The sequence below is a fragment of the Rosa chinensis genome, chromosome 2 (genome assembly GCF_002994745.2).
Source record: "Rosa chinensis cultivar Old Blush chromosome 2, RchiOBHm-V2, whole genome shotgun sequence".
NCBI classification, from domain to species: Eukaryota; Viridiplantae; Streptophyta; class Magnoliopsida; order Rosales; family Rosaceae; genus Rosa; species Rosa chinensis.
Genome location: NC_037089.1, coordinates 74,595,366 through 74,704,054, shown reverse-complemented (window position 1 = coordinate 74,704,054; position 108,689 = coordinate 74,595,366). Strand labels below are relative to the sequence as shown.

The 108,689-nt window shown below is 38.1% G+C and overlaps 14 protein-coding genes, 1 long non-coding RNA gene and 5 other non-coding genes across 24 annotated transcripts in view; 7 read left to right on the top strand and 13 right to left on the bottom strand.

Moving 5' to 3' along the window:
* Positions 1–5,621: 5,621 nt before the first annotated feature.
* Positions 5,622–6,740, bottom strand: LOC121051462. The gene is made up of 3 exons (XR_005805785.1): positions 6,421–6,740; positions 6,169–6,247; positions 5,622–5,803 (listed from the first exon to the last, which is right to left on the bottom strand). It is a non-coding gene; the product is annotated as an uncharacterized LOC121051462 (long non-coding RNA).
* A 2,717-nt stretch (positions 6,741–9,457) lies between these two features.
* On the bottom strand, positions 9,458–11,096 carry LOC112190129 (glycine-rich RNA-binding protein 4, mitochondrial). Its single transcript, XM_024329549.2, has 4 exons — positions 10,506–11,096; positions 10,347–10,415; positions 10,072–10,178; positions 9,458–9,988 (listed from the first exon to the last, which is right to left on the bottom strand). Exons 1-4 carry the CDS (start codon positions 10,639–10,641, stop codon positions 9,878–9,880), a joined length of 423 nt encoding a protein of 140 aa, XP_024185317.1. The 5' UTR covers positions 10,642–11,096; the 3' UTR covers positions 9,458–9,877.
* A 49-nt stretch (positions 11,097–11,145) lies between these two features.
* On the bottom strand, positions 11,146–15,727 carry LOC112184988 (pyrophosphate--fructose 6-phosphate 1-phosphotransferase subunit beta; the record flags this gene model as incomplete). Its single annotated transcript, XM_040513585.1, has 15 exons — positions 11,146–11,285; positions 11,407–11,475; positions 11,930–12,014; positions 12,137–12,248; positions 12,389–12,504; positions 12,585–12,755; positions 12,856–12,987; positions 13,170–13,258; positions 13,726–13,789; positions 14,345–14,450; positions 14,579–14,685; positions 14,804–14,857; positions 15,037–15,158; positions 15,262–15,426; positions 15,550–15,727. Coding segments are annotated over 15 exons (1,641 nt in total), but the record flags the coding sequence as incomplete, so codon positions are not given.
* Positions 15,728–18,643: 2,916 nt separating this feature from the next.
* Positions 18,644–18,715, bottom strand: TRNAH-GUG. Its single transcript has one exon. It is a non-coding gene; the product is annotated as a tRNA-His (tRNA).
* A 61-nt stretch (positions 18,716–18,776) lies between these two features.
* On the top strand, positions 18,777–20,517 carry LOC112187579 (50S ribosomal protein L30). Its single transcript, XM_024326438.2, has 3 exons — positions 18,777–19,000; positions 19,843–20,042; positions 20,133–20,517. The coding sequence occupies exons 2-3, from the start codon at positions 19,851–19,853 to the stop codon at positions 20,265–20,267; spliced, it is 327 nt and encodes a 108-aa protein (XP_024182206.1). The 5' UTR covers positions 18,777–19,000; positions 19,843–19,850; the 3' UTR covers positions 20,268–20,517.
* A 187-nt stretch (positions 20,518–20,704) lies between these two features.
* Positions 20,705–23,319, bottom strand: LOC112187578 (protein NRT1/ PTR FAMILY 6.4). Its single transcript, XM_024326437.2, has 5 exons — positions 23,009–23,319; positions 22,805–22,928; positions 22,493–22,710; positions 21,769–22,304; positions 20,705–21,685 (listed from the first exon to the last, which is right to left on the bottom strand). The coding sequence occupies exons 1-5, from the start codon at positions 23,009–23,011 to the stop codon at positions 20,797–20,799; spliced, it is 1,770 nt and encodes a 589-aa protein (XP_024182205.1). The 5' UTR covers positions 23,012–23,319; the 3' UTR covers positions 20,705–20,796.
* Positions 23,320–34,018: 10,699 nt separating this feature from the next.
* LOC112185704 (putative disease resistance protein RGA4) lies at positions 34,019–40,128 on the top strand. Of its 3 annotated transcripts, none has more exons than XM_040513676.1 (10): positions 34,019–36,630; positions 36,738–36,858; positions 37,006–37,062; positions 37,253–37,326; positions 37,506–37,574; positions 37,668–37,735; positions 38,130–38,237; positions 39,037–39,105; positions 39,198–39,265; positions 39,562–40,128. In XM_040513676.1, exon 1 carries the CDS (start codon positions 34,150–34,152, stop codon positions 36,343–36,345), a length of 2,196 nt encoding a protein of 731 aa, XP_040369610.1. In that variant the 5' UTR covers positions 34,019–34,149; the 3' UTR covers positions 36,346–36,630; positions 36,738–36,858; positions 37,006–37,062; positions 37,253–37,326; positions 37,506–37,574; positions 37,668–37,735; positions 38,130–38,237; positions 39,037–39,105; positions 39,198–39,265; positions 39,562–40,128. The 3 variants fall into 3 exon arrangements, with proteins under 3 accessions (XP_040369610.1, XP_040369608.1, XP_040369611.1); XM_040513674.1 differs by having other exon boundaries at positions 39,028–39,105; XM_040513677.1 differs by having other exon boundaries at positions 36,994–37,062; positions 39,028–39,105.
* On the bottom strand, positions 39,886–43,591 carry LOC112185705 (endoglucanase 11). Its single transcript, XM_024323988.2, has 5 exons — positions 43,235–43,591; positions 42,914–43,126; positions 42,633–42,833; positions 42,275–42,535; positions 39,886–40,728 (listed from the first exon to the last, which is right to left on the bottom strand). The coding sequence occupies exons 1-5, from the start codon at positions 43,442–43,444 to the stop codon at positions 40,060–40,062; spliced, it is 1,554 nt and encodes a 517-aa protein (XP_024179756.1). The 5' UTR covers positions 43,445–43,591; the 3' UTR covers positions 39,886–40,059.
* A 2,866-nt stretch (positions 43,592–46,457) lies between these two features.
* Positions 46,458–50,059, top strand: LOC112185703 (probable plastidic glucose transporter 1). The gene is made up of 12 exons (XM_024323986.2): positions 46,458–46,743; positions 46,830–46,953; positions 47,028–47,228; positions 47,323–47,422; positions 47,621–47,733; positions 48,153–48,246; positions 48,321–48,477; positions 48,793–48,939; positions 49,027–49,100; positions 49,210–49,298; positions 49,387–49,501; positions 49,600–50,059. The coding sequence occupies exons 1-12, from the start codon at positions 46,542–46,544 to the stop codon at positions 49,798–49,800; spliced, it is 1,617 nt and encodes a 538-aa protein (XP_024179754.1). The 5' UTR covers positions 46,458–46,541; the 3' UTR covers positions 49,801–50,059.
* Positions 50,060–51,454: 1,395 nt separating this feature from the next.
* Positions 51,455–56,211, top strand: LOC112185702. Its single transcript, XM_024323983.2, has 10 exons — positions 51,455–51,846; positions 52,166–52,319; positions 52,461–52,635; positions 53,085–53,200; positions 53,382–53,441; positions 54,091–54,232; positions 54,717–54,783; positions 55,383–55,454; positions 55,599–55,664; positions 55,950–56,211. The coding sequence occupies exons 1-10, from the start codon at positions 51,652–51,654 to the stop codon at positions 56,079–56,081; spliced, it is 1,179 nt and encodes a 392-aa protein (XP_024179751.1). The 5' UTR covers positions 51,455–51,651; the 3' UTR covers positions 56,082–56,211.
* A 1,748-nt stretch (positions 56,212–57,959) lies between these two features.
* Positions 57,960–63,683, top strand: LOC112185701 (nucleobase-ascorbate transporter 1). 2 transcript variants are annotated; one of them, XM_024323982.2, is made up of 15 exons: positions 57,960–58,198; positions 58,314–58,507; positions 59,153–59,250; positions 59,373–59,549; positions 60,094–60,194; positions 60,281–60,356; positions 60,870–60,929; positions 61,016–61,203; positions 61,305–61,401; positions 61,588–61,674; positions 62,266–62,324; positions 62,419–62,510; positions 62,777–62,854; positions 62,937–63,097; positions 63,182–63,683. In XM_024323982.2, the coding sequence occupies exons 3-15, from the start codon at positions 59,191–59,193 to the stop codon at positions 63,392–63,394; spliced, it is 1,449 nt and encodes a 482-aa protein (XP_024179750.1). In that variant the 5' UTR covers positions 57,960–58,198; positions 58,314–58,507; positions 59,153–59,190; the 3' UTR covers positions 63,395–63,683. The 2 variants fall into 2 exon arrangements, with proteins under 2 accessions (XP_024179750.1, XP_024179748.1); XM_024323980.1 differs by lacking the exon at positions 58,314–58,507 and having other exon boundaries at positions 58,123–58,198; positions 63,182–63,394.
* A 1,777-nt stretch (positions 63,684–65,460) lies between these two features.
* On the bottom strand, positions 65,461–74,324 carry LOC112189575 (probable disease resistance protein At4g33300). The gene is made up of 3 exons (XM_040513584.1): positions 73,881–74,324; positions 66,427–66,647; positions 65,461–66,314 (listed from the first exon to the last, which is right to left on the bottom strand). The coding sequence occupies exons 1-3, from the start codon at positions 74,258–74,260 to the stop codon at positions 65,461–65,463; spliced, it is 1,455 nt and encodes a 484-aa protein (XP_040369518.1). The 5' UTR covers positions 74,261–74,324.
* A 1,932-nt stretch (positions 74,325–76,256) lies between these two features.
* On the bottom strand, positions 76,257–76,400 carry LOC112191095. The gene has a single exon (XR_002932814.1). It is a non-coding gene; the product is annotated as a small nucleolar RNA snoR74 (small nucleolar RNA).
* A 133-nt stretch (positions 76,401–76,533) lies between these two features.
* LOC112191080 lies at positions 76,534–76,614 on the bottom strand. The gene has a single exon (XR_002932796.1). It is a non-coding gene; the product is annotated as a small nucleolar RNA snoR77Y (small nucleolar RNA).
* Positions 76,615–76,675: 61 nt separating this feature from the next.
* LOC112191103 lies at positions 76,676–76,822 on the bottom strand. The gene has a single exon (XR_002932824.1). It is a non-coding gene; the product is annotated as a small nucleolar RNA snoR2/U65 (small nucleolar RNA).
* A 55-nt stretch (positions 76,823–76,877) lies between these two features.
* Positions 76,878–80,490, top strand: LOC112189642 (AUGMIN subunit 2). Its single transcript, XM_024328988.2, has 6 exons — positions 76,878–77,567; positions 77,841–77,966; positions 78,105–78,209; positions 79,152–79,220; positions 79,618–79,731; positions 79,944–80,490. The coding sequence occupies exons 1-6, from the start codon at positions 77,445–77,447 to the stop codon at positions 80,286–80,288; spliced, it is 882 nt and encodes a 293-aa protein (XP_024184756.1). The 5' UTR covers positions 76,878–77,444; the 3' UTR covers positions 80,289–80,490.
* LOC112191070 lies at positions 76,893–77,079 on the bottom strand. The gene has a single exon (XR_002932784.1). It is a non-coding gene; the product is annotated as a small nucleolar RNA Z112 (small nucleolar RNA).
* A 4,334-nt stretch (positions 80,491–84,824) lies between the features above and the next one.
* LOC112184986 (palmitoyl-monogalactosyldiacylglycerol delta-7 desaturase, chloroplastic) lies at positions 84,825–86,750 on the bottom strand. The gene is made up of 5 exons (XM_024323205.2): positions 86,257–86,750; positions 85,993–86,133; positions 85,444–85,590; positions 85,208–85,314; positions 84,825–85,111 (listed from the first exon to the last, which is right to left on the bottom strand). The coding sequence occupies exons 1-5, from the start codon at positions 86,491–86,493 to the stop codon at positions 84,895–84,897; spliced, it is 849 nt and encodes a 282-aa protein (XP_024178973.2). The 5' UTR covers positions 86,494–86,750; the 3' UTR covers positions 84,825–84,894.
* Positions 86,751–87,234: 484 nt separating this feature from the next.
* Positions 87,235–92,573, top strand: LOC112189986 (AUGMIN subunit 2). 2 transcript variants are annotated; one of them, XM_024329401.2, is made up of 9 exons: positions 87,235–87,352; positions 87,536–87,582; positions 89,090–89,158; positions 89,556–89,669; positions 89,881–89,986; positions 90,255–90,328; positions 91,288–91,356; positions 91,743–91,856; positions 92,083–92,573. In XM_024329401.2, exons 4-8 carry the CDS (start codon positions 89,577–89,579, stop codon positions 91,824–91,826), a joined length of 426 nt encoding a protein of 141 aa, XP_024185169.1. In that variant the 5' UTR covers positions 87,235–87,352; positions 87,536–87,582; positions 89,090–89,158; positions 89,556–89,576; the 3' UTR covers positions 91,827–91,856; positions 92,083–92,573. The 2 variants fall into 2 exon arrangements, 1 of the variants encoding a protein (XP_024185169.1); XR_005807081.1 differs by lacking the exon at positions 92,083–92,573 and having other exon boundaries at positions 87,245–87,352; positions 89,881–89,982; positions 91,743–91,857.
* A 14,757-nt stretch (positions 92,574–107,330) lies between these two features.
* LOC112184985 (palmitoyl-monogalactosyldiacylglycerol delta-7 desaturase, chloroplastic) overlaps positions 107,331–108,689 on the bottom strand; it is a 1,904-nt gene continuing 545 nt past the window's right edge. The window contains exons 2-5 of the mRNA XM_024323204.2: positions 108,608–108,689; positions 108,097–108,243; positions 107,843–107,949; positions 107,331–107,749 (exon numbers count right to left, since the gene is read on the bottom strand). The exon at positions 108,608–108,689 is cut by the window's right edge and continues 53 nt beyond it. Coding sequence (XP_024178972.1) covers positions 107,536–107,749; positions 107,843–107,949; positions 108,097–108,243; positions 108,608–108,689 — 550 coding nt within the window. The 3' untranslated portion in view covers positions 107,331–107,535. The remainder of the gene's footprint in view (positions 107,750–107,842; positions 107,950–108,096; positions 108,244–108,607) is intronic.

The window sequence follows — 108,689 nt, the reverse complement described above, 5'->3', positions numbered from 1 at the left end:
TTTGGTCAAAACTTAATTGCATCTCAAATGTACCTTATGGATTTCAATTTTGACCGAAGGAGGAGGAGTAAAATGCGGAGACGCTGAAAAGGAAAGACCAACTGCGTGTGGAATGATAGGGAGTGGTGAACAAGCGGTGAAGGATTGCTAAACAGGAAGAAGAGGAGGAAGAGGAAGAGGAAGCCGATGAAGATGGCTTCTCTTCAGACTCAGACTCGGACAACTGTGTGGCATCCTCGGTGGGCTCATCGACCTCAGCAGTCATAGATCTCTAGGTAATTAAGTGATTAGAAGCTAACTTTAGTTGAGATGACCTATAGTTATGATTAAACGTTTGAGGCTTGATGTACTCAAAATGAGTTCTCAAAATTAACCCTGTTGACAATTGTAGTATTTAGCAAATAGGGATCGTTCTATCCAGGGATTGAGGGCGCTCCTGTCATTTAAACGTCAAAGAAAGAATATTAATAACAAGTATATAGTATTTACGAAAATTTACAAAGAATTAACAAGGGTTTCGGAAATTGTTTATCAACTAATACAATTACCTAATTTACTAATTATATTGACCAATCAACCAAGAATCAAGATGAGATGGATGGATGAGAATGTATGATGTAATTAAAAACCTTTAACATGAATCCGAGGACACAAATCATAATTTATGAATCAAAATACATACTTGCACGAAATCAATCAAGAACAAACCATGAACGCATGCATAAGTTCTTATTACTTAGTTAAATTAACTAGATAAACGCAACATAGTTAACCCTATTAAACATGCATGCTAATGGGTGACCAATCCAAAAACACACACATCCAACGCAATAAGCATTTAGAAAGTTTGATTGACTTAAGAAAAACACACAAGTTAGAACGCTAATCGAGCATGTAATTTTCTTTGTTGATTTACCTAAGTAATTATAGGTTTTCCACTTTAATTAACAAGACCTAGAAATGGATTCAATCATATAACTCGAAACCTAAGTTGGTCATCAAAGAAATCGAAGCATGAAAGGTGGGACTAAAGTACAAAATCAACAAACATTCAAGAACATATAAAGAAATCGCAAGTTACAAATCTGAAAATCCTAAAACAAATTCATGCTTCAAGGTTTTTGGAAACTAAACATCATAACATACACTTTAATCTAACATGAAATTGCAACATCCAAGAAAACCAAAAACAAAGAACGCTAAAGAATTTGATTTTAAAGTTATAAGATAACAAAACCGAAAACAAAGTTCTAGGGTTCATGGTTACACTTTTAAAGATGCTTCAAGAACGCAAAAAGGTCTTCAAAGGTGGTGGATGGCAAGGAGGATCATGGCAAGGATAGAGGATGGATCACATGCTTCAATCTTTGGGCTAGATTTCTCAATTGGACAATTTCAAAGCCCAATCCTTAGTTGTCGAAATTCCTTGTGCATTCTAGAACATTCTTGAACAATCTTATGTCATCTTGAAGCTACAACATCTCCTAGCACCACCAGGACTCTTAGTGTCATCAGGTTTCCTAGTCCAACTAGGACTCTGTCATTTCTTCATTTCCACGAACATTTTTCCGAGCTCACTCCTAGTTGCATTAGGATTCCTACTTCAACTGGGATTTCTTTTCCTAGTAGGATTAGGAAAGCTTCGTTTCTCCATTTCTTTCCCATTTCTGCGCTTCATTTCCTCCTTGCCTTCATTTCCATCATTTCTAGCTCTTCTTAGCTCATTTCTTGCTTTTGAACCTCATTTCTACCTAAATACAACAAAGTAAGTTAGAAATGACATTGTTAAGAGAATAACTAAGTAAAATGTAGGGAAAATGATGTTAAAAACATAGAAAATATTACTCCGATCAAGGCTCTACTTTTGATTTCCTGAAAAGAGACAACTTTTGCTCCAAATATTGAAGAATGGTTGTGTTAATTTGCATGTGGCTTAATCTGTAAGTGTTAATTTAGTGGGGATCATTGTGATATTGCTTATCATGAGATTTATGTTTGAAGTGGTCAACTTGTTGTGTTGAGGCTCTCTCTCATAATCTGTGTGAGAATTTGTTGCTCTGAAACCCTGCCTGGCTCCTCAAGCTCATAGATGTAGGTTGATTTTTCAGCTCTCGTGCACATAGTGAAGTAATGGCATCATCTACTCCTCAACATATTAGGGAAAGTTCACCGGCTTGGTGGTGACTGGTCTCCACATGGGAATTGTGAGGTGGTGACCTTGAATGGACAAAAACATAGTTCCACTGGCCCATTCTTGACCAGCCAAAGGGGAGTTTTTCGTGACCCAAGCCAAGAAAAATGTCAAGCCTGTGACATGTTCTTTGACCCAGCATTGTCTGCTGCCAGCTTGGCCCAGAGATGAACGTGGCTGACGTCAGCAGGTGTGGTTGAAAGAGAGACGTGCTGAAGTCCTTGCATGGAGGCCAATTTCTTGTCCCATAGTGCCTCAAAATGGTCAGTGCGTGCTGCAGCAAGAGTTTGTCGCGTAGCGACAATAAATGGAACGGAGCGGCCCACGTGGAAGGTAGCCGTTGGGAGATTTGGATTTTTTTAACCCAATGGTCAATTAATCTGGACCATTGGTTTCAATCAATCTGCCGATCTAACGGCTTCTAATTAAGCTATGTGTATATACTGAAAACGGTAACAAAAAAAAAAATTCTAAAAATTTTCCTATAAATACCTACCATTTATAGTACCTCTCACACCCAAAAAATTATCTTTCATACAAAGTATTTCTTCCTCCTTCTATAGCTCTCTATTCCAAATTTTTTTATATCCACTATGGCCGAACAAAGGGCAGATCTAAGTGGAGATGAAAATGCCGAATCCGAGACGAGATGGTCGAATGAGGAAGACATTCAATTGTGCTAGTCTTGGAAATATGTGAGCCAAAATCGGATTTTGGGTAAAGATTGAAAGAAAATCGAGCTATGGAGGGCTGTGAAGCAACGCTATGCCACAAATTGGAGTGGGAAAACCCGATCATCCCAATCTTTGATCGGAAAGTGGAAAAATTTGAAGATAGAACTCTTTGAGTGACATTGTGCATTAAGGCAAGCTCGTAATTAGTAAAAGAGCAGTTCGAATGCAGTTGATGAGGTATGAATTTGTTGATAAATAATTTAATTTCTTGATAATTATAGTTAAATATTCCTTGATAAATAATGTAGTAATTATAGTATCGTTATAATTGTAGTAATTGCTTTTCATTGTAATACGACATACATTTAATTATTACGTGATAGATAATGAAGTAATTATAACGGTGTTTATGTTTGTACTAATTGATTTTTACTGTAAAATGGTGAGATGCATTGTAATTAAAATTATTATTTTATAATAGTTAGTTAATTATAATGGTGTTTATATTTGTACTAATTGAATTTCTTATTCTTTTTTTAATGACATAGCGTGATGAAACACATAAATTGTGGTATATCAGGATGATTAAAAAATGGAAGGAAAAAAAATTGTGACTCATCCTATAGCGTGGTCGGAATTCCTCATCACTGAAAACTTGACGTTCAACAAAGTAATCTTCCACCATGTTTTTACCTTTTTCTTCCCTAAATTGCTGCTCGTTCGGTGCACGACCCGGTCGGGAACCCCGTCGACTTGGATTAGCATATTCAGCTTCAGCAACTGCTGCGATCACAATGGCATTAGTCGCACACATCTCTTCATATTCTTCATCTCGATCGAGACTGTAGAAACTTAGCCTACAACTTCTGGGGGGGGGGGGGGAAGAAAATGTGTAACTCTAGAGATATGAAAAGGGAGGACGTATATTGATGAAGATCAGATTGTGTGTGAATGGAGTGATGTTATTTCCTCTATTTATTGACGTTTTTCACATCAAACATGATCCTCCAACTAGGACACGTGTCAACACATCGATATCCGTAATCTTATCTAAAATCTTAGATAAGATTACAACACTTATATCAGTTAGATTGCATAGTATGCAAATAATCTGGTTCATTCAAAGTTGTCGGTGGTTTTTTGGATCTTTTTTCAAAATAATTGTTGGTGGTTGCTTCCTCATTTCAAGAAAAATTGTCGGTAAATGTAGTTGACTCATAATTTGTCCACCAAAAATTATGAAAAATAGTAAATTACATCAATTATTAGTAATTTGTCCATTATAACATCTGTTTACGTCAAATATATTTTAATTTTACAAACAAAAAAATAAAAATAAATTATTCAATGAACAGTAACTGCCATGTCAAGAAACAGAACGGGTGAAAACCCAAGTCCAGTGGCAGTGAACAGTGTGTTGACCCAGTGACCTTGACATTTTTCGACAACGGGTGAACTTGCTCTTATGGTTGCACATTTTATCTTAGTTTGTTGATTAGCAGTTAGATAGGGTAATTGCATGGTTAGTTTGTTATTGCTCTATAGCTGTCTGACACCTGCTCGCTCTTTGCTGCGGGATTTGAATTGCATCCATGAAATGTACTTATGTTTAGCCAACTCTGTCTCTGAAAACTTTGCAGCTATTAAGGTCCAATGGCAAAGGTTAAAATACCAAATTGAATCCAATGGGAATACTCAGATAAAGACTAACGGATATCGAAGTGGAGATGAGGCCATGAAAAAGATCTCCCAGAGTAGTCCCCTTGTTTTATGCAGAGCTTTGTAGTCATGTTAACCATTTGAATTCATTTACTTTTTCCGAGTCCAAGCACAGTGCTAATGTTTTTCTGTACTGCCAAAAAGCTACTGGTACAACAGATTATAAGCTGGTAAATCTTGTTTACTGGAAGATATCTTCTAAAGATGGTTCTCTTTCCAACTGCGTTCGCATTGCTTGCAGATGATCTCGCAGGATTCCAAAGTCCTATGAGTTAGTCATCTGGAGAGCTCATGAGAAGAAACAAACAAAAAAATTCAGCGTTCACCAAATTTAGAATTAAGGAATGTTAAGTTCTAATAATAATGAGAAAGAAATTGGAAAAAAAAAATTGCTTTGTGTTAGTTGAGAGGTTAATTACATTAAACTGCATGTAGGATGCATTCATAGCATTCCACTGAGCATCGACCATTTCAAAAGCTATACCGAATAGTACATCAGAAGCAGCTTCATCTTCTGCATGCAAATCATAAGTATTAGATCCAGGAGGTCGAATATCACATAATTAAACATAGTCGATCTTCACCGCCTAATAGTGTGAGGTGTAAATTTGTTTACCTCCTAATAAGTGCAAGAAATTTATCCCTGGAAGACACCTTGGTCTTGCTGCAGGGTGATGTGATGTCAATAAAATTTTCTACCTACGAAGTTGTTTGTGTTATTAACATAATAGGAAAAGTCTAAGATGATAATTAAACTTGTTTACAAACCTGACCAAAGATCCAGCAATTGAATCAACAAAAATGATATGTTTATGCCAGCAACAGCAAATGGGTATTCTGAAGTTGCTCGACTCCCACCTTGCTTGAACAATAATCTCCGGAAAGATGCCTTCACTTTGAATTTTATAAAATTAGTACCAACTTATTTTTTACGCACTTCAGAAATAGGGAAGACTAGCTAGCAACCTCTCCCGCGCGATGCTGCGGGTTTGGTGTTATTTCAGGAGTCAGTTCTCAGTTGTGTATATTTACATATTTCAAAAATCGAAATTCTATGTAGAATCCAGTGTCGTATTTACATTTTTCAAAAAATTGCTATTCTAACCAATGTCTGACCAAAAATGTATTACATTTCTGTTCTGATTCAACAGTTTTTACATTAGCTCCTCAGAGCTGTCCTTGGTCGTCCGATGCTGAGGTTGGCTAGAACTGGTTGTCACTGTAAATCTTAGCATAATAGGATCAATAGCAAGTCATCGCAAAATATAAACTAACAGACATAAAAGAGAGTGTGGAAATGTGATTTCAGTTGAGAATAGAGGGGAAATGTGATTTATAGCTACATATCATTGAGATAAAGAGAAAGTGGAAAGATTTGATGATGGCTAATGGTGTTAATCTAAGCAAGCAGCTAAGGAAGCCATGTTCAGGTGTTGCTAGGATCATCACTACACCAAAATGGCAGTTACTTAATGATTACCTAAACAAAACCTACGCCAGGGCTTAAATTTTTATATATGAAACTTCAAGAGATACAGAAATATGAGAACTAAAATGTAATGCAAGATTTTGATAAGAACTTACCACGTTTCATGTTTACAAAGAGTCAGCGGTGCAAAAGAAAGCTTCTGAGATACTGCAAGGGATACTTTCAAGAATTGGTCTGCCAACCAAAATGTTTTGCATTTGTTAGATATGAATACCATATGAACCAAGTTTGAAAAACATGTGGAAACAATGATTTCTTAGTCATAAGAAATATCGGAAGATTCAATTATTCATACAGCTCTATGAACAATTATATGAAAAGATTAAGAAGGGGAGGTGCTTCTATACCTAAAATGAATGCATGTAATTTAGCTTAGAGGAGGCAAGAAAGCTGCCCACTGATCCTGCGATGAAAAATGTCGCTTGCCTCGAAAAAGAAGAAGCTACCAGTACACAAACATAACACAATGACATTCTTCAATCATTTCACTTCCCAAATAAGCCCATAGTTCTACCAAATGTTCAAAAACACAGCAAACAGATTCCAGCAGGACCAATCACGACTTTTGAACATAGTCCCAGTCTTTTGAGATATATGACGGCAGGGGGACATAAATACGTAATAGCATTTCCAGTAATGCCTTCCCACAATTCAGATAGGTATCCGTATATATAATCATACATAGGACACGAAAAAATAATCAGAGGTAACAATATTTATCACCAATAGCATTGAAAAGAGTAATTTGTAATATATAAAGCGGGGAGAAAATTAGTAGACATTGACAATCTATTGCTATATCATTTTCTTACGATTTGGCCAACTGCAGTTGTAAATTATCTAAACAAAATATTTGGAAAACCTTAAATTCACCAAACACAATTCAAAAATAGAATAAAAAGAGAAAGATTGCATATCGAACTCAAGAAATTAACAACGATATCAAAACTGAAATTATATATGTACTATAGCAATACTTGCCGAGTTTGTATAAATGCATGAAAAATTTATACTTTAGGCTTTAATTGGAGAAAGGAAAGTCCATATACTTGGTCTTTTGAAAGACCAAGACCAAGTTGCTGAGTTAGTATGAATGCATGAAAAGTTTAGATTTTAATACTTTAATCGAAGAGGAAAAGTCGATATACTTGCAATCTTTTTGAAAGACCAAGTTATATATATATATATATATATATATATATTATTTTATAAAGATGATCAAATGATTTCACTCTTACCCCCATGGTGACTCGAATCCATGACCTCAATCTTTTTTAAAGACCAAGTTGTTTTGTTTAAAATTAATACTTGAGTTACTAGTATGAAAGACTAAGTTGCTGATTTGGTATGAAGGCATAAAAAGTTTAAGACTTCAACGCTTTAATTAGAGAGGGAAGTCCATATAGTCTTCCTTTAAAGATCAAGTTGTTTAGTCTAAAACTAATACTTTAGTTGATCGAACTTGTCTAAAACTACACACATGGAGACGTTCTGAAGAGGACGTCCGCACTGTCATTAAAGTGTGAACGTCCGGGATTTCTGCTCGATCAAGAGTTAGAGGCGCAGCACCTCTTGCCGGACAGAGGCCAGGGGCATCCCGGACCAGTCTGCAGTTGGGTGGAGTCACCAGCAACCAGTTTGCAGTGCTACCAAAAACCTTGAAGTTGCAGGGGAGGTCGCTGCCCAGAACCTTCGACCTCGATTGCTGTCCAGAAGCAGTTTGGGATGCCTCCGGCCTGCTTCTGACATAATTAGCGCCGTTGTAGCCGCCTGAATATTGCTGCAGCATCAACGTCCGCACTTTAGCGAAGTGTGAAAGTGCGGACGTCCGCTCCAGAGGCCTCTATATATATAGAGCAGTAGTATGAGCCTCACTATATGAGTGTATTTCTTTATGTCAGAATTCATATATGGAAAGTTAGAAACCTAAAAAATTGCGGGGATTGCAGAATGGGGGGCCACAGGCAGCTCTGCAAGCAGCGTAAGTGCATAACCCAATCGCACTGATTAAAGTATGACGGATTAAAGTCACTGCTCCTACTTGACAAAAAAAAAAAAAAGGTCACTGCTCCTTAAAACATATGAAAGCTCCTTAACAATTTAAGCTTAATTTAAAGTGGACGGCATGGATTATTAATTTCTCTTTATTCATGTTATAAAATAGAACTATAGAAGCCAGAACCCATTTGAGAAGCACACAAACAACAGTTCATTTATCTACAAGCCAAGCTCCTCGTCTTCCGTGCTACCCTTACGCAGTTATGGCATTAATCATATTCCCACTAGTCATTTTGATTCTGAGTACTCCTTTTTTAGTCATGGCTAGTACTCATGAGTTCAAAGAAACCCAAATGTCCCTGTATTTCCAGGACTTCATCGCCGGTCCAAATGTCACGACAATACCAATTGCAGGTATTGCCGGCAGCTTACGCCACCGACGACCCCATAACAGAAGGCCCAAGCCTTAAATCGGCAGTAGTTGGCCGAGGACAGGCTTTTGATAACAACACTAGACGGACAAAACGCCCTAGTTAATTCTCTCCATTGTGTTCACAAACAAGAAGTACAATGGCTGCACTATTGAGATAAGTCTACAAGATGATGGTCTTTAGTTCTGAAATTAGTTGGATAAATAACTAACATAATGTTCTATTATATGGACCTGTACTCATTTACCATTTGCTTGACTGTGTGTTTATGTCTGCAAGTGTTAATTTAAATTGTAATATTGTATGGTGAAGGGTGGATGTATCCAAATATAGACTCTAGAATGGTTCTGTTTCATATTTCCAGGCGTCTCCTCTAGTTGCAGAAGATTAGGATTCAAGTATAATATAAACTTGGACCTCATAACCATTAAAATCAATGAGAGCTTAAATTATTAGAGGAGAAGTGTATCACAAAGCCTAATTTCCTCAATGGAGTCTGCAGAAAAAGCTTGCCTTGTTCCTTAAAATGAATAACTACACAGATTCTAACATGAAAACCAGATGATAGATCTACATGTATTCTTATAATCTGAGAGAGATGCTTAACAGTCTGAAAACAATGGGATTAGTAGGTTGAAATTTTTGTGAGAATTAGCACGCCAACTTGGTAAGGATGAATCTACATTGGCAAACTTCAAGCACCGAACCAAACGAATTTCATTCCAGTTATATGTCATTCTTGTAATGGAAATTATTCTATGCACCGACGGTGCAAGTGACCCAACCCTTATAAAATAATCTCAACCATTGATATTTATTATCAACTTTATTTTTAATAAACAAAAAGTGTATTTAATGCAATCTAACCATTCATTTATGTTGGTGCAAGTGCACGGCGGTGCTCTGAATAATCTCTCTTCTTGTAAACAGAAAACTAGATATAAGGAGTATATACTTGTTTATGCGAGGAGAGGGGGATGTGCTCGTGGGTGAATTAATGTACATTTAAGGCCGCCTTTGTTGTCTAGGATTGGATTTTGGATGGGTAAAACTCATTAAATTCAAGATGTATTGAAGAAGGAAGCCAAATTCCAACTTTTCTAAGTTGAAGGTGTTCATATAACACCAAAAAGGAGAAATTTCCTCATGAACTAACCCATCTTCCTCCAACTTGCACAAAAGTTGGAAGTTAACCTGACTTTGAGTTTACAATAAAACATTGCAAATTCAAGCTCAACTCATAGCGATGCTAAGACTATGAGATGACTTCCTTTGAAGAAACTCTATAATGACACATTTTGTAGTTTTCACAGCTAAGGATAGTTCTCTATAATCTGTTACAGGTAACTGGTAACACATTACCATATGATGTCAGCTATGAGCGATTAACACGATCTCCAATGCCTGGAAGGCGAGGAACAACTACAGTCCCTCCCCGAACTCTTTCGAGAGCAAAACTAATCCTCAGTGGCCGACCCATCAACGCCTACGAGCAAAGCTACCTCATTCAGAAGACATTTCCAAACAGCAAACTTTGGTATGAGAAAAGAAACTGTAAGTCCCACTCACCTTTCCATCCATAGCATCTTTTGCAGACTTGGCATCATCTTCCTTGGAGAAATTTACAAATCCAAAGCCCCTAGACCTGCCTGAGTCCTTGTCATACACTATAGTCACTACAATATACAAACATGCACGATTTAGATTATATAAGAGATTAAATATTAATGTGCAGCAAGTAAGCTCAGTCGGGCATTTTGTCGAACATATGGATGGCAAAACGAATAAGAAGTAAATAAGTGACCAAACCACCAAAGTTGGTTCGATAAAGTGAGAGACTTTACCTTCAGTGACCTGCCCATAAGAAGAGAAAGCGTCTTTCAGGGACTTCTCGTCCAAGGACCATGACAAGCCTGCAAGATGCAAAACCCACGTCACATTAGAAACACGCTTTACTGCAGAAAAGTTGAGGTCCTTCAACTTGTTTGAAAACTGAGGCAGACCTCCGACGAAGAGCTTATTGTTTGAAGAAGAAGAAGACGGTGGTGAACAGAAGCATCGCTGAAGTAAAATTGGGTTTTGATTTACTCCTGTTGATGCTCTTCTAGCAAGGAGCGTTAACAGAGAGTAGTTCAGCATTGTGACTCTTTTGCGCGCTTCGGGGTTTAGGACCAGTAAGGGTAAACCCAATGTTTTGACCAATAAGCTTCTGGTCAACCATTTAACTTAAACCTAAACCCCCACCCCCCAAATTTGGGCTCGCAAATATTTCTCTAGCACAGCTTAAACATTTTGTCATTTTCAGAGTGTCTGCTACTTTTTCCGAGTTTATGTCGCCGAAATGGTCACAGTTTGTACTAAAGATCAAAACTTTGCAAATCATACAACAGCTTGAATAGAAATTTATTACCCTTCCTATTAATGAGGTTTCGGAAATAGTCGGGTACAACGAGGATGATAAAGAAGCCAACAGAAACAGCTAAAACTACATTGCAAGAAGGAAACTAAATCTATTCGATCAGTAACTATAAGTCATATTGATCCTTATTATTTTGATTGCTGGCCAAAAAGAAAATTGCACGTTTATATCAATGGAGTCTTCCAAATCTGCCGGATGAGCACTATCGAAATTTACATCTTGACTTTAGTTGTTATGAGGATATAACAAGACTGAATCTTGACCATGACTTGTCGATGCTTTACTTCCTGCGCTTATGCTCCGAGTTCCAGCAGCAGAGTATTGTTGATAGCAGTGGATCTTGGTCCAAGGAATTGAACAGGACCTGATCAAAAGTGAACATGGCCATTAGAAAAACAACTAGTAGAATCCATCAACCTCCATCAATGTCAGAAAAATAGACCTCCATGGCCAAGGCAAGGAAATAAAGCTTATAATTAACATACCTGGGTTAACATAATGATTCTTAAGAGCCCACTCGTCCCTCAAAGATGCAAACTTTTTGAATGGTGCACCTGATATTCCACCATGAAAGAAAGAAAGAGGTGTCAAGCACAGCACCGTTTTACTATTGCAGCACGTATCGTGCTACTGCAGACAACTCTAGCAGGAGACCTCTTCAATTTATCATTTTATTGTAATGGCAATAAGATACTAAAAAGTTGGGACCATTGCCTTCTTAATTACAGGCTTGAACTTCCCTGCCAGAATTTAGAAAGAGATAACTGGGTTAAGTAGAATAGTAAGGAATAACTCAATAGAGAATGATCAGCTATTCAGCTGAACTATGTTTCTACAATCTTATGTGAGCTCTAGTATCATGTTTTTTTCACTCAGCATGTTGGGTTCGTTCTGTCGCATGGATATTGGGGTAAAGATTCTTGTAACAAGTGTAATAAAGAAGATAACAAGTTCTTGGAGGAGTAGCTGGCTATAAGTAACAAGTGAAGAGGCAAGTGGTAGTGTTACCATGTCTCCGCTCCACATCCATTAAAGAAGTCAATGCGGTTCCACCAACTGTCCATTGTTCAACTGGAGCACCCAAATTTCCCACCTGGATATAAAACTCACGTTAGTAAAACACTTGGAAGTTCAAACAAAGAATCAAATTTGATGAACTAAGAGAAATAATGAATAAGGATTTAGTACAAGAATTGTATTAAAATAACATCTTACAGAGGAAATCAACCCGGTCTTTCCAGAATGAAGGAGAGCTCCAGCACCATAACCCAATGCATAGCAGTAGTTTGCATCAAAGTTAGTGGGCAAACCGCATCTACCTTCATAACTGCAAAGTGAATTAAAGTACCATAAAATGTCTAATATCAGGACTTAAACATGCATCAATAGGAGTATAGGACACACAATGTCTCTTTTATTAAAAATTATCATAGTCATAATAAACCAGATGAACAAAGATGTTGGTACCCAAAGAAATGGCACTGTCCTGAGAAGTTCCGCTTATATTTACCCCCCTGCTTCCGTTTGGTCAATTCAGTGTCTACCATTTGAAGGAGCATTTTTTCTGTCTCGATTTTGGCAACCTGAATGTTTAACATAGGGTAAGGTTTAACAAATATCATCAAAAAGTCGAACTACGTACATGAGAAAAAATATAATTTACCTGCACATTGCCATGTGGATCTCTTTCAAGCAATAGTTGCTCTTGAATTGCTCGTGGTAGAAACTCAAAAAGCTCATGAGATTGAGGCTGAAGTTTCTTTTTCCACTCCCCCGCTTCATCAACAGCACCGTGAGCTAAGATTTCATTAAGCTCTGCAATTAGTTGCTGTACCTGCAAGCGAAAAACGACAAACAAAAACTTTAAGAAATGCAGAGCACCCAAAAAATAATGAGAATGGAGAAAGTTGGATAGCTGTTCTTCAAAATCATACCTCTGGAATGAAATCAATCAGGCCTTCCGGTATAAGTACAATACCATAATTATAACCTTGTTCGGCACGTTTGCAGACAATATCTGTTATGTAATCTGTGACATTCTTGAGAGTCTGCTTCTTGGCAGCAACCTGCAGCCAAAAGAAACATGGTCAAGCCGCAGAAGTAAATATATGCATTATATATATATATATATATATATATATATATATAGACACACACACACACATATACATACATACATTTGTCTAGAGGGCTCTTCCAGTAAGGTGTTGAAGTCCCCTTGGTGGAAGAAAAGGATAAAAGAAAATACCTCCTCCCCAATAATCGTAATGTTTGGGCGAGTCTCCAGAGCACACTCCAATGTGATATGAGAAGCTGCACGCCCCATAAGCCTTACAACTGTGCAAATAGACAAGTAGGAGAACGATCAAGAATAGACATTAATCAAAGACTCGCTTCATATCAGTGGGGCACTTTAAGTTACAGACCTCAGGTAGTTGATAGAGTCCATGCTTCTATAAACCAAGATTCTATGGTACTCCAGATAGATGGTTTAATTAAAGAACAATACTTTTCGTTATCATTTTCCTCAATTATTAGCAATGGTTTACTGATGAAAGTAGAACTTGAACGTCACAGCTTTCAGGATTGGCTGGGAGAAGAGGAAGCATACTTGCAATTTCGTGCAATGAACTCCTTGTTATTTTTATTTTTATTTTTTATAAATTAAATAGAGGATTAGGCGATTTTAGTTAAATATGGGTTACTTAAATGTTGACTATCAAGTACCTTTTCCTGATACACACCCTTAATCTATCAAAACATACATGTAGACTGTAAGGTTTTACAACCAGATCAGCACTTACAATGGTAGTACTTCCCAGTTGAACGAGCATCTGTCATTAGATTACCGATCATTTCTGAATATAGCTGCATGTTTAGAGAAAGGGAAGATCATCACTGAGTAATCCAAATTCATAAGTAAAGAACAGTTCTTCTCATAATGTCGAACAGTTATTAGCTCATTCTAGATTAATAAAGAATATAGATCAATCCACACTGTATTGGCTATATTTGGAGACTTTTAAAACATAGAAAACAAGCGCTCAAAGTACATGAATACACTATACTCTGCTTCTGCCTTCCGAGTAAAAAGAAAAATATGAGAAACAGGAAATTAAAATAATAAAAAAGACGAAATGTGACTCCTATAAGGCTACAATTATTTGAGGAAGGACTGATGAGAGCCCATTAGAATCACCAAGATACAATGCCAATATTTCGCACATGACTGCAATCACTACCATGCTAAGACACATTCCACAAGGATAAGTGTGGAAGAGACATGCATGGCATTGAGATAAACTAAAGAATGCTCGACAAAGCGTAAATTTGGTTTTGTTGTACAATTCCCATGCAGTGTCAGAACTTCGTTACAAACAGTGAAAATAATCAAAATATAACTAAAGAGATCATAGGAATTACCCTGCATGCCGTGTCAAATCCAAAACTTGTAGGCACCTCTTTGCATTTCAGATCGCCATCAATGGTTTTTGGACATCCAATAACCCGTGTCTTCAAATTTTTACCCCTATAAAAGGATAAAAATGATTTCTACATGATTCCTTAAGCTTAAGAATAGGAGCATAATCTCTTGAAACCTAAGGCATTGCACACAGACAGCAGCACTTTTTAATGTCACAGAAACATATTTCATACCTGAAGTTCTCAGCAAGAAGGCAAGCATTAGTATTTGAGTCATCCCCACCAATGACCACAAGCCCATCTAAATCAAGTTTATTCGCTGTATCTGCAGCTTGCTGAAACTGGAATGCACATGCTCAAAATTCAGTTTCCATATAACTATGGTATGACGTCAAATAAAAAAATCTCATGAATTTGCTAAACGTGTGAAAGATATGCTGGTGAAATTAATTAAGTAACCTGTTCTGGAGTTTCAATCTTGTCTCTGCCACTAGCAATCATGTCAAAGCCGCCCTGCATGTCAAGAGAGTCTACCTTAATTGGCTACGGAGAACAATTATATATCTAAATCATTTATTTTTCAACAGATCAATAAAGTATACAAGAACAGTCCACTTGGCCAGCAAACATTTCTTGCCACACAAGAAACAAACTAAACACAAAATTGATCAAAAAAATCGTAACAAAGATACCTGATTTCTGTATGGATACACATACTCGGTTGACAATTCGACATACTTTCCCTTCATCACTCCGGCCGGACCGCCCCTAAATCCATACATTATGCTTCCAGTAGTACGCTGCTGCAAGAAATCTAACACACACATAATTGGAAAAAAAATATTATACAAACTCTTCAATGCCAATGCCAATATTTGAAACTGACATAAGAAGCCACAAGGTCACCCGGCCCTCACCGAAAATCCCAGAAATCACATTGTGTCCACCGGGTGCTTGTCCACCGGAGAGAACAACTCCGATCTTCAAACTCTTATCCTTTGACAGAGCCGATGAAGCATCCCCGGCGTTTAGCGACGCCGAGGGCTGGCCGAATAGGTTAGGGAACAACTTGGCAATCTCATCTGCAACCACATATTTCCACAGTTGAATAACCACAGTAATATATTTCAGAGAAACAATCATGAATCATATGAGTAAGTACGTGATTGTTGATTTAGTGTTTTATGAGATGAAGTGGTGGTGACCTGGATTTCCTGCGGCAGAGCTTTTAGGGCCGTCGACGACGGAGAAGGGGGCTTTGAGGACGGAGGGGAGGGGAAGGAGAACGTCGAGACGGCTGGTTTGGACTTCGCTGTAGACGGAGGCGGAGCGGCCAGGCACGGCCTTGGCATTGGCGGTGGAGGATCGAGGACATGGTCGCCGTCAAAGTTGTGTGGGAGAGAGAGAGAGAGAAGAAGAGTTCGTTATGGAAAGCATTGCGGATCCGCCAAGTCAGGGTCAGGTCCTTTATTAGTTTACGGAAAATTCTAGTGTGCTGGTATGTATCCCATACCCACACTTACAAAGTGAGAACAAATTTGTTCTCAAAATTGTAATTTGAGTCATACTTTGTGTAATCTTTTGTTCTAATAATGGTAATTACACCTCTTACGACACTTTTACAAGTTTTGAACAAAATCGTTGTCAATGTTGTAATTTTTGTTCTCAATGTTGTAAATAGTGTAAATGAATATGGTAACTTTTGTTCTCAATGTTGTAATTTTGGTTCAAATACTTGTAAATTTTTGTTCAAATTTTTGTTCTCATAATGGTAGGTACCATAGCTTGTCTCTTAGTTTACCCGTTTGGGTTTAAAACTTTAAAAGCTGTACTTTCTTTTCATTTAAATAATGTTTTTAACTCTTCATTTACCAAGAGATGGTTCTTCACTTACTCAAACACATACGCCATGCATGTACAACCGGTAACGGTTCTACTTTTTCCAATTATGATGTGTAAATTTTGTCCCTTCAATGATTGTATCTTCTTTTGTTGAGAATGTCAAATGTTGGTACAAACGAATAAGTTGATGACAAGCTAAAAAAATTGGCTATCCATAATGTAGCTTAGTTCAAGTAAGTTCCACGGTTAATCGTCAAAAAAAAAAAAGTAAGTTCCACGGTTATTTTTGATTAATCAACTTAACGAATATTGTGGGGGTGTTTCTATTTGTACCCATCAAATTTTTATGTAGATCCAGTAATTTTTTATTTATCAATATTACCCTTGTTCAAAAAAAAAAAAAACTGCACATTAATCTTCATTGTTCTTCCCAGACTTGCCACCTTACAATTCACCCGTTCTCCTTAGATCACCGGTCCTCGTCAACTAAATAATATAAAGCAAGAACTTTGATCTTTTTCAAAACGGTAGAGAAGCACTTGAACTCTGGTCCTTTCTCTTAAGTGATGGAAACATCGAATAAAATATCATCATTCATGAATGATTGTGGAATGCGGACAGATCATGAGGTAAACTGCAGAATTTAAAAAAAAAATTATATATATATATATATATATATATGATATAATATAAATCAACAGATGGAGGGGAAGGTGAAGTTAGATTTAGATTACTCAAGGTGCTTCATCTAAGAGATTTATATATTGCTAGTTTAAAATCTTGGAATTTTTCTTTTTTTATATTGTGGAGATGGAAGCCAGGAGTTCAAAAATACTACTAACAATTTTCAAATATTATGGCTGCTATATTAAAAGGCCTACACATTCTTTCCACTTACAACAATTGAATGAAGCTCTTTTATTGTTCACTATACTCTATCTGCTTCATGCTAGTAGTCTACTAATTGTTTTTGTCTATTTGTTTGATATAGATAGTCACATCTAAAAAGACAAGAAAAAATCAGTGAAATTATTTCAAGAGACAGGCTTATTTGGCACTATGACAAATCTGGAAGATATACTGTGAAGAATGGTTATCATGCACGTAGCCAGGTTGTTAAACTTTCACATGCACCGACCATCGTGAATATTGAATAACCTCTTATTCTACTTGGGGTCAGAAGGATGGGTTTTGGCAAAAGCTATGGAAATGAAGGTGCCTCCTAAAGTTAAGATGTATATACTTGGAGATTGGTGAAGGGAATATTACCCACAAAGACGGCGTTATCCAAACGGGTACAGCTGCCCAATCTTAAGTGTGTTTTGTGCTATGACAATTTTGAAGATGATAGGCACCTCTACCTGCACTGTGAGATTGTACAGCTTTATTTTTTCCAGCCATCAGCATCTCTCCATCCATGAGTGGGTCAGGTTTGCTTTCGACTCTCTCTGACTCTCTCTGAACCCTCCCTTGAGTTATTTTGTGTGTTATTATGGGCTATCTGGACTGAACGAAATAATGTTTTATGGAAGATTTCTTGTTTTAGCCCTCAGATGTCTTTGACTGGGAAGTACGGTGGTTGGAGGAAATTCATGGTGCACGTCCTTCCCATGCATTGGGGCCTACACATGTAACTCATAAAAGGAAGCAGGAGGCTGGGAAGTGGTCGATCAGATCCTTCGGCGGGCCGAGTTAAGCTTAATGTGGATGGAGCATTTATTAATGCCAGTGGCGTGGGTGGTGTGGGAATAGTGGTGATAGATTCATAGATACGTGATGCTGATGGAGTGTGCCTTGCAGCCATGGCACGTACGCCATTTCTCTTATGCCTGCTCTGCGCTACTCTACATATGGAGGCTGAATCCCTCCGTGCAGGTTTAATTACTTGTTGCCATTCATGAAGGTTGGGATGACATCGAAGTGGAGAGTGATTGTATGGCTCTTATTACTGCTGTTACTACCATTGAACAGTATTTCTCACTTATTATTGGTAGGATATATAGTGGATGATTGCAAGCGGTATGTTCATGACTTTTCTTTTGTTCACTTCCGCAGTGAGTTCCGTCATGTGTACCGAGAAGCAAACGGTGTAGTTCATAGGTTGGCTTACCTTGCTAGTTTTAGTAGTATTGATGAACTATGGTTAAAGAAAACTCCTGTTATTATTCAGGATGTGCTCAACGAGGATAATTGTATTTTTAGCTACCCAGGGCTTATATGTTATGTCTTCCCTGTTGTACTATTGTTATCTACTAATAATATTATCAGGCGTGGTGTTGAGCCTCCTAATTAGGCTGAGTTCCAAACCTTTTTCAGGAAAGGGAAAAAAAAAACAAAAAAAAATCAGTAAAATTATGTGTAATAAATTGGTAGATTTATCTAGCATTCACCCATGATGCGTAGCCGAACTTGCATGAACAAAGAAAAGAAAAAAGAAGCGAGCAAGAAAAAGAAAGGTGTGGCTGCTGGGATTCGAGCCCAGGTCTCCACGGCCACAACGTGGAATTCTCACCACTAAACTACAGCCACCAGTTGACTCTACCTCTTCGTCTAATTTTATGAATAAAATATCTTGGCCTTTTTTTCCAGTTGATTCTACCTCTTCGTCTAGTTTGGGCTAAGCGACCCACTGAAAGCCGTTGGAAGTTGGAACCTATTTACATCGAAAAAAAACCCAGTCGTCATTCGGCAACCACCAAAAAGCCGAGCAGCCGAGCACAGCAGCCTCCCTCTTCGTGCGCCCTTCTCTATTCCGTCACCCAAAATCCAACTCTCTCTCTCTCGCATCTCTATCTGCGCCCCCAATTTCTCAAGGTATTGGATCTGTCATTTGCTTTGGGTTTTCTTCGATTCCGTGCAGTTTTTGTATCTGGGTATTGCATTTTGCAATCTGAAATCTGAGTGTGTTATTGGTTCTGGGTTTGAATGATGGAGTTTTTTTTTGTGATAGATTTCTGGGTTTTTGTTGTGATAGATTTCTGAGTTTTTGTTGTGATAGATTTCTGGGTTTTTGTGTTATAGGTTGCTTAGCGATTCGAAATGGGTTTAGTGATGAATTCCTGGTATTAGGCCATATTGTATGGATATGTTGTCTTTGTTACAATGGTGAAGTGGGCTGTGGCGGAAATGAAGAGAAATTATGGTTTGCATATGGATATCTGGAGTGCCCTTGAGTTATGGCCTCTTGTTGGTGCTAGGTTGCCTCTTAAGGTTCTACCAAAGGCATTAGACATCCATCCTGTTTAAAAGTTATTTGCTTGACACCGAAAAATTTCTTGTTCAGCCTTGTTTCCGATGATTTATTGGTCAGCAGTTGTTTGGAAATGGAATCAAGGCAAAGATTACCGCTACCCAGTTTGATTGCGTCGTACTTTAATGTTTGTCTTTGCTTTCTGTTTTACTAGTGCTCAACATTCTTATATTATGCACTGTATATTTCCATTTTCTAGGAAAGAAAAGATGTTTGATCCATAAATAGTAGGCTATGTCTTACCGTAGGACTTTAGAGCTTGGGCTGCCTTTACATATGCTTTATGTGATCCCAATTTCTTATGATTATCCTCTTTCTGTTGGCGTCTTATGTCTATTGCAGTCATATATCAAATAAGTTTACATATGTGAAATCTATTGCTTACGTATCATTTGTGGATGTGTAGGTTTGAACATGAATGCTTTCAAGGCTTTTAAAACCAATGTTCCAATTGCATGGAGCCCTAATCTGTATATAACTCTGGTGAGGGGAATCCCAGGAACCAGGAGGCTTCACAGGCGTACTTTAGAGGCATTACGTCTTCGAAAATGCAACCGAACTGTCATGCGATGGAACACTCCTACTGTTAGGGGAATGATCCAACAGGTTTGATATAAGCGCAGAGTGCATGGATTTCTATATTAGGTCATCTGGTCTATCTATAGTTGATGATAAACATGTAAATTTTCTATACAGGTCAAGAGATTGGTTGTGGTTGAGACAGAAGAGATGTATAAGGCCCGCAAACAAAAGGATGCAGACCACCGAGCTCCTCGCCCCCCATTGATTATAAATCACCTCCCTGCTTCTGCAAATGGTTCTTCTTCATAGCCTATGTAATTGATTAGAGGTCAGCTCTCGGTTTCTTAGACATGGGTCTCCTGAGTGAGGAGACGAATTTCTCTAGTAGTGTATTTTGTTATAAGCTACCAAATCTGGATCCAGTTGTTTATCAACTTTTGTCTTTGGTCTTTTGTCTGAAATTTTGCACTGTTTCTGAACTAGGTGGAGAACATTGAAATGAGTAATCTTGGAATTAAATAGGCCTTTTATTTGCATATGCATATATTAGAAGGTTTGATTTGGTGAATGCCTATTTTCAGGTGAGCAAATGAGCAATTCATGCATCTGTTGTGTTGTAAATTTCTTTTAGGTTAAATAAAGATCTATTATTCCATTGTATTCTAAATACACACAGTATTTAATCGCCTAATCCCTTATTATTTAAAAAAAAAAATTATTGTAGGACAGATTCTAGACAAAAAAAATAATAATGAAATGTCTAAAGCATGGTACGGACTCTGCTTTCTATTCTTTTTAATTGCTTAGGACCAATATTACAGAATAGTCCCTGTACCTACTAGGGTCCCTCTTTTGCCTCAATTCTTATCTTCTCCATATCCTCAACTATCATGTCATTAGAGTTCTTCAGCTCTTTGCCACTGTCATCAGTGTTATTGTGCTGCTGGCCTTTGTACTGGTGTCTCATAGCAAAGGCAAGGAAAACTAAGAAATTTACAGTTCCTAGAGCTGCAAGCAGCAAATAGAAGTTATCTAGCCTTGCATTGTTCAAATGACTTCTCAGCCAGCTCTTATGAGTTACCTTATCCACCACAGTCACCAACAGACTGCTTACATAGAACCCCATTGAGATGGTGCTTAAGAAAAGCCCTGTGCTCATAGACTTCATCCTCTCCGGTGCCTCTCTGATGAAAAATTCAAGTTGTCCTACATAGACAAAAGCTTCCCCAGCACCCACTAGGAAGTATTGTGGAACAAGCCAAAAGGCACGTATTTTTGTATTTTGGTCAACAGCTATTTTCCTTCTCTGTTTCTCTACTATTGCTGAAGTGATCATAGCAGCCACTGAAAAGAATAGTCCAATTCCTACTCTCTGAAGGCTTGTGAGTCCTTGGGGACTCTTGGTGATTTTCCGAGCAAGGGGGACGAAAAGTTGCTCATTTAGGGAGGTGAAGAGGAGAATGGTGATGAAGAGAAAGGCCGAGAAGGAACCGGAAGGGATTTCAAAGGAACTGACTTTCCGATTCATGAAGGTCGCTTGTTCAATGGTGAAGGTAGTCATTTGAGAGTAGACGGTCCAAAAGAGAATACATGTTGACCAGATTGGCAAGAGCATGAAAACCAGTTTCACCTCTTCAACTTGAGTCACTGTGGATACTATCCAAGGGTTGCTTCTATTTTCTTCACTAGCAGCATATTCATCTAGTATTGCAGCTTTGTCGAGACACCTAACATAGGAAGAATATTAGTGAATGGATAAAGGAGATATTCCTGATGCAATGGCTTTATATGAAACTTTATGTAAACTTACTTGAGTCTCTCTGTGTGTGGAATCTTGGCTTCTTGGTATTGATTCAAAAGGCTTGGATGAGAAGGATAAGGATGAACCCTCTTCTTCCATGCCAAAAATATCACCCTCCATATCATAGTCAAAGGGCTTCCTCGAGGCTTTTTGAATCGGTAGAATGGTGTTCCCAAGAGTAACACGATGAGTGCAATCACCACTGCCCCTGCTGATATTCCATAACCGAGTCCTCGGCCAACATTGTCTTGTATATACACCAGCACGAGCACAGCAAACAGAGAACCAATGCTGATGCCAAAATAGAACCTGTTGAAGAAAAAGATCATGGACTTCTCTTCCTTTGGGTCTGAGGAATCAAATTGGTCAGAGCCAAAACCAGAGACGTTAGATTTTATTCCACCGCCACCTAGTGCTGTAAGGTATAAGGCAGCATAGAGCAGGACTAATTGGCTGCCTGTGGCCTCAATGCATTCTTGGTTGCCTTCACACGCAGGGGGTCTCATTCTTGGAATGGATGTGGCTATTGTTAACAAAGTTATCCCCTGAAGCAAGAAAAATCGGAATTATTGGACTTCCATGAAAATGTATCTTGTTGGACTGTGAATCAAAACAGTTGATTGTGTGAAATCATGTTAGAAAGAACAGTCTTGAATCACAGCTTAGCAACATGTAACATTCCAGATCTTTGGCAAGAGATCGTTTCTTTGGAGTTGTAATCCGAAAAACTTACCAGAGCAGTTATGGTTGCAGAGAGTAGAACAGTCAGGTAGCGTCCGAGTTTGGCATCTGCAACGAAACCACCAAGAAGGCCAAGGAGATTCAAAGTGCCCATGAAATTGGTGACTATGGTTGCAGACTTTGCTGAAGTTAAATGTAAATTGCCAACCAAGTAAGTCACTAAATTCATAGATATGCCCATCACACAGATCCTCTCAGAGAGCTCAGTTACTGCACCATATTAATTCAAGATATTTGAAACTGGTTAATATACATACATGGTATTAGGAAAAGAGAGAAGACTGGTTCAGCAATATTAAAGCACCTAGGATAAGCCCTGCAGCAAGCCATCCACCAGTTCTGGACTTGTCAATAGGGTTTCCTCGAAAATCCACCATACTCCCATCATTTGCTGCACCATCTTTCTCACTGTTCCTCGACACCAGAACCTGTAATAGTTCAGGAAACAATCTGTAAGATACTAGACGAGACTTGATGAAATATCTGAGTTTCAATAGTGGCTAGCTACCATTTTTCACTGGAGAGAGACCGGTTTCTTCTTCTCCTCGTTTAGGATTTGCAGAGAGCAGCACTAGAATGACAATGCATAAATGATTGGGGGTTGGATGGATTTATACAGTACCGGATTGCTACTAGCTTCTGATTGTCTCCACAATTTCTAGTGGTCAAGAGTAGCTGTGGTGCTACTGCTGCATATTTTACACCATGTGGCATGTGAACACTTTTGGAGATGAAAAAGTGTTCTGTGGTTTCGGTGCTTGCAATCAAAATATGGAAAGTGACACTTACTCTTCATTCTGAGGTATCTCTTGTATTACGTACTGAGAAAAATAAATAAATAAAGCAGTATAACACTTGGACGGCAGTCGGCAGATGTGGGATGTGGGACTGATAAGCATATGACGTGATTAGAGTAAATTGCAATTGCGTGTGATTTATCTGCAAATAAATTGATCCGTTCGACCTACGAATATCACTTCACCTTGTCATATCCGTAGAGGTTGCTAAGAAACATAGTAGAGGTTGCTAAGAAACATATTGTATTTTTAGGTATAAACTCGAACTTTCCAATTTGATTACACTTCTTGAATTTTCCAAGTGTTAAGAAAACTCATTATAACCCATCCACTTTTGCTCGTTCAATAAATGCTGGATCTTAAAAATTGTTCACTTCCCTCTTTTACAAATCACGCCTCTCTCTCTCTCCTTTTTATCTGAAAGAGGTTTGTTGTGGTTTACAAGAAAGAGGTGTCAATTTCACTCATCCGAATAAATTTTAATTTCCAATTACGTGGATCACATTTTCCTTCATTGTTCATTTGCACGAACAATATGGAATTACATGGCATCTAAATTTGATTTGGGTGTTGTTCCTATCTCTTTAATGGACTTGTTGCATGTGGGATTGAACAACCGTACTCCTCAATTAAGAGAGCTTTGTTTGACCTGTTTTACTACAGTACTTTAGTTTATATGGCAAGCTAGGAACAAAGTTAAATTTGAAGGCTATGGGTTCCAACTTCCAAGTTTCAGTCATTTGCCGGTTGGTTTCTAGTCACATTTTAATAGCTAGTCGCATTGCAAAAGGTTGTATGCACAATATTGTAAACGATCTTAGAATTTTGAAAAGCTTTGGGGTTCAATGCAGATCTTGTTAGGCTCCTACAATGGTTGAGGTTATTTGAGATCCTCTCTCATTGGGGTGCATTAAAATTAATTCGAATGGTGCTTGGAAGCAATATTCTGGTATTGATGGTTATGGAGCAATTTTTCGTGATTACAGAGGGAATTTTGTTAGTGATTTTGCTTTGAAAGTGGACATTCCTAGCTCGATTATGGCTGTTATTAAGGTAATTGAGATTGCTTGGGTAAGGGATTGGAAGCACATATGGCTAGAAGTAGACTCCACCATTGTTCTGGAATTTCTTCGCTCTCCTCATTTGGTCCCTTGGAAGCTTCGCATTGAGTGGGCTAACTGTTTACACCGTATTTCTCAAATGCAATTCCATTCTTTGCATATTTTTTGAGAAGGTAAGCAGGTAGTAGATGCTTTGGCAAATTATGGTTCAACTTCTATTAGCTTGGTGTGGTGGGATATGCCTTCCTCCTTTATTCATGCTCATTGTAATAGAGACCATTTAGGTCTGCCGCAATTTCGTTTGCAGTAGCTAGATTTGGTTTTGGTTTCGGGAGGTTTGGTTTATGTCCCCCTCCTCTTGTCTTTTTCTTTTCATTCAATAAATTCTAGGGATTAAGAGGCTTTTTGCCTCTCTTAGAGCAACTCCAACAGCTTCCCCGTATTTTGATGTTTCTCTATTTTAGGGAAAAATAAGTCTCTTTTGCTCCAACATATTTTCTATAACTATCCCCATTTTAGGGATAGTGAGGAAAGAGAAAATCAAATTCCCTATATGTACAACAATCTCTAAAATTTTAAGGAACAATTATGGAGATTTTAGAGATTACTGTAAAATAGGAAATTTGTTGGAGTTGGAGAAGAAAAATAGGCTAAAACTTTAACTTTTGCTTTCCTATAATACATAAATTATAGGGAAGCTGTTGGATAACTCCTGGTTTCAGCCAAAAAAAAAAAAACTTTCAAATATTTAAAAAATGATTTTTGTCCATTTACCCCATTTTTAGAGATTAACTTTTCCTCATTCAAGTGAGGAGTGGCTAAGTAAGCCACTGTCTTTTTCCGGTATGAAGTCGAGGTTTCTAATTTACGGGTTGCATCATTTCAACTTTTCGAATTTGGAGGAAAACTCCTCTTTGCCGATATATTACAAGATATTAAGATAAATCCCAACTTGTCTGCAAATGACACCAATATCATCAAGTTAACTTGGATCACAAGTTTACAGTTTGGCCTCCCCAGCACAACTTGATATTCGGATTCAAATCATACAAAACTTTTTACCAAATATACCTTCTCCGTTTTGACCAAGTTTGAGAGTATACCCAATTGCGTGGTTTGATTAGACAACTGTTTGAATCTTGTTCATGGTATTTGATCGGTCTCTTGTTAGGTTCAATAAAACAAAAGCACTCCAATAATAGGATCGAACTTTTCCTTGTAGCAGAAGCTCAACCTTGTTTCCTGCAACTGACCAGAATACTGTACAGATCAAATATCTCTTTTTGCATAGGTGGAAATCTATGGTGGGATCACTGTTGATGACTAGCCACCCTGTTTTTTTCTCAGAATATCACTCACTGAATTATTGATCTATGGCGGGCCAATAGCTAATTATTATCACTGATTAAGCACCCCACTTGGTAGCGTCATAGATGCTAATGTCACTGAAAAGACCTGCACTGCTGCATATGATGAACTCTTCTGGGTGTGTAGAAGTCATAAATGTGGCCATCACGAAGAATGTTTAGAATTTTGCATCAAGTGAAATATAATTGTATCGTATCGGATAATTATTGTTCTGCATGTTGAGTGAGATTGATAATTTAATATAGTCTTAACTCTCATAAAGATTGGACTTTTAAATAGATAGTGAAGTTAGAAATAATATCTGTATGTCATGTAAATTTGAACTGCACTAGAACTATTATTTTCATTCTTAACAACGCAGAGTGCATGATAAAGTTTAGTAGTGTCAATAACACTTCACTAGAAAAGCTATCCTAATGAAATTAGTGTTATGGCTTGAAATTTGCAGCTTTAAGGATGTTAAGGTGGAGTTTTGGCTAAATTTGGCAGCCAATTATAATTATAGGGTTTAGATAGAAATTGGGAAAAGAGAAACATGTGGTCGGTGTGGTGTCTATGGCTATGCATTGCTGATAAGCGCGCATGAAATTTAGAAATCCATTCAATAAAGCAAGAGAAAAATGAGAGGTTGGCAATATTGGTCAAATGGAGAATAACATAAGGAAAGAATACATGTGGAACTGAGAGAAGTTCTTTGTAATCTTGGATCGTCCCCGATAGAAGTTTTGGTCCCTTTCAATTTTATAATCAATATGAAAAGTAAGAGAAAAAATTAAAAACGAATTCCTCATGTGTTTTCCCTATCATGTGATTGCTACAAAAATGACATTACTTGAAAGGAGTCCTCTCAAACAAGCTAACCCTTATATCAACTATATACATATGGCAAAATATATTTTATTTAAAACCCACTTGTCTTTTCCTTTTTGGATTTTTAGTAGCTAAGTTTCAAAATATTCTCTACATGACTACATAATCTGACTAAATTTTAAGCTCATTAAGCACCCTTAAGACTAGAACATAAGTCTAGATAATACACTTTGTACATGTTGAGATAGAATCATAAGTGATTAAGATATACACTTTATTCACTATCTCAGTGTCAAATATTAGATTGCATATAGATCGTTAATTTAATGATAATTTAAATTCACTCTCAAAGGTTGAAAGCTAATTTCTTATTCCAATTGCAAAATCTACAATATACGTAAAAATTTTCATGTTTTATGAAAGTATTGAGATAAATAAATCACGACATATAAAACTCGCTAGGATAGATCTTTAAATAACCCTTAAGCTTAAAATGACAATGTAGATCTTATGCTCTGTATATGTGTATGAATTAATTCCTAACTAGGCTTGGAACAATGAAGGGTACAAAATATGGGCTAGCTAGAAACCTAGAACACGTTTTAGTTCAACAACCATTAAAAAGTCACAAAAGAAAGAAAAGGGGATACACAAACATGAGAATTATTTAAGGGTGCACGTAAGTTGCCTCTTGTTGAGTGTGATAGTAGTAGAGAATAAAGATGGTAGCTTTATTAGTAACTAGCCTTCCTCCACATATGCTCTGCATGTGCAAGTATTATATTTTCAGAAAATAAAAAAGAAAAAATATTGAAAGAAAATGGTTATTGCAGAGAGAAAAGTGGGTTGTGGGATTAATTTTGTTTATTTTTCTTAATAAAAATATAATTTGTAACTGTCGTAATCGTTCATGTAATTCAATTAATTCTCGAAGTTTTTTTAATATTTTAGGGTCATTTTTGTCAAATTTTTTTATTTTGGCTAATAAAACATGTTCTTTTAATAATAGTATAGATTAATAAGTTAGCATATATATATTTTTTTATCTTAATATGAAATTCGTAAAACAAAAGAAATTGTTATGAAATTGTCACATATAGCATTACACTAGCTACAAGTGGACTGTATAGTTCTGCTCAGAAATTTAAAATCATTAAGGTGTTATTTACGATCCTATATGCACATACTTTTCTTTCCATCAATCTCAACTTTTAGTTATATTAGGGCTGGCCTGAGTCGGTTCTACGGTTTTAAATCCAGAACCCGGAACCGGAACCGAGAAGAGATAATCGGTTCGGGTATGTTGATTTTTGTATCAAGAACCGAAATAGAACCGAACCGACCATTCTCGGGTCGGTTCCTTGGTTTTTCGGTTCTAGTCAGTTTTTTGGTTTTTCGGTTTCGCACTCAGTTTTTCTGTTTTTGGTTCCAAGATTGGTTCGGTTCCACTTTTGGTTCCTCTGTTTTTCCATATAGACAAACTGTTTTTCAGCCTTTTCTAGTCTCCCGCTTCTAGTTTTCCTGATTTCCATACATACATTCAAATGATTCAATATTGCAAATACCATTCACTCATAAAACTCAACATTATCTACAATCTACATATTCAACAATCAACATCAACATAACAAATTAGAAATTCAAAGTCTCCTACTGAAACAAACCTAAAATTGAAATAGTTCAACATCAACATCAACATTCAACATCAACAATCAACAATCAACATCAACATCAACATCAACAATCAACAATCAACATCAACATCAACAATCAACATCAAACTGAGCAATTCAAAGTCTCAAACTGAAACAAACCAACTAAAATTGAAATAGTTCATGAATGATTCAATATTTCATCAAAGTGCATTACTGCAAACAATCAAACATTTCCAGCATGGCTTCCTCAGTTCCTTTTCATCAATGCAACAAGGCTTCCAGCCTTCCATCAATAGATTCAATACCAAATCTGCATACAAAATAACAAATTTGCATTCAATGATATTAGGATAATTAAAAAAAAATGAACTTCAAATGAAGCAAAAATGTTCAGACCTTTATGCATCCTTGATTGTTGATGAATTGCATCATTTTTTTTATGCCTTTTCTTCTTGGTTGTAGGGGCAGAAGGCGAAGCCTCAGAACTCTTGGTTGTTTTGCCACTTGGGGCAGATGCAGATGCAGCAGCAATAACGTTCTTGGCCTTCTCAGCTTTCTCTCTATCCTCTTTTTCATGGTCTGCACGATGTCAAAACTCAAAACAGTCAATCTCATATAAATTGCCCAAAGTTGTTGTACTAGTTTCAAAAACAGTAAACTAAAAACATCAAAAATACATACCAGCTTCAATCTGTTCGTATAACTCCATTTCCTCCATAGTGGAATGTACTCCAACCCTATAATAGCATCAGCCTTCAACCAATTTTGTAGGCATATCAATTTTTCAACTGTTTTTGGGTTTAAAGAGCTTCTGTATGGATCTATTACCCTTCTCCCAGTGCTAAAACTTGACTCACTCGCAACTGTTGACACTTGTATGGCTAATATATCTCTAGCCAATGATTGCAAGTTGGGATATTTACCTCCATTCAGCTTCCACCAATCCAAAATCTTCCAATCATCATTTTCAGCAGGTTTTTCTATAGGGTCCACCAAATATCTATCAACTTCATGTCCCACCACAACATCGTTATTCTGTTCAAGCTGCCTATTCCAGTCTTCTTGCATAACAGCCCTCTTCCCACTAAGAATCCTTGCTTTGCTTCTAGTCTTACAAGTACCTGTTGCACTAGTACTTGGATCTTTACCTTTGGTCTTGGTCTATCCACTATGTGAACCATTAGACTGCCCATACAAGTCACACAAGTCTACCACAAGCTGCTTTATGTCATCACATTTCTTCTTGATCTCACAATCACACAAATTCAACATTGTATCACACAACCAACTAATGTTCCTCAATTTATACCTAGGATCTAAGACCAAAGCAACTAGGAAGAGTTGGTTCAGGTCATCTAAGTTCCCAAAATACTTGGAATATTTGGCCTTCATCTTGACTGCCATGTTGTATAAGACGTTGTCTGCTTCACTTGAATCAGGCCCTACCCCAATAAAACTGAGATCTTCAAGCTCTGCTTCAATAGTAACAATATCATGGAATGCCTTGTGTGCAGTGGGGGTAAGTGAAGCACTAACATTAAGGGTCACATCGTAGAAGACTTTCAAGAACTTCACAAAAATTGCTGCATTGTCCCAATCTGCATCACTTGGTGGCCCTACCCTTTTTACAGGCACTTTCTTCTTACTCTGATTTTTAGTTTCATCATCATCTTCATTTTTGGGCCGCATGTATCGGCCCACCGGGTCAAATCCACTAAAGGATCTTGCCAAAAATACTTTTGGGCTCAAACAGCGGTAGCTAGATTTGGTTTTAGTTTCGAGAGGTTTGGTTTTTGTCCCCCTCCTCTTGCATGTATTTTTCTTTTCTTTCAATAAATTTAGGGATTAAGAGGCTTTTTGCCTCTCTTAGCTCCTGGTTTCACCCCCCCCCCCCCCCCCCCCCCCCCCAAAAAAAATCAAATATTTAAAAAGGCTAAGGAAGCCACTGTCTTTTTCCGGTATGAAGTCGAGGTTTCTAATTTGCGGGTTGCATTATTTCAACTTTTCGAATTTGGAGGAAAACTCCTCTTCGCCGGTTACAAGATATTAAGATAAATCCCAACTTATCTGGAGATGACACCAATATCATCAAGTTAACTTGAATCACAAGTTTACAGATTGGCATACCCAGCACAACTTGATATTCGGATTGAAATCATATGCAACTTTTTACCAAATATACCTTCTCCGTTTTGACCAAGTTTGAGAGTATACCCTATTGCGTGGTTTGATTCGAAACCTCTGCTACTGTTTGAATATTGTTCATGGTATTTGATCTGTCTATTGTTAGGTTCAATAAAACAAAAGCACTCCAATAAAAGGATCGAACTTTTCCTTGTAGCAGAAGCTCAACTTTGTTTCCTGCAACCGACCAGAATAGTGTACAGATGAAATATCTTTTTTGTCCTAGGTGGAAATCTATGGTGGGATCACTGTTGATGACGTTCCACTCTTTTTTCTCTGGATATCACTCACTGAATTATTGATTTATGGCGGGCCATTTAGCTAATTATTATCACTAATTAAGCACCCACTTAGTAGCGTCACAGATGCTAATGTACTGAAAAGACCTGCACTGCTGCATATGATGAACTCTTCTGGGGGTGTAGAAGTCATAAATGGGACTATCACGAAGAATGTTTGGAATTTTGCATCAAGTACAATATAATTGTATCATATCGGGTCGTATCTCCTTAGCTACTTGTACTAAAAAACTAGGGCGCCATACGGAAGTTCGTGCCCGCTTATCCCGGCTACAATAACTATCAAACAACGTTCCATCTAAAGAATGGCGCCCGTATATCCAGTCTGTACTTTCCCCTATTAGAGAAGGTCGGGGTTTGGAACCCTCAAGCAAGACATAATCCACATAATAAGACATCATAGCGCCTAGAGATACAGGTACGGTTCATTGCGTTACTTATCCAAGCGTGTTGTCGGATAGTCGGATATGCCGTACTCTAATTTTTATGAGGTTAGGAACCATTTGCTGTTACCAGCATTCCTCATTATTAGTTATTGTTCGATCTACATGTTGAGTGAGATAGATATAACCTCAAGTCTCTTAAAGATTGGACTTTCAAATATATAGTAAAGTTTGAAATAATATCTGTGTGTCATGTAAATTTGAACTGTACTAGCTAGAACTATTATTTTCATTCTTAACAACAAGGAGTGCAGGATAAAGTCTTGTAGTGTCAATAACACTTCACTAGAAAAGCTATCCTAATGAAGTTAGTATTATGGATCAAAATTTTCTGCTTTATGGATATTATAAGGTGGAGTTTTGGCTAAATTTGGCAGCCAATTATCATTATAGGGTTTAGATAGAAATAGGGAAAAGAGAAACATGTTGTCGGTGTGGTGTCTATGGCTCTATGCATTGCTGATAAGCATGAAATCAGAGAGTATTTGCTTCTCTTGTTCATTCAAGAAAGCAAGAGAAAAATGAGAGGTTGGCAATATAGGTCAAATGACATTACTACATGTGTTTTCTCATGTAGGTAAAACTAATTCCTCATGTGTTTTCTCTATCATTTAATTGCTACAAAAATGACATTACTTGAAGGAATCCTCTCAAACACGCAAACCTTTATATCAAGTTATCAACCATATGCGTATGCCAAATTTTATTTAAAGCCCATTAATTTGTCTTTAATTTCCTTTATGGATTTTTAATCGCTGAGTTTCAAAATATTCTCTACATAATCTGAGTATCTGACTGAATTTTAAGCCCATTAAGCACCATTTGGACTAGAAAATAAGTCTAGAGGGTTCTTAATACACATGTACGTACATATTGAGATAGAATCACAAGTGATTAAGGTAGGGTTAATTACACTTTGTACACTATCCTAGTGTCAAATATTTCAGATTGCATGTAGGTCGTTAATAAATTCACTCTAAAAAGTTGAAAGTTAATTTCTTACTCCAATTATAAAATCTACAAGATGGAGTAAAAGTAGTTCTCATATTCTATGTAAATATTGATATAAAATAAAACACAACATAATAGCTCTTTTTGCTAGTAGTGACCATTAGATTATTTGCGATTTAGTGTTGTTGTAAGTCGTCGCATTGTGTAGCGGAACTCATCTCAATTAGTTTTTGGCTCCGAGAATAGAGGGAATAAACTAGGATTTTGGAAAAGCACAGAAGCAGTTGTTGCCTATCTGGTGGCACCCCAGCGTCGATCATAGGTCCAAGCCTCATCGATGAGTGGCAGGTGTTGCTGGACGGGATTGTGGGGTCTTGGGGCTCTAGTTTTGGGTATCCGGTTCGACCTTCTTGGTCGTGTATGACTTTTCGTTCCTCTCAGGCAGCGGAACAGGCGGGCAGGATGGATGGGTGGCGATCGACGCAGGCTTGGAGCAGGTGGTCAGAGGATGGATCGTGGCGGCGGTTTTCCATGGATCGTACAGCGCTGACTATCTCTCCTAGTTTGGTCGATAGGCCGAGAGTGCAAGGGTGTCGAACTTTCAGGCGGATGGATGAAGCCGGGCGACAAGGCACGGCCAGTCTCTCACTGATACTCGGTATGGGCTCATCGAGATCTGGCTTTATGCTTGGATTTGGCCAAAAAAAGTTGAGATTGATGTGGCTTGCTGTGTCGATGGAGTCTTTTCGGTGATGTGAGTTCGACAGGACAGAGTTATGGTGGTGGTCTGCAGGCGGGTCATCTGAAGAGGAGGAAGATGATTGCGGCGGCTGGTCTATGTCTTTGTTTAAAGTAGTTTTCTTAGTTAGGATTTCGATTAGGGTTTTGGTTAGGTTTTTAGCATGTCCCTACTCTGTTGAGATAGGGTTGGGTCAAATTGAGGTGCCATGGATGTGGTGTTTTTCCTGGGGACGAATTGGTTTATTGTCGGTTTTATCTTATGGTCAATGTGCTGACGAGCGATCCTTGCACGTGGTCTGGCATCTTTGGGACACGGTGTAGAAGAGGTCGTTGGTTGTTTTAGTGGTTGTCTATGAGGTGATATCGATATTCTCGGGATTTTCGGTAGCCCGAGTCGTTGGGTGGTATAGGTGGTTAGGGGTTGGGCCCTTTCGGCTCATGGAAGTCATTTATGGTGACAGAGCCGTCACTGGTTTAGGTTTTAGGGAGGAGAGTGGGGAATTCTTATCCACCACCGGTCATTCTCGTGTTATGTAACTTTGTTTCATTTTAATAAAGGATCTTATTCTAAAAAAAAAAACACACACACACACAACATATAAAATCTCGCTATAATAGATCTCTAAGTTACCCTTAAAATGACAATGTAAAGCTTATGCTCCATATTTTTTAGACCGATATGGGATTGGGATATGGATCCCCCCCCCCCCCCCCCCCCCCCCTCCCCCCAAAAAAAAAAAAAATCAGAGTATGCATACGGATGAATTAAATCCTAATTAAGCTCGGAACAATGAAGGGTACAGAGTATGAGCTAGCTAGAAGCCTAGAACACGTTTTAGTTCAGCAACCATTAAAAAGTTATAAAAAGAAAGAATGGGGATACCCAAACATGAAAATTGTTTAAGGTGCAAGTAAAGAAGATGCCTCTTGTTGAGTGTGCTAGCAGTAGAGAATAAAGATGGGAGCTTTATTACTAATTAATAAGTTAGCATATAATTTTTTGCATCTTAATATGAAATTCATTAACAGAAAAAATTGTTACGAAACTATCACATATAGCATTAGACGACAAGTGGAATATATAGTTCGGCTTAGAAATTCACAATCATTCAGGCTAGGTATTATTTACTATCATATATATGTGCACAAGTGCTTCTTTCCCTCAATCTCAAACTATAGTTATATGCCTTAATTGGAGCTCACTCTAGGTATATCATTTGCAAAATGATCTTTATATAAGCTTAGATGAAGAAAGACGTACGATACCACACCCATTCTGCATTTTATTACTTGATCGATATTTTTCAATTTCCTGTTTTCACGTACTCTCATTCGTGAACATGGCTGAAGCACTGGTTGGAGTACTTCTAGAGCGCTTGGCTTCGATCACAGTTAACAAGGTCGAACAAGAGCTGAATCTGGTCATAGGTGTTGACAAAGAAATTGAAAATCTCACCCGCACTCTCAAAGCTATCCAAGCTGTGCTGGAGGATGCAGAGCAAAGACAAGTTCAGGATGCCTCTGTCAGACTTTGGCTGAGCAACTTGAAAGAGGTGTCCGACGCAATTGACGAGGTGTTGGATGAGTGGAGCTATGAAATTCTTAAGCGACAAATTGTTGAGAAACAACAAGGAGAAGAAGGTGGTGAAAATGCTCCTGTTGCTAAGAAGAAGGTATGTTTCTCTATTCCTTCACCTTGTTGTTGTTCTAGTGGAGTCAAACCAGTAGTTCGTCGTCATGACATTGCAAAAAAGATAAAAGATCTAAGTGAGTGGCTGGCTTCAATTGATGCTGAAAGAAAAACTTATCAGTTTCAATATATTGAACCTAGATCTGAAAAACTCATTAAGCATCAAAAAACTTCTTCTCTTCTCGACGTATCATTTGGTCGAGAATATGAAAAAGAGAGTTTAGTAAGCAAGTTACTAGATGATGGTGGTGAAGAAGAGAGCGTTCCCCTTATCATCCCTAATGAGGGTAGTGAAAAAGAGGGTGTTCCGGATAGTGAGGAAGAGAGTGTTCCGGATAGTGAGGAAGAGAGTGTTCCCTATAAAATCCCTAATGTTCCCTCAATCATTCCAATTGTAGGAATGGGAGGGATTGGAAAGACAACTCTTTCTCAACTAGTGTATAATGATAGAAAAGTGAGAGCTCATTTTGATAAGAGGATATGGATATGCGTCTCAGACCCTTTTGAAGAGATCCAAATTCTTGCGGCTATCGCCCAAGGTCTTGATATTCCATATCACCCCAAAGCAAATGCGTTGGAAACTTATTCGCAATTTATATATGACAGCATTAAGGATGTAGAAAAAAAGAAAAGAAAAATTAAGAAAAAAGAAAAAACAAAATTTCTCATAGTCCTAGATGATGTATGGAATCCAACTGCATATCAATGGGAACAAGTAATCAAACCTTTGAGCGTGGGTGCTAAAGGGAGTAAAATATTGGTGACCACCCGAATTGAGAAGGTTGCAGTTATGATGGGGGTAGCCAATAACGTCATCCATTTGGAAATGTTGAGTGAAGAATATTGCCGATTGTTGTTCTTTCACTTTGCATCCATGGGTAGTAGGGAAAGAAAGGAGACTAGAATGCTTGAAGTTGGAAATGAACTTGTAAAGAAGTGTAAGGGTTTGCCACTTGCTGCGAAGACTTTGGGTAGTCTCATGCGCGGTAAGAAAACATTGGAAGAATGGGAAGGTGTTCTGAATAGTAGGATATGGAAATTAAAAGAGTTTGAGGAAAATGTCTTTCAGCCGCTATTACTAAGTTATTATGATCTGGCTCCGACCATTAGAAGATGTCTTTTATATTGTGCTATTTTTCCGAAAGACTATCAAATGGATAGAGTTGATTTGATTCATCTATGGATGTCACAAGATTATCTTAATGTCAAGGAAAAAACAGAAGACATTTATATGATAGGGGAAGCATATTTTGAAGACTTGGTGATGCGGTCTTTCTTCCAAGATTTTAAGCGAGATGTTGAAGGAAATATTAGTTGCTTCAAGATGCATGATATTGTTCATGATTTTGTACAGTATCTAACAAATAATGAAATTTCGATTCTCGATGTCAGGTATCCTAACAGGAGATTAGAGCTACCAAATGCCAAGGTTCATCATGTAAACTTAACATTTGACAATGAGAGTCTACTTTTTCCTCCTGCAAATTTGCGTACGGTCATATTGGATGGCTACTGGGGATATGGTGCAGAGTCTCTTTTTCAATTGAAAAGTCTTAGGACGTTGAAAATGAGTAAATTTTGGGGTATTATTCCGAATGAGCTGGGGGGATTGATACATCTGAGATATCTCAACTTAAGTAACAATCATTCGGAGGAATTACCCGAGAGTATGTGTGAACTGTACAATCTGCAAACCTTGATAGTTGCCGAAAGCAGTGCACTTCAAAGACTACCCCAGGGGGTGGGGAAGCTTATCAACTTAAGGCATCTTGATGTCAGGGGATGTATCCGTCTGAGATTAACAGGGATTGGGAAATTAGCTGGTCTGCGGACGGTACTAAGTTGAGGGTTTGAACTAGCTAGAAGATCTGAAGAACTTGGAGGATCATCTTCAAGGGCTTCTAATCCTATAGCAATTTGGGAAGTGGAGAGGATAGAATGCATGCACGCACGATCTCCTTCATTTGTATCTAGGCTTATGAAGATAGCCACCATTTTCCCAATTAGATGATGTCACTCCACAAGCTTATGAACTAGGCTTCGTCTTGACTCTTGCACAACCGTACTTCAGATTCAACCCGGTGATCCCAATCTCCTCTCGATCATCTAGGCGCACTCTTCTCCTTCATTGGTAATTAAGCTCTTGTTTTCATGTCTTGTGATTACTAATTTGTCATCAATATTTTCATTAATTTTAAGGGAAGTGAAACTGACAATTTGCTCTAATTTGTTTTAAAGAGGCAATGTCAAGTGATGATTACTCCCAAAACCAGTTGGCAATAAGCAGAGAGATGAGGACATTATGGGTTCTAATACAAGGCCTGCATCACCGCATAATATTCAATAAAACGGTGAAAAGGTATTCTTCCTTTTGTATTTTCTTCTGTTACTTCATTTGTTACCTACTATGTAATATTCCTTTATGTAATTGTATCATTTCTTTTGCCTCATTTAATTAATTCAGAATTTCAGACTACTTCAACTTCTCTTCAAGAACTCTTTTCAGGGAAATCGAAGATGCCTTGTGGACAGCTCATCGTGATATCGTCATATTTGCATCATGGTAAGCTTAGCTCATGTGTATCTTATGTACTGAATCAATGGAAGTTGGAATTACCTTGTTTAATTAATTGGTTGTATATAGACTACAAATTGTAGGGATGCACACATCTGATATCGTAAACATGCTTTTTAAAAAAAAATATTTTTGGTCAGTTTGATTAATTCTCTCCCGTGAATGACTCTGATATCAGAAGCACCCTTCTATGTTGCACGAAACTGGAATGCCAGAACTCAAAAGTATGACTCAATTCAAGATAATCCTCAGGTAGTCTTTCTGTTGTACAGAATAATGTCCAGTTAACAATATATTTCGAATAAAACCTTAGCACATTGAAATTCGAATTAGAGTTTTAAAACTGATGGAATTCATGCTACGTATTTGGTAAGCTGCATATACGCCTCTATATCATAACTTGAAGTTCTTGGGTTTATTACTGTTTACAGAGCAGATTGGCGTGGAACTGCATGCTGTGTAGTTGTTATATGCTGTGTAGTAGGGAAATGTGCGATCAGGTACTTTTTTGTTGGCAGAACTTTTTGGGTGTGAAACTTCAGACCAAACTTTAGCTCGCTTAATTAGCACTGATTATCTTGTCTCTAATTCAGGTTATTTAAGGGGCCTCTAATATTTATGCATCAAGTGTAGTCGTCAAACTAATTGGGTGGTACTTTTGGTAAGCTCTGTAAATATATCACAATTTGAGTTCTTGGTTTATGAGTTTCTTGTGGGATGGATTGGACTGGAACTACAGTTGATTTAAGTCGCATGTGGGAGCAACAATATCTTTCTTCAATTTATATTCCATTAATTATTGAAAATTTGAAAGAGCAGATGGTATTTGTTGATAATGATTTTGACATTTTGTTGTGCATTGTTTTGGTTCAACATCTACTTCTCCAAATTGCTCTGTTTCCTGTATGTACTATGTACTAATATACTATTTAAGTTACTCTGTATTGTCTATCACGGTAGAAAATTAAGGCATTTAAAATTTTACACTCTTTGCAAGAAGATAAGGTATTTAACAATTCTAACTGTTGTTTTCGACTCATTTAATTAAAATTCAGAATTTCAGACAACTTCAGCTTCTCTTTGAACAAGTAGAAGAACTCTTTTCAGTGGAATTGAAAGGCCTTGTGGACAGCTTCTCTTGATATCATCATATTTTCGATATGGTAATAACTTTACCTTAAGCAAAATATTTTTTTGGATACCACTTGCATCACATTTTATATGGCAGCTGATGTGATATAAAATATGACATATCAAAAAATTTAACTAAATACCATACTTGACAGTGTCACATCAGGTGTACCTAAAAATGTGGTTTACCTAACATTATTCCTTGTGTATATGATGTATTGAATCAATGGAAGTTGGAATTATCTTGCTTGTTTAATTGGTTGTATAGACTATAAATTGTAAGGATGCATATCGATTTCATAAGCATGCTTGTCCTTTTTTTTTTGGTTAATTTGATCAGTAGTGTCCCATGAATGACACTGAGTAATAAGTGTCATTTTTAGTTTTGGCTACATCACCCTTCTATGTAGGAAAGTGGAATTTCAGGACTGAAAAGTGCGACTCGATCAATTCGAGATAATCATTAGCCCTCCAGCTAGTCTATCTGTTGTACACTAGTACAAAAATTTTCAGAGAGTAATGCTGGTCACCTTCATCCCACCTTATGTGGGTAGAAAGTCTAAATTATCACAGTATTTCATTAAATGACGTGGTTGTGTCATGTTAACTATCATATAAGATGGGATGTAGGAATTATCTAAAAAGTTGCTTCACATAACATTATTCTTTTCTAAATAACAAAATTTTGAATAAACCCTCTTTTGTGAGAATGAATTTCGAATAAGCCCTAAAAGCATTAAGAGTTGTAAAGCTGACGGAATTAGTGCTGCTTTGGTAAGCTGCATAACATGAGTCATGACTCGAAGGTTTTGGGTTTGTAAGTGTTTACAGAACTGAGCGGCGTGGAACTGCATGCTGCTTAGTTGTTATGAGCTGTGTGGAAGGGAACTGGGAGATCAGGTACTCTTGCTGTGCAGAACTTTGCAGATGCGAAATCAAACAAAACTTTAGCTGCTTAATTAGCACTGATTATCTTCACTCTAATAATTCAGGTTATTCAAAGGTCCTCAACTATTTATGCATCGAGTGTAGTCGTCAAGTTAATTGGATGCTACTTTTGGTAAGCTATGTAGATATTTCGCAAATTTATCCTCTTGGTTTATGACTATCTTGTGGGATGGATTGGACTGGAATCAGTGAATTTAAGCTGCATGTGCAAGCAACAATGATATCTTTCTTCATATTCCATTATTGAAAGAGCAGATGGCCTTTCGTTGATACCGATTTTGTTTCAACTTCTACTTCTCCAAATTCTTACTGTTTCCTGTATGTACCAGCAACTTACTATTTAAGTTACCCTGCATTGTCCATCAGTGAAAATAATTATGGTACTTAAAAAGTTTAAACTGTTTGCAGGAAGATAACCGAACAATGATCACCATCATGGAAATTTAACTCGTTCTGGCACCCATTTGAGTCATTTACATAGTGGTAAACCTCAATTGTGGCGAGAAATGTGCGGAGGCCCTTCTTATAATCCGGATTCTCATCTTGTGGCTCCTCCTATTCTGTTCCCTAAAACGAAATTCCAAATCCAGCCACCACCCAGACTAGAGACATCAAGGGTTTGCTCATCAAATTAGACAGAGCTGTTGGCTATGTATCATCTGATGGTCTAAAGTTTATAGTGGATTGTGGCTTCCTTTCAGCTAAAATGTAGAAAACACTAGTGCCTCAAAGTGACCATATGGAGCTTTATACTCTGCTCATGTATTATAGACACTTACAACAATGAAGGTTACAAAATGGGCTAGAACACCTTTCAGTTCAGCCACCATTACAAAATCAAAACAAAACAAAACAAAGGACTTTCATATAAAACCCAAGCACTCTGTTTTCTGTTCCACATTATACCTAATAAGAAGCAACTAAACCCAAATCCTGAATATGATCCAACTCCTTTTGGACCTCTAATTCTGAAAATTTAGCAAAAACCCCAACCAATGGTGCTGTATTATATGTACAGGCCTCAGTCTGCATATAATTGTCCCTCTGATCCACAAAATTGTCTTGAGAATCAGGCCCTCCAACCAAAGCCCCGACCAAAACATTAGGGTTTGGCTCAACTCTACCATACCAGTTATCATATCCTTGTGTACACCCAATGAACGCTTTGTTCTCTCTATAAGACACCACAGAGGCGCCTCGGTGGTGCACCCGTTGAGGGTAGTTTGGACCATACCCCACCAAGTAGCTCATGTTCGATGGATTAGACCCCAAAATGTAATCAACCTGTGTTTTTGCAAAGCTGAGGATTTCTTGGTGACCCACTATCCCTCCATGGCAGCTGAGCTTTTGGTTCGAGCTTTTAAGGAAATCTGAATACATGGTTAGAAGGAATGAAGCTGTGGAAACATACTGCATGTTGTTCCATTGCCTTATGTACAATAGGCCTGCTGGTGTTCTTTCCACATTTTTGGTGTCAATGTTTTTGTTCAGGCATGAACAGATGTAGTACTCGGCTTTCGATCTATATTTTTCCAGTGTAGAACTGTGTTTCTTGGACTTCTCTTCATTTAGCAACTGCATAAGAGAGAATGGGTTGTGATTAGTTCATAATTAGATATCCATGGGCTCCACGTACATCATTACTATGAAGATTCATTATGTACTCGTAGTCTTGTAGACCACTGCATGTGACCCATGTGTTGTGTCTTCAACTCTATTTAGATTGTTTCAGAACTACTCCTCTGTTTTTGGGAGAGTGACGTACAACAATAGTAGATGAGAAAAAAATTTAAATCATTTTATCGAATACTTTATCTACACTATCTCTTTTTATAAAGACAGATATATCTATATTTCTATAATGTCATGTTACGTAACAAAATAATATTTCGTTAGACATCTTATCTGTGATTGTACATGTGATCTATTTTGACATTCTAGACATGAATGTACTCAAACAGATCATGACCCATCAATGTAAACTACATGAAAATACAGATCAAACACTCCTCTTGGTGAGATTATGCAGAGCTGTGTGGGTCTTCTGATAGAACTAAGCTGGAGAGTTTTGTGCCTCATCTAACAGACTCTTAGCCAAGGCTTAAATGAAACCATTGCATCCACTCACTCAGTTTCAAAAAAGGGCCACCCACACATGCAATATCAGGGCTCAGTCCCCACTTAGAGATTTCAAGACAAGTTTGATTATATCAGCGACCTTACTAACTACACTGCATGATGACATCTACTGTTCCTAAATGCAGCATATCATCTCCCCCATCTGGCCATCTTTACTTTCACAAGCTCTATTCCTCTGCTCCCGCATATCAACTTTGAGCTTTCTACAGTCACTTGGCATATGCCAAGTGGAATGCTTTTGCTTAGAATGACATAAAGGTCGTATTACCATGCACAGCATCATTTGCACATGGTTTTGTGCCAGAAGATAAATTTTTTGTTTCTATTTTTTCTGGTTAAACGCTAGTTAAATGCCTTAATTGGGGGTTGCTCCCTGTACCTAACTAATAAAGTAAAAAGGCCGTCTTCAAAGTTCTACTACTATTATTTCTAGTTTGAAATTCGGGAAAAGCAAAATCCCGAAAGGATTTTGAGCTAGATAGCAAAATTTAGGCGCCTATGACCTAGCTAGGCAACCGTTAGACCGACCAATAAATCAAGGTAATAAAGCAAAACTTTACTAGTTACAATACGAAATACATTTGCCCCTAAAAAATGATATATCTTAATGAGTTAATGGTAATGGTTAATCGAGTTTATTTAACCCTTCATTGAAGTAAAAATAGGGTGTTGACGAAATATCTCAGTTAATTTATTCAATTATGCCACCATATGTTTGAGGTATTGCTATCATAAAAAGATATGATATTTATAACAAATAATGGTCCCAAACATATATTTAAGAAAACTCATTAAATAAGTTCTTTTCGATGTTTTAAAGAAACGTCCACCCAATTATGACAACAATTTATTGGATGATAAGTTAATGTGGTCATGGATGCAAGCATATAGAGTAATTATAAGGATAAACCCAATAATTTGACAAAGTTAATGAAGGGTTGTGGAATTAGGCACTCAACTAAAAGAGGAATCAGAGTGTTACCTTTGAAGCCATGACTTGAATACCAGCGTACTTAACGTCCCAGCTGAACTCTGTTATTGCCCAACCAATGCCTCCAAAGTTTTCAGCCTCGTTAATTACATACCTCAAATACTCCTCATTGTCGGTGGCCTTGTATAGCCACAAAGCTGCCCACAACAACTCGTCCTTGAAACCACTCACCGACGCATAGTAGCTCTTCACCACTCCCATCCTCCCCTCCTCATCATACTTCCCCCTATACTTGTCCCCAAACTCGAACAACTGCAATTTTACACAATTAACTCCTTGATATTAATTACTAAGCGCGTGCAGGAAAACTAGTTAAGTAACCCACAAAGTGAATTAAATAAGTGTCTACTTGTTGGGCGTGGTGTAGGAGAAGGTGGGCGTAATGCGGGTTCGTTTTCTTGAACACCAAGGCCGCGGCAGCCATTGCCGCCGCGGTCTCTCCGGCGAGATCCGACCCGGGATTGTTCTGGTCGATCTTGTACGCCTGCCGGGATGTCGTCATGTCCTCCGGTCTTTGCCAACAGTAATGGTCAGTGTCTCCATCACCCACCTGTGAAGATATCCCAGCTCCATTAAACACTTCCGTGGCTAATTATACTAATTAGGCAATGCAGCAAATTAATTTCTTACCTCGGCCCATAACACATTTGGACTAGTGTGAGCTTTGATGAAGTAGTCGGTCCCCCATTTGATGGCCTCCATCGCGTGCTCGAGCTCGCCGGCGTCGGCGATTTGCTGCCGGTATTCGATGACACTCCAGGAGAGCATTGTCACAGTAAACGCCATTGGCAGCCCGAACTTGACGTGGTCACCGGCGTCATAATAGCCTCCTACCAAGTCCACCTAATTAACCAAATTCAAAAAACACACTTAATATTTAGTACAAAGCATTGAAATGTAGAAAACGACATTTTTCGACAATTGACATTAGTAGTTTAATTAGTACATTACCCCTTGTTCTAGGCCGTCGGTGAGGCCGGAATGGTCCCGCCAGGTGACTCTCTGGTTGTACGGCAACCGGCCGGAGCGTTGGGATTCAAAGTAGAGGAGACTCTTGGCGAGGGCGTCGCCGTAATTCAAAGCTTTCGCGGTCGTGAAAATGGAGAAGATGAGAGAAAGAAAGCACCATTGTGCAAAATGTTGTGCCTTGTTCTTCACCATTGTTGTTCCCTTCAAAAGGAGTGAAGGGAAAACGGGAATTTGGGGAAAGTGGAAGAGAGGACTGAGCCACTCTCTTTTCTCTTTCTCTCTTTGACACTTTGAAATTTTCTTTTTCTTTTGCGTCGTGTGAATTGTGTTTTTAAGGTGTGGGAGAGGGAGAGCAAGCTAGAAAGAGCTAGGTGTCCTGTGCATGTGACTGACGAGGCTTTCACATGAGACTGAGAGAGTGACTTTTAACAAAGCGTGATATGTGTAACGGTTTCAAGCACTTTTCGATTTTGCCATTTACAGAGAAGTGCTAATTGTCTTCGACTTCAACATCTTTGAGTGAAAGGCAACTCGATCTTAATTTATTACTAACCAAGATGATTACATGTATCTGTACTTAGAAAAATTTCTACGTACTATTGCCGAATGCTGATAGTCAATCACTTTTCTTTCAAGTTCTTAAATATTTAATTTTTTCATTCATATTTTGAGAAAAACAAATATGACTACCGACTTTATTATCAGTCTAGTCACTTGATCTCTTGGAGCATTGCTATTTATTGTCTTTTGTTTTGAAAAGATTGAGAATCACTTGTATATATGCGGTATGAACTAATGGTAAAGGGGCAAAGGGCTTTTGTGGGTGTCATATTGCTTTGGCAAAATTGGGTTATTTACCGGCCCGACACATGATTCAAGGCTAATAAAAGCTGGATGTATGGAGATTGGCTCAAATGCCCATGGATTTTAATTTTCTAAAGATTGCTTGGATCAGAAGATTAGATACGTAAAGAGAGTGATATACATATTTTGATTTGGTGGTGCAGAGCCAGCCATGCATGGGGTATAAAGCCTTGGAGTATAGGGTATGGCTAAGAAGTTTCTTCTGCAAAACTATATATATAATTCTGGGTATTGGAGCTAGAAGGGGATGTGCCGAGTTGTCATCATAAATGGTCTTGGGGCAGGGTTTAGGCCTCTAGGGTGTTGTCTTGCAAATAATTATATGATAATGCATATCGTTTATTCTACCTTTGAGTCAATTGGAGTCATAGGAGTTTACAATTGCATACTTAATTTACTCCATCAAAGTCAGCAGCTATAGTTTACTGCAAACATTCATGCTGCATCTCCTCTGGAATAGTTGAAAGTATGTTGAAAGTTGAAACCCAATTCAATACATCACATTTTTATTATAAATGAGATCAGACAGAGCTACCCATTGATAAATTTTTCTTTATAGAAATAAAATATGATATCTAATGAGTTCGCTTTAATTGCTCATGTTGTAACATATATTGTTCATACATTATTATGTAGAGAGGGTGATTATAAGAGATTTCATGAAGAACATACTTTTATTCATTCATTTTGCTCTAGGCATTCCATTAAGCATTTTGTGTGTGTGTGTTTTTTTTTTTTCAAATGTAAAAGTACAAAGCAATGAGATTAGTTTATATGTTACTAGCTAGATTTGAGTTAGGTGCTATTTGATTGTCAATCTAGACTTGACCATATCCACAGTACATAGTTTTTGTACAAAGCAATGATGAATACCATGACTACTTCAACAACCACAAGTAAAAAGCTAGGTTAAAATAACTAAATAAGTACCACTACCATTGCTACTATTCTTGATTACAATCAACGAAAAATGATGGTGTAGGTCTTGTACAGTGTTCTTGATTCCCATCATGTCGCAATCATAGTAGTTACCAGAAAGCTACCATGCAGGAATAATAAGGAACCAGACAACTGATTCGTACTCCAGGGAATCCATCAAAGATATGAAAAAACAAAAAAACGATAACCAGGTTTAGTGCTCATGGCTAAACATGATTACAAAACCCTAATGATTCGACTTAAATGGTATGAACTGTCCAATTATGTCTTAATCCTTCAAGCAATAAGCTCCTGCTTCTGTCGTGGACTCACGTTGACGTACCCATCATCCACGCCAAAGCTTTAATTTGACTCCCCAGAAATCGGTTGTCGGTGGCAACCACCTCCACGTGGAGTCGACTGAACCGGGTACGGCCGTGGCTTCTCCTCTATGTGCGGTGACTGGTCGTGGGAAAGGGCGACCGGCTGAGCCGGTGGAACGAGGAGCACTGACTGGACTGGCGGTGGACCTGGGCTTGTTCCCTCACCGACAGCGCGGGAAAATTACGTAAACAGTGACTGGATTTTTTTTTATTTTTGTTTGTTTGTTTTCAACTTCTGAGTGGCGGGCACGGGAGTCGAGGTTTTCCCACAGCGGAATTTACGCATGTTTTTCTTCCGAGAAAATGCCCATGATGTTCGTTCCTCATGGAGTCTTTGACAGACGACCACCTTCCTTCGCGCCGAAACTGGGTGTGATTAATTTTTGACTTTGAATTACTGAACGAAACAAAAGCTGATTGGGTTGGGCTTTAGGAAGTTGATGAGATTGAGTGTGGATAGTGATTGAGACAAGTTGGGCTAGTTCATCAACGAATAAAAAGAGAGAGTGTGATATGGACCTGTATAATGAACTCATGCACTTGAGAAAAAGCCCATTTTCAAATAGGCTTGTAGACTTGAGATCGAAGAATTCTTATTCTTTGCTTGATCAAGAATAAGAGTAGTATTTATTCAAAAAAAAGAAGAAAAAGAATAAGAGTAGTATATAAGTGTAGACAGCAGTCTTTGCCAAAAGAAGGGGGACAGCATAAAAATGAGAGTTTTGTGTGGTTTCTAGTTTCAAAACTAATTTACATTGGAGTTGATAGAAATCATCAGTCCACAAACCCTGAAGATCACGTAGATATATTTGGATGTTTCATTCTGAAAAGAAACGTATGAATTTCTTGAGCCACAAAAAAAAACAGAAAAAAAGGGGGTCCAAATTCAAATCTTCCCCCTCGTTCTCTCACTCCCATCAACTTTGCTCTTCGATCCTCTTATCTATCCGAAGCTCGAGAGACACGTCGTATTAGTTATCCAGCTGAGTCGTATTTCTCCAGTGGGTCCCGCTCGTCCGCCACTTGCCATAAACTATATTTTCTACTCAAATCACGACGATCCAGTTCCTCGAAATGTGAAACTTCTCGAGTTCTCTCGTCTATCCCCTACCAACAGTGATCCGATGTGGGTGGCTACCGTACCTCACCGTCACCGACCCCTTCCTCCGGTTCCGACGATCCTCACCGCTCGTCCGAATCCCAAGCTCTTCTATCATTCTCTTCCCAAACCAGCCTCGTTTCGTTTCGGTCTCCGCCTCCGCCTCAACAGCTACAAAGCTTCGGCGGCAAAGAAGCAGGTGCCGGAGGTAGCTACTCGAAAATCAGGTCAGTTACTCTCAGTCTCAACTTATCAATTTTCTGTGGTCAGAATAATGATATTGATGGTAGTAGTAATTATGTGAGTGCTGCAGATAGTGAGAAATTTCGGTCACAAGAGGAAAAGAACGGTGAAGGTTTGGATTTGGGATGGTTGCCTGCTTTTCCTCACGTGTTTATTGCCTCCATGTCCAATTTTCTTTTCGGTTATCACATAGGGTTAGTCTTTCTCTCACAGTCTTGGACTCTGTAAACTTGCTATAAGGTTTCAGCTGTGTGATTGATTTTATCAGGGTGATGAATGGTCCGATTGTTTCGATTGCTCGAGAACTCGGTTTTGAAGGTAATTCAATTCTCGAGGGGCTTGTGGTGAGCATATTTATAGTTGGTGCATTTCTTGGAAGCATATGCTGCGGTTCGATTGTAGATAAACTTGGCTGTAGGAGGACCTTTCAGATTGACACCATTCCTTTGATTCTTGGAGCATTGATAAGGTAATTATGGTTGCGTTTCGGCTGTGGTTTGTATTTGTTTATGCATTTCGAAACATATGTTGTTGATTGATTGGCTTGGTTCATTTTGTGATAGTGCACAAGCGCATTCCTTGGATGAAGTACTTTTGGGAAGGTTTCTTGTTGGCCTCGGCATAGGGGTTAACACTGTTCTTGTTCCTATCTATATCTCAGAGGTAATATTTCATTTTTAGTTGTGGAAACATGTTAAGTTTAATTTTTTTTTTTTTTAGAAAACATGAGGGCTGTGGCTTAGAAACAACTGCGTGGAAGCTTGAATTTATACTGTGTCTTCCTTCTCTTCTGCATTATATTACATACGTTGCAGATATAAAGAGAAGTTTACCCATTTATTCACACTTCATACCTTGCAGATTGCTCCAACAAAATATAGAGGTTCATTGGGAACCTTGTGTCAAATTGGCACATGTCTTGGGATCATTTCATCACTGTTTCTTGGAATTCCCTCAGAAATTGATCCACACTGGTGAGGTTCTGTTTCCTTACTGTTTCTTGTTTGCACTTGGGACTTCAATGTCAGAGGACTCTGTCTCTCTTCGTCTCTCCCCCCATATTCGATGCCCTATTTAAACATGTACTCATGTTTCCCCTCCTAAGTCATATTTTGATTTGAATGGCCTTCAAAGAATTGTCCTTGGCTTTCATAAGGGTGTGCCCACTTGAATTCTGCATGTGTTTTTACCCTGTGAAACAGGCTTTTATTTATGGGCAGAACTTACAGCTGTAGGGATCTCCTTCATACATGTAGTGATACAGATAACATTGTTTACGTGTGCATTTTCAAAGCATAATTTTTAATTTTCCTCATGTTTGGAACATTTATGCTAAGCATACTCCTCCTCCCTGAAGAATCTTATGATTTGACATATTAGGATTGCTTTTTAGGTGGAGGACAATGCTGTATATCGCAAGTGTCCCTGGATTCGTCCTTGCACTTGGAATGCAATTTGCTGCAGATAGCCCCCGTTGGCTATGCAAGGTAAGACTAATCGTCTCTCATTATAAAAGTATGAAGCTTTTTCTGCTATGTTGTTCCTTATACTGTTTGTACAGGTTGGGAGATTGAGCAATGCTAAAGAAGTAATCAAAAATGTTTGGGGAGCATCTGAAGTTGAAAAGGCAATTGAAGAATTTCAGGCAGTAATCAAGAATGATGGTAGTGATTTGGAAAGCAGTTGGTTGGACCTATTGGAAGAGCCAAATTCTAGAGGTTGTATCAAGGTGGACTTCATATGTCTGTCATATAAAGGAATATATCTTTAGGTTGAATATCATTTGAGGACTTAAGCCACTTGACATTTAGCGACACCTTTGTAAGACATGAAAAATTATAACATCACAACTTGAAACTTGAAAAACTATCCTTGTCTTAGTTAGATAGTGATTTGATAATTCTTAAGACTTTTATATAAACTCCTTGATTCGTATATGTAAATGCTTCTTCCAATTTTATCCAGGCATTTAGTTCAGAACTAGACAAATCTGCAGTTACGAATGCACTCAGATATTTTTTGTGTGATTGCAGTTGCATGCATAGGAGGTGCCCTTTTTGTATTTCAACAGTTCGCGGGTATAAATGGGGTTCTTTACTTTTCATCATTGACTTTTCAAGATGTTGGAATTACAAGTAGTGCTTTAGCAAGCTTGCTTATTGGTGTTACCAACTTAGCAGGTATGAAATATTATGTATATGTACGTGTGTGGAGGGAAATATGTTTCTTCAACAACCCGTCATTTGCATTGTTATTGGTCATTGCAGGAGCACTTTGTGCTTTGTACTTGATTGATAAACAGGGGAGGCAGAAGCTCTTGATTGGAAGTTACATAGGAATGGTGAGTTGCATTGATAAATATTTTGTAGACAATGAGAAACTTACCTTGCATACATTGAAAAAGAGAGGAATATCTGCTTTATGAGTTTAGCAATTTCGTCATTGTGCAGGCACTTTCAATGTTTCTTGTGGTCTATGCGATCAGTTTTCCACTAGATGAGGAACTAGGGCACAACTTATCAATACTAGGAATAGTCATGTAAGCATGTGTTGTCTCTACCAATCTGGCATATGCTGTGTTTCAGAGACCAGTCCATTGATGTTCTTTCTCTTTTGCGTTTTCATAGGTACATATTTACCTTTGCAATAGGAGCTGGCCCGGTCACTGGACTTATCATACCAGAACTCAGCAGTAGCAGATCACGGGGGAAGATAATGGGATTCAGTTTTTCTGCTCACTGGGTGAGCACTTGAGTTTTCTTTTCTTGAAACTGGTGTATATATACTTTTGATATCTTATTAAATTCGTAGCGGTACTTTTTCATGTCATTGTAATTCAGGTTTGCAACTTCTTGGTGGGTTTATTTTTCCTCGACTTGGTGGAGAAATTCGGAGTTGCTCCAGTTTATGGTACCTTTGGCGGAGTTTCCTTGTTGGCAGCAATATTTTCTACCTACTTTATAGTTGAAACCAAAGGGCGCTCCCTTGAGGATATAGAAATGTCACTAATCTCAGATTTCATTGCCAGAGGCAAGAAGTGACCTTATACTGACACTTGAAGTTTCTGAAGATCTAAACTGTCGCGATACATTTATAGATCAGACTGAAGTTTCCACGGTGGAGGTTCACAAGTTTAATGCCATATTTCAGTGATTTCACCTTTTGCTTCCATGTCCTGTCAAATGTTACATTGTTACTGAATCCGAAATTATCTTCAGAGGAAGAATGCTATCTTTTAGTGGTTAAATCAGATAGTACTGAGATGCAGAGTTCAAAGAAATTTTGCGTCAACTTCTCCAATTTATGTAGTCGTGAATTTGTGGTTGTTAAACTCTCAACCTCAGGAGGCTGAGAGCATATATTCCCTTCTAACTAAACCTGGAGCAAAGTTGACAGCTTCTGCTTCTAAAACAAATGATAAAACGTTTGTTTAAAGCAACTTTCACATTAAAAAACTGATAATGAAATGGTTGTGGAATTGTAAACATTTACTTTAAAATCAATTGGACTGATGGCTCTTTATACAAGGAATTTTTTGTTACATGTTGATAAAACTAATACTTTCCATTGGAAACATGTGAATGATATTACAAGAAGGTGGTGTTCACCTGGTCAGTTGCTGACCAAAAAATTTATGCTCAACAACCCTTAGATTTACATCCAATGGTGGAAAACAAAACACATCAACTTAATAATAATTCTACCTGCCCTTGGATTTACATCTAAGGGTGGTTGAGCATTATTTTCTTGGTCAGCAACTGACCAGTTGAACATTTTCGTATTACAAGATTGCACATACTGAGCTCAGTAAAACTGCAAAAGCAATAATTTCAACTGAGCAAAATATTAACAGAAAGTATTTATTCTCTTAATGGGAATGCGGAGACTTTACCAAATACCGCATATGACATTTTATAATTGTGAGATGCGAAAATGTTCACCTGGTCAGTTATTGACCAATAAAATAATTTTCAACCACCCTTGGATGTAAATCCAATGACAGAGAGAATTATTATTAAGTTGAGATGTTTTGTTTTCCACCATTGGATGTAAATCTAAGAGTTATTAAGCATAAATTCTTTGTTCAGCAACTGACCAGGTGAACACCACTGTTGTAAGATGAGAGCTTCTATTAATACTTCTAAAATTGGCATTTAGACCACCTCACTTAATAGATTTCCAACTTACTTTTACATATAAAAATATGTTTATCTACACCTCCCTAATTTTTCCACATTGCCCATCATATAATAAAATCAATAAAAACTTTTTTGTAAATACGTGTATTCTAAATGTGTGTTGCTAAATGAACCAAAGCAACCATCTTAACACCATACGGCAAATTTTATAGTTGCTAGATTTGTATTCATCAAACAACCAACGATTAAAAACATGATATATGCCGTGCAATCGTGTGTAGTATATGCTAGTGCATAAATTATTATGTTTTTTTTTTTTCTTTTTCATCTAGTCAGCTAGTGCATCAGTAGATTACAAACACTAAAATCACAAAATCTAGGGAGTATGCTACACACAGTAGTACTCGATAGAATTTTCAGATTAAAAAATTTGATTTTGATTTTTCTCAAATTGAAATTTTTTACAAAAAAGAAATAAAAAAAGGAACCTGGCAAGCTGATGATAGGCGGGTAAACCTTTGATGTTTCCCGGGAGATTTCCAAGCGGCAAAGAGTCAGCTCCTACTGGGTCCCACATGGGAAGTGCCACGTGTGCACAGAGCGAGAGCCACCCAACTTGACCGTTTACGCATCTCTTTCCAACGAACAGACGCACACTGCAAACAAACGGACGCAGAGCATAAAATCACTACAAAATTTTCTGCTCCGGCGGATTGAGAATCTCCGGCCGTATATTAGGGTTTCTCGAGGCGAATGACGTCGTCGGCGGAGAGCAGCGACGGGGATCACGACGTCGAGCTGAACGTGATCGCGCGAGAGCAGTCGTCGTCAGCGTCGGAGGCTGATGGTGGCGCCGCCGTCACGGAGGAGATGTCTCCTCTGTTAACGCAGGCCGAGAAGCCCAAAATCAACATCTTCACTCTCTCCTATCCCCGGAGAAAGCCTGGGGTAAGATCTCCTCGCTCGTATCCTCATTTCCAGTCTCGAATTTTGTTCCTGATTGTTTGAATCGTGTGGAGATTATCATCATGAGCTAGCGTTTTGTTTTCGTAGAGTTTTCTAGTACTTCAGAGGCTTATAGAATTATTGAGGTGAAAAAATGCTACACAAAAAATTAAAAATTTGAAGGAATTAGAGTTTGAACTGTTTGATTGAGTCTCGATTATGTGAATGCTTGGTCAATTTTTCTGGAAATATAGAAGATAAGGTAATATAATGGTTAACTAATGGACTGGTGGTTTAATTGAAGTCTGGTATCTGTTTGTAGGAGGAGGTAATCAGATCATTTGAACCGGAGATATCGGCCGCATCTCAGTTTATTTTGTGGGTATGGAGTGGATCTAGATACTCTGGTCTAATGTGTATGGCCATCTCTTCTACCATCTATTTTACCATGGAAGTTGTCACAGATGTTTTTTCAGGTTAGTAAGTTCTGCATTCTGTCTAGACTGTTTGTTTAGTCTCCTGGCATAGGACAGACATGACTTGTTTCCGCTATATGGTCTCTGTGTCTTTCTATTTTCTTCGTTCATTATATTTATGTTTCTGTTTTGTTATGGCAGTTCAGCCCATTCCTTTGTTTGAGGCTGCATTTACAAGATGTACAGTTATATTGGTATTGTCGTATATGTGGTTGAGAAAGGTCGGACAGCCATTATCTGGGCTGGGAAACGTAAAAAATCTTTTGATTTCAAGAGCCTTTATGGGATATCTCTCGTTGATGAGTTTCATCTTTTGGTAAGTAACAATTGTATCTTTTTGTCTGTTCTTTTTGCTGGTTTTTACGTTCTGTGGTGTCAACGAATTCATGGTACAGTACCTGCCTCCTGCGCAGTAGCAGTATTAAGTTCAGGAATTCTGCACATATGTATGACATTTTTTTTTTGTTCATATGCATGTACATGTGGCTTTCTGAATTTTGTAAGTTCTCATCAATATGAGGTTGTGTTCAGAAAATTTTTATGTTAGCTTCTGATGAAGAGCAGAAGATTGGGGATAGGATAGAACACCTTCACATGAAATACTATTTACCTAATTGAATATCCATTGCTGTTATTATAGTATTCCAAGTGTAGCGCGTTTGAAATGTTTTCCAGATGGCTTGTGAACTCTTTCCTTTAAATTTTGATGATGTATAGTGTAAACAGCACAGAAATAACCACAAATTGGCTTATTTGTCATTTCAGCATTCAAAGGTTATCTTTATCTCAGGCTATTGTACTTAGCTTAACAACTCCAATTATAGCTTCAGTTGTGGCAAGATTCATTCTACATGAGACTTATAAAGTTGCAGAAGTTGGAGGTATGTAGTATGTAATGTTTATAACTGTGGCTTCTTCTATTTTCAGAGTAGTGTTGCATGATATGTAATATGTATTAGGTACTTGGGACCTTAATAAAGTTGTTAGCTTCTGAAAAGTTTCTTAGTGTAAATTTTGTTAGGCAGGGAGTGATTGATTCGTTAACTGTCATTCATTTTCCAGGTCTTGCGTGCAGTTTCTTTGGTGTGCTTTTCATTTTTCTACAATTGCTTACTACACAAGGTACAGAAGTGAGTTAACGTAATCTATATTAGACACTGGATGTGATGTTTTGAATATGTAGCAAGAGATTGGTTAAAAGTCCTATCGTCTATATCTTAAAACAAACAAATAGCATAAGGTTACTCACCTGCATGTCTATGCTGTTGCAAGGCTTTTCCCATCTTTTCGCTTTCTGCAAGGAAGCTATTATGAGACAGTAGTCTACTAAGTGCATATATACTTTGACTTGCTCATGAATGGGGGAAAATATGTACATAAGTTTTGTGTCTTGCTCCTCTGTGCAGTAGTAAAATCTACCAGATATTGTTACTGTGTATGCTATATGCTCATCTTTTTATTTATGCGTGAATACAGCACATTCTAGTTTGTGAGAATACTGTGCATAAATTATATGTATGAGTGAAAGAAATGTTAATGCATCTGGATGGACGAGAGTTTTAGTAGATAATGTGAAGCTAGCGCATGATAACCTGTCAACAGCTAGCAGATTAATGCTTGTAAGAAAAATTTCTCAGCTTTATTTTCATTTCTTTTCTTATGCCCCCTCTAATCTGATGAACCTTCTGAATGCAATTGTGAGTAATTTGGGCATTTTATCACTCTTCCTAAAATTGTGCACCACTAACTATGGACTATGCACGAGGATTAGATCAACATGATGAAGGAAAGAATACAAGTGTCAGTGGAAGCGGCCATATATATGCAATCTTAGCTGGTTCACTTTCATCAATAACCGGTGGAATCAGCTACTGTCTTATAAGGGCTGGAGCAAACGCATGTGACCAGCCACTGTAAGATTAATTAGTACCTTTTCTTTTTTAAGTCCTGAAATAATAAATATAATCTGATTTTTGCAATAATGTACACTTGATCAATGCTAGAACTTGATCAATGCTAGAAACTTTATAAAAAATAATCCGCTTGATCAATATGTGCTTGTTTCTTTTACTCCACCAAAGTATGTTGTTCCTCAGTGGAACATAGAGGTCATACCTTCCCATTGTGTTTGAGACCCATGCAGTAGCGTTAATTCATTATAAAGTGAGATGGGTTTTATACAAAAATCATAATCTATTAATTTTTATCAAATATGTCTATAACTGAGTTCCTTGGTTACAAGGAGAGGAAAGATTAAAAGAATTTAAGTAATTATAGGTTTGCATCTCTAGAGGTGAAAACCCCAGCATTTTATTGCATCCCTGTCCCAGTACTATTTTGGAAAATTTAGAAAATGATGTCTTATGTAATCCTGATAAACTGTCTTTTGAATTTCAGGTTGACAGTCTTCTCATTTAGTTTGCTGGCTAGTCCTGCTGCAGGAATTTGTCTTTTTTCCTTTGAGGTAAGTTGATGTCATCATTGCAATGCTGTGCTTCACAATATTGTTATGTGTTACAATGTCCACATTTCACATTCATTGTATCAGTGATTTCGTAGTGACTGAAAATGAGGATATGTATAATATTTATTTTTGATCAAGGGAGGGGTGAGATTCAAAGTCTTGCCATAATAAGTTAATGAGAACTACATTTTTTTAATGCTTCCAAGTGATCTATTCGATTATAATATTGTTGATGGATGTTGTCTTATACGACAATCCTATCTAATGTGGGAAACTTCTCATAACAATAAACGTTTGCAAGTTATTATTTTTTTTTTTAACGCAAGACGACCGACTATATTAATGAAACCAAGAGAATTACATTAGGTATAGAGGAGTTCCCCTTAATTTATATTGTGATTTATGAGTTGGTATCCATTATGTTATCTTACTCTTATAAACATGTGAGCTGGATGCAGGAGGGTTGTTCTTGGTGCAGTCATCTGAGTTTGATTATTATATTTTCAGTGTTGTAATGGCTTAGAGTGATATATTTAGCTACGATGCTTTCTGGTTATTGCCGATTCGGGTTTCTCAAATGCTTATGCTTCCTTTTGCAGAAGTTTGTATTCCCAAGTTTTTACTCATTATCACTTATGCTCGTACTTGGCGTTCTGGCCTTTTTTGCAGAGGTGATGTGGTGAACTATTGTCCATCTTCTTTTTTTTGTCGCTGGCAGAACTATGATGCAATAAAGCATGCATTAGTTTCTAGACTTCTATTTCTAATAATACTCCAGCATTATGGAGTTCTGAACTTTGTGTCCTTGATTTCAGGTATTTTTAGCACGTGGGCTGCAGCTTGAGAAAACTAGCAAAGTTGCAAATGTTCTATACATGGAGGTATGCCCTGTTTGTACTTGGATATCATATATGGGATTGAGAAGTTGCTTGTAAAATGCGTAGTCTGATCTGATCCAGCAAGAGCACGGGATATATGGGGGATAGGGAAACAGGCAATTAGGAAGCAGTATCAGTTATTATGTTAAATCAGATAAAGAAACATAAGGAAATGCATCCAACATGGGAAAAAATTTCGTTCAAGTGTTACAATTCATAACATTATCAAATTTTTTGTACTTTTTTAACAACGTACCCAGTTCAGTCCCTTTTATTTCTCTGTTTCAGGCTGCACTGTCACAACTTTGGGTCATTGGTTCTGCAAGGATTGCACCAACTTTTGGTCGAATTTTCGGTTGCCTGCTTATTTTAATTTCCGTTTTTTGCACCATGTATATTGGACCTGATAAAGAGGACTGAGGGAACATAACTACTCTGATTTGTAGAGAGGTATGCTCCTTATTTTGACACCGATTCTTGGTTGTGCTCAACCTGTTCATTTACAGGAAAAGAGGAAATGTTATACAAAGCATTCGTATTTTTGTCTCAACATGATTTTTTCAACCACCTCTCCAACCTTTCAATACAGCAACTAATTGCAACGACAATTGACAAACTTATCCACGACTTCAAAACAAGAAAATCGTCTAACTCGGAAAATAGAGCACTTGGGTCTTGCAGATATAGACTTGAACATATTTCCTGCATAAGAACCCGAAGTAATTATAAAGCAGTTAATCCTGTTAAGAAGACCATTACAAATATGACAATTAGATATGAGTTCCAAATTATCAGTGCTGCAAATACTGTTTTGTATATAAATTTGTTTGTGCAACAAAATCTGAAAGTTTAAATTCAGAGCAAGTGACGAACTTATTGCTCGATGCCGATACGTCAACTCGGTCGCAGAAAGCAGTACTTGTAGCCAAAGTTATTATTATTGTGACATTATTCCCTTACCTTGCAGGTAAATAATTCATGAAAATTATGGCTACAGATGCATTAACAAGGCCAACCTACACCTTACAAAGTTTGAAATTTTAGCATGAATTGTCTTTCGTCCCTGTACTATAATCGAATGTAAATTTCATCAAATTGCCACTAAAAATTGCATGTACATCACCCATATAGGAGCATGTAAATTTTGTCAAATAACTAGGCGAGTCATCTGTGATTTTCAATGAAAATTTGACCGAACAACAACATAATAAAGTAAACTTGAAATTGGAGGACCAAAAATAACCGCAAATTCTTTTTACTGAAGCAAAATGCAGGATTACAGGATGATGAAGTATGACTATGACTATGACTAGAATGGTCCATCCCTCTTTCTCTAACAAAACTGGCCTGAAAAAAAGCGACTCCTTTTGACAACAAAACAACCTACAAAGGACCCAATTGAGCCCTCATCTATTTCTTCCATTTCAAAAAGTTTCAAAAGCTCCCACATTTTTAGGCTAGGGAAAGCATCCAACCCAAGCCAACGTCCCTAATAATAGAGAAAAACTTCCACAAACAAAAAGAAAGATTCTTATCTTGTATGTTTTGAAAACGAAATATGAACACAAACACATCGGGTTTACTCTTCTTTTTTCTTTTTTTTTAACAATTATTTTTCAAAATTTAAAATTCTCCATGGGAATCGGATTTTGTGGAGAAAGTAAAGGGAGAATGTCATGCTTGTGGTGGGAAACTGGGAATATTGTTTACAGAAGGAAGTCTCTGCCGAAAGCTCAAATAAAACACTCGCACGTGCCACCCCACCTCCTTTGACTTTACCCACTCTCCCCATTTTGCCCATACTCTTAACCCCATATTTACACTCCTTGCCACTGTCTAAAGTCTCCACCTTTACCAAGTAGTCAAGTACTAACCCAACAGAGCCATTAACTCTCTAATAAATTTCCAGCTGAAATGAACAATAACATCAACAACTCACTGCAAACCACTAATTGATTTACCAAAAATAACCTTGCCTTTTAACCAAGGGTTAAATACTGGAGCTTTTTTTTTTTTTACTGTGGTCATGGCTTCAATCAGTCACTGGAGGGTGATGATGTTATAAGGTACTGAAGCAGAGTCTAAATCAGTCGTGGAGATTTATCCTCGGGCCCCAAAAAAACCTCGCCAAAAGATTTGACGTACAACGAAAGGTGGGGATAAAAGCGTCTTTTCGTTGATATTCCATCAGAAAGATGTGGGGGGATGGGATGGGCGATTTGTTGTATGGGGGGCAAATGTGTAATCTTGAAGACTGCTTAAAGGAGCAGGCTTTGTTCTCTGCTGCTTTGCATGTTGTTGTTTCTTCTGTAGTGTGCAGTGTGCTCTCTCTCTCTCTCACTTTATATCTGGACTCTTTTTTCTCACTTTGGTGTGTCTTGGTTCTTCTTCTCCATTCTTCTTTGGGGTTTCCGGGGTTTTGTTTTGTTGAAGCACTTTGCCTTTTTTCAGAGCTTCATCAATGGCTGACATTACACACCCTCCAATGGACCAGCTCCAGGACCTTGAGTACTGTATAGACTCCAACCCACCTTGGGGTATGTGCTATCTCTTCTCTCTCTTTTTTTGTTGTTGTTTTCATCGCCTGTACAAATATATCTTTGTGAAATGGGCCTGTGGCTCTTCAACTAGGCTCTTTACTCTCTGTTTCAGAAGTTTTAATCTGGGTTTGGGGTTTTGAGGGCAATGATCACTGTGGAAGAGAAATGGGATTGTGGTGGCTTGGTAGCTTTAATGATTTCTGAGATTATAGTCACACTGGTGTTTCTTCCGCTAGTATAGATTGAAGCAATGTGGCATTACAAGGTTGACACTGTGAGATGAAGAATCGTTATTTTAAGAAAAGGGTGAGTTTTTGAGGTGTATTGTTGAGTGTCTTAGTTGTTCTGTGAGTAACAGGAATTACATTTATCATATGGAGACTGGTGGGGTATGAGGTTTTGTTGTTTAGGACTTAGGAGAGATTAATTTATGAACTTTGTTTTGTTCCTGAGAGGTTATAAGAAAGAAACAAAAATATTATTATGTAATTGGTTGGTGTAAGTTAATGTGGCATCATACTTGCCCCACAGAAATGAAAGTTCGTACTGTAGCTTTAAGTGCTACTGTTAAAGATGGTATAATGAGTTTGTCTTCTCATTTCTTTTTTGGGTCACACTTTCTGGGCTACAAAACAGAGGTTTGGTAGGGATCAAGGTTATAGTGTTGAAGACTTTAGCAATGTGTGATTGTAATTCCCATTTTAGCCGTTAGGGGAAAGCTTCTACATTTTTTGTTGAATTGCAGCTGATCAATACTTTTTTTTTCTCCCTCGTGTACCATTTGAATTGTGAATGTGACACAGACAATTTAGTAATCATCGTTTGGTCATGGCATGATTAAGACGACTATTGAGTTGTTCTGCAAGAAAGATTATTAGGGGGATTAATAAGTTTGCTCCTTGATTGCTTTTATCTCTCGTTTCTGGTTTGATTCAAGCTTTTGTCTTGCAGCTGAAACCATAGTTCTGGCATTTCAAAACTACATTGTCATGCTTGGCAAAAGTGTAATGATCCCTTCGTTACTTGTCCCTGCAATGGGTGGAAGTGATGTAAGCTGTTTTTCTTGCAAATTGATAACTTCATACTTCTCGTCATCTTTGGTCCATATGATAAGTTCTTCTACTTCTGTTAATTATTTGATTAAAGAAATAAATTTCGTGTTCACAACCAGGGTGACAAAGCACGAGTAATACAGACTCTCCTTTTTGTTGCTGGAATTAAGACACTTCTCCAAGCACTTTTTGGAACCAGGCTACCTGCTGTAGTTGGAGGCTCCTTTGCTTATGTCGTTCCAATAGCCTACATTATAAACGACTCCAAATTGCATCGGATTACTGATGATCATGAAGTAAGCAACTTTCCTTGTACTGTTCCCTTGCTACATGGGAAGTGGGTCTGGAAATCTTGTGGAATTTAATATATGCAAAATATATTCCATGGAATTTTAGTCTACTGATTCAATAGGGGCCGGCTTCAGATTGGATGGTGTCTTTGTAGCGATGTCTTCTTAGGATAGAGACCCATGGTTTCAATTGGGCCAGTTTTCCTAAAAGGTTGATAGTTGAGAGCGGTTCATGATGCAAAATGGTCAGAAATAGTAAAGGTAGTTAAATGCACGATGTCAAAAAGCTTAACATAAGTTAAGAAATCTTTGCATAAACAAAACTTACTTAAAATGTATGCACATAAGAGTAATTTTAAGACTAAATAGGAGGCCAAATGAGTGCATGCGGTTCATCAATTTTGTGACCTTGATAATACATTCATGTCAGTGTAAACCTCAATCCCATTAGAGATATATGCATTTCTTTTCTATTCAGCAATTGTACTTAAAGCACCTTTCTTATTTGGTAGGGTATTGAAAGAGATCTTCCCATGTCATTGGTTTGCAGAGATTTATACAAACAATGCGTGCTATCCAAGGAGCTCTAATTGTAGCTTCAAGCATACAAATCATTCTGGGTTACAGCCAAGTTTGGGGTCTCTTCTCACGGTATTTTGATTTTAGAAACCAATAATGGAAATTTTATGCTTTTATTTTATGTTGATTGATGAAGCATCAGATGGGTTATTCTGCAGGTTTTTCAGTCCACTTGGCATGGCACCTATAGTTGGATTAGTGGGCTTAGGATTCTTTGAACGAGGATTTCCAGAGGTAAATCTTTCTAGAGGAAGCAACTTTTCATTTCCATTGGGTTGAACCTGAAGGACTTCCCTGCCATGTGGCCTTAAAGAACAGCATTTTTATCTTCTAGAAAATCACAGAGCTTTCATCCATTTATTCCATAATGGTGTAAAGTTCTGGCAATTAACTAGAAGAGGACCACTTTGAGGGTTTCAGTATTTATATTGCTTCATCATTGCATAAGATATGCTCTTTGTGAATTGTCAATATTGAATATTTCATGTTTCTATGTAGAATCTTTGTTCCATTCCATCAATGAACTTTTGATTTATATATTAAATCTGTGACTAATGTTTTTATTTCAACCATGAAACATTAGAACCTGGTGAAAACTAAACCATATGGACTGTAAATAAGGATACTTCATTGCAATCATTCTTTTTACCATATCAATGATAGCTAGCTGATATTCCACTTTTGCAACCTATCTATTCATTCTCTTTAGAAACTATTCCAGTGAGTAAAAAGTTTCCATCTTTTCAGTTGGGAAAGTGTGTGGAAATTGGACTTCCAATGCTGTTGTTGGTCATCGGGTTTTCTCAAGTAAGTAACTTAAAATTACTATTTATTTGGCACCTCCATTAATAATTTTTTTTTCCGGATGAAATGATTCATTATGTCATTTTCAGTATCTGAAGCATGTGAGACCACTTAGAGATGTCCCTATCTTTGAACGGTTTCCAGTATTGATTTGTGTCACAATCATTTGGATCTATTCCCTAATCTTAACTGCCGGTGGGGCTTACCGAGACAAACCCAATAAAACCCAAGTCAGCTGTCGTACGGATAGAGCAAATCTCATATCGACTGCCCCATGGTATGCCCAAGAAGAATGTGCCTTCTCATAATGCGTCTTCTGGTTCTTAATTTCTTTTAATACTTATTCATATTTTTGAGATTTTTTTTATGCCATATCAGGTTCAAGTTTCCATATCCGCTGCAGTGGGGTCCACCTACATTTTCTGCTGGTCACTCATTTGCAATGATGTCTGCAGTTCTTGTTTCAATGGTTGAGGTATGTATCAAGTTTTGGAAGTACTATAATATTGTGTCGTTTATTGATGAGGTGATATATATCATAACTTAACTATAACAGCCTTAGTCTATGATCGATGTTAGTTTCCTCCTTTAATATGTCTCTAGGACTGTATGTCTTATCCAAAGCACTTCTTGGGTCCTGACAATTACTTGTATATCGCAGTCAACTGGCGCATACAAGGCTGCATCGAGATTGGCAATTGCCACTCCTCCTCCTGCTTATGTTTTGAGCCGGGGTATTGGCTGGCAGGTGAACTCATTTGAAACCTCATGACAGTTTTCTATGGAGTAGTTTTTGTAACTGCGGCATGTGTCGTGCTAGATCTTGAGTGTAATTGTAAATTTTACAACGAACACCGCAAAGAACTAATTTGTTCTATCAAATGCTCCAACCTTTCTTCCCCATATCTCAATGGAGGTATAAAAAGATTGCCCAAATGTTATGAGCATTAGAAAGTATTTTGCCAAAAGATATTTGCTTGCTTAATGTTGAAATTACTTCTCGTACATTTTTGAAACTGTCCTCCATCACTGCAATGAAAAAGGACAGCACAATTATATTTTTTATAGATAATTTATAGTAAAGGATAAACCAATCTTCAGGTACTAATAAGTGTTGGGGTTGTTTCTCAATGGATCATTAGTCCAGAATATAGTTAGCACGAAAGGGTAATTTGTTATATAGAATATAGTTCCATGAACTCACATTAGAACAGATTTTTTCTGGTAACAAAGAGCTGATAGTGTATTGTAAGTAGTTCCAGAATGTAGTTAATGCAAAAAGGTAACTCAATCTTTTTTCTGGTAATAAAAAGCTGATTAGTTTTCACAATGTTGGCAGGGAATCGGTGTTCTGCTTGATGGACTATATGGAACAGGCACTGGTTCAACTGTTTCTGTGTAAGACACCACATTAGATTCCTACAAAGCTTTCTCTGTGGTCTTTTTTTCCATTTAACATTAGTTTGATTGAGATAGTTGTCATGTATTTCAGGGAAAACGTTGGACTCCTTGGACTGACACGGGTTGGAAGTCGGAGAGTTGTTCAAATTTCTGCTGGATTTATGATATTCTTCTCAACCTTAGGTAAGAATTTTACCTTAATGAGACAATAAATTCATGGAGATAGGTAGGAAGGTTGCTCCTAACTGCTTGACTGATCTCCTTGTGAAACATATAATTGCTATGTTGCGAAGAAAATTCCAGTGAACTTTCTACTTCAGAAACTAAATTGATCTGTAAAGAAAATCGGGTCTTCAAAATTCTGCTACAGTTGCATATTTTAGTTCATGGTTTCGCGTATAAGATTCAAAAGATATTGTTCATGGTTTATTCCTCCAATATTTTTTCAGGTAAATTTGGAGCTGTATTTGCATCTATACCTGCCCCTATATATGCTGCACTATACTGCATTCTCTTCGGCCTCGTGGGTATGCATTTTGTGAGCTTAATTAAGGTTATCCATTAATTTCTTCTTCACTCTCATCACAAATATTCCTTGTCCATTTGCAGCTTCAGTGGGATTATCATTTCTTCAATTCACAAATATGAATTCCATGAGAAACCTCATAATTACTGGGCTTTCGCTGTTCCTTGGGATATCAGTCCCCCACTTCTTCAATGAATATTGGAATCCTGTTCATCATGGTCTTGTCCATACCAATGCCGGATGGGTGAGTCATATTGCCAGCAAACATTTCTGGATAATGTGTAGTATTCTGTTGGTTATAATACTATGTTACCGTGTTTGTTTGCAGTTCAATGCATTTTTGAATACGATATTCTCATCTCCTGCTACTGTGGGGTTGATAGTGGCTGTGTTTCTTGATAACACAATAGAGGTAGAAAAAGCAAAGAAAGACAGGGGGATGCCATGGTGGGTTAAGTTCAGAACATTTCGAGGAGACAGCAGAAACGAAGAGTTCTACACTTTGCCGTTTAATCTCAACAGGTTCTTCCCACCTACGTAGCACTCGGGCAGCACATTTTAAGAAAACTACATCTGATTATTCCTCCTGCATCACCCTAATTCTAACATGAGTAAACAGCTTCATTAGAGTAGCAGACTAGTAGTGTATTCAAGATTCAAGAATACTCTTAGCAAGTGAGAAATTTTCTTCAGCTTCACTATTTTTTTGTGGGCCTTGTAACACAGTTACACAGGTCTAGATTAGGATTGTAGAGCATTTCGTGATCCATGCTTTTTGTAGACGACGCAAATAATAAAGAAGGAATGCAATCTTTCTCCTCTCACACTCACCAAAGCTTGAAATTACTTCGATCTTATGAAATGGAGATTTGAACTCGGATCTCAGATCTCATCCATTATTGTGAAAAGAAATGGAGACAAATATTGAGATTTAGTATGGTATATAATGATTCAGATTTTACCGTCCTCTTTAATAAAGAATGACACTTTTGATGACGTAATATCTTTTGGTAAAAGCCTCATCAAAATAACATAAAATATGACACATTTGCGAAGATTTTGCCAGTAAAAGCATAGTGTGGAAGAATAAAATATAAGAAATGACGATGAATTTCATCGTTAAAAGGCTCTTATGAAAAAATAGGGTTTACAAAAAAGTCTCGATCGGTGAAAGCCTCATAAAATTAAAAATTTAAAAAAACAAACTTTTGTTGATGAACCTTCCCATTGACAAAAGTCTTAGAAAAATAAAATAAAATAAAATTGAAAACAAAAAAAACCATTTTTTACCGATATTTTCATGAATAAAAGCCTCTCATAAAACAAAATCAAAGAAATTCTGGAACTTCAGTAGGAATATTTATAATAAATTTAAATTCAATTTAAAGTTGGAAAAAGACCTTAAGCTAGTGTAACAGAATTGGAAGGATGTTTGAGGCAGCAAAAAGAATCCAATGTAATAATTTATTTGATGTTTCTGATTGAGTCTGGCAATATTTGATGTACTAAAACATGAGATTAGGCTATATAATTCTAAATTGCCCAATTAAATTTCCGATCTCCAGGCACAGCAGATAGGAAATATTTCCAAGTGATACCGAGCAGTGTTACTACAATGCAGTTCTTTTTTCTTTTTCTTTTTTGAAGAGGAAAAGAGAGTTACAACACAAACAAAGCCTCCAACAACAATGCAGTTTAAAACAGCAGAGAGAATAAAAGGGAGAGGATACTCTCCTAAGCTCATTTCTGTCCTAACCTTCCTAACCTTTTCACTAGATAACGACACGTGCTTTTAATGAATCTGATGGTCTACAATAATTCTAGTTAGTTTTTTTTTTCGTTCTTTCTGTCCCATTCTTCTCTCTCTCTCTCTCTCTCTCGTCTTCTTCTTCTTCTTCTTCTTCTTCTTCACTCAGCAATACAAACATCAACTAATCAAAACAAGCATTATTTAGGGTTTCAATGGGTATGAAGGAAGAAACCCGCAGTTGTCGTTTCAATGGGGATGAAGGAACAAACATCAACTAATCAATACAAACAGTAAAAAGGAAGATGCAAGAGTTTCTTCTCATCATTTGAACTTTGAAGATTTTTGAGCTAGATCCAGATGGATGAATTTGCTCTTCGTCATTGAATTAAAGAAGAAATGAACAATGATTTACTCTTCAATTAAAGTTTCAGCCGAATGGGTCGATTGGGATTGTCCCCTAGTGTTTAATTTTGCCATCTGGGAGAGAGAGAGCATGGCAGAGGGGAGAGAGAGAGAGAGACAACAATGGAGGAAACTATAAGAAATAACAGAGAAGTCTTGAAGCTTGAATGGGTATTATTGTAAAAATCCCAACTCAAAAGAGACGTAGACCCTTAGATGTGATATTAGCCCTGTGTCTTACTCTGAGAGAAAGCTTAGGTAGCTCAGCTAAGCTCAGGAGAGGATCCTCTCCCAGAATATTCTGGAATATGTATACATATGATGGAGGAGCTACAAAACCACATGTAACAGCAGCAGAAAAGGCCGACTCCATATTTTTGCTTTCACCAAGAGCCCTATTATTTGGGAAAACAATTTAGGTTGGGAGTCGGCCCAATAACCGGTGTGGTTCGAGTTTATCGCAATGGTGGCGGCCCAATCACTATGCGTATGTCTTGGTTTCTGTCTCTGAAACTGGGCAACAGGGATTTCCATAAGCTTTCTGTATCTTCATCACATGTCACCTCCTCTAACTGCTTCAAATCCAATACTGATCGAGGCAGAGTCGTCAATCTCCTGCAACCTCTCGTGTCGATCTTTCTTAAACTCCTCATTTGACCAATGCATTCAGGTAACTCGCGGAATTCTTCGCAATTAAAGATGCCAAGAAAGTTCAACTTCTTGAGGTTTTTGATCGAGTTTGGAAGCTCTGAAAGATCAGGACATGACCTCAGCCTCAATACTTGTAAATTGACCAAATTTCCAATCTCGTCAGGCAAAGCCCATACTTGAAATACTCGAACTTCTGTGAGGGTGACCTTCTTTAGGGAAATCAGATCACATAGCCCTCGAAGTACTGTCCTAGTATCACTTGGCAAGTGAAATAATAATGAACCGTGTTTGATGTGTATCTCTTCTAGATTTGGAAAAGCATGGGCAAGTTTGGCCGAACCGATTCCGGTACTACATCTGATCAAAGACAACTTGCGTAGACTCTTCACTTGTATGGAGTTCTTGACTATGGATGAAATTGAGATGCCCCTTAATCTGATTCTCTTTAGATTGGATAACCGACTTAGTACTTGAAAATTATGCAAGACAACTGGAACCCGGGCCTCCTCACCTGTGATTACTAGTACCTTCAATTTGTCCATTTTCTCCACAAATTCGGGTATATACAACATGTCCCGCACATTCAAGTACCGCATATTCAAGATCAGTACCTCTGTTTCTGGCAGATGCATGTTGAGGCATTTCAAAGTTGAAGACTCTACATACAAAATGCTATATGATGCAAGTGTGGGGAGAACTAAACTGAATTGAATCTAGTAAAGACACACACACACACAAATATTGTCCAAGTTAAAGAGAGATGGAAAAACGGGACCTACCAGCTGATAGAGATAGAAGACGAGCTTTCATAACTTGATACTTTTGTTCCCTCCACCACTTGGGAAGATTGCTTCCACATGTGTCTATGATCAATCTTTCTCTATGCTCTACCGGATCTAGTTTCGAGTGATAAATAGCGAGCTCCCTAAGCACATCATGTTGGGTGACATAGTGGTAACCATAATATCCTTCCCCATCCAAGCTCGATGCCCTGGTTAATTATGATAAATTATTCCTCATATAAAATTATAGCTAGTTAATTATACACTTGTTGTAGTAAATAGGTAAATGTCTATATCATGGAGTATACACTTAGGAAAGTGGAGAATGTGTGGTTTGTATGGAATGCACATTGAGAGGTAGAGAAATTGTGTAGCAAATATACTAATGTATGTAGGGCAATTTACACTACTTTTGTAACCCTATATAACCCCCCTCAATATGAGAGGAAGACTCACCAATTCACTCTTCAGTTTCTCTGAAACACGTTATCAGCACGAAATTGCTCTAGAAATTAGAATCGAAATCGATAAGAGTAGAGAAAGTTCATGATCCGAACAAGGTCATTTTACCAACCTTACAAGAAACCCCCAAATCCTATCACATATCAAAGCCCTTGATCCCAGAAGCTCAGAACCGGTCTCAGAACCTCCAAAACCGGCCAAAAACAGCCTGAACCGGCCTCTGGAATTCCTGAACCGCTGCCGAGCAGCTGCCGAGACCCCTGCACACCACCTGCCGAGACCTGCCGAGCAGCTGCCGAGAGCCCTGTAGACCCCCTGCCGAGACCTGCCGAGCAGCTGCCGAGAGCCCTGCACACCACCTGCCGAGACCTGCCGAGCAGCTGCCGAGAGCCCTGCAGACCCCCTGCCGAGCACCTGCCAACAGCTGCCGAGCCCCCTGCCGACAGCTGCCGAGCCCCCCTGCCGAGCACCTGCCGACAGCCTGCCGAGCACCTGCCGAGCCATTTTCCGGCCACTTTTCTGGCAACTTTTCCGGCAACTTTTCCGGCCATTTCCGGCCACTTTTCCGGCGACTTTCCGGACACTTTTCCGGCGATTTTCAAGACACTTTTCCGGCGACTTTCCGGACACTTTTTTCCGGTCAATTCTTAAGGTAAACTTTTCTAAAAGTTCCCGTTTTTGAAGTTTTTATTACTTTTCTCTTCTTTTCACGGGGACTTCCAACATCCCTTATTCTACCCCCCTTTCTTCTTCATAGGGGAGACCAAAAAGGCCGAACTGTGGGGGTTCGTGCTCACTCCAAGCTTGGAGCTTGTAGAGTCCTCCAAACTTAGAATTTGTTGAGAAGAAAACAATCGACCACATACATCATTGTTTCGATTTAATCCAAAACCCCTCTTGGAATCAAGATTTTCTTGGAAGCGACTACGCTCAGAAAATCCCTAATTTCTTGAAAGCGATTACGCTCAGAAAGTTTATAGTTTTTCGTGGTAGCCTTTTTCGCTCCGAAACTAACCCTATTTTCTTGTTGTTCTTCAGGATGAGTAACCTGAACAAGTTGAGCTTCAACCCACTAGGGACAACAGGCGCAGGATACCACAGGTGGATCCGCGATATGCGCCAGCATCTTAAGGCTGATGGGATCCTGAGTACGATCCAAGAGCCAAGTCAGGACGTGCTTACTCCTCAACAAGCTCTTGCTTTTGAAGCAAATAGAGCAAAGAGAGAGGCTAATGAAGCAAAAGCCATCATTCTCATGACAAGGCACATGAATGACGCGCTCCAAAATGAGTACCTCAATGAGGAAGACCCAAGAAAGCTATGGGTAGAACTCGAGCAGCGTTTTGGCAACGTCCGTGATTCCCTGCTTCCCGACTTAGAAGAGAGATGGCAAAGCCTCCGCTTCTGTGATTTCAAGACAGTTCTTGACTACAATTCGGAAGCACTTCGTATCAAGTCTATGATGGAATTCTGTGGACATCAAATCACTGATACGATGTTGATCGAGAAAACTCTCTCTACCTTCCCTGTCTCTGCATTAATGATAGCTAAAAACTATCGAATTGATATCAATGCTAGACGCATCACAAGATTTCATGAGCTAATTGGTGTCATGAACGTAGCTGAAAAGCACGACAACATACTTGTGAAGAACTATAACTCTAGACCCGTGGGAACCAAGTCAATTCCGGAATCTAATTATAGTCGCACCTCCAAGGGAGGACGCAAGGAGCGAAACCCTAAAAGAAGGGATAATTATGGGCGTTCAGGTCCATATTCTCGCCCTAAAGAGGAAGGAAACCGCCAAGATAGGCGTGCACGGAACCGTGGAGGTAAACGTGTGAAGAGAGAGCGAGGCCAAGCCTCCGGTTATGGTGGTAACACCACCAATGGAAACAACCGTTTTCAAAGTGCTCCTAAAGCACCTCGATCAAGGGAACCTGACCATAATGATGCTTGTCTCCGATGTGGACTACCTGGACATTGGGCAAGGGCATGTAAAGCATCCCAGAATGTTGCAAACGCATACAAAATGTATCGTGAAGCAAGGGAGGCAAATTACATGGAACAAGAAGATCAAGATGGCAATCTCGATCTAAGGGTGGAAGACGACAAAAATCAAAACCCAGAAACTGGCGATTTTGATTAAGTCTCTCATTTTCCAAGAGATGTAGGCAATCGCCACATTATCCTATAGTAGATGCCAATGGGATTAATCTTTCTTAGCAGGCGTACTCAATGCAATTGTGATGTCTAGGAAGGTTTTGAGATAATTGGTACTTAAGCGAGCCTTTGCTCCACCAACATCTCTCTACTCACCTGGTCACCTTTGCATTGGAATTACCGAAATAAGTTAGACGACTACCATTGCTTTGCATTAACTAAGTTTATTGGATTACGCTTTCTTTGATGAAATAAATGATGATGTAATTCCGTTTGGCTTATTAATAAAAGTTGAGTTCTTTCCTTTATGACTCCTTTTTAATTACGAGCTTTTCTCTTAAGGAATGGATGAACTACAATGTCTCGCAGATAGTGCGACTACGCACACCATTCTACGACATAGGCAATTATTCTTGGAGATGTTGCCTACATATTCCACTATGACTACGATGGCTGGGCCATCAGGTTTAGTTCAAGGACATGGAATGGCCCAATTCCTATTGCCAAATGGCACCTTGATTAAAGTCACTGAAGCTCTCTATGCTCCTAAGGCAAATCGAACCTTATTGAGTTTTAAAGATTTAAGAGCCAACGGATTCCATGCGGAAACGCATACTGAGAACGGAAAAGAGTTCCTTTGCATTACCTCTAATGATTGCGGACGAAAGCGCATCTTAGAGAAACTTATGTGTCAATCTAGTGGACTTTATGTCACTACAATTCGACCAATTGAATCCAATAATGTCATAAGAGAAGATCTCTTGGATTCTGACACATATTGGCTTTGGCATGACCGACTAGGGCACCCTGGTCGTGATATGATGCTCCGTATACTAAAGACTTCACACGGACATCCATTCTTCAGAGTGAGAAGAAGCAAGAATCGAGAATTGATTCCTGGACTTAACAAGACCGCAACAATTGCAGCATCTGGTGCTGCAGCCGTCTTGGGGCGCCATAAGGCTGCCCAAGTCCCATATGATGACACCAACCATGAGCATAACGCCATGATTGTTCCTCCAAATGGCTACAATGCCATAGAAGGAGATGTAGTCACACATTTTGCTTCTAATAGCGCTACAGACGCTCAGGCCCAACCAAAATCCTCATTGGTTGCTTCTAAGGCCCCTCGCTCATTTTGCAAAGCCTGTTCCTTCGGGAAATTAGGACCGAGACCATCCTACGCAAAGGATCCTAAAATACTCATTCCGTTCTTACAGAGAATCCAAGGGGATATCTGTGGACCAATTCAACCATCATGCGGACCCTTCAAATACTTTATGGTATTGGTTGATGCGTCGACACGCTGGTCACATGTCGCGCTGTTGTCCACTAGAAATGCTGCTTATGCTAAACTCCTCGCCCAGATTATCCGTCTACGGGCTCACTACCCTGACCATCCAATTAAGTCAATTCGACTTGATAATGCGGGGGAGTTTACATCGAAAACATTCGATGACTATTGCATGTCACTGGGGATTGATGTAGAACATCCAGTTCCCCATGTTCATACCCAAAATGGTCTCGCAGAAGCTGCTATCAAACGACTACAAATGATAGCACGGACATTGGTAATGCACACTAATCTTCCTGTTTCTGCTTGGGGATATGCAATATTACATGCAGCGACGCTAATTCGTCTACGACCCACTGCAACCCAATCTTACTCTGCGTTACAGCTAGTGACTGGGTACGAGCCTGATATCTCGCACTTACGCATTTTTGGGTGTACTATTTATGTGCCTATTACGCCGCCACAGCGTACTAAGATGGGTCCACAACGACGAATGAGCATTTATGTTGGATATGAATCTCCAACTATCGTCCGCTATCTTGAACCCTTGACAGGCGATCTCTTTACCGCTAGATTTGCGGATTGTCACTTCGATGAGACAGTCTTCCCATCATTATGGGGAGATAAGAACACAAATGTTCAACAGGAACGACAGGAATTGTCGTGGTCTGTCCCCACTATGTCTCATCTCGATCCCCATACCGCACAGTCCGAACTTGAAGTGCGAAGAATAATCGAGCTCCAGAACGTAGCAGACACTCTGCCTGATGCGTTTTCTGATGTTGCTAAAGTGACGAGATCACACATACCTGCAAACGTGCCTGCAAGGATTGATGTCCCGAATAATGGACATAACGCCACTCCTATAACGCCAGGAGATGGCACCATTGCTCAACATGGCAATAATGTGGCATCTATGGCTGCAGGTCCCGCAAGGAAGCGCGGTAGACCGATTGGTTCGAAGGATACTCGCCCTAGAAAAAGAGCGAATGAGGCACAAATAAATCCTTTGATCATCGATACTCAAAATCCGTCCCATGAGAATGTTCCGGATTATGGTTATGTCCAAGAGACATCATTGGGGGACGCCTCAGTGTCAGAACCTATCCATGAGAACATAGAGATCTCTGTAAATTACACTAGTGTACATGGGACGTGGGAAAGAAACTCCATCATCATTGATGATGTATTCGCGTATTCAGTGGCGCGTGAGATTATTGAGACCGATGACATCGAACCACGCTCCGTTGATGAATGTCAACGTAGAGCTGATTGGCAAAAATGGAAAGATGCGATCCAGGCAGAACTTGATTCTCTAACGAAAAGAAAGGTATTTGGCAAAATTGTACCAATACCACCCAACACCAAACCAGTTGGTCACAAATGGGTATTCGTTAGAAAGCGTAATGAGAAAAACGAGATTGTAAGATACAAAGCTCGTCTCGTGGCGCAAGGCTTCTCACAACGCCCTGGAATCGACTACGAGGAGACCTACTCTCCCGTAATGGACGTTATTACGTTCCGCTACCTTGTCAGTTTGGTAGTTTCCGAAAAACTGAACATGCAGCTTATGGATGTGGTTACTGCATATCTATATGGGGATCTAGATACGGAGATATACATGAATATTCCAGATGGAATTCAACTACCCAAATCAAGTGGCTCTAATCCACGGAGCGTGTTTGCAATTAGATTGAAACGCTCACTATATGGATTAAAACAATCCGGACGGATGTGGTATAACCGTCTAAGTGACTACTTGATTGGTAAGGGATATGTCAATAACGAACTATGCCCATGTGTGTTCATAAAAAGGACAAGTTCCGGATTTTCAATAGTAGCGGTTTATGTCGATGACATGAACATAATTGGCACCCTTAAAGAGTTAAGGGAAACCGCTGAACACTTGAAATCCGAGTTTGAGATGAAAGATCTTGGGAAAACACGGTTTTGCCTCGGTTTAGAACTTGAGCACCGTAGAGATGGTATCCTGATTCATCAATCAGCTTATACCCAAAAGATGCTTAGGCGTTTCAACACTGACAAAATTAAGCCTTCAAGCACCCCAATGGTCGTCCGTAGTCTTGATCCAAAGAAGGATCCATTTCGTCCAAAAGATGACGATGAAGAAGTGCTAGAGGCAGAAGTGCCCTACCTAAGTGCAATAGGTGCATTATTGTACTTAGCACAATGCACGAGACCAGACATCTCATTCGCTGTGAACTTGCTAGCTAGATATAGCTCTGCGCCAACACGACGCCATTGGACTGGTGTTAAAGATATCTTTCGATACCTAAGTAGTACGATCGATATGGGCTTGTTCTATCCCTACAGAAAGAAGATGGATTCGGACCCATCAAGTGTCAGGAACGCCACACATAGTGGATTGCGTTCCCTCTCCCCATCCCAAAACGATATAAGTGTTTTGGAAGGTTTTGCTGATGCTGGGTACCTCTCTGACCCACACAAAGGTCGCTCCCAAACTGGTTATGTTTTCACCATGGGAAAAACCGCGATATCCTGGAGGTCTACAAAGCAGACCCTAGTCGCTACCTCTTCAAATCATGCAGAGATTATTGCTCTTCACGAAGCAGTTCGTGAATGTATATGGCTTCGATCCATAGTTACGCATGTTCGAAGCAATTGTGGTTTGAAGTCTACCACAGATGAGCCAACGAGCATTTATGAAGATAATGCTGCTTGCATTGAACAAATGAAGCAAGGTTACATCAAAGGCGACAACACCAAGCACATATCGCCCAAATTCTTCTACAATCAGCAACAACAGAAGCTCCTCAAGATCAAAGTGAACCAGGTTCGATCTGAGGACAATATGGCAGACTTGTTCACTAAGTCATTGCCCAAATCCACGTTCGAGAAACATGTGGCAAGGATTGGCTTGCGGAAATTATCTGAACTCCCATGATCGTTGTCATCAGGGGGAGGCACAGACATCAGGGGGAGATGTCTACATGTTCGTCTCAAAAGCGTGAAGGGTGTGTTGTGCTCTTTTTCCCTTTCGACCGAGGTTATTTTTTTTATCCCACTGGGTTTTTGTTACTCGGCAAGGTTTTTAATGAGGCAACAAGAGAAGCACCATGTTATCCAGAAACAAACTCCACACTCAACGCGCGTTGTGCTCTTTTTCTCCTTCGACCAAGGTTGTTTTTCCCACAGGGTTTTATTACTTGGCAAGGTTTTTAACGAGGCAAACTTAGAAGCGCACCTCCAAGACAATACTACTGACATGAAATATCCAAGGGGGAGTGTTGTAGTAAATAGGTAAATGTCTATATCATGGAGTATACACTTAGGAAAGTGGAGAATGTGTGGTTTGTATGGAATGCACATTGAGAGGTAGAGAAATTGTGTAGCAAATATACTAATGTATGTAGGGCAATTTACACTACTTTTGTAACCCTATATAACCCCCCTCAATATGAGAGGAAGACTCACCAATTCACTCTTCAGTTTCTCTGAAACAACACTAAAGATATCGTACAACAGAAACATACATAAATACCTTCTGTCTATAAGATTAGCAAGACTCCGATTGTTGAGTTCATAGAGGTTTGCAATACACGAAGTGTCTTCATCAATATCATATAACTCGGACCATATATCAATGAGGGCATCAACGGGGATTTCTCTGTCTTCAGGAAATGAACCAAGGTCCAAGAAACATTCTCTGATGATAGCCCTTTCCTTATCCAAAGCATCCAAGCTGCTTTGGAGGGAAAGAAGTAAATCAGTCTCAGAATCAAAAAGAGATGAACCTTTAGCCCATTGACTTAGTCTGTTTTGCCACATCTCTAGAGGTTGTGCACGAAGCGATCTGCCCACCACTGTAATGGCAAGTGGAAATCCCTTACAACGCTCAACTATCTGAAAAAATTTGGACATTCCAAAAGGATCATAGACAATTATTATTTGAGTATTGAAGTTTCTCAAACGAATCTCAATATATGGTTTGATTGAATAATTTTCTTTACAACAGTCAATGATCCAAATAGTTTTAATTAATAAGACAAGTATGCTAAAATGCAACTTAAAAATCACCTCACCTTTCTTGAAATATATAGTGGAATATGAGAGCTCTTAGATCCCAAAGATGCTGAATGATGAAAAAGTTTCATTGCATCGTCATAACCCAACATTGCTAAATGATATGGAGGACTGAACGCGGGAAATTCAGATCTTGATGTCACAAGAATCTTAATATTTGCCATTCTGCATTCAAATTTGTCAAGAAGAGATTCTGATCCAGACCAAACATCATCTAGGACCAACAGTAAAGGTTTATTTTCTGCATTCGTCCAAAATTTTTGCAGCCACTGAACAGCATTCACTTCGTTTCGGAGAGAAGGAACTTGGGAACCCTTGTGTCGGTGTAGTTGTTCTACAATAGAATTTAAGCTATACTTCTTCGAAACAGTGACAAAGAAGACATTTTTGCTGAAGATAAAAGACAATAATGTGTTGGATCCTCATGTTGCAAAATTTAAATAATGGAATTCATTTTCATTTCCTCTAGCTTTGGAACTGCATCTGAAATTTTTATGAAACCACTGATTCGGTAGAGACGTCCATATGCATGATGATGTATAGCTCTCAATTATTTTCTCATGCAGTTACATATCGGACTGTTGGTAATTAGTTAATTACTTCATTCCACATTAACGTTTTTGTAGTTTGGAGAATGGAAAGAGCCCGATCCTCTAACCATTTTGTTTCCAGATTTTGCTAGGCAAATTCTTGAGATCCCCCTACCGAATGTTCCAGAGAGTGATCTTATTGGGGAAAATTCTTCCTCTGGGTTATTTTCTTTTTCGGATGGTTATGATTTGGTTCGCCGCTATTTCATTGGGCTTCTAGTATTTGGCGTGGTTGTTTTTCCTCCTCATTACTCCATGCTAGGCTGGCGCTTTAAAAAAAAAAAAAAAAAATATATATATATATATATATATATATATAAATATTGATTTCTACTGTTTTGGAATGTAATTGATAATGATTCTTCATTTGGCAAATGGAGAGTAGCTCGTTCCTCTTTGGGTGTCAAGTGTCCAAGTCTGGCCTAGACAAAAATGACCCTGATCAGCTTGGCTTGACTACTCTGTTAAGCTGCTCTCTTGTGAAAATGAGGAGGCTCTTCTAGGACTACCCAACATGTCATGGTGAAACATCACGGTTGCTTTGAAAAGGAAAAGTACGTACTACCTATACCATGTTTGGTAGTCCTAGGGAACCACGTTGGATAAGTTGCATTAACTATTTAATCATACGGAGTTGTTGAATATGGATGATATTGAGATTGCCCTATTAATATGCATATGGCTCGCTTGTTTATTTAGCACAATCCTATTAATATGCACATGGTTCGTTTGCGTATTTAGCATCATTTTTTGTTTTTTTTTTATGACAGCACAATCAATTTACGGCTATGGGGTTTATCGGCAAACAACATTGGGAGGCTTGTAGGTTCGTATTGCTTATTTGTCAGACATACTGTTGGTGATTAGCATTTTACTTATGTCTGTACTTGGGCTTCAGCTTTGCTGGGCATTTCTGGACTTTGCCCTATTGCTGATTCAAACTGTCACCGTTCTGATTCAAACGTTCTGATCAAAATTTCGCTTTCCGATTAAAATCTTGTTTCCAATGTAATGATAATCCATCAACTTCAGAACATCTACAAATGATTTTCAGTACAGACACCATTGGATTAGGTTCAAAACGGTTACATTTGCACCACACACACACACATTAATCTTCAATCCTATAGTGATTCATTGGAAGATCCTCATTTCATAACTAGAGCAAAGATCACATAAATATATGTTGTGGATTCTTAACTTGATTCCGGCTCCATCCAATATTAGAATCAAAATGTAATTGAAAATGTTGCATCATTTACTGAACCTTGAGCCACCATTCACAAAGAACAAACAGAGGTTCACCCAATAATGTTGCAATTTATTTCATTTCCCTGACGTTTACGAGAGACCAATTCACATACAAGGCAACAGGACCCTGCTTTTATACATCAGGTTTATAAACTCGGATACCCGACCAGCCACAGAACACGATAATCTACAGATTTGCTTGTACTAATTGCATATAACTAGAAAACACTAGATACTAGTAAAACGAAAGTCAAAGATGAAATATAGATTCTAAAGCCTCAGAAAGCCAGTAATTTATCATCAAAGACATCAGTCGGTAATTCCAACTAAAAATACAATCATCATAGGCTTCAATCACAAAAACACCCAGATATCAAAAACAACAAACAAACACAGATTCTAAATCGGCAATAGATGTAATCGCAGTAAATCGGCTCCGTGGACCAGATTGTAAATAGGATCCACAGGTTCCTATCAGAAAGCGAAAGATTTCGATCTCGGTTCAATCATAGCATCGTCGGTCAAGGCACTTTGGCTACCGTCGACGTGGCATCGAACCGTATATACAATTTCACTCGAAAAATCAAACACAGATTCAAAGCAGAAAACACTAAACAAGTTAAGAAGATGACCCTCAGAGTCCCGTTCCAAATCACACACACGGCGGCACACCGGAGCCACCTCTGTTCCCGACCGATGAGTAACTAATACTCACCGGTGGATGGGCACAAGGGGTGGCTCGTTCCATGTAGCCGCCGCTGTTTAAAGTGTCATACGGCACTTCCTATCAATTTGGGTATGCTTCCTCACTGGATCCAATAAACCCTAAACCATAAACAAACCCAGAACCCATAAACACCAACAAAACCCTGAAAAACCCAGAAACCCCAATTTGAGAAGAGAGACGGAACAAACCATTCCATTGGTGAGTGATTCTAGAGAGCGGAGGAGAGAGTTTATATAGGGAAGCATAGTCCTCCTAAACCCTAATTGAGAAAATGGGCCTCATTTTGGCTGGTTGTCCAGCCCAACTTGGCGGGTCACCTATATAAATTGGGCTTTAACCGGTTGAACCGGCCGGCAAAGAGTCCTCCTTTGCAATTTCAAAGCTCTTGGATTTTGAAAATTTCTGAAGCATTTGGTGGGTCTCTGAAAAGCAAAAGAAGAAAGTGGGTGGAGGAATGTCGATGGGGAGTGATAGTACCTGGGTGGGGAAGAAGCCTCTGAGACGAATCGGAGGCATGTCCGATGCTCTCTCTATTGCTTCGGATCTTGGTTTCTCAGTCGCCGCTGCTCCCACTCCGGTAAAAATCCAAACTTTTACTATCTACCATGTCCAATTTTACTTCTTTGCTCACTTTGGGTCGGAATTAGCTCCACCCATTTCAATTATGAACTCAATTTGATTTCTTACCCCTTGCATTTCCACATTTCTGAGCTTGATTTTGAACACCCGATTGAAAAAAGAACAATGCTTTGACCAAGATTTGGTTAATTGTGTCGATTGTTTGGTTAATTGTAATGTGGATGATTAGTGGTTGGAAATTCAGTTAGGGTAAGTCGTTGTTATGATGCAGGAAGAGCTTCAGCGCTGGTCGAGTAGTACTGGTGAGAAAGGTGATGACTTGATAAGGGTTCTGAGGGAACTTACCAGCGTGCAAAGGAAAATAGCAGATCTGCAAGTTGAACTTCAAGGGAGAAAAGTGAGCTTTTCGAGTCTATCTTCTGTCCTGTTTTTCGATTTGCTATGCATATAAGTGTTCTTCATGTAGCAAAAGGGTTTCTGATCTGTGTTCTTTTTTTTGATCTGTTGAACCGACATTGTGTTGTGTTATCTTTAGGATGATAAAAATGTATCACATTTGACACATGTGAGCGAAATGGAAAAGAAGTGTGAAACTCTATCGAGGATTACTACGATTCTAAAAGACGTCATTCAGAACAAGGTAAGGTTTTTGCATTTTGTGGTTGTACATAGTTAGTTTTTGAATGTATATGTTGAAGATTCTTCTGCTGTATTTCCATGTGTCTTTGAAAATGCTGATGCTCGATGTTCTATATTTCTGATTTTGACATGCACTTGTTGCATTCCAGTACTTCTAAGAACAAAGTTGGGTAATTTCTCCGTGTGTTAATGTACACCATAAATTTCTGTAGTCCATCTGAGGTATTATCGAATTGAATTGATCAATCATATTATGGTTCAACATTAGGTACTCTTTGCATATTCTAGTGCATTGGGGTTTCTTTAATATCTGTATAGTTCATGGGACAACTTGCAGGACAAACTATTTCAAGTTCTTAGTAATACACTGTAGACACTCGTGCCGAATTTCATATATCAGCTTTAAATGTGCGTCAAGAAGCATTCACTTTTAGTGATAGAAAGGTCATACAATGAAGCCTTAAGAAAGATAAACGTCTCAGCCATCTGGCATAGTTTTGTTCTTTCATTGATGCATGCATCGTCAGAATTGTCTTACTGAAAAATAACCTTCTCAGCCATTTGGATGATATCAGCATAGTTAATGTATGATATTAAAATGGAATTTTGAACTCTCAAAGTTTCAAATGTTTAGCCTTGAGCAACATATGAAATCTGAACGGAAGAATAACCTCTCTTATGAAGCGATTGATGCCTGTCCTTTCAAGATTATGCTCTCAAAGATATGTTTGGGATGGTGATATGGCAAACTTATGTTTGATTAACTTGGTTGTCTGGAAGTTAAGTGACGATGGACACACGTAGCAAATTTACATTGTCTATCCTTCCTCAAGCTTCCTCTTTCATTCCACCAGCATATGCTGTTTTGTGTTTTTGACATCAGTAGTTGACTTCATCTGTTTGTATCTCAGTTATACCCTATTCTGTTTCTATGGTCTGACAGGATCGTATCATTGCTCGTCTCCAACAACCATATTCACTCGATTGTATTCCAGTGGAAGCAGAGTATCAGGTGAATTGCTCATATCTCTTATGTTTTGATTAAAATTTTTATCTTCATTTGAAGTTTCGAACTGCAAATTTATATATGTTTACCTGTATTGTACATCCTTCACTACGATTATACAGCATCAATCTTATTTATTTGGTCCGGTCTAAACAGCCTTTGTTCAAAATCCTTCTTTATAGGGTATTTTCATCAAATTCACTGTTCTAATAAATCAATTTATGTCATAACTCTAGTCATGAAATATATGAACAATATTTATTTAGCTTTTGGGAAATATCAATCTTTGAAAACAGTTCAAGGTTAATTTCCTGACAATGAAGATGATTTTGTTGGAAATCTCATTATGTTGAGGAAGACTTTTCTTAATGCTTCTTTTGGCATATTTGCTTGGTTTATGCAGAAACAATTCTCTGAATTACTGATGAAGGCTGCTAGTGATTATGGAGCATTAACAGCTTCAGTTGCCGATTTCCAGTGGAGCCAGACATTTAAGGAGCCTCCTTCAGTATGGGGGGTATGTTTGTAGAAACATTTCATTTGTTTCTATTCATCCAGATTGAGTAAAGTATAACTTTTTTTTTTTGTTATTATTATAAGCTTTGAGCATATTTGTATAATGTTTTTAGACCACATGTGAGTGTCTTTTACATTTCCTTCTTCCAGTCCCTGGCCAAGGAAGTCTTTAAGCATTTCAGCAGAGATCCTTATTTTCTTCAACTAATGCAGGAAATGCTTCGTCCAATTCCTGTTGCCTTAGCATCATGCACCAGGTTTTTCGAAGCAATGTCTGCTATGAGGGAGTCGTTTGCAACACTTCAACATCTCAGAGTAGGTCATTCTGATACCTCTTCTCCTATCACACCAGCCAAGGATTCCAGAAGAGTACCAGGGGTTTCCGATTGTGTAACTCCGCCTCCCTGGAAAACTGAACCAAGCTTTGATGAAGTGGCTATCAAAAGCTCAAGAAGGACGGATATCAAGCATCAAGAAGCAGAAAATGAAAGTGAGCTGGACGGCTCTAGCCACAGGAGATTGTCCTGGCCTCCTTCAGTTAAAAAGGCTGCTACTTAAAAGCTGACTTTTGTTGTGAGCCAATGTATGTTTTGATGTGAAAATTGAAATAGGTCATGCATTGTAATATAGCACAGCAGCCTCTGCATACACTTCCCATATTGAACTTGAAAAACATGAGTTTGTGCAGTAATACATGTGATTCTGTAAGTTCTGAACTTGAAAAACATTAGTTTGTGCAGTGGTACATTTGATTCTATTATATTGGGAATTGTTCCCTGTGCCCTAGTAATACACTGTTTCACAAGTAAAAGCTTTAACATGTGGTTATGCTCCCAAAACTTCATGAAGACAACTGCAGTGGATTCTCCCAGTACCCAAATTTGGCACTTTCACTTTTAGGCATTTTAGCTTGCTTCCTATGATAGTATGAACAAAATTCCTGCAGTGGTTTCTTTGTTCTTGATTTCTGGCTTCTTTGTTCTTGGTTCATAGGTTTTCTGGATTTCTGGGTTCTCCGTTATTGTAGCAGATGCTGTCTCCACGGCTAATCTAACAAGCAAGGGTCATCTGGTCAAATGTTCAAACACAAACTAATATAACAACCCGTCTGATCAGGTCATATGATACACAAGAGCATCCACATAGGTCTACACAACAGGCCAAGGAACCTGCAAATCATGCTTACACATGCATAAGATAAAGTTTCAACCAAGAAAGCTAGAACAAAGTATGTAGTTGGATATGAAGATTTAAAACTACAGCGTGTAAAAGGAAACTAATCGGACGATCACTATACTTTCCAATTTTCGTAACGGTCCACTGACGCTTTGGCCCGGGATTCGTTAAAAGAAGCATCGCCACCAGATGCCTCACTATTCTTGTTACTACAGGTGCCTTTGCCACAACAGTAAGACATTCTACCAAATTATTTGAGAATCAAATTAAATTAAACCCATGATTCTCACTTCACCTCAAGTATGAAGATCAGAAAGGAAAGGTGGAATATAACCGTCAAAATCACAAAACAACAACAACAACAACAACACCACTTGCAGGCTTGCAGCAAAAAGAAGATAACAGTCTCCCATCTGTTTCGCAAGATTCTGCTTCCCATTATATATGAAAAATTAGAACGGCTGGAAAAGAAAGTGTCTAACAGCGTCATCAAGCGAAACCATATCAGTATTTGCTAGAAGATACATTTATATATATATATATATATATATATATATATATATATTCTTTTATCTTCATGGGAAGATCAGAGAGCAAGATTTAGTAGGAGCACTTCACTCGCATGTTTCTTTTTTTCCAATTGTCAATGAAAAGTTTCTACGAGTTAATAAATTGATTTCTTCCTGCACATACCAGTTAAAATTGGCAGGGGATGAAGGGCGGGCTACATTTCTAACATTGAACCATAATAAATTTACAGAAAGACGATGATAAAAAATACAAACACACACATAATGCGCACCTTACTCAATGCATTAGGTTTCTGAATCCCGATGATTTCACATTCCAAATCGCCTGACAGTACTTCTAAGGCCTTCAGTCATCAAAAGCTTGAGCACTCAAGTGAAAATATTGGTAGAAGTTGCTAAAATTGAAAAGACTAATTGCGTTCCCTACAGTTTTATTGAACATCAGCTTTTCATTAATGAAATTGTTCCGACTTAAACTTGGACATATGCGATTAATATTCGTCCTGCTACGAGTATTATTTACAAGCTGTAGTAGTAAAAGAGAGAAGGGCGTGTTTTGTCAGCACATAGTCCCCATTCCCCAATTCCTTTTGGTTGTCAATAAGAGTTTTGGTAGAAATTAAACATGTATTATGCCATACCTCTTTCAATTTCCATACAAGGCCATGGTCTGCAAAAGCCTGTTCCACCTGTTTTCCGCGACTTCCTTTTAGTTCCTCTGCAGAAACAACATACGATACAAAGGATAATCTACGGAATGCAAATAAACAAGTACCAATGAACAGCACTCAACCTTGCAAGAGTATCTCTTTGCGAGCCACCTGCATTGAGAAAACCAATATGAAAAGCCGAGAAAATAAAGAACTAAGATAATCTACGAATGCAAATAAACAAGTAGCAGTTAATCCAATGCAATGCAATACATGATGATCACAATAATTAGTCAGGGCTGCGCCTAACAAGTGAATTCATTGACGAAACCCTTAAAAGTTAAAATGACTTTGTAGTTTGTATTATATGAGCCAGTCTAGTCACGTGATTAATAAACTCTCCTCTTGTTAAGAAAAAATGAACACACATATGTTATAACGGTTGGTCCATCTTATTCAGTACACCTCGATCTTATTTAATATTCATGCAATTTTCTTAGGTATTCGGGTGTTTGCAAAACACCCATTTTGTTAAATATTTTAGATCACTGGATTAATAAATATATCTAATGGTCCAAAATATTTAAATTTTGGTAACATGTTTAGCCTTTAGCCAATTAGAGCATTTTTAGCAATGCTAGCTATTTTTGAGTCAAAATTTAGCTAAAGTAGCTAAAAAGTTATTTTAGCTAGCTACTTTATAATTACGTTTGCATCAATGCTCTCTATGTTAGCTAGTTTTGAATTTATATTATTTTTTAAATGAAGATTAAATAGTTTAAATATATTTATAAATTACATAAAATAACTTTAAAAGAATGTTTTAAATTATAGAGAGCCTCATCCCGCTCTCTATATTTAGGAGTAAGATAGCTAAAAGTTATAATAGAGAGCCACTTAGGAGTCTGATGCAGCACTTAAAATAGATAAAAAGCTAAACATGCTCTCTAAAATAGCTAAGGAGCCAAAATAGAGAGTCTGCTAAGAGCATCTTTAGCAATGCTAGCCATTTTTAAGTCAAATTTTAGCTAAAGTAGCTAAAAAGTTATTTTACCTAGCCACTTTAGAATTACATCTGCATCAATGCTCTCTATTTTAGCTAGTTTTGAATTTATATTATTTTTTAAATGAAGATTAAATAGTTTAAATGTATTTATAAATTACATAAAATAACTTAAAATGAATGTTTTAAATTATAGAGAGCTTCATCCCGCTCTCTATATTTAGGAGCGAGATAGCTAAAAGTTATAATAGAGAGCCACTTAGGAGTCTGGTGCAGCTGCTAAAATAGATAAAAAGCTATACATGCTCTCCAAAAATAGCTAAGGAGTCAAAATAGAGAGTCTGCTAAAGATGCTCTAAAGATGCTCTTACTATATATTAGTTAAATAGTATTTATTACTAATTAATTTTATCATCAGCCAGTTAATGCTTGATTATCAATTGACAATTATATTTTTTCCTTATTAAAAACAAAAACCTTCTTACCTAGGCTAGAATTAGTATTAGTTAAATAGTCTTTATTACTAATTAATTATAGCATTAATAGTTTCCTTAACTAAATATAGTTCTTTTTACATGCATTTTACGACAACCACAACAATTAATGTAAAAATAGATAATCTTTGTTTTAGATGTAGTAACTACTTCACGTACAACTTGTTATTAATGCTTTTTGAACTAATTTACAAATGTTACCACAATGTGTTATCATATAGGTAGACCATTATATTCTGACTAAAAGCACGTATGTCCTCATTGGTGTAATGAAATTCTCCCTTGCATAATTTAAGTAATATATTGTATAATTTCCATCGTCGAAGTTATAATTACTTTCAATCGACGTAATATACCACCAATTACAACAACTGATGTAAAAGCAATAATTTTAGTCTAATTGTAGTAATTACTCCACATACAACATATGCACTAGTTTATGGACAATTTAACAAGTGTAACATCCAATTTGTTGTCAGAGTGGTAGATCTTTATGTTTTTATCATCAATAAAATGATTACTTCAATGACCATGCATTTTACTACAATCCACAACAATTGACGTAAAAAGGGTAATTTTTGTTCTATTTGTAGTAATTACTCTACCTAAACAAATATACTAGTTTATGGACAATTTAACAAGTGTGACAATTTGTTGTCACAGTGGTAAATCTCTATGTTTTTATCATCAATGAAATGATTAGTACAATGACTACACATTTTCTCACAACCCACAACAATTGATGTAAAAGCGGTAACTTTTGTTCTATTTGTAGTAACTACTTCAAAAACTACATAGTTTACAAGATTATCAACAATTTTACAATTCCGACAACATTTATGTTGTGAACATGGTAAAATTAATATTAAACCAAAAGATAATACCGAGTAAGAAAGTTCTCAATTTGATAATCAATGTTCTCCATTTGATAAAAGTTGTCTATTAATGATATTACATCTTTGACCACTCAATTACAATAACGACAATAAGTGTGGTCATAAATCGTAAATTTAGTTCTACTAGGTGTAATTTATTATTTTGACAATATTTATTACATGTTTCTGAACAATATTACACATCAAGAAAGAATGTGTTGTTAATATAGTAAATTTTATTTTAAAAATGTCACATGTCAACATTTAAGTGAGTAACCTGTTAACAGATTCAATAAGTTTCCACTACATTAATTTACTATAAAAAATAAAAATAAATAAGGATATGACATACATCAAGGTATCCTCAATGACCCCCAATATTCATTACACTTTCTATACGTTGTTGCTTAAATCCCGATCGACTTCTGATCAACAATTACTGGATGGTACTGCTATTCTTGCAAAAAGCCTTTCTTTTCTTATGAGCTTCATTTGGGAGTTTTACGTCTGTAGCCAAACCAATGGCTTCTAGGAAGCTTATTACATACCAAGTAGTGTCAATCTCCCACCATTCCAAGCCTTGTCGAGCTGAGTACTCAAAGGCATGATGATTATTGTGCCAACCTTCGCCATGCGCTAGCAAACCTAACAACCTGTAATCAAAATCAAACTTTAAATTATATATAATCAGTGCCAATAACTACATATTAATTCATTAGACAAATGATTGATATATAAATATTTAATACCAGTTGTTTCTAGACAAATCACCAGTATTCCATACTTGCTTTCCCCATATGTGGCAGATCGAGTTTATTGAGAAGGTAATGTGGAGTAAAAATACAGTCCTTACACCCTGCAAAGAATTGTAATTAAAAAGACAACCAATCAATCAGTTCGGTAAGATATGGTTCCATTGATATGTACATAGGACTCATTCTTGTAGAACAAGCTAGGTGATGATCAGTAAGAGCAAGCTGCTTACCATTCCCCAAACCAAGAATGGTAGCCCTCCTCCAGCATATAGCAGAATTCCAAGAGCTACAGAGTGATAAGGATACGTACAGTGAATAAACCTATAGTACCACTGCTTCTTTAAGTCTCCGACATTCTTGAATTCTAGTGTGTCAGGCTGTTGTAAACACATTATCGGGAAGACGAGCATATATTAATTTTCCGATCGATTCCTACATGCTACATGCTTGATTCCAGTACGATCAAGTATGTAGCTGTTTCATTTCCAAAAAAAAAAGAAGAAGTACGTAGTTTTTTTTTTTTTTTAATGCAACTTTTATCTCATTTCACAAGGAAAAAAAAAAAAAAATCATTGTATTCAGATAGGTAAGGTCTTAAGTCATAAAGTCTTAAACTCGGGTTTTGAGACTCAAGACGTAACTGCATATATATGTTACAAATACGATGATATGCACGTACCCTATAATCTCAATCACAGTGTGTATCTCAGGTATTTAGGATTGTGTTTGAGAGAGAGAGAGAGAGAGAGAGAGAGAGAGAGAGAGAGGCTTATACGTACGGTTCCAAACCGAGAATGATAGTCAACAAGCCAACCAATATGACTGTACCAAAATCCCTTAATGGGACTGTGAGGATCATCCCATGTGTCTGTAAACTGATGATGGATTCTGTGTGTGCTCACCCATTCAATTGGGCTTCCCTATAAACCATACAAATCAAGAGCATGCAACAGATTAATGATCCCTCAAAGTATATATAAAGCTAGTCAGATAAAAAAAGATGGGTTAGTTTACAGTATGTCCTTGGATGAAGTTTCACAAACCTGGAGCGAAAGGACGGCGCAGTAGGCGAAAGAGTACTCGAGCCATCTAGGAAGCTTAAAGCTGCGGTGAGCGAGGTTTCTATGGAAGGACAGAGTAATACCCACACCTGTAACAAAATAGAGTGCCACAGCCAGACAAAACGCAGACCAGTTGAAATAAAACGGCCCCAAAAGAGCAAGGCAATGTGTGGCCAGGACAAGAAACTTGGTTGTTGAGGCCTCCATTTTTTCTTCCATGGTGCTGTTCTTCAAGTGAGAGAAATAAATTAAAAGCAAAATCTTTTCTGTCTAATTTGAAACGAAGAAGAATTAGAAGAAGCAGCTTTTATATTATTTGGACTCGATTACTTGTAAACATTAACACGTCTTTTGTGTGGCTATGATTTGATAGCATGCTTCTGCTGAGATTTTGATGGAAATGAAGAAAGGTAGAAGACGAAGGAGAAAGGTAAAGAAGAAAGCAAAGAAGAGCTACTGGTATATTTCTCTGAATGTTGCAATGAGCTTGAACACACTTAAGAGACTAATCGTACTAACGGACTATCCTACTACTTATAGTGATTGTGCCTTAACTAACTACATACTGACCATCAGATCAATGACACGTGTTGAGAGAGCTACTGTACGTGTATATTTCTCTGAATGTTTGCAGTGAGCTAGAACACACTTAAAGAGGCTAATCGTACTTAACCTACTACTACTTACAGTGACTATGCCTTAACTAACTCCATACTGACCATCAGATCAATGACACGTGTCGTGAATCTGTGCATTATGACAACAACTCTAACAACTAATGGACAGACTTGTAAACAAACACTGTTCTGGAATCTTCTAACCCTTCCAGCTGTTAATTAGTTATTCTAAACACTCCTTTGCATCAATTACAATTTAATCCTTCACTTTCACCTGAAGTAAATTGGCCTTGCAGTAAATTTGACAGAAAGGAGCTCTCGTTTCTCTCCATCTACATATCTGCAGAAAATCACTCAATTACAAAATCTTATTTGATAAGGCTATATGGTTATTGGATTTCAGATGTGTGAAAAGTCAGTCGCTTGAATTGGGAATGAATGTTTCAGACATTTTGATTTAGGTTTGTATGTCTGATTCTTGTTTATCTTCTGTAGTATTTTGGTTTTCATCATCCTATGTGGTTTCTTGTCTACATGATGAATACATTTTTACGGGTTCTCCAAATTTAGATTGGGGTTTTAGATTAAAACTTTCAAAACAGAGATTTTGTTTAGAAGTTTTGATGTAAACTATGATCACACAGGTATCTGTTTCGAAGAAGAGGGACTACTTTGTTGCAATTAGAAGAAGGTTGTATCTACTTCCTTATAACCTAGCGAAAGTAAATACGATCTGCATGTTGTTAATTGCATTTGCTCAGTCTCTTGTAATATTTCAAATTTTGTGTTTGGGGAGTCATGTGAATGTTTACTCCGTCTGTGTGTTTAGAGAACAACTTAAACATCACACTAGAATTATGTTAACACCTTACTATCATAAATCGCTTTAGCTTTAGAGGTCAACACATTAAAGATATTGTAAATAGATTAGATATTGATATTGTTGGCAGTAGACTAGCGGAAATTTGATACTTTATAAATAGATTAGATTAGATATTGCTTGGATTCCATATTTGAGGAAGAGCGTGACTCCTAAATTTGATTACAGTGGTATCTAATCTAATCTAATCCAAATTTGATTCCACATATCCAAGTATCTAATCTAATTTGATTCCAAGTAGATACTGTTTGGGGCAGAGCATGGCTCCTATTTTTGGTCGGAAGTCATACTTGGATATGTGGTTGAATCTTACATGAAGTGCTAAAGAGTGCCTTTGTTTTGATGGACATTGCTTAGTTAGTTCTTTGTACAAATCTGGATAAGCCAAAGGTTGAGTTTGATGAAGAGTAAAACATCACACTGATGGAGTTTGATAAAGCGTTCTGCTGTATTTCCATGTGTCTTTGAAAATTCTGATGCTCGATGTTCTATATTTCTGATTTTGACATGCACTTGTTGCATTCCAGTGCTTCTAAGAACAAAGTTGGGTAAATTCTGTGTGTGTTAATATACACCATAAATTTCTGTAGTCCATCTGAGGTATTATCGAATTGAATTGATCAATCATATTAAGGTTCATCATTAGGTACTCTTTGCATATTCTAGTGCATTTGGGGTTTCTTTAATATCTGTATAGTTCATGGGACAACCTACAGGACAAACTATTTCAAGGTCTTAGTAATACACTGAAGACACTTGTGCTGAATTTCATATATCTGGTTTAAATGTGCGCATTCACTTTTAGTGATAGAGAGGTCATACAATGAAGCCTTAAGAAAGATAAACTTCTCAGCCATTGGCATTGTTTTTGTTCTTTGATTGGTGCATGCATTGTCAGAGTTGTCTTACTGAAAAATAACCTTCTCAGCCATTTGGCTGATATCAGCATAGTTAATGTATGATATTAAAATGGAATTTTGAACTCTCAAAGTTTCAAATGTTCACCCCTGAGAAACATATGAAATCTGAACGGAAGAATAACCTCTCTTATGAAGCGATTGATGCCTGTCCTTTCAAGATTATGCTCTCAAAGATATGTTTGGGATGGTGATATGGCAAACTTATGTTTGGTTAACTTGGTTGTCTGGAAGTTAAGTGACGATGGACACACATAGCAAATTTACATTGTCTATCCTTCCTCAAGCTTCCTCTTTCATTCCACCAGCATATGCTGTTTTGTGTTTTTGACATCAGTAGTTGACTTCATCTGTTTGTATCTCAGTTATACCCTATTCTGTTTGTTTCTATGTTCTGACAGGATCGTATCATTGCTCGTCTCCAACAACCATATTCACTCGATTGTATTCCAGTGGAAGCAGAGTATCAGGTAAATTGTTCATATCTCTTATGTTTGATTAAAATTTCTGTCTTCATTTGAAGTTTCGAACTGCAAATTTATATATCTTTACCTGTATTGTACATCCTTCACTACGATTATACAGGATCAATCTTATTTATTTGGTCCAGTCTAAACAGCCTTTGTTCAAAATCCTTCTTTATAGGGTATTTTCATTAAATTCTCTGTTCTAATAAATCAATTATATGTCATAACGCTAGTCATGAAATATATGAACAATATTTATTTAGCTTTTGGGAAATATCAATCTTTGAAAACAGTTAAAGGTTAATTTCCTGACAATGAAGATGATTTTGTTGGAAATCTCATTATGTTGAAGAAGACTTTTCTTAATGCTTCTTTTGGCATATTTGCTTGGTTTATGCAGAAACAATTCTCTGAATTACTGATGAAGGCTGCTAGTGATTATGGAGCATTAACAGCTTCAGTTGCCGATTTCCAGTGGAGCCAGACATTTAAGGAGCCTCCTTCAGTATGGGGGGTATGTTTGTAGAAACATTTCATTTGTTTCTATTCATCCAGATTGAGTAAAGCATAACTTTTTTTTGTTATTATTATAAGCTTCGAGCATATTTGTATAATGTTTTTAGACCACATGTGAGTGTGTCTTTTACATTTCCTTCCTCCAGGCCCCGGCTGAGGAAGTCTTTAAGCATTTCATCAGAGATCTTTATTTTCTTCAACTGATGCAGGAAATGCTTCGTCCAATTCCTGTTGCCTTAGCGTCATGCACCAGGTTTTTCAAAGCAATGTCTGCTATGAGGGAATCGTTTGCAACACTTCAACATCTTAGAGTAGGTCATTGAAGAAAACAAGACAGAAATTTGTGAAGAGTTTTTTTGTATATTACTTCATAAAAGAGACAGAATACAAGGATACACTATATAGGCATAAGGAAACAAACTTCCATAACCTTTTAACAACTCTTAACAGCTAAACGCATAACTATGTTTTAACAACTCTTTCTTAATAAATAAGGTAAGGTATAAACAGTAGAAGATAATGCACAAATCAGTAAGCCATACTGCCAATAGTCATTCTGATACTGCTTCTCCTATAACACCAGCCAAGGATTCCAGAAGAGTACCAGGGGCTCTATCAAGGATTACCACGATTTTAAAAGATGTCATTCAGAACAAGGTAAAATTTTTGCGTTTTGTGGTTGTACGTTGTCAGTTTTTTGAATGTATATGTTGAAGACTCTTCTGCTGTATGTTAAATTTCCCCGTGTCCCTGAAAATGATGATGCTCAATGTTCTATATTTCTGATTTTTATACAAAATCTATTACATGCACTCTTGTATTCCAATTATTCTAAGAACAAAGTTGGGTAAATTCTCTGTGGGTTAATATGCACCACAAATTTCTGTAGTCCATCTGAGGTATTATCGAATTGACTTGTCTTTGTCTAATCATATTATGGTTTAACAATAGGCACTGGTTGCATATTCTAGTGCGTTGGGGTTTCTTTAATATCTGTATGGGAAAATTACAGGACAACTATTTCAAGGTCTTAGTAATAAGCTGGAGTCACTTGTGCTGAATTTCAAATATCATCTTTATATGTGTGTCAAATATGCTTCACTTTTAGTGATGGAAACGTCATACAATGAAGCCTTAAGAAAGATAAACTTCTCAGCCATGTGGCATTGTTTTTGTTCTTTGATTGGTGCATGCATTGTCAGAGTTGTCTTAATTAAAAATAACCTTCTCAGCCATTTGGCTGATATCAGCATAGTTACTGTATGATATTAAAATGGAATTTTGAACTCTCAAAGTTTCAAATGTTCACCCTTGAGCAACATATGAAATCTGAACGGAAGAATAACCTCTCTTCTGAAGCGATTGATGCCTGTCCTTTCAAGATTATATATGCTCTCGAAGATATGCTGGTGATATGGCAAAGTTATGTTTGGTTAACTTCTTGTCTGGAAGTTTAATGACAATGGACATACAATAGCAAATTAACATTGTCTATCCTTCCTCGAGCTTCCTCTTTCATTCCACCAGCAATATGCTGTTTTGTGTTTTTGACATTAGTAGTTCACTTCATCTGTTTGTATCTCAGTTTACCATATTTTGTTTCTATGTTCTGACAGGATCGTATCATTGCTTGTCTCCAACAGCCATATTCACTCGATTGCATTCCAGTGGAAGCAGAGTATCAGGTTATCTGCTCATATCTCTTATGTTGGAGTGAAATTTTTATCTGTATTTGAACTGCGAATTTGTAATGTTTACTTGTATTGTACGTCCTTCACTATGATTACAGGACTAATCTTATTTATTTGGTTCAGTCTAACCAGCCTTTTGTCACTAAATCCTTCTTTATAGGGTATTTTTATCAAAACAACTAATGAATCAATTATATGTCATAACTGTAGTTGTGAAATATATGAATGATTTTTATTTAGCTTTTGGGAAATATTAATCTTAGACGACAGTTGAAGGATAATTTCCTGACAATGAAGAGTATGATTTCCTTGGAAATCTCATTATGTTGACGATGACTTTTCTTAATGCCACTTGTGGCATATTTGCTTGGTTTATGCAGAAACAATTCTCGGAATTACTGATGAAGGCTGCTAGTGATTATGGAGCATTAACAGCATCAGTTGCCGATTTCCAGTGGAGCTAGACATTTAAGGAGCCTCCTTCAGTATGGGGGGGGGGGGGTATGTTTGTAGAAACATTTCATTTGTTTCTATTCATCCAGATTGCATAAAGCATAATTTTTTTTGTGTCATTACTATAAGATTTGAGCATATTTGTGTAATGTTGTTTGATTTTAGACCACATGTGAGTGTGTCCTTTACATTTCCTTCCTCCAGGCCCCGGCTGAGGAAGTCTTTAAGCATTTCATCAGAGATCTTTATTTTCTTCAACTGATGCAGGAAATGCTTCGTCCAATTCCTGTTGCCTTAGCATCATGCACCCGGTTTTTTGAAGCAATATCTGCTATGAGGGAATCGTTTGCAACACTTCAACATCTCAGAGTAGGTCATTCTGATACCGCTTCACCTATCACACCAGCCAAGGAATCCAGAAGAGTACCAGGGGTTTCCGATTGTGTAACTCCGCCTCCCTGGAAAACTGAACCAAGCTTTGATGACTTAGCTATCAAAAGCTCAAGAAGGCCGGATATCAAGCATTAAGAAGCAGAGGATGAAAGTGAGCTGGACGGCTCTTGCCATAGGAGATTGTCATGGCCTCCTTCGGTTAAAAAGGCTGCTACTTAAAAGCTGACTTTTAATATAACGCAGCCGCCTCTGCATACACTTTCTATGTCGATCATGCACCTTAACAGTTGTTTGTGCAGTAATACATTTGATTCTATATTCTGAAATTGAAAAACATTAGTTTGTGCAGCAGTAATACATTTGATTCTATTATATTGGGAATTGTGCCAAAGTAAATAAAGTGTTGTAAGATAATAGAATTGTGTGTTATCATTGATAATAGGAGCCCTTTAAATAGGGAGTTACAAGGTACCCAAAAAGGTAATAGAATCCGATTACAATTGAATACCTAAAACACATTCCTATTACAACTCTAAACCCTAGTTTGTAGAGGCACACATTATGTCGATATCCTTCAACACTCCCCCTTGTGCCGCTCAAACTTGGTGATGACGCTTTAATTGTTGCCTCGTTAAAAATCTTGCCAGGTAACAAAAACCCTGTGGGACAAAAATAACCCTGGTCGAAGGACAAAAAGAGCACAACACGTCCTTCACTCTTCGAGATTGAACATGTAGACATCATGCCCAAGGTTTTAAATATCGGTATTTTCATATCTATCGGTACTTTGAAAAAGGGAGATATCGGATATATCGGGGATATATCGGGGATACAGTGTACGAAAATATAGTTTTTGAAAAAAGTCAATTTATTAGAAATTTAGAACTACATATAAATACATATGAATGTAAACTTCATCTACATCCAAAAAGAGACTCTATAGGCGGTTGAAAAGCCGCTCGCTGGTCTACAAAAATGCAATAATCAGACCAAGACATATGACCCATATAGTGCGAATTGTAGTGATGAACATGATAGTTATAGATCTCTTTAGAGCTGCCGACTGTTTCCCCTATAAGGGGATAATAAAGATGAACCCAACTAGATGACTGATCATATACTTCTCCATATTGATTATATCCATAAGCATCATAACCAAATTGATTGTTGCCTTCATGAGATTCATTTGAGATCCCACTGCGCTCTGTGCCTAAACTGATAGAGTCAAAACTTAAGGCAATTGAAGAAACATCAGATGAGGTACTTTGATCATCAGTTGCACCTCTAGTCCTCCTCCCATATCGGGTCTTCTCTTCAGCACCATGACCAGCTGTTCTCACTTCGTGGTCTTCATCTTGGGTGGCATGATCAAAATTACCTTCACAGGTAAATTGGAATCCTTCATCCACAGAAGATTGTCCATATTCATATCTTTCACCTCCACCACCTGTTCCGCTTCCACCCTCTCCACCATCATCAGAACTATCTGGAGTTGCTGTACCACCCCACGCATCATCACTATCTGAATTATCTTCTGGGTTTTTAACAACTTCTTCAGATAAGACTCTCTCTACGTTGATTCCAGCATTAGTTGCAGTTTCTACAACTTGTGGAAGAGGTCTTCCAGCTTCATCATCGAGGTGTGCAGGCATAATCCAATCATGAAGTGGATCAATGCCATTATCAAGCGGCTTGCTTGCAACATGAAGTAGATCTATATAGTTGTTTTCATTGACCACATTATTCTTTGCCTGTTTATCTCGCAGCCGCAGCTTCATGTTGTAGTAGCAGTATACAAGCTTTTCCAACTTCTGATATGCCAAACGGTTCCTTTGCTTGGTATGAATAATAGCAAATGTACTCCAATTTCTCTCACACGCAGAAGAAGAAGTCGTTTGTGCCAAAATACGCATTGCAATTTTCTGCATGTTTGGTGTAGAATACCCAAATTGTGTCCACCAATCAGCTGTAAAGCTACTACAATGAGTTACTACTATAATAGATCAACATTTTCTATTAAAGAAATTATATGTGTGTGTGTGTGTGTGTGTGTTTTAATGTATACATATACGGATATACCACAAACCTGTATTTTTGGTTTCTCTTGTTTTTCTTGCTATGGTTGACCCAAATGATTCCTTTGCATCTCTAAAGCATACAATCTACATTAACCATTTGAAAAGAGAAGAAAAGGGAAGAAAAGGTGGGGAGGGCCGGAGGGGACGACAGAAAAGAGGAGAAAATGGGAGAAAAATAGAGAATTGTCAGTTGCAGTTTGTTATATACTTATATATATTATATATGTTTGATTTTTTTTTTTAGAAGTACTATAACGTAGTCTATATATATAATCATTATTTTTTATTTTTATAACGTAGAGAATTACTGAGTTTTTTTTTTTTTTTTTACCTCAAATTTTACAGATATTTCTTCACTTTATCGGGATATATCGCAAATATCTAATATATCGGGGATATTTGACGATGTCGGAGAAATTTCGCAGAAACGGTGACAGATAAGATATTTACCCCCATAAATATATCGGTCCGTCGAAAAAAGGAGATATCGGGGGATATATCGGATATATCGCAGAGATTTTGAACCTTGATCATGCCTCCCCCTGATGTCAATATCTCCCCCTGATTGCTACAATCATGGGAGTTCGGATAACTTTCTTAATCCGATGCTATTCACATGTTTCTCGAAAGTGGATTTTGGTAACGACTTAGTAAATAAGTCCGCTACATTATCCTTTGATCGGATTTGGTTCATTTCAATATTTAGAAATGCTTGTTGTCATTTCGATGGAGGGGAGGAGGAGCACGGAAGGTGGCATTTTGCCTTGTGGGGTCCGATCCCACACTTCCGTCATCTCTTTTCTCTGTAGAGATAGAACAAGCCCATATCAATCGTACCTCTCAAATATCGAAAGATTGTCTTTATACCAATCTAATGGCGTTGCGTTGGCGCGGGGCTATGTCTAGCCAACAAGTTCATAATAATTGAGGTGTCCGGTCTTGCATTGTGCTAAGTACAATAATGCGCCTATTGTACATAAATAAGCACTTCTGCTATTAACACGTCTTCGTCATCATCCCTGGGACGAAACGGATCCCTTTTAGGGCCAAGACTACGGACGACCATGGTGCATCTTTGACTTTATCAAAAATGTCTATTGACACGGTATACAAGTTCTGAATCTAGACAAAACCGTGTTCTCCCAAGGTCATTCCTCTCAAACTCGGATTTCAGGTGTTCAGCGGTTTCCCTTAACTCTCAAGGGTTCCAATTATAAACCGCGACAATTGCAAATCCGGAACTTGTCATGGAAACGCGTGGGCATAGTTCATCATATCCTTTCCCAATCAAGTAGTCATTTTAGTGAGCATTTCAACCTCGTTGCAAATACGCTCCGTGGTCTAGAGCCACTTGACTTGGGTAAATAAAGTCCATAAGAACTTTCATTATATTCCGTATCTAGATCCCCATAGAGATACGTAGTGACCACATTCGTAAGCTGCATGTTCAGTTATTTGGAAACTACCAAACTGACAAGGTAGTGGAGTGCAATGACATCCATTACGAGATAATATGTCTTCTCGTAGTCGATTCCAGGGCGTTGTGAGAAACCTTGCGCCATAAGGCGAGATTACCATCTCTTTTTCTCATCACGCTATCTAACGAAGACCTGTTAACGTCAATAGGTTTTATGTTATGAGGTGTTGGCATCTCAGGCCCGAAATCCTTCCTCTTCGTTAGTGAATCCAATTCAACCTGGATCGCATATTTCCATTTAGGCCAAGTTTCTCTACGTTGGCATTCTTCAACGGAGTAAGGTTCGATGTCATTGGTCTCAATAATTCCGCGTCCTCATGTACACTAGTGTAGTTCGTAGAGATCTCTATATTTTCAGGAATTGGTTCTAACATTGAGGCGTCCCCCAACGATGTCTCTTGGACATAACCACAATCCAAAATATTCTCATGAGACGGATTATGAGTATCAATGATCAATGGATCAAGTTGTGCCAAACTCGCTCTCTTCTTAGGGCGAGAATCCATCGAACCTATGGGTCTCCTACTCTCTCTAGCGGAACCCATGGCCTATGACGCCATTATGCCACCTTTGTGGCGTCACCATACTACCATCCATGGTAGTGGTGCAGTACCCATCTTCTCTGGGTGGCACCATGTCCTCTTGTGGGGACATCAATCCTTGCAGGCATGTTTGCAGCAGGTATATGTGATCTCGTCACTTTTAGGGGATCAAGATGAGACATAGTGGGGACAGACCACGACAATTCCTGTCGTTCCTGTTGAACATTGACGTTCTAATCTCCCCCTAACGATGGGAAGACTGTCTCATCAAAGTGACAATTCGCAAATCCAGCGAAATAGAGATAGCCTGTCAAGGGTTCTACATAGCGGATTTATAGTTGGAGACTCATGTCCAACAAATATATATATGCATTCGTTGCAATGACTTATGTTGATGCACTGTGTCGGCAATTGGCACATGAACCGCACACTCAAATATGCATAAATACGAGATATTAAACTCGAACCCAGTCACTAGCTGTAACGCAAATAAAAGTTGAGTGGCTGCTATGAGTCGTAAACGAATTAGCATAGCTGCATGCGTTATTGCATAACCCAAGCGGAAATATTGGTGCGCATTACCAATGTCCGGGCTACCATCGTAGTCGTTTAAGGGTGGCTTTTCCGCGAGACCAATTGGGTGTGTACAAGGGAATATGATACTTGATATCAATACCCAATGAAATGCAATAGTCATCGAAAACTGTCGATGTAAACTCTCTAGCATTATCAAGTCAAATTGACTTAGTGGGATGATCTGGGTAGTGAGCCCGTAGCCATATGTTATGTGCTAGGAGTGTAGTATAATCAGCATTATGAGTGGATAATGGCACAACACGTGACCAGCGTGTTTGCGTATCAACCAACACCATAAAACATCTATATGGTCCGCAAGTTGGTTGATCAAATCCATAGAATTCCCTTAGATTCTTTGTGAGAATGGAATTATTTCCTCAATCTCCTTTGCATAAGATGGTCTCAATCCTAAATAACAGGCTTTACAGAACGAAACATGAGCTTTATAATCAACCAATTTGGTTAAGCCATAATGTCACAATAGACTTGAGAAGTAGAGAGAGGAGTTTATGGCGTCAATGCCATGTATTTGCCGCAGGGGGTAGGCGGCACTGGCCATGTATGGCCTGTCTTTGCACAATCATGGCGCCATGAGGCACATGTGCAGCTCCTCGAACCAATTCTTAGTTCTTACTTTTCTTCGTTCTGAAAATGGATGTTCGTGTAAAGTCTTTAATACACGGATCATCATATCAAAGCCTATATGTGTCAAAATCCCATAAGTCATCTCTCATGACATGGTTGGATTCAATAACTCAATAACTCAAATAGTGGTTGCATACAACCCACTAGAGCGACACATAAGTTTCTCTAATACTCGTTTATGTCCGTAGTCATTAGAGGTGATGCAAAGGAACTCTGTCCATTCTTATAATGTGTTTCCACATGAAAACCATTGGCTCTTATATAATAAATTTCGAATTAAGGTATGTCCAAGACATTAAGTAAACGAATTGACACTTTATTAATAGCCAATGATTACATCAAAGTTTCCAAAGTCTAATCCAAAATAAAATCAAAGTAAGACACATTGTAGTCACTCTATCCATTTGGTAACTCCAATCAAATATGACCAGGAAAGTAGAGAGAGATGTTGGTGGAGCGAGGCTCTCTTAAGTACCAAGAATCTCAATGACTTTCCTAGACATCACATTTTATTGGGTCTGCCACATAAGAAAGAGTTAATACAATTGTCATTTATTGACTAAGGCAAATTGCCATTACAAAAGTTCTTGGAAAAATAAAAAGGACTAATCTAATCAAAGTCTGTTGCATCTATGTGCACTTCATCTTCAGCTTTGAAGTCCTCTATGGTGAGATTGACATCTCCACCATCTTCTTCTTCTTTTGCAAGGTACACTTCTTGCTCTCTCATGTCCCTATATGCCTTGTAGCTTGCAGCTAGTTCCTCACTTGCCTTGCATTGCTTGAACCAATGCTCAATTGATCCACATCGATGACACTCATCATTGCGGTTGCCTCCCTTTAATTGAGGTGCACGTTGTGCACGTTGCGGGCGTTCCCTAGGAGGGTTGGTGCCACCACCAAGACCCATTGAGCCACCATTACGGCTAGGGATACCACGACCCCCTCTCCCACGTGTGGCATTACCACTACGTGTATCCACACCAAACTTGCGGTTTCCTTCCTGGTTAGGGCGGTTATATGGGCCCAAACGTCCCTCATATCCCCCATTCTTAGGGTACCGCTCCTTGCGCCCTCCTTTGGGTGCATTATAATTCGCCTCATGAACGCTCTTAGTTCCAATGGGCCTTGAATTATAATTCCTCACGAGTATGTTATCATGTTTCTCAGCTATAGATATAATATTGATAAGCTGATGAAACATCGTGATCCGTCCAGCATTGACTTCAGTACGGTATTGCTTTGATACCACAATGGCTGAAACGGGGAAGGTGGAGAGAGTCTTCTCAATTAGCTCTTGCTCTGTGACAGGTTGTCCACAAAACCTCAACATGGACTGTATGCGAAGAGCTTCTGAATTATATTCAGCAACAGACTTGAAGTCAGCAAAGCGCAGATTGTTCCATTGAACCTTCAAGTCAGGGAGGAGGGAATCTTGGACATTGCCAAAGCGCTCTTCTAGCGCTACCCATAGCTCTCTTGCATTCTTGATCGACATATACTCCAATCTGAGTGCCTTATCCATATGGCGTCGCATCAAGATAACTGCTTGAGCATGCTTTGTAGATGTTCAGTTGAACATAAGATCCGGGTTAGGTGCCTGGATTATGGGTAAAATTCCCTTTGAAGTGAGATGGTTCTCAACATCGGTTACCCAACTGTGGTAATCCGAGCCTGTTGAGTCAAGCATGGGAAAGTCGAGTCTAAGTTCATTCGACATCCTGAAAATAAGAAGAGAAGATATATTAGTTTCGGAGCTAAACTTCCACGAAAACTAAAATAATAAGATTTCCGAGCTATGCTACCAAGAAATCATTTTCCAAGAATCTCTTTTGGATTAGACCAACAATGATGTTTAATATGGTCACAATTTGATGCTTACGGACGCTCTTAGTCCAAGCATTGTGAACGCTCTTAGTTCACACGAACACTCTTAGTTCGTTTAATTATGAACACTCTTAGTTCATACGAACGCTCTTAGTTCGTTAAGCGTGAATCCCCACAATTCCACTTTGTTAAGTACTCAAAATCACTTGGCAACATATATTCCAATATTATACAGAAAATAAAAGGAATTTAAATACATGAAAGCAGCAACCTTAATCGTAAAAACTTACTTGATAATTTAAAGCTTTGCTTCACGATTCTTTATACACGCGCGTGTTGATGCAGGCGTGTAGCTAAAATAGGATTGCTGGAATTTGGTCGGAAATTGGCAGTTAGTGGGCTGTCCTTCTCCCTTCCCCCCCTTTTTTTTTTTTCTTTTTTTTCGGGTCCAACCCTTTTCCTCCTCTTTTTTTTTTTTTCTTTTCCTCCCTTTTCCTTTTTTTTCTTTCCGGGCCCAAGCCCGCTCCTCCCCTTTCCTTTCCCTTTTTTCTTTTTTTTCTTCTTTGGCCGGGTCCCTCCTTTTTTTCTGTTTTTTTTTTCTCGGTCTTCTTCTTCATTTCCTCCCTCTGTTTTCTTCGTTCGGTGCTGCGCGGGCTGTGCAGCAGGAAATTGCAGAGCTGAGGGCTGCTGGGCTGCGTTGGCTGGTGGGATGGCAGAAGCGTGTGCTGCTGGGCGCGCGGGCTGCATGTGATCGGAAAAGGGGTGCTGTTCGACCACGCGACGGGAGGGTGGATATTCACCACGCGGCGAGGATCGGAAAAGAGGTTGCTGGGCGCGCTGGCTGCAGGGTGAAGGGAGTGCGCGGCTGCTTGCGATAGGAGGCTGGGGCGTGCGCGGCTGCAGGTAAAGGAAGTGGCCTGGGCAGTGCGGGCTGTGCAGGGAGGCTGCGTTGCGGCAGGGAGGTTGCAGCGGGCTGGTGAGGATGAGGAGGCTGGGCTGGTGTGCAGGCAGCAGCACGGGCTGCGTAGGTGTGCAGGGCGAGCTGTGGGGGGCTGAGGCAGCAGGGGCTGCAGGAGGTGTGCGGCAGATTTTGTGAGAGATAGTTTTAGGGTTTTTTTCGGCTAGGGTTAGAACTCGTGCTGATAACGTGTTGTAGGAGAATAGAATTGTGTGTTATCATTGATAATAGGAGCCCTTTAAATAGGGAGTTACAAGGTACCCAAAAAGGTAATAGAATCCGATTACAATTGAATACCTAAAACACATTCCTATTACAACTCTAAACCCTAGTTTGTAGAGGCACACATTATGTCGATATCCTTCAACATAAAGCGTATTTAATAGCTTTTGTTTCACCAGAAAAAGTTCTAACATGTGGTTATTGGTCTCAAAACTTAATGATGAGTTGAAGACAACTGCAGTGGATTCCCCCGGTACCAAAATTTGGCACCTTCACTTTTAGCCTTTTAGGCATTTTAGCTTGCTTCCTCTGGTAGTAAGAGCAAAATTCCTGTAGTGGTTTCTTTGTTCTTGGTTATAGGTTTATTGGATTTCTGGGTTTTAGTTACTGTAGGTTTGTAGCACATAGGAAATACACAGCTAATCTAAGGAGCAAGTGTCATGTAATCAAATGTTCAGAAACAAGCTAATAAGCTCGTCTTATCAGGCCATATAATACACAAAGAAGCATCTCCACATAGGTGCACAACAGGCCAATAAACCTGCAAATCATGCTTTACATGCACGAGGATAAACCAACATGCTTCAACCTAGAAAGCTAGAAAACAGTACGTAGTTGGATATGGATATTTAAAACTATACAACTGTTTAAGTCATGGAGAAAGCAGTAAGAACCAGCTCCTCCAGCATGTCAAAGGAAACTATTTAGACGATCCTTATACTTTTCATAACGGTCCACTGACGGTTTGGCCCGGGATTCGTCAAAAGAAACATTGACAAGACTTGTCACAGTCGACCACCAGATGCCTCACTATTCTTGTTACCACAGGTGCCTTTGCCACAATAGTAGGACATTCTACCTATTCATTGAGAAGCAAATTAAATTGAACTCATAATTCTCACTTCACCTCTGATAACTCTGAAGATCAGAAAAGGAAAGGTGGAATACTGGAATCTAACCGTCAAAATCACAAAAATAAATGCAGCAGCAGCGACCAAACAAACCAACAACAACAACAATAAGAGCAAGTTCACCCGTAGTCAAGAAAAGGCAAAGTCGAGAAGTCAAGAATTCGACCGGTCAAGTTACTATTCACTGCCATTGGACATGGGTTTGCACCCGTTTTTTTCTTGCCCGGGCAACACTGTTCACCCTTTTCACTGTTCATATGTACTGTTCATACGTTTAAAAAAAAAAAAAAAGTATTTTGGGTGTGAGATGTTAGAAAAAATTGTAGGTATTTATAGAGAAATTTTTTGTATGATTTTTAGAATTTTTACATATTTTTTTCTGCCCGTTTTCTTACCGTTACCTATATTACATTCAGATTAATTCCTAGCCATCAGATCCATTTTTACTGTTCGGTTGGAAGGCCCAGATTTGTTGACCGTTGGGTTTAAATTCCCAAAGCAGCCAACGGATACTTGCCACGTCAGAGCCCACCCTGCCTTAATTGTCGCTAGGCGACAAAAAACCGCTTCCTCTCCTGTGATTGGTCCGTGCTCTGCACGATCCCTCACTGTCGCGTCTCTCTATCTGTTGTAAAGTGTGACGTCAGCCACGTTGTAGAGCAGGCCGAGGTGGCAGCATGATATGGGCACGGGCTTGACATTTTGACTGGGCAAAGAAAAGGGCACCAGCTTGACATATATCTTGCCCTTGGTCAAACAAAGGCAAATCATGCCCAGGCAAAACAGACCCGGTGGAGGTGAGAAATTCTGCATGCCCGGTCAAACTGATGGAATGATGAGGTGGTGCCCGGGCAAAAGAGCACCGGTGCACTTGCTCTAATACAATGCCCGCATTACGTTTCTCAATCCCGATGATTTCATATTCCAAGTCGCCCGTCAGTGTTTTTAAGGCCTGCAATCATCAAAAACTTGTGCACTCAAATGAAAAAAAAATATTTCGTAAAAATAGCTAGAGTTGAAAAGAGCTGATTAAGTTCCCTACAGTTTCAGTTTCGTTGAACATCAGCTTTTCATTAATGTAATTGTTCCAACTTCAAACTGGACATATGCGATTAATATTCGTCCTGCGACGAGTATTATTTACATGCTGTTGCAGTAAAGAGAAAAGGACGTGTGTTGCAGTAATGAATTCACTTGTTAGGCGTAGCCCTGATTAGTTATTATGATTGTTAATCTCTTATATATGTACCTAGTTTCATGTTTTCTGGCCCAAATTTCAAACAGGTCTGATCATCATGTATTGCATTGCAATGGATTAATTGTATATTTGTTTATTTGCACTCTGTAGATTATCTTATTTCTTTATTTTGTCGGCTTTCCACATTGCGTTTCTCAATGCAGGTGGGTGGTAAAAGGTGCTCTTGCAAGGTTGAGTGCTGTTCATCGGAGCCTCGTGGTTGCAGATCTGGTGTCAAGAAGACGAACAGGCACCAGTGTGAGTTATTTAGTTTGGATTGGAATATTTAAGTCATGATATGCTGACAATATAAAACTAGTTATTGCTAATTAACAAATGCTTTTCTAATTAACTAGTGAATTTATTGACGAAATCTTTATAATGCATGGAAGCTTATTGTATGTGTTGTTCTGGCTATGTGGTTAACTAAATCTCCTCTTGTCAAAGAAAATTACTCATAAGTGTCATATTTATATGCTTGTCGCCAATAAAGATTAGTTTCCTATTCGCTTGCCTTCGCGCCTCTACTCATGCGTGACCTCCCCCCGAGAATGGAAGTGCCGCCGCCTCATGTGGCTTACATAATGCGAAGTGACGCTTCGCTAGCATCAGGATTGACGAGACAAAGGCAATCTTGCATTATTAATTAGCATTGACTCTTGCGAAGAAAGAACCGGAAGGTTGAGAACCAAAAGATTCAACAGAGATGACCAATTGTTGATCCGAAAAGCTGGCCATCCCTAGAAACATTAATTAGCGATAAGCCGATAAGGCCACAATTTTTTTTTTTTTTTGTGTCTTCGATCATAAGGCCACCTTAAGAGAAATTTTAAATACACACCCCTAACTACTTAATACACATCCCTATTATTTTATATTTCAAATTAGATTTTATAAGTAGGTTAAATGACTAAAATAGACATCTATGTATTAGAAGAAAAAAAAATTTTGAATCGTGCATTTCTATGTCTCTTTTTCTAAACCCTATACGTTGCAATACATCTTTCGTCTCCACACTTCATCACTTGAATTTCGACTAGGGACATGAATTTGAAGACCTCGTTCAACAATCTTCAGTTGAGATATGTATTCTTCATCTTGTATTAAATACAATTCAACGTAATCTCAAGAGCTATTTCATTGAGATCCACCGTCGCTTTGGAGGTGGTAGCAAGTAAGTTGTAGAGTGAGTAGAGTAAGAAAGCAAAGCATTTGGGTTTTTTTTTTTCTATCAGTTTTTAGTTTTCATCTTGCGTAACACATGTAGTGCATGAAAGTGTAAATTTTGCAGACTATATTGAAAGTTTAAATTTTGAAGGACTTGCAAATGTTCGAAATTTTATATTTTCAAATTCCAATTGATTGATGTCGTAATGGAGTGGGATAGGCCAAAATTTCCAGCAAAAAATAGAAGAAAATATGTAAAAGAAAATTATGAAATCTCAATATATTAATATACAATAATCATATTAAATAATAATCTTAATATAGTCAAATAATATAATATTTCATGGTTTTAGAGATTAAGGGTATTTTAGGTCATTTGGGTGGTGTATCTAGTCTAATATTAGAATGAAAAATTAAATAGGTGGTGTATTGAGTGTGAGGTGTGTATTAAGAAAATAGGGGTGCGTATTTAAAACTCCTCCCACCTTAAACCCGAAAAACACCAACTTCTTTTTGCATTATACCCATTTTACCCTCAACTCTCTCTCTCTCTCTCTCTCTCTCTCTCTCTCTCTCTCTCTCTCTCTCTCTCTCTCTCTCTCTCTCTCTCTCTCTCTCTCTCTCTCTCTCTCTCTCTCTCTCGTGAAGCCATGGCGCGCGAAGATAGAAGAGCTACCAAGGTCGTTGCTCATGGAGAATATCTACGCGCACCATCGCTCTTCGTCTTCATCGTCTTCCGACAACGACAAGCCGGCTAAGAAGGCCAATGCCGTCAAGCACAAGGTTAAGGACAACGACAAGCTGTCCTTTCACAATTCTGTCAAGTCCAACGTTTTCAAGATCTACGACAGGGAAAAGCCAGTTCACAAGGCCCTTGGCGGTGGCAAACATGCGGTGGCACTCTTTATCATTCTGTGTTATATTTGTGCATTGTTGAATGGTTTTGAGGTCTTCTTGTTTGGTTGATTGGAAAAGATCATAGATGAATGGAAAGCTAGAATCTGGAGGTTTTGTTTTGGCGATCTAATTAAAAAAAATATGAAAGGGCCTTATGATCTCTTCAACTTGTAAGACCTATTATTTGATCGATTCGGAAGAATAGTACGTAGCTTTGTTTGTTGCAGCCTACTTTAAAGTTCCATTTTTATGTTGCTTGCCAATTTACATGCTGTGTTGATAGCTCTATATAAATGTAATAGTAGCTTTTTGACTTTTCAACATGATGTTAGTAGCTTTTGTTTTGATTGATTTCAAGTCAATAGCTCATTAACCACTGCAAGTAGCCTAGTGGTTCTTGCCTAGTTGGGTGTGCTCCCCAACCTAGGTTCGAACCCCGAAGTTGTCAAAATGGTCAGACACTGTACTGCAATGCACAGTTGGAGCATTTCACATGCGCCGAATGAGTTTATCTTGGGCCTAGGAAGCTTTTGGGTTCCTTTTGACAAAGTCAAAAAAAAAAAAGTCAATAGCTCATTATAACTATAAATTGACTTTGCAACGTATTGGTAGAAGTTTTTTATGCCTATGTTAGTATCTCTTCAATATGATGTCAGTAGCTTTTTTGTTTTCATTTTGATTGATTTCAAGTGATTTTCTATCATTATCTTATCAAATTGGGAAAACATGATTCTATATGAAATTCAATTTTCTTTTTGTTGTAATCTCGTATCTCAGCATTTCTTGTTTGAGATCTGTGTTACACTATGAATATGCATAATCAGCTGGTTTTGTGCAATCAGTATCTATATCAGCAGCTTTGTACATGTGTCATAGTGGATTTCTATACATATGTCAGTAGTTTTTTATTACTGGTACAATAGCTTTGTACATGTGTCATAATAGCTTTCTAATACCTATGTCAGTAGTTTTTTTATTATTAGTCCAGTGGCTTTGTATATGTGTCATAGTAGCTTTCTATAACTATGTCAGGAGTTTTTTAGATTGCTTGTTTTTGATTACCTAGTTCATAAAGAGGTTCATGTTTGCGGTGAAGTGACATGCTCCTGTTTTAGTTTGCATTTCAAATTTTAATATTTTGTTATATCTGAATTTTTGTAGAATTATTCCCCTTTGCATTTGATGTAGTAGATTCTGAAAATCATATGAGTTTGGGTAGTGAATACTCCATTAACCAAAAGATCATCCGGGAAATCAAGAAATATTCATATGAAGTAGGTGCTGAAGTTGGTAAAATAATGCCTATGGTTAACGTAGTGTGGTAGAGCTTGACAACAAGAAACATCAACGGTGGCCATCTGAAAATGACATTAGCATTACAACATTAACAGTAGCACTGAATTTGTTTGTTTTTCCCGATTGCAGTAGCATTTTTATTTTGGTTGTATCCTTTACATTTCCATAACTTTGTACTTTCTTAATTAGTTTCTAGGAATAGCTTTTGTTACGCTTGACAAAAACTTTTGTTAGTGGTGCGAGTAGCTTTTGTTGGTGATGACAGTAGATTTTGATGTTGCTGACAGTAATTTTTGTTGCTGGTGAAAGTAGCTTTATGGTGTTGGTGACAATAGTTTTTGTAACCTTGCGATGGCCACCGAAAATCTCGCCAGAATAGCTTTTGCTGTTGGTAAGAATTCCGGCAACATTAGCTTTTGTGACCTCGCTAGAAATCTCACTAGGGTAGCTTTTGTTGTTGGTGAGAGTATGTTTTGGTGTTAGTGACAGTAACTTTATTGATATCACCGGAGTCACCGAAAAATTACACTGGAATTCACCAGAGACCTTGCCAGAGGTCGTCGGAAGTCGCAGAAGACTTTGCCGGCAATCACAGAAGACTCTCGCCGGAGGTTGCAGGAGACCTTGCCGGAGAGGAGAGAGATAATGATTAGTGACTTTTTACTCTAGTGTCATTTTCATAAATATATTAATGTTGATATCTAAAATTTAAGATAATTTTTAATCTAGTGCCTTATGAGGGAAAAAAAGGACCAAAAAAAAATAAAATTGGTGACCGTTTGGCTCATATGATGATAAAAACCCTATATGTAATTGACCCTAGTAACATATAATGGAATGTGATAAAAGCCAATCTCACTATAACTAGTGAGTGTGTTGTATGCCATTGTACGTCTATGATATATTGGTGATCTCAAAATTGGCCTACTTTCTTTATTTTCCTTATCATTTTGCATGTTAGATTTGTGATTGGAACGGTTATCAATCTCTTTGAAAAACTAATCAACGACATGGAACATCAGTAAGTCATAAAATTGTTTATAATTAAATAGCTGGTCAAGAGAAGTAAAGGTTCACAATTTTAGATTTGGGATCTCAAAAGTTGAAAGTAACATTCTATTCAGAGTTTCAGACTAAACAAAAGAAGAATATTCAATCGAAGGGGAAAAAAAACGAAGGAAAATTTTGTGATTTAAAAATTTTTAGACATCACTTATATCATTGACATTCTCAACTAAAAAATTATAGATTTCTTTATGGAAAATCAATTCATCATTTCTTGCCCGAATTCATAACTTCAATTTTCACCAAAACATGTCTTTTTGTACTACAAATAACTTGCATCTTCAAAAGTAAAACTAGCGAAATTGAACATCACTGAGTCATGTAACTGTAACTATATATATAATAGACGGTTGGCCGATCTTATTCATTACACTTTTGATACATTGTTGCTTAAAATCCCGATCGACTTTGAGCTTTTCCTGATCAAAATTACTCCATAGTGTTATTCTTGCATAATGCCTTTCGTTTCTTATGAGCTTCAGTTGGGAGTTTTACGTCTGTAGCCAAACCAATGGCTTCAAGGAAGCGTATTATATACCAAGTAGTGTCAATCTCCCACCATTCCAAGCCTTGTCGAGCTGAGTACTCAAAGGCATGATGATTATTGTGCCAACCCTCGCCAAGTGCAAGCAACCCTAACAACCTAATCAAAATCAAACTATAAATTATATATAATCTGGCCAATAACTACATATTAATTAATTAGCTAAATAATTGATATATCAATACTTAGTACCAGTTGTTTCTAGACAAATCACCAGTATTCCATACTTGCTTTCCCCATATGTGACAGATCGAGTTTATTGAAAAAGTAATCTGAAGTAAAAATACAGTTCTCACACCCTGCAAAGGATTATAATTAAAAAGACAAAACCAATTAATCAGTTTGGTAAGATATGGTTCCATTGAGAAAATATGTACATAGCCAAAAAATTGACTCATGCATGCTTGTGGAACAGGCAAGTTGATGATCAGTAACAGCAAGCTTACCATTCCCCAAACCAAGAATGGTAGCCCTCCTCCAGCATATAGCAGAATTCCAAGAGCAACAGAGTGACAAGGATACGTGTAGTGAAGAAACCTATAGTACCACTGCTTCTTTAAGTCTCCAACATTCTTGAATTCTAATGCGTCGGGCTACACGTACAAAAATTCAACAAACACATTATTGGGAAGACATATATTAGTTTTCTGATCGATACATAATGCATGCTATATATCCAGTACGATCAAGTATGTGACTGTTTTTTTATGCGACTTTTATCTCATTTGACAAGGAAAAAAATCACTGTAGTCAAGGTAAGGTCTTCATCGAAGTAAATCATAAAGTCATAATTAAACTCAGGTTTTGAGGCTTAAGAGGTAACTGCATATATATGTTATACATACGAATATACGATGATTGATATGCATGTCAACTATAATCTCAGTAGTAGCGTGTATCTGAAGTATTTAGAATTGTGTTTCAGAGAGAGAGAGATTGAGACAGGTTTATACGTACAAACCGAGAATGATAGTCAACGATCCAACCAAAATGACTGTACCAAAATCCCTTAATGGGACTGTGAAGGTCATCTAATGTG

Excerpts from the sequence above, each read along its gene's own strand:
- LOC112190129 (XM_024329549.2), bottom strand. The coding sequence starts at position 10,641 with ATGCTGAACTACTCTCTGTTAACGCTCCTTGCTAGAAGAGCATCAACA. Across the intron at positions 10,416-10,505 it reads CAATAAGCTCTTCGTCGGAG|GCTTGTCATGGTCCTTGGAC; the intron begins GTCTGCCTCAGT and ends TGCATCTTGCAG. Across the intron at positions 9,989-10,071 it reads AAGATGCTATGGATGGAAAG|GCGTTGATGGGTCGGCCACT; the intron begins GTGAGTGGGACT and ends CTTTGCTCGTAG.
- LOC112187579 (XM_024326438.2), top strand. The coding sequence starts at position 19,851 with ATGAATGCTTTCAAGGCTTTTAAAACCAATGTTCCAATTGCATGGAGC. Across the intron at positions 20,043-20,132 it reads TTAGGGGAATGATCCAACAG|GTCAAGAGATTGGTTGTGGT; the intron begins GTTTGATATAAG and ends TTTTCTATACAG.
- LOC112187578 (XM_024326437.2), bottom strand. Across the intron at positions 22,711-22,804 it reads TGCTGCAGGGCTTATCCTAG|TAACTGAGCTCTCTGAGAGG; the intron begins GTGCTTTAATAT and ends AATATGGTGCAG. Across the intron at positions 22,305-22,492 it reads CTGCAACCATAACTGCTCTG|GGGATAACTTTGTTAACAAT; the intron begins GTAAGTTTTTCG and ends TTCTTGCTTCAG.
- LOC112185704 (XM_040513676.1), top strand. The coding sequence starts at position 34,150 with ATGGCTGAAGCACTGGTTGGAGTACTTCTAGAGCGCTTGGCTTCGATC.
- LOC112185705 (XM_024323988.2), bottom strand. The coding sequence starts at position 43,444 with ATGGTGAAGAACAAGGCACAACATTTTGCACAATGGTGCTTTCTTTCT. Across the intron at positions 42,536-42,632 it reads TCCTACACCACGCCCAACAA|TTGTTCGAGTTTGGGGACAA; the intron begins GTAGACACTTAT and ends GTAAAATTGCAG. Across the intron at positions 40,729-42,274 it reads TTCAAGTCATGGCTTCAAAG|TTGCTAAATGAAGAGAAGTC; the intron begins GTAACACTCTGA and ends TCTCTTATGCAG.
- LOC112185703 (XM_024323986.2), top strand. The coding sequence starts at position 46,542 with ATGTGGGTGGCTACCGTACCTCACCGTCACCGACCCCTTCCTCCGGTT. Across the intron at positions 47,423-47,620 it reads TTCCTATCTATATCTCAGAG|ATTGCTCCAACAAAATATAG; the intron begins GTAATATTTCAT and ends CATACCTTGCAG. Across the intron at positions 49,299-49,386 it reads TCAATACTAGGAATAGTCAT|GTACATATTTACCTTTGCAA; the intron begins GTAAGCATGTGT and ends GCGTTTTCATAG.
- LOC112185702 (XM_024323983.2), top strand. The coding sequence starts at position 51,652 with ATGACGTCGTCGGCGGAGAGCAGCGACGGGGATCACGACGTCGAGCTG. Across the intron at positions 52,320-52,460 it reads TGTCACAGATGTTTTTTCAG|TTCAGCCCATTCCTTTGTTT; the intron begins GTTAGTAAGTTC and ends TTGTTATGGCAG. Across the intron at positions 52,636-53,084 it reads TTGATGAGTTTCATCTTTTG|CATTCAAAGGTTATCTTTAT; the intron begins GTAAGTAACAAT and ends TTGTCATTTCAG.
- LOC112185701 (XM_024323980.1), top strand. The coding sequence starts at position 58,123 with ATGGCTGACATTACACACCCTCCAATGGACCAGCTCCAGGACCTTGAG. Across the intron at positions 59,550-60,093 it reads GGATTACTGATGATCATGAA|AGATTTATACAAACAATGCG; the intron begins GTAAGCAACTTT and ends ATTGGTTTGCAG. Across the intron at positions 61,402-61,587 it reads TTCTTGTTTCAATGGTTGAG|TCAACTGGCGCATACAAGGC; the intron begins GTATGTATCAAG and ends TGTATATCGCAG.
- LOC112189575 (XM_040513584.1), bottom strand. The coding sequence starts at position 74,260 with ATGTCCAAATTTTTTCAGATAGTTGAGCGTTGTAAGGGATTTCCACTT. Across the intron at positions 66,648-73,880 it reads GCTAATCTTATAGACAGAAG|GGCATCGAGCTTGGATGGGG; the intron begins GTATTTATGTAT and ends ATAATTAACCAG. Across the intron at positions 66,315-66,426 it reads TCTATCAGCTGGTAGGTCCC|AGTCTTCAACTTTGAAATGC; the intron begins GTTTTTCCATCT and ends TTTTGTATGTAG.
- LOC112189642 (XM_024328988.2), top strand. The coding sequence starts at position 77,445 with ATGTCGATGGGGAGTGATAGTACCTGGGTGGGGAAGAAGCCTCTGAGA. Across the intron at positions 77,568-77,840 it reads TCGCCGCTGCTCCCACTCCG|GAAGAGCTTCAGCGCTGGTC; the intron begins GTAAAAATCCAA and ends GTTATGATGCAG. Across the intron at positions 79,732-79,943 it reads AGCCTCCTTCAGTATGGGGG|GAAATGCTTCGTCCAATTCC; the intron begins GTATGTTTGTAG and ends CAACTAATGCAG.
- LOC112184986 (XM_024323205.2), bottom strand. The coding sequence starts at position 86,493 with ATGGAAGAAAAAATGGAGGCCTCAACAACCAAGTTTCTTGTCCTGGCC. Across the intron at positions 86,134-86,256 it reads GCGCCGTCCTTTCGCTCCAG|GGAAGCCCAATTGAATGGGT; the intron begins GTTTGTGAAACT and ends TATGGTTTATAG. Across the intron at positions 85,315-85,443 it reads CATTCTTGGTTTGGGGAATG|GGTGTAAGGACTGTATTTTT; the intron begins GTAAGCAGCTTG and ends AATTCTTTGCAG.
- LOC112189986 (XM_024329401.2), top strand. The coding sequence starts at position 89,577 with ATGAAGGCTGCTAGTGATTATGGAGCATTAACAGCTTCAGTTGCCGAT. Across the intron at positions 90,329-91,287 it reads AAGATGTCATTCAGAACAAG|GATCGTATCATTGCTTGTCT; the intron begins GTAAAATTTTTG and ends ATGTTCTGACAG. Across the intron at positions 91,357-91,742 it reads CAGTGGAAGCAGAGTATCAG|AAACAATTCTCGGAATTACT; the intron begins GTTATCTGCTCA and ends TGGTTTATGCAG.